The following is a 120,598-nucleotide window of genomic DNA, read 5'->3' as shown; positions in this document are numbered from 1 at the left end:
TTTAGGGAGTTTGAGAACAAGTTGGGTTTTCAAAAAAACAATATTGACGAATAAAGAAGTTTAAGGGCAAATGCTTTACAGTCTTTGAACAAGCTTTCTCCTTTTGTACCAAACAAGGAGTATCCACCACCTAATGCACATGACGAGGATGAAGATGTTGAGTTCAGTAGCACTTAAATTGTTGTTTACAAATGTAAGGGATGATGATAGGTATATATGGATGGTGCACTTTTGCCATTAAACCCTTTGCCTAATTATTGATGTTAAATATTAGTACTTTGTCTAATTATGGATGTTAACTCTTACTATTTTATATCTTAGTTCTTATTCCAATTTTTTTTCTTTTAACATAATATAATTTAATATATATATTTATGTAAAGCCAGTAAAGTGTAGTCAAATTCAAAGGAGTAAGGACTTGTATTTTCTTCATGCATCATTCATAATGCCATCTGAATGGCTAAGAAGCTGTTAAGATGAATGAATGCATTTCGAAATCTCTATATTATAAATTAATAAATAATATAATATAACAATTTATCAAAATTTCGAAGGATTTATCAATATATCTAATAATTTATCAATATTTTTAAAGATTTATCAAAATATCTAACAATTTACCAAGATAATTTGTTTACAAGTTGAATCGAATCAAGTTTAAGTCAAATCATTGTATAGTATTAATATAATCTATATTTATTCAACCCAACTTGAAATATAATTTTTAAATTTTATCTAAATTTGTTCATATATATATAAATATTTAATTCAAACCCATTTTAAAATTGTTTATATTTTTAAAATAATAATTTATACTATTTTTATTTAATATTTAATAATTTTATATAGTTTTATATAGTTTTAAATTAAAAAATTTTATAACCTTTTCAATTAAACTTTTAAACATGTAACAAGTTTTTTAAAGTTTTAGTATTATTATAATTCAATTTTTATATGATATAAACTATATAATATATAAAAATAGTATATTATAATATTAAAAAGGGTAAACTACCTAGTTGGTCAAAATGAAATCCTTGCAATTTCGTCACTCAATTTTTAGGGCGCTTTACATGCCACATCATGTCCACGCTCTCATTTTGGTCACCTAAAATATATCTTTTTTTTAAAATATTGATCGAGGTAAAAAAAACATGAAGGATTAAAGTGAAAAGGCAGTAAAAACTAAAATAATGCTTTAAAATTGTTAATTTACTTGTTTATCTCCTCGTCGAAAGTTCTAAATTTCTATTTTTTTTTCAATATTGAAATTTTAAATTTGAAAATATCAAAATAAATTAAATAAGTTATTGAAAAAATTTATCCTTTGACAGTGTTAACCGATGGCAATTTGTTATAATAAGATTCAAACTAATATAGTCTCCTTTTAAATATTCAAATTTTATTTTAAATAATTGTTAATACAGTTTCCAAATTAAAATAAACTCGAATAAATCATTTTTAATAATTGTACATGAAATTCAATTTTCTTTTAATTATATGATCTCGAGTCTTTTATATAAAGTTGTAGACTGTGCCTTGCATTTCGTCTGAAACAGAGTCGATGTCGTGATGAGAAAGAGTCGATATCCCGACGACGCGACACACGATGTCTCGGCAAGAAGAACCCGTCATCCCGATGACGCAACAAGTGACGTCCCGATGAGTCGATAGCAATGTCATGACGTGGTGACGTGTATTCAACTTAAACCGGTTTTCTTCTCCTAGTTAAACTCTGCTATCTTTTCTCGGTTGAACTCTAATTATTCTAGGGATATTTTAGTCATATATTCACACAAATTTTAGCCTATAAAAGGGCCTTAATAACCCTAAAATTCACGTTAAGATTAAGAGAAGATTTAGAGAGTTTAAGGGAGTTTCGTGTTTTAGCCAGAGAGCTTTGTGTTAGAACCGTAAAACAAAATCTGATATTAACTTAAAACTGTAAACCAGGATCTATCATGTCAAATCATCAAGAATAAATCAAGAACAAAACTAGATGCGAAAGCGTACCTGAATTTATCGATTTCTTGAAATCTACGGATCTTGGGGTTTTGATCTTCTAAATTAGCACACAAGTAATATAGAGGAGGTGACTCTTTTTTTTCTAAAGATGGGATATTACAAATGTTAGCTTATGTGTAATTTTGGGACCATAACCTAATATATAACTTTGGCACATTAGCCCTAATTTCTAATCAACTCATCATCAATTAGAAATTAGTTACTAGAGTATCTACACATATTTGAACCATACTTTATTTAATAATTAAAGCCCAATAAACCTTAACCAAATTAGATCACTTTGAATTTGGAATAACATATTATGATAGTAAATAATAATAACATATAATTAATTATATTATATATGTGATGTCCATATTTTTCAATTGTTTTCTGGGATTCAAGGTTTTCTAATTTGGTTATCTTTATATTGCACTTTTTCAGATTATTTGCTCATTTAGTGAAGCCTACATTTCCCGTGATTTTTTATCCTCTTCGGAGGGGTTTTTGTAACCTCCCCAATCGGGTCTAGACATTATACCTAAATTCAGAAGATTACATTGGCCACCGGGATGGCCTAGTAGGGTTATCGGAGTTTTGAAAAGAGTTCATTTAAAACATTGTTTAATTCAATAAAAAATTCAGTTACAAACCATTTTATTATCCTCAAAATCTTAATTTTAATTTGGTAGCAGAAAAACGATATCTATTGGTTTTAAGGAAAACCAGGGGTTCATGCATACTAATTAATAATCATAGCATACTATCTTAAAAATTCAAATGAAATGTCATTCAAAATAAATAAAACTTATATCCTAAGTCTCATTCCATGGTTCAAAAATAAATAATACAATCTTTTAAAGGAAATAACGAATATTAATGAAACTTAAAATATTAAGAAAAAAACAAAACTAAGTTGAGTCCCTTCAGATTTCGAGTCCGCGTCCTAACCTGGTGGGTTATCTAAAAAGATGAAAAATAAAATGGGGTAAGCTATGAAGCTCAGTATGCGTTTCGTCACAAGAAAACCAGTGCAACAGTTGGTAAATCACATTAAATAATAGCACATAAAATAATCACAATCAGACAATAGTTCAGAGTATCGATTTTTTTGATGCAGCCATCATTAATAAATCGGAACTCATAATAACAATTTTCAGAATAACTAAATCATCAACTTTTCCCACAAAAAACATATATATATGCACAAACACATATAAATATATCATACCAGAGTTTCCAAATTTGTATGCACATGGGTTTAAAATGCCATACAGTTTCGATTTTTTTAACAGAATAGATCCTACCCCACCGCTACACACTGTAATGGGATTTCCCTTGAACTCCTTTCTCCAACACATCGGGATGTGGATAAACCACTACTGGTTCACAGATAATAACTATCATTTGGCTGTGGACATACAACAAGTCCCCGTGGTTGGAATCCGCTTTTAGTTGTGGGTTCATAGCAAAAAGTCTTGCAGATGAAACCTACTTTTTGGCTGTAGATTGTACAGCATAACTTGTAGTTGAAACATGCCATTGGCTTTGGATACACAGCAGTACCCACAGATGGAATCTGCCTTTGGCTGTGGATGCACAGAAAAACAAATAATTGCAAATAAACTACCAGACTTCCTTTGGTCATATCGTCCCATCCCATGCAATACAAGATTTCATATTTAATATAGATAAAATATGATAGCATTTAATATACTAACACATGGAAAATCAGTAGCAAAATTCATGTTTTTCATGTATTTGGGTTAATAGTATCATAGGGCATGTCGTTTATGTGATTGCAAGTATAGACACAATAGTAACATATACTATTCATAATTCATGAATAAATATATAAATATAAATAAATACCACATTAATTCGATCAATTAGAAATTCTAACATATTTCTTATCATCAAGGACCTAATTGCATAATTTAATTCACTAAAACTAGTTCGAAACTTGTTCAGGGACAATTTGATCAAAATATAAAATTTTAGATCAAAATTGTAAGTTCTTGGTTCCAGGGGACACACAGCCGTGTGACCGAGCCGTGTGGGAAGCCTTGAGCCGTGTGGAGGGGGTACACGACTGTGTGAGAGACTGTGGTCGTGTGGAGTTCAAAAATTCAATCTACATGGGAGACACGACAATGTGAGAGGTCCTAGGTCGTGTGAAAGTAGAACATCCTAAGGTTTTAGGGGTGGCACGGTCGTGTATGAGGGCCGTGTGACCCATACACTCGTGTGGCTGACTGTGTGGCCCTATCCTAGTCTCGATTTTTGCCCCGATTTACTCATAAAAGAACAAACACTTGACTCCAGGGTCTCGAACAATGATCTTCACATCCAAGTCTGATTTGGGATACCTACAACAAGTCTTTCAACGGAGAAATACACGAGGATTAATAATGATTTTCAAGATTTATCAAGATTACCAAGAAATATCGGTAAGATTTGTAAGGGATCATTTTAATCGATCATCAAATTAACGAGAAAAAAATCCTATAGCTATTTTGAGATCTAAACGTCGAAATCGAAATATTCTTACCGATTATTGGCAATGTTAAAGATGAGATTTAACAACATTACACTAAACCGATATAAAGAATGGTTGAACAGAGATCGAGTTTGAATTTGGGATCAAAATAAAATTTCAACAATGAGAGTAAAGTTATTTGCAAATGAGAGAATGAAAAAGAAAAGTGGGAGAAAGGGCAAAAGAAAGTAAAATTTTGGTTTAATTAGAAAACATATTAGAGTTCTATTTTGATTTGGAGAAGAGATTAAATACTTAGGGTTTTCTAAATTTGAGGGGTTGATTGGGTAATTAACCTTTTCTATTGAAAATAAATGGGAAGGGGAAATGGCATGTTTTGAACTTAGGTCGCAAAAGGAGGAATGCAAAGGTCTTACCACTTAGGCTAGTGCCCATACTTATTCTTTGGTTGCTGAAAAATTAAAACAAAAAAAATGAGAAAAGTGTGGTTTAAGGGGTATGTACCAATAAAGGCCCATTTCTGAAATTATTTAAGAAAATGAGTCATTTCTAAACATAATTAAAAGTATGGACTGAAAACCCAAAAATGCACTAACGTGGACGCATTTTCAAGGGATAATCCAGAAAAGCGCTTCCACATCAGCACTTTTTCCTTGTGTCAGTCAAAAGCGCGCTGACATGGACACACTTTTGCCTGTGCTCAGACTAAATTTTCAAAAAAGGTCATTTTTTTAAATATTACAAAAATAGACCAATTTTTTGAAAATTTACGAGAATAAGCCTTTATAAAGACTCAAAGTGGCAGCACCATTTTTTTTGTGCCACCAATTAATGTGAAAATATAACTTACAAAATAGATCTTTAAATAGACCTAAAGTCTCATTTCCCTTGTTTTCTTAAAAAATGTGGGATGTGAGATATGTATATATATCGATTCATGAATAGGTTTGCAGCTTGTTCCTAGACAATGTGGGAATCCTTCATTTTTTAACTAACAACATAAGATAAAGGCTACTCTATATTTTATATTTTTTTACTTATAGAGTTTAATTTTTTTCTTTACAAAAAGTTAACATCTCTTACATTATAAATAAAAATTTTAAACTCTATAAGTAAAAAAAATTATAAAATATAAAATGATGTGGGATTTGGTCTCTTCTTGTTTGAAGATGACCAAATGGGATTGAAATAAAAGTGTTTAGAGGATGTGTGGAAGATTATATCGTATTTGCCATTAATGCAATCTTGTTTTGTTGCATTTACTTTTTTTTAAGCAATTTCATTTTATATATTTCAATACCAATATTATTAGATATTCACTAAAAAGATTATATAGATTTATTTACTAAACACTAAAATTTGATGCAAACAATCAATATAATGTGTAGGTATGAAACCATTAATGAATCGATTCATATACATTTGTTTTCTTTTCAAATGAATGAAAGTTATATTGAAACAAAAGGCATTTACATATAAAGAATTTTATACATATGTAATATAAAAATTGATTATGATGTTGTCTATATTCTTATGTATTTAAGGTAATTTTTTTTATCACTTACTTATAAAAGGTTGTAAAATAGTAATTTAATTATGTTTTTTTTAATCATCTGTTTATGTAAAGTTACAAAATTGTCATTCAACTATTCAAATATGTCTTCTTCTTTTTTGTTTCATATCTCAAAATTCAAGATAATTGGGTCACCAAAAAACTTACTAATAGTTGAGTGATCATTTTGTAAGTTTTTATAATTCGATAGCCAAAATATCATAGTTAAGTGACTACTAATGTAATGTAATCTAGATATAAAAATATGAAAAATAATTATTATATTATATATTATATATTTCTATTAAAAAACTTATTTAACATAATTATATACTATGTTTAAATAGATTATCTATCTAGTCAAAATACATCTGAAATAAATTTATCAGCATTCATTAGGTGATGAAAATTAAATTAAAAATAAGATTAAAAAATTAACGAGTATAGTAAAATATTTTTAAAAAAAAAAGAGAACAATTTTTTAAAATTACAAAAAAATATAAACTATAGTACCAAATACTGACGATTTATTTATTAATCAAACATTCATAACATAGAATAAAATAAATAATAAAAAACTAAAAGTATAACTTCTAAATTGAAATAATGGAAAATTATTTTAAAAATTAGAATTATATGGATATTAACTTCAAACATTTAAAATTGAATAGAAGATTACTGCATGTACAAGTTTCATATGTGCAATTTGTTTTTTTTTAATGGTCCTTTTGCATATGCTAACAATTTTAAAATGCAACAAGATTAAAGATCTCAAAAGATAATTTTATAATATGAGAAAATGTTAACAAAATATAAAAAAAATAGAAATTGTTTTGTAAAAAAAATATAAAATATAGTGTAGCATTTATTTTAATTAATTGCAATTATTTTTCTTTGCTTTTAGCTTAGTATGGAAGACTCGAGATTATAGAATAAAAAGAAATTTAAATTTTGCAGATAATTATTAAATATGAGTTATCAAATTGATTTCATCAATAATAATATGGAAACATAAAATAAAATTTTAAAATTTAGGAGGAGATTAATTTAATTAATAAATTGGTTAATATTATCAATGGATAAAAAAATTTCAACATTTATTTAATTGATTTTGATATTTTGAAATTTAAAATTTCAATATTGAAAAAGAATTAGAATTTTGAGCAATGTGATCAAACGAGATAAAATTGAATAGTTAGATGACAATTTTGTAACTTTTCATAGTTGGGTGACCAAAAAATTTTTTCACTAATAATTGAGTTACTACTAGTGTAGTTTACATTTATTTTTGCAAAATAGATCACAATAATATAATGCAAAGTTTATAGGTATTTGATTCGAATCTCAATAAATGAATTGGATTAAACTCAAATTGCTACCAATTTTTAGTATATGGCATTTCTGTTTAGTGTTTAAATGGGTAAAAATTATGAGTCATCGAGGCTCGATAAAGACAAGTACACCTTATTTGAACGCTAAATAAATAAATTTTAATAGTAAAGGTTAAAATGTATCATAAGTCTTTGTACTCTTAAAAAATTTAAAATTTAGCTTCTAATTTTTATTTCTTGGAATTTAGTCATTTCACTTTTCAAAATTCAGGTTGAATTGTTAAAGCTGATAATTTTATTTTTTTGTTAAATTTGTTGTTGTGACATTTTAAAATAAAATAAAAAAGAAGCTCCAATGATAGCTATGTAACTAAAAAAATTGACAACGTAATGAAACTGAATTTAACAAAATAATTCTAACAGTATAAACAAATGGACCTGGTTTTTTAGATTTGAAAAGTTGAGAGATTAATTTCCTAAAAATAAAAGTAGAAAGACTAATTTCTAAATTTATAAAGAGTACAATGACTTACAATATATCTTAACCAAAAATAAATAAGAATAATTTAATTTAAATGTTTGTTGGGCAATAATTTCATTCGTTATGCTGGTAATCAGCAACATGGATGTGAAGACTAAATTCTCATCCAATAATGTTACACATTAATTTTAAGACAGTGGATTGAACCGACAAGAGTTTTAAAGTAAACCCCCCAATTTAATTTTGCATTTTAGCCTACTAATTATGAGTTGATCCATTTTCATCCATAAACATAAAATCACCATCCTCCAATGGTGACATTTAAAAGGAGCATTAATGTCAAATATACATGGTGAGAAGGCTCTCCACCATTCAAATATTCATTATTAATTGCTTCTGCTTCTTCTTTTTTCGAATTAGAACCGAAATAGCTGCCTTAATTTTGCCCTAAAATTTGAATCCATGCATGAACCTCACCCGTTGGTATTAATAATGAATAAGATTCATTTATAGGATAAACTTGAAAATGATTTATTTTTATTATGGGTATTGAATTTAGTCTAGAAAATATTGTGTTTTAGGTTAAATTCTATGTTAGGGTTGACTCGAATTATGCAACGAATAAGAATTAAAAATGAAAAAAATTGAACACAAATATTTACGTGAAAAAACTCCTCCGAAAAGGATAAAAAACCATGGGAAAAGAAAACTTAATTTACTGAAAGGGAAAAAAACCGAAGAGGAATACAGGATGGAGAAACAATAAACAAACTCGAACCTAAAATACAAAGTTCTCTCAAAATTCCCACAAAACTCTCTATTAATTATGTTGTTGAATCAAAAACTCTAGGGTTGCTAAAAGCCCTATTTATAGACTAAAATTTGTGGCTAATCTAGTTAGAAATATCCCTAGAATTGTCAGAGTTTGACTGAAAAAAGATAGCAGTGTTTAACGAGGAGAAGAAGTCCGATTTAAGTTAATTACACATCGCCACGTCATGACGTGGCATATTACCTCGTCGGGATGTCATTCTTCACGTCGTCGGGGCGAGGTGATTCGTCTCACTGGGATGTCGTTGTCATGTCGTCAGGACATCAGCCCTTCCTCGTCCAAGCGTCAACCCTGTTTAGTCCGAAATGCACACTCCACATTTTGCCATTAGTTCTTGTATTTTGTGAAAGTTTTGAATTTAGTTCTTATACTTTGATTTGATCAATTTTAGTCTCTGTACTTCCAGAATTTTGAAATTTTAGTTCTAACCCAAACATAGCAGTTAAATTTGTTTGGTTAAATTCAATTACTACTCTTGTACTATGAGTACAATTGCACATTTAGCTCATATTCTTTAATTGGATAGTTCTAAGTTCCTATACTTTTGGATTTTTGAAATTTCAATCTTAATGCAAATGACGGTCGTTAATCCATTAACTAAATTTTTAGTAGGTAATATGTGAAAATAAGAAGCTAACATATTATTGAAGATAGCATAATATGTTTGCCTCGTCAGATTTTAGAAATAAACTAACTTAACTTAATAAATATCGTTTGATAAATATTGAAATTTTAAATTTTAAAAAATATAAAAACTAAAATTAAAGTTTGGTGAAGTATATAAATTTAACTTAAGTTTTATTATGGGTATTGAATTTAATTATTAACTTCTTCTTTTTGTGGTCCTGTCTATGATGAACCACTAATTGTTTACCTATGGTCAGCCTTCTTTGTTGACTCATGTATGGTCTAAATGTGTATGGAAGAATTAGGAATCATACGTGGATATTAAGCTTGTTATGTCAATTTTATGTACAAATCCAAGTCCCGATGTTAGATATTCATCAATTATTACGTCGTAATCACACGTGTGCTCTTTTATGTCTAAATTTAATTTTTGGCATAACAAAAGGTATGGCCCAACACCCGTAAAAGTTGTTGAAGACTCCCTTACAATACTTAAATTATTTTTAAAAGATTTTTTTAAAATAATTTTATTATAAATTTTGATCATATCTATTTTTTATATATATATAATGTTTAGAAGTATTCATAGTCCCTCACTAACCCATAAATAGAAGGATAATACACTTCAATGCACTTGAGCCCACATCCTCCTGCATTGGCAACAATGCCCATGCCGATTGAGGTAAGACTCAATCGGCTTTTTTTCAAGATTTTAAAATTGTATCAATGATTAAATTGGTCAAATTATTTGTTTTTAAGTTAATTAGTTTGATTAGTTTGTTCGATTTTAAGGCGAAGCAAAAAAATTACTATAGAGGAAACCAAAGATGAATCATAAATTTTGGGGTTAAATTAAAAATTTATCATTATATTAACTTGTAAATTTTAAAATTTTGAAGGGGCTACAAGATAATTTTGTCATTTTTAGGAGGGTCAAGGCCACCATCTATCCTTGTCGACACCTATGTTCGGTTTAATCAAATAAGTTATTAAAAATCATAGAATAAATCAAATTAGTTCAACCATCGATTGAGCCGGTTTGTCTCGATTGTTGGTGATCAACCCATACAAACAACTAAATAGAAAATTAGAGAAGATCGAACACACACATATTTTACGTGGAAAGCCCTCAAAAAGGGAAAAACCACGAGCAAATGAGGATTCGGCTTTTCATTAAATGAGTAAACAAACGAGAGTACAATATGGAGAAAATAAACCTCAAAGTACTAAACATACAATACCCAAACCCCGAAAACAAAGCTAAAAATCCCAAAGAGCAAATCGATAAACAAAACCCTAAATCTCATAAGACACTCACAAAAGGGGTATAAAATACTCTATAATTACCACGAAACTCTCACCAAAACTCATCTACGACTACATCTTGTCGTTCCCAAAAGAAAAGTCATTTGCTGATTGGCATATCTAAATGTGATACAATGGCCCCTTTAAATAGGCTTAGATTAGAGTTTTAATCATACTAAAATGCCCCTTGAATAATTAGAGTCCAACTGGGAGAAGCAGTCCTGCTTGAAGTCTAAAACGCAACTGTCAAATAGGAGAACACGTCTTGACGTTGCAACGTCCCATTTGCCTTTTCATGACGTCATCCATCACATTGTCCTGACAAGCCGACTCTTCTCGTCCCTATGTCCAGCCTATTTTGGCCCTACTTTGGTTGTTAGTCAGTTCTCGACTAAAGTGCCTACAACATGTCTAATAAATGTGAGGTACACCCCACAAATCTCCACCTTGACTCGTATTTATCACGCCTCCTTTTCCATGCCTCGTCACGGGCCAAACTCGAATTTTGCAAACTATCAACTAAGTCTAAACAGTGCTCAAACTTGGAAACTAAAAGACTCCTGATCTTCAAATTAAAGTTGTATAATGCAACAAGGGTCAGTAATACCTGAACAGGAGGGAAAACATCAACTCTCTCCACTTGAAGTCAGTTCACAAGAAGTACCATAATTATAAACTCCTTACTGTATACTATTTACGAAATTAATTCATCCAACTACTTTGTTCAATGACCTCGTAATGTGTGTGTTACTCTCATATGATATCTTCAATTCATTTGAGTTAAATTCGTTTACTCGATATAATCTTATTGTATCTTATTGTCACCATTGTATCTTCTTAATGATTAATATGACCACTGTCAACAAATGACTATGATAAATTACTCGTTCGAGAACAACCAACCCGTGGCTACGTTCCATATTTATCAATTCACACAATGCCAATGAGAGGATATCGTTAAATCTTTAATCAAGCTATGAATTTCATTATTGCTAGTAAAGCCATGTCATGTACAAGTCATGTACCCAACATACTAGTTATGGACTTGACCATCTTTAGAGCATAAGCCTCCACTTATATCAAAGCACATGAGTTACATACGAGTGGCCAGTGACTAACTCAGGTTTAGGTAAATCACACCATGAACATCACAAGTGAATTAATTTACAAACGAATTCAGAATTAATTCAACTTGGGTCCAATCTAATCTATCATTTTTCCAATGAGTACATCTATGTCTCTACCCGTGGAGTCAACTGTTTTGATAGCTAAGACTAGCGATCTCTCCAATTAGAATTATAAACGGCATTATAATCCTTCCAAATAATTATATCAAACGCTCACATTGATTTTTTTACTGGATTACGGGCTTGTTTACATTATCTACTGAAGTAAGTTGTCGTTCTCGTAATGTAAACGTTCTTACAGTGCCATTTGTCATCAATTTGAACTTAGACAATCAATGAGCTAATATTTGTTTATCACAATTTCGCTATGCATGTAAAACATGAAAGACAGAAACACAAAATACATAATAATGAAATGTGAAATTAACTTTATTTCTTCATTCATCGTTCAAATACATAGAAAACAATTACATTTTTACTACAATATAAGCAGATTTCCCAACATAAATAGGTTTAGATTAAAGTTCTAATCATACTAATATATCTTTGGAATAATTAGAGCCCAACAGGGAGAAGCAGTCCTGCTTGAAGTCTAAAATGCAGTTGCCAAATAGAACACGTTGTGACATCACAACATCCCATTCGCCTCTTCACGACATTGTCCATCATGTCATCCAAACAAGCCAACCTCCTCATCCCGACGTTAGGAATTTTTTGGCCCTTCTTCGGTTGCTCATCGATTCTCATCTAAGGTGCCTACAATCTATTCGATAAATGTGAGGCACACCCTACATCGATTTATGGATCAACCAATTCAACTCTTTATAAAATTCTAAGTTAAGTAGGATAAGATTACGTGTCAAATAAATTTTCCATGTATATTTTTGTGGTTCACAAGGTTCAACTCTTCTTTTCCATGGTTATAAATATCGAAAATCGAATTTAATTTTATGGTTTAAAGAAAACGAAAGGAGGAAATATTTGGATTAAATTAAATTTGCTTTTTGCTATTGTTTTGCATTATTGGGGCGACAATTATGGTAGGGTTACCAAAAACCTTCTTCACTTATTGTGATAATGTTTGTGAAAATTGAGATATTGAGTAGGTTTTGAATGAAAAGGCAAAACGCCCCCGCACAAATGATTGTTACTTTACATGCATAATTCATTTCATGAAAACACATACTCTCTCTACATTAAATACTAAGAATTCCCAAATTGACTCATTTCTCAATGCTTCATTAATAGTTGCATATTATGAGATGAGTTACCTATTTGTTTTAGTTAAAATACCACAAACATTATGATTGGTGTTAGGGGTAAAATATTTTTATCCATACAACCAATTTGGGTTTGAGCGTTTGGGAAGTAAGTGGTAGGCCTTTATTTGAGCAGTTCCTTTTAGACATAGTGTTTCTGTAGTGTGGATATATCCCTACAGTGTGTGTTTACTTGTATAGCACCCAAAAAATCACTAACATTACAAGTGCGACATGTACTCAGCATGCATCTAGTATACTCTCGTAACTTTCTATATTTGGTTGGCATATTTTGACCAAAACTTATATATAGAATTACATAGTTTGTTACACTTATCTCATTTGTTGACACCTCACTTTGTCTTTTCTTTTTTGTCATTTTTTTACATTATCATCCAAAAACATTAACATGTAATCATTTTGAAGAGTAAACTTTTTTATTATATGAGATTTAAAAACTTTCAATAGGAAAGTCTTATCTTGTTAAGAGCTGTAGAAACCTTTAATAGGAAAACTTATTTGAATGGGGAGAATTCATGTAAGATGTATAAGACTAAAACTACAATATTTATCAAACATTTAGTATTAAGTTCTTCTTTAAGTAAGACCTCACAAACGTATTTTAAGTCTAAACTACACAAACATTTATTTGTTTTTATTTTTGTTTTGTTACTATGCTTTATGACAACTTAGCAACCACCCATTTAAAAAAAAGGTTGGAAATTTAAAATCAAAATAATTATGTTAATCATTCAAGATTGTTCACTTGTAAAAAATCTAGATAAGATAATTCATGTGTGTGGTGCATGCCTCGCATTTATTACTCTACAAGAACTTAGGAAGACGTTTGACGATTTATCGAAGAAGAGGTAAAATAGAGGCGACAACGCGACAAAACCCGAAACAAATGTAGCGGCAACGTCGTGACGAGCATGCATGGAACGTCATGATGATTTCTCCAAGTTATGCAGCTGCGTTTTAGATTCCAAGCAAGACTTCTTCTCTCAATTGAACTCTGATTATTCCAAGGATATTTTATTATGATTAGAACTATAATCTTAGTCTAGTTAAAGGGGCCATTGTATCCCTGTTTCAATGTGCCAATCAGTAAGTGCTTTTCTTTTTAAGGTGACAAGATGAGATTGCATATGAGTTTTGGTGAGAGTTTTGTGGTAACTATGAAGGGAATTTTATTCCCGAGTTAAGACTCTATTTTCGGGGTTTGAGTATTGTACGTTTATTACATTTAGGTTTATTTTCTCCATATTTTACTCTCGTTTGTTTACTCATTTAGTGAAAAGTCGAAGCCTCCTTTACCTGTGGTTTTTATCCTCTTCAGAGGAATTTTCCATGTAAAATGTTTGTGTTCAATCTTCTCTATATTTTTTTATTTGTTGTTTATACAGGTCGATCCCCAACAACGTGTGTATATATAATCATTGAATATATAATAAAAAATTTAAATATTTAACTCTATTTAATTTATTTTCTTAGTATTATATATTCAAATATTAGATTTATTATTCAATATTAATTCATTGTTAGAAGGATAGTAGTCACAAGGTATATCAATTTATCATTGAATATATAATTAAAAGAATTAAATATTTAACACTATTTAATTAAACATATATATATTTTTTAAAATTATAAAAAGAGGAACAAATCAGAAGATAAGGAACAAAATAGTGACAGGAAAAATAGGAAGATAAAAAAGGGAAAAAATGATATTTGGAAATACATCAACTAAAACAACCAAATTGTTTACATATGGTTAGTCGTCTTTGTTGACTCATTTATTAAATGTCAATTTTTATGTACAAATCCAAGTCCAATATTAGATATTCATCAATTATTATGTCGTAATCTCACGTGTGCTCTTTATTGTCTAAATTTCATTTTTGACATAACAAAGATATGGCCCGACACCCACAAAAATTGTTGAAGACACCCTTGCAATATTTAATTTCCTTTTTCAAGATTTTAAAATTGGATGAATAATTTTGACTGGTCAAATTATTTTTTTAAGTTAATTAGTTTGATTAGTTTATTCGATTTTAAGGCCGAAATAAAAGGGTTACTATAAAGGAAACAAAGATGAATCATAAATTTTGGGGGTTAAGTTAAAAATTTATCAATATATTAATTTGTAAATTTTAAAAATTTGAAGGGGCTACAAGATAATTTTATTATTTTTAGGAGGGCCAAGGCCACCATCTATCCTTGTCTACACCCATGTTCAGTTTAATCAAATAAGTTATTAAAAATAATAGAATAAATCAAATTAGTTCAACCATTGATTCAGTTACTAATTATCAAGCGATCAACTCTTTATAAAATTCAAAGTTAAGTTCAATTAGATTACGTGTCAAATAAATTCTCCAAGTATATTTTTGTGCTTCACAAGGTTCAACTCTTCTTTTGCATGGTTATAAATATCGAAAATTGAATTTAATTTTATGGTTTAAAAAAACGAAAGGAGGAAATATTTGGATTAAATTAAATTTTCTTTTTACTCTTATTTTGCATTATTGGGGTGGCAATTGTTGTGGGGTTCTCAAATACATTCTTCACTCGTTGTGATAATGTTTGTAGAAATTGAAAATGTGAGTAGGTTTTGAATGAAAAGGCAAAATGCCCCCGCACAAATGATTGTTGCTTTACATGCATAATTCATTTCATGCAAACACATACTCTCTCTACATTAAATACTAAGAATTCCCACATTGACTCATTTCTCAATGCTTCATTAATAGTTGCATACTATGAGATGAGTTACCTATTTGTTTTAGTTAAAATACCACAAACATTGTGATTGGTGTTGGGGGTAAAAGATTTTTATCCATACAACCAATTTGGGTTTGAGCGTTTGGGAAGTAAGTGGTAGGCCTTTATTTGAGTAGTTCCTTTTAGACATAGTGTGTTTGTAGTGTGGATATATCCCTACAATGTGTGTGAATATTAACTTGTATGGTACCCAAAAAATCACTAACATTACAAGTGCGACATGTACTCAGCATGCATTTGGTATACTCTTGTAACTTTCTATATTTGGTTGGCATATTTGACCAAAACCGTTATGATTTTTGTATTGAACATCTTAGATAATTTTAGTAGCACTTCACTGAAAAAAAGTCATGCAAGGATCAAGCCAAACAAGGATTTTTCGAAGAATTTCAATGTGATCTAGAGCTCCCTTATTGAAGAGATTTGATGACATAACAAGTTTATATCACAGAGATCTCTGCCAACTTATTCCATATTCGAATACTACTTTTGAGATTATAGATTCGCATTGATCGTTTTAAATATCTACTTAACATAGGGCTTGTTTTAGTTTTCGGTAGAGAGAAAAAAAAAAGCACTTATTTGTTCTAGTGAGAAATTGTCTTTTAGAGCAAAATTATTGTAAGCAAGTAGTTTGAGTTGTTCAGTTTGCAAATAAGCTTTCAATGAGAAAGACTTAGTGAGGAGAGTAATCTAGATTAAGTATAGGAGTGAGATTGCAACTTGGTGAGTAAGTTGAGCTTAAATCATATCTTGCACTTTTATTTATAGTAGATTGCTCTTTAGAAAAAATCTAATAGGAAGTTTTTGAATTGTGTAACTAAACTTTGAGTCTATCTCTCATTTTATAATTGTTAGTAAGTTACTTCAGTTGCAACTAAGTGAAAATTTGAATGGCAACTTCAATGATTTCACAACTTATATATAGAATTACATAGTTCATTACACTTATCTCATTTGTTGACACCTCGTTCTTTCTTTTCTTTTTTTGTCATTTTTTTACATTATCATCCAATAACATTAACATGTGAAAATTCTAAAGAGTAAACTATTTTATCATATGAGATTTAAAAACTTTCAATAGGAAAGTCTTGTCTTGTTAACAGTTGTAGAAACCTTTAATAGAAAAAGTTGTTTGAATAGGGAGAGCTCATGTAAAATGTATATTGCAATAGTTACTGAAAATTTAATATTAAATTCTTCTTTAAGTAAGACCTCACAAATATATTTTAAGTCTAAACTATATAAATATTTATTTATTTTTCTTATTGTTTTGTTACTATCCTTTATGACAACTTAGCAACCACCCATTTAAAAAAAGTTGGAAAGTTAATTGTTCACTTGTCAAAAAGCTAGATAAGTTATGTGTGTGTATATATAATCAAAGACTTTAATGCGTTATTATCCTCAAATGCTAAAATATGTGGTAGACGATATGGGAAAAGGTGTCCACTTTTCGGTGAATTAATGGGGTATGCTGAGCTTAATGATTTGGGATTTGAGGGACCATCATTTACTTGGAATAGATGAGGGGTCTCTGAATGCCTTGATAGAACAATTGGAAATGATGTGTTGGTTAATACTTTTCCTAATTGCATAGTTACTCATCTACCAAGATTAAAATCGGATCACATGCCTCTACTTCTCTCCTTAAAACCAGAGGGTAACTTGCCCATAGGTAGACCCTTTAGATTCTTGGCAGGTTGGGTTCACCATCCGAGGTTTGTTGATTTTGTTAAAGATAATTAGAAATTTTATGGGAATATGGCAGACTATATTGCTTATTTTACCTCAAGTATAAAATCCTAGAATAAGTTTTTCTATGGTCGCATTGGCGTTCATAAAAAATAGCTTTTGAGAAAGCATAGGTTCTGACAGTTTAGTTCGATTAGAAATGAAAGTACGAGACGAGCTGGAAGGAGTTCTTCATCATGAGGAATTATTGTGGAAATAGAAAGCTAGGTGTAATTGGTTGAGTTTGGGGAACTGTAATACCACATTTTTTCACAGGAGCACGTTACAGAGAAGGAAGCATAATCAAATCTCGACCCTTAAAATTGAGGAGGGTGAGTGGCTCTATGAAGAAATCGTTTTACAGCAGGAGGCGATCAAATCCTTTCAAAAATTATATGGCGAACATCCTAATAGAATCAGAGATTTGACAGCTAATAATTTTCCAAGACTTGATTCTAGTGATATTCTCTTTTTGGGCAAGACGGTTTCAAAGGATGAAATAAAGACAACTTTATTCGATATGTCTCCGCTAAAGGCGTCTAAGATTGATGTGTTTCATGCTTTTTTGTTCAAAGCCAATGGAATTTGGTTAGGGATGCTCGGTGTGAGTGGGTTCAAAAGGTTTTTTATGGACAAGCTATTGACTTGTATTTGGATAATACTTTAATTGTCCTTATTCCAAAGAGCATTAACCCTGAGAGTTTTGCCCATTTCAAACCAATCAGTTTATGCACGGTTATTTACAAATTAGTTATGAAGCTGATAGCAAATTGCTTCAGAGTTGTATTTCCAAAAATCATTGCTCCGGAGCAAGCAGGGTCATAGTAGGAAGGAATATCACAGATAATGTCATTGTTATACAAGAAGTGATCCACTCTATAATATGCAAGCAAAAGCATAGGAAGTGGATGGCAATTAAAATTGATCTTGAGAAGGCTTACGACAGAGTCAGTTGGGAGTTTATTGATACCTTGTTGAAAGCTGCATGTATACACGATTTCCTTCTAAATGTTATTGTGTTTGCCATTACGAGTTATTCTATGTAAGTCTTGTGGAATGGGATCTAACCGTCATTGTGCATATGCGATAAAACAACGAATTTATGAAACAATTTTTAAAGCCCGATTTTATTGCAAGCGTACAGGTCAGCTGTAATATTTATAGTGTTACAATGGAACACCAGAGTATTCCAAGGATCGAACCCAAAAGAGATGGCGATTGAGTGATAGCTAGCATCACTCAATACTGTCAAAGGTATCGCGATTCCAAGGTGCGGATATCGCGTTTTCCACCTCTGAAACGTTCCTACATCACTCAATCACACGCAGTATTGACCAATTTGGGTCACAATATGGGAAAAATGAGACATTTTCACTCATTAACTCAAAATCTAAAAATAACAAAAAAAAACTATGCTAAATTAGGCAATTATATTATATAGCAGTAAAACATCAAACTCATATGAGAATTACCTCAATGCAACTTAAGAATGATATCTAGCTAATTTATTTACTTCTAATGCAAACATTGTTAGTTCCATAAGTTAAAGTGTCAATAGATGTAGAGGCAATGTAAATGAACATATGTACAAGTGTTATCCATCAAAATAAATTATGATCGCTCATAGATATTGAAGAAGAATCGATCAATTGCTGACGAATATTGGACAATGGTTATTGAACTATGTCTTTAGAAAGGAAGATGATGATGCTGATTGCATAACCAAAGTGGCTTTTGATAAAGAGGAAAGCTTGACTTTATTTGAAGAAGTATCATATGTCTTAAGTTAATGTAATGACTTTAATCCTCTTTTTTTACCCCAATCAATATTTTAGTAAAGGAAATAATTTTTTTTTGGTTGACCAAAATGAAAGCAACCTAGAATTTGGGTGACCAAAATGAAAGTGTAGATATAGCGTGTAAAGGTAAACATCATTAAAGATTTGATAGTTGGGTGACTAAAATGAAAGTGCCATAAAAATTGAATGAGGAAATTACAAAAATTTTATTTTAAATGACCAAAAATGAGATAACCAACTAGATAATTTACCCTATTAAAAATAAATTGAGCTATGCGAGATTTAAAGATTTAAACCCAACTTCTATTTTAAATGAATTTAATTTTCTTAATAAAAATATTTTTAATCAAAATTTTCTTCAATTGAGGTATTTACCTATGATTTAATTGATGGGTTGGGTGGATACATGTGTAATTTATTCATTCACTTTCACCTACAACACCCACCATAATTATTGGGGTTATGTGAAATATTATTAATATAAATAGGAATAAATGATTAGGGAATCATATCTACAAAATTTATTTTCTTAGCTTATTTCAAAGTCTATGCAGAGTTGTTAGGGCAATTAAATATTTGTACCACATGGTTATTAGGTGTACATACTTTTCTTTGTTAATTGTTACTTATGGTAGAAAAGGGAGGCTAAAATCTTAATTTTAGCTTTAATTGCTCCTATAATGTCACCATTTAATTTTACCCTTGGGTTTCATAACTTCAGGATCTTACAACTATTAGTTCTATAACTCTATGCAAGCGTTTTATTTGTCATATGGGTTTATTTTTTCAATATGTGGGTGAATATTTGCAGGAAAAGGTTAAAATCATGGTCCATGAAATTCGTTTTATCATCTTCATAACAGTAGCGTAATGGGGTTTGTCAACGTTGCAGAGCAGCTGGTTCAACGAATCAGGGAGGTGTCATTATTTAATACAATCTGGATGGCACTCTTTCCAATTATCAGGTAGTTGTTTAATGTTAATCATCAGGCAAGTAGAGTCTCCACAAAATTGTCATTCGCAATTTTAGTGTCAACTTCCCTGTATTAAGAAAGTATTTTATGTTAAAGAATATAAATTTGAAATAAGATACTTAAGTTATTCTATCGGATTTGTTGCTCAAGACCTTTGGTCTTTGTCTGGACCCGATGAAAAAAATGGGATCACTTCTTATGGGTTTATTGAGAATGATTCCGATATAGTTCATGACCTATTAGAAGTAGAAGGCGCTCTGGTGGGATCTTCACAAACAGAAAAAGATTGCGGTCAATTTGATAATGATAGAATGACATTACTTCTTCAGTCCAAGTAGAGGAATCCCTTATATATGATACAAACTGGATCTTATTCTACTGTTGACCAGAGAAATCTCTATGAAAAATAAGAATATTTATTTAGGTCTCAAAATTAATATTTTAGAAAATTTTTAAATTTTTAACTTTATTTATATATTCTTTGGATTTTTTTAAAATTTCTTAAAAAATATGAATTTTGTAAATTTTATAAATATTTTTAATTTTAAAAATCATTTTGAATTTTTGAAAATTATTTTTAATTTTTGTTAAGAAAGAGATCAATTTGTTTATTTTCAAAATTGATAGAAACCAAAAAGGTATTTACACTAATTTGTTATTTGAATTATTTGAATAGTAAAATTCAACTCGACTCGAACTCGAATAACTTGAAATTCGAATTCTTTTTCGATTTTTTCTAATCAAATTGAGTTTTATTCACCCCTAGTCACAAGGTATTAGAAAATTGGAAAGATGGAAAATTGAAGGGCTAAAATATTCAAATGATGAAAAACAATTTTTTTTTCTCTCCACAAGTGTACATGTTTGGTCGGAGGAAAAGAAAATTTTCTTTGCATCCACTTCCAAAGAAATAAAACATTTGAAAATTGTTAAATTTGGAACTAACATACAAATCTCTCATTTTCTCACTTTCCAATTTGGAAAGATTAATTTTTATACATTAAGATGGAAAATGGTATCCTCTTATTTTCTTTCCTCTTATTTTTTTTCTCAATCAATCACACTTAAAATTTATTTTCTTCTACTTTTTCACTCACTCCTCTCATCCTTCAACTTTTTTACTCAACCAAACACATTAACCATAAGGACTAAAGTAGAGTAACGGCTAGAAGAAGAAAATAATAAAAATAGAGAAAATACTTAAGATTACATATTGTTTTTGGAGGTTGACTTGTGACTCAAGGAAGCATGGGGATCCGCTAATTCCCTTTTCTCTTAGGATGGTAAATTAGGCAAGACAGTCTTTGGTGTGTCACTTTAATAGTGCGTCGATTCTTGGCCATTGCAATAATTGAAGGCTGAAAGCTATGTCTTGGAGCTTAATTTTCTACTAATTGTTATATGTAAATGTGTCGATTCTCTTCAACCTATCAGCCTGAATTGGTATAACATTAAACGAACTATTCATGGTTTTCAATAATATCGGTCGAAATATGATAGAAATAAGCAGACAGAGCAAGTCGAGGAAGCAAATGATTCCAATAAAATTTTGAGCAGAGCCTGCTAGTTGTGCTGACAAATCTCCAACCTCCCTCAAGTTAAACAGCTTTCTCCTGTTCCATTATTGGAATTGAGATAAGCTGAATGTGGGTAGAACCACTACCAAAAATGGAGGCACACTGTTGCTTACGGGATAAGGGAAGAGTTCCAAATTGGATAAGTTACTTCCCATTCTAAAATTTTTCGCGATCATTGTAGCATCCACTGGCTTATGAATTTCTGTAGAAGGATAGAAATCAATGGGTTTCTATTTGTTAACTTTGTCATACAAAATACTAGCTAACCAGGAACTTCTAATCAAATATTTTCTTCTTAGGAAGAGTAATTTATCTGCCAAGCATAGTGCGAGTTTTTAGCCTTTGGGCCTAGTTGTTCCATGCTAAGCCTTCGGCCATCGTTGTTTTGTATTGCTGCCTTTGAACCCATATGTACCGTGATAGCTTTGGGCCAAAGAAATGAATTATGTTTGTTCTTGGAATAAATCTTCAAAAAAAAAAACCCACAAATTTATATCCCAGGAAAATATTTTGTACATTGTCATTAGAGTTTTTAGACTCCAAAAATGTCAGGGGATTGACAAATATCTTATAAGGGTATGGTAAAATATTTAAATAAAAAAACACATAAAAAATACATTGTTAGTGTACCAAATTCTAATTCATACTCTTACAATCTTTATTTATGTTGGGGATCGACCCCATTAAGTAACAAACAAGTAAAAAAATATTGAAAAAAATTGAGAAATTGAACACACAAAATTAACGTGGAAAAACCCTCCAAAGAGAATAAAAAACCACATGCAAATATAATTTTACTATAAAGGCAAAAGAACTAATAATACAAAAAATAGAGCTAAAAACTAAACCCCGAAACCCGAAAACAAAGAACCCTCAAAATGTAAACACAAAAATTCTCCAAAAGTGTTATGAGTTCTAATCTTTAATGGATGTATTTTCTAAGATTGTAAAAGAGTCTATTTATAGGCTAAATTTGTAGGTCAAATAATAATAAAATAATCTAAACTAATTAAAGTTCGACTGAAACAAATAAATAGAGTTTAACTGGGAGATTATCTCTCAAATTTGAGTGAAATATGAGTCATACTCAACAAATCTCCACCTTAACTCGTATTTCCACAACGTCATCTTTGCCAAAGCCCGCCACGGGCCTATCTTGAACTATGTAGGGAATTAACGTAGTCGAATCTGTGCTTAGAAGCTTAGTGCCAAATCAAAACTAACCCAAGTTTGATTTATATGAACACAGTACCCTAACTTTTCAAAACCTGCATCTAAAAGAGAACCTCTCTTCAACGAAACGGTCATATTTTTTCTCTCCTATGACTAAGTTGTCTCTACTCCAAACGAGTTGAGTTCAACTTTGTTAAGAACGAAGGATGTTTGGTTTCATTGGTCACTGTAGAACCTTCCAGAATATAAAGACTGTCGATCCTTTTACCTTTTAACAAAACGAGAGCCTCACGAGACACCTTAATGTCGTTTGGCTCAATATTGATTCTGCAACCTTTCGAGTCTAAAATACTCAATGAGATGAGATTCTTTCGTAAATCAGGTATAAGTGTCCTAATCATCCCATCATACATCCTAATTTTAACAGTACCAATACCGATTACCATACTAGATGAATTGTTTCACATGCGCACAACTCCACCTTCAACTGAATTGTATGTGGAGAACCATTCTCTGTTGGGACACATGTGGAAAGAACATCCCGAATCTAGGATCCACTCGAACCTAAGTTCAGAGTTATCGCTCGTTGACACTAACAATAAATCATCACCGCTTTCGTTGGCCAAATTAGCACCAACTACATATTCCTCGTTACTCTCAACAGCGCTTTTATTTTGCAGTTTATAACAATCTACTTTGATGCTATCAAAACAGAAGCTTACTTATCTACCTTGTTATCCGAACCAAACTCATTGTCGAGTTTGTCTTTACTCAACAAATGACCCTTCACATCCTGGAATGAGAGTTTGTCTCTGTCATAAATCAGGGTCTCCTTAAAAGACTTGTATGAAGAGGGTAAAGAGCACAATAATAGCATAACATGAGCTTCATCATCAATTTTAACCTCAACATTATTTAAATCATTCAAAAGAGTAATAAATTAACTAATGTGATCTTTAAGAAGCTCACATTCGTTCATGCGAAACGTAAATATAAGTTGTTTCAACACTAAACGGTTAACCAGAGACTTAGTCACATAAAGAGTTTCTAACTTTTTCCACAAGGCGGATGAGGTTTTCTCTATCAATACCTCCTGCAATACCCTATTCGCAAGGCACAATCGAAATGCAGACAGGGCTTTTTCATCAAGATCTTATCATTCTGTCTGATCTAGATTCTCAGGCTTTTTCCCGGTAATGACCTTTTTTAGGCCAGTTTGAACTAGAATTGTCATCATTCGAACTTGCCATAGATTGAAATTTGTGATACCATCGAACTTCACAATATCAAACCTTATTGCTGCCATCTCTAAACAAGTAAATCTACGAAAATTAAACTAGCTCTGATCCACTTGTTGGGGATCAACCCTATTAAGTAACAAACAAGTAAACAAATAGCGGAAGAAATTTAGAAATTGAACACACAAATTTAACACGGAAGAACCTCTTCAAGAAGGATAAAAACCACGAGTAAAGATAATTTTAATTTAATGGCAAAAGAACAAAAAGTACAAAAGATGGAGATAAAAACTAAACCCCAAAACCCAAAAATAAAGAACCTTTAAAATGTAAACACAAAATTCTCTAAAAAGTGTTATAAGTTCTAATCTTTAATGGATGTATTTTATAATATTGTAAAAGATCCTATTTATAAGTTAAATTCATAGGTCAAATAATAATAAAATAATTTGGACTAATCAAAGTTCGAATGAAACAAATAAACAAAGTTTAACTGGGAGATTATCTCTCAAATTTGACTGAAATATGATTCATACTCAACAATTTATAATTTCATTTTAACCCAACGTACTGACACATTTTTTTAGGTCTAATTCTACTATTAAACCCTATACTCTATGTAAGTTGTGGATTTAGTACTTGTACTTTAATTTGGTCATTTTCCGTCTCTATAGTTTTAGAACTTGAATATTTTAGTTCTAATTAAATGATAGCTCTATTATTTTTAAAATTTGATATGTCAAATATATTATCACATGTGCAATGTTATGTCTGTTTGTTATTTTCACATATTACTCACAAAAAATCAGTTAATGGATTTAACGATTTTCATTTGTATTAAGACTAAAATTTAATGATTCATTTGGTGAATGTGGACTAAATTTATAACTTCAAGCATAATACGAGACTAATGACATAATTTAACTAAATAAATTTAAATACTACCATTGGGTTAGGACTAAAATTTCAAAATTCGAAAGTATAGAGACTAAAATTGATCAAATTAAAGTACAGATACTAAATACACAAATTACTCAAAATACAAGGTCTAATAGCAAATTTTGACCCTTTTTTTATGCTTACACTAACTTCCACTCGCACAAACATCGTACGGATATTATCAAAGGCTATATGTGCTTCCTAGACAGTTGTCTGAACCAAAGAACGAGCGAGTAGGGTTTTCTTGAAACACTCGTGCAACTGAGAAAACTTAAATTCACTTGGAGACAGCTCATTGATGACGCTAAATATTGCGGCATTTTACCAAAAAAGCCCTTTTTTAAAAAAAATTACTGAAATGGGCTCATTATTTAATTATTTACCGGAATGGTCTATTTTCCGGCAAATCGCGTCCACGTCAGCGCGATATCAGGGGACGCGCAAGGAAATCGCGTCCATGTCAGCAACTCGCACCGACGTGGACGCGACTTGACCCGCGAGTGAACAGTGCTCCAACAGTCAAAAATTTGACCGTTGCCCCCCCAACGGTAAAAAAAAAACTATAAATACTCCCACCCCTTTTTTTCACAAACTAATCCTCTCTCAAATTTTCTCTCAATTTCCTCTCAGTTTTCTTCAAAAATTCTCTTAAGTTCCTCTTAAGCTCCTCTTAAGTTTCTCTTAACTCCCTTTTTTAAATAATTTTAAAAATATTTTTTAAATTTTTTTTAAACCATAAAAATTTGTACGATTTCAGCAATGGTCGGAGAATTGACTCGTCTTGATAAGCATCACATATCGGTGGAACAAATGAAAAAGGTAAGTATTAAATTTAATTTTTAAATATTATTTAAGAATTTTTTATTTATGCATTTTTAGATAATTATTAATTTTTTATTTGTTATAAAAGTCTGTAGATCGGGTATTGGAATGCAATATCCAGAATATGCATGCTCCTCCATCACCGTTGGTAGAGAACTACCTGCGGGAAGCGGGTTTTTGGCACGTGGCGACGGTAGGCCGGGGATGCAAGGTGGACTCGAAACTAATCAGAGCGTTGATCGAGAGGTGGAGACCCGAGACGCACACATTCCATCTTCCATGTAGAGAGTGCACTACCACTCTAGAAGATGTCAGACTGTAATTGGGATTGCCGGTGCACGGGAGCCCAGTCACCGGGTCTGCCCAATCTGGCGATTGGGGGGTGTGCTACAAGCTTTTGGCCGCTATTCCGGAGAAAATGGAGGGAGGTAAGATCGAGATGGGCTGGTTACGTGACACATTCCCTGATCTGGATGAAGAATCAACCGAAATTGAAAGAATCCGATATGCTCGGAGATACATTCTTCAATTAATTGGAGGTTATCTGATGCCTGACACGTCACGGAGCCGCGTACATCTAAGATGGCTGCTAAAACTCGTTGATTTTAGAGCAGCCGGTGAATTGAGTTGGGGGTCTGCCGTCTTAGCAACGTTATATTGGGAGATGTGTGGGGCGACGCGACCGAGGAAAGCAAAAATTGAAGGTTGCCTTTCACTACTGCAGTCGTGGGCACGGTTTCACTTTCTATTTCTACGTTCTCGAGTGGACCACCCATATACATTCCCACTCATAACGAGGTAAATTTTATATTAGATTTTACAATTATTATGTAGATTTTTAAAAATAAAAGTATGCTAAAAATTTATTTAATTAGGTGGAACCATCCGACAAGTCATGCTCGATTAACGTCCTCTCTTGAAGATATACGGCTTCTATTGGACCAACGGTCGGAAGCACAAGTAAGTTTTAAATAAAATAGATATTTCCATACATTCGCTAGTCGATTGATATTTAGTATTTAGTATTTAGTATTATGTATATAACTAATATTTCTATCATGTTCATATAGTTTCAATAGACACCATACGAGGATCCGGTAATTCGGGCAGTAATCCCTGAAGAGTTCTTACAAAATCCACAATATTGGGACGTGAAAGTCGTGTTGATCAACTACGCAACTGTGGAGCCTCACCAGACAGACAGAATGCTACGACAGTTTGGATGTAGACAACCGATTCTTGTGGATCCTGAGGTGTTTGACAATTAACACAAAGTCGACCTTCGGCAATTGAATACGGATTGGACGAGATACTGGTCCGAGTACATGAAAATATGGGAAGATCGATATGAATATATTCTTACTCGGGAACCAATCATCGTTCCGGAGTTAGCGTGCGCTCCAGAATACATGCCATGGTTTAGGATCCATGGAAAGCCGTATTTACTGACGCCAGAGGAGAGGCAGCGGCAAATACATGTCGAAAGGGAAAGGTGCAGGCCTTTAAATCCAAGACGACGAAGACAGCCCCTCAACGAGGCCCAGACATTCACCCGGCTCATCATCAGCGGCCATGCAATCACCAGGCCCAACAAGAGCACCGACACAGTCACCTGACGCAGCAGTTCAACTGATAATACCCACGCAACTGCCTTTTCAGATGATGTCAGGTGCGTTTCCTAGCCCTTATATGTATCCTAACCCTTGTATGTACCCTTTTCCGAGTCCTATGGCAGGTTGGAGCCAAATGCTCGACTTAGCTCCATTTCCTGTTATGTCGAGGGATCGCAAGAGGGGCTGTCAAGGAGCTCTCCTTTTTACCAATCCCCACCAACGTATGAGTTTCAAACACTGTCGTCGTTCGTGATGCAAACACCTCCACATACACTATTCTTTGAAGGTGGATCATCGTCCCAAGTCCGACAACCAGATGCTGTATTTAAATTTATTTGACGGCCGCCATGTGGCACTGAATCCCCCAGGCATAGACATTGATTGCCGTATTTAAATTTATTTGTATAAATATTTTGAATAATTTGATATTATTTGATGTAATAAAATAAAAGTTTATTTGATGTAATAAAATAAAAATTTTTGATATTATTTGAGAATTCTACTAACCATTAATACCCTTAAATTAAAAACCCTAACCTAATTAAATTAAAACCTTAAACCTTAAACTTAAAAACCCTGACCCTCTTAACTTAAAAACCCTAACCTAATTAACTTAAAAACCCTAACCTAATTAAATTTAAAACCCTAAACACTAAACTTAAAAACCCCAACCTAATTTAATTAAAAACCCTAAACCCTAAACTTAAAAACCCTAACCTAATTAAATTAAAAACCCTAACCTAATTAAATTAAAAACTCTAACCTAATTTAATTAAAAACATTAAACCCTAAACTTAAAAACACTAACCTAATTTAATTAAAAACCCTAAACCTAAACTTAAAAACCCTAACCTAATTTAATTAAAAACTCTAAATCCTAAACTTAAAAATCCTAACCTAATTTAATTAAAAACCCTAACCCCCTTAACTTAAAACCCCTAACCTAATTTAATTAAAAACCCTAAATCTAAACTTAAAAACCCTAACCTAATTTAATTAAAATCCTAAACCCTAAAATTAAAAACCCTAACCTAATTAAATTAAAAACCCTAACCTAATTAAATTAAAAACCCTAAACCTTAAACTTAAAAACCCTAACCCCCTTAACTTAAAAACCCTAACCTAATTAACTTAAAAACCCTAACCTAATTTAATTAAAAACCCTAACCTAATTTAATTAAAAACCCTAAACCTTAAACTTAAAAACCCTAACCTAATTTAATTAAAATCCTTAAACCCTAAACTTAAAAACCCTAACCCCCTTAACTTAAAAACCCTAACCTAATTAACTTAAAAACCCTAACCTAATTAAATTAAAAACCCTAAACCCTAAGCTTAAAAATCCTAACTCCTTTAACTTAAAAACCCTAACCTAATTAAATTAAAAACCCTAACCTAATTTAATTAAAAACCCTAAACTAAATTAATAATTTTACTTTCACATAATGTTAGATTTGGAAAAATGTTTTTTCCTGGTACTAACAATTAATAATTTTATATAATTTGATAATTTTACTAATCATTAATACAATTTATCAATTAATAATTTTACATTCACATAATGCTAGATTTGGAAAAATGTTTTGACTGGTACTAACAATTAATAATTTTATATAATTTGATAATTTTTACTAACCATTAATACAATTTATCAATTAATAATTTCACAAACTTAATTTTTTTTACAATTACATTCAACTATTGCGAGTAGGGCATGATCGACTTGTATGGCCTGGATTCCTAAACCATCCGCACAACTTCGTTTGACTGGTTGTTTCTCGGATATCCATATTGTTACGTATTCTAGTCGAGCAAGGTCGAACCTTAGGTTTGCGACATAATTCTCTATCCGGTAACAGCTTAAAAGGAGCAAGAGATACGGGCGGCCACTTACGTTCATCTGGGACCGGTGGGAAAACGTGTCTCCAGACGTTGTACATGTTTTCTAATTTGTACACTTCGTCCACATAACTCATCGGATCCAGACGGAGATTCTGACAAGCTGCAATAACATGCACGCATGGATAACGAAGTGCATCAAACATCCCATAGTCACAAGTCCTATTTCGCAAGTGTACACGATATTGCCCGCCAACAACCCCTTGGTGCGGTCTGTCAAACTCTGTCACGCGAAACCATAAATTATCTCGATCGTGACACACTATATACATGGTGTTTGCCCTCGCCTTGGCCTTGTTAATTTCTTGAAGTACCTTACTACACCATACATGTCCTCCCTACATCTGGCCTGCATAACTTGCTGTTCGCTTTGGAAATAGCGCCGCCAAACGAAAATATGTCTCTAACAACCGATGTTATCGGTAGATGGCGCGTTCCTTTAAGAACAGAATTGATGCATTCAGCCAGGTTCGACGTCATATGGCCATATCGTAGGCCACCGTCGTATGATTGTTCCCATTATTCAAAACGTATGTTACAAAGGTAGTCTGCCCCTTCTCTGTTAATTGAACGTAAAATTGCCAACATCTCATGAAAATGATCTTTATTTATTTCATACCCTGCCAATATAAGATCATAGCGAATAATTTATACCACTTCTACCAATAAAACTAATTCAAATTGGCAAACGAAATAACACAGATATAGACTAAATACCCATGTTGGTCACTTATCGTCGTTCGCTCTTAAATGGATATTGCCTGTAGTAGTTCGAAGCAACGTGTCTTAGGCAATATCTATGGTGTGTGCACTGTCATAAGCTTTCCTGTCGATCAAATGCAGCTAGTATACCGGCGCCCCGATCTGAAATAAGACAGATATCAGGTTAGGGGCACACATGCCTCCTTAACCTAGAGAGAAAGAAATCACAGTCATCAGACGACTTCCCCAGTGTTATTGCAAATGCAATCGGAAGAATTCTTCCACCGTCATCCTGTGTCACTACAAGCAATAGCCGATGAGTATATCTACCGAACATAAAGGTACCGTCAATTTGTACCAACGACTTGCAGTATGGAAATGCGTCTCGGCATTGCTTAAAGGTCCAAAACAGGCGTTTGAACACTTGGCATCCACATAGCAATCAGCCGTTGTAGTACGCATGTTCCGTTTTAAGGTCTGTGATGGCACCTGGGACATATCTCTCTAGCACCTGACACCACTGCCATATTTCATTATATGAGGCGTCTCACCTACTATGCATCTTCTTCAACGCCTTCTGCTTAGCTATCCAAGCCTTGCGGTAAGAGGGTGTGTACCCCATTTGGCTACAGATATTGGCAATTAACACTGGCACTGAAGTTCTGGGATCTGCTTTTACCGTGGGCAATATCAAGCTAGCTAACATAGCTGAATCCATCTTGGGATGATCTTGTGAAACACCTATAAACCCAGTACATTAAATAATGCAACATTGCATAATAAAAGTATTATTCAGAAACTGTCAATACTTTTTAATCTCCTACAACCCTGTCCTTTTCCTTAACGAGGCGCAAATTTTCCATGAACATATGCCATCTTGGACCGCACACTTCGCCTCAAACTTATCAGATTTGGATTTAACGATGTGGTAGTTAACGTCGTTTTTTATGCTATGTTGTTTCAAAGCACCAATAAAACTATCCTTGTTGGTAAATTGATTACCAACTTCAAATTCACCGGGAATCTACCTCCGAACTTATATGATCACACAACTGGTGTGGTAGATCTAGAAACTCTAACGCATCATCTGCGGACAGATCGACATTATGCATGTGGGCTGGAGGTGAGTATGCTCTGAATCGTGGATTTTCTTATTCATCTGAACTCCTTTTAGCATCTTCAGGTTCTGTTGGAATAGGCTCCAGTTCAGAAAATAAGCCAACTTCTGCACCATCCGGCCCGGGCTCTCGAGGTGGATCCACATCAGAGTCATCTTCTAACCCACAATCATCTGCAGCGTACGAGGTCCCCTCACCGGTTGACGTCGTAGGGAGTACATCATCCCTTCTTCTGGGCATTTGATAACGTCCCCAATTGGATGTAGATTGCCACCCACTAGAACTTGATGCCGTTCCCCAGTACGTATTTCCAGCATCAAACGTCGACCCACCGACGTACATGTCCCATCCACCGACAGAGTGTCTTGCGGGGGATGTGCACTCAATACCGCTACCGAACATGGGTTGTTCCGTATTTTGTAACCCGCTAACCGAGTGTCGGTCAGGGTCCGTGTATACATCTCAAACACCGGTCGCAAGTATATCAGTTGGCGATGTAAATTATACATATAACTCAATATAAGATGATCCACTAGCAAGATGATTCTACACCATTGCCTCCAAGCTACGAGCACCTTTTATGTCGAACGAGTCATATGTCACCGGATCAATAGAAGAACAAAATCGATACATGATAGACAGAACTTTCATTGGCATCGTTCCAAAAATTTTACGCCTAATTCTTTTACGAAGTTCTGTCAAATCTATGTTCTGGTTAAAAACCAGTCGCACCGTATTCTCCGACAAAAAAACAACACCATTCTCGACGTGGAAAACCTCACCATCGTAGTAAATAACACCACTAATACGTTCACTCATATTTGAAACTTTAACCTTCTTAGCCTCTCTAAATTGTTTCTGCTGTAACTTATGCATTCTGAGAACATTTTCTGTCTAATTTATAGCCTTAGCCCAAACATGCTACTGTAGCAAAAGTGCGTCCACAAGGGCGCGATTTTCATAAATTCTTCTCAAATAGCATCCTGCTAGAAGCGATTTTATACTATTTGCTCAGAAACGTCAAAAAAAATTATTTCTTCCATGACCAACTGTAGCAAAAGCGCGTCCACGAGGGCGCGATTTTATAAATTCTTCTCAAATAGCATCCTGCTAGAAGCGATTTTATACTATTTTCTCAGAAACGTCAAAAAAAAATTATTTCTTCCATGACCTACTGTAGCAAAAGCGCGTCCACGAGGGCGCGATTTCACAAATTCTTCTCAAATAGCATCCTGCTAGAAGCGATTTTATACTATTTGATCAGAAACGTCAACTCGAAATTATTTCTTCCAAGCCCTAAAAACCCTAAAAAGCCTAAACCCTAAGCCCTAAAAGCCAAAAAAACCTAACGTGGGAAAAACGGCAAAATCGCGTCCCCCGGAACGCACTACGTGGCTCAGGAAATCGAGTCCACGTCAGCGCCAGTTGCTGACGTGGCAGCAAATCGCGTCCTAGAGGGCGTGATTTGTTGCCATGTCATCAACTCGCGCTGACGTGGACGCGATTTCCTGGCGCGTCCCCTGACATCGCACTGACGTGGACGCGATTTACCGAAAAATGGACCATTCCTGTAAATAATTAAATAATGGGCCCATTTCGGTAATTTTTAAAAAGGGAGGACTTTTTTTGGTAAAATGCCCAAATATTACAATGTGGACAGGATATTTTCGGCCTTTCTAATTTCTATTTCCACAAAAGCAAGTTGGAGTGGATAGACCACGAGTTCGGCACACGCCAGCGTACGTGTTTTCATCTACCATCATCTACCCATTTCCTATCAGACGCTCCAAAACCATCCTCATCCACTCTGGAATTCCAGGAATATTCCCCCAACCTATGCCATATTTCTATGTATGATGTATCCCCCTTCAATCTCATCTTCCATCAACTACCTTTCTTCTGTAAAAGACCCAGTTCTTAGAATCCAATCTCCTCATAGTCACAGCTATGTTTTTGAGCTCGGTCTCATGTTCTCGTCCCCTTTGGATGTTCCTCGCATTATCATCTGCTCCGAGTTTCTTCCCGCCGAGGAAACATCATGGAAGGGCTTCTGGGATTTCTGCTTCCTTGGAAACTGAAAACCTTGCACTTACAGGGGTAGTGTTTCAGCCATTTGAAGAGTTCAAGAAGGAGGATTTTGATATTCCAGTGACTCCTCAGGTTTCACTTGCTCGCCAAAAATATACAGATGACTGTAAGGCCGCAATCAACGAGCAAATTAAGTCAGTGCCCTACTTCACTGTTGCTGTAATCTTTTAAGGAGGGATTTAAATTGCGGTAGCGGCCGCGTTTTCGGTCGAATTACGTTTATCGCGGTTGCGGACATAACGGATGCTATTGCGGTCATTGCGGGTATCGCGATCGTAAATTTTAAAAAAAATTCACACAACTTATTGTAAAATATAATAGTGGTTTCTGCAGTAATGGTTTCGGACGGTGCCGCTATCGCTATATAACGGCCGCTATTTCGGTAACAGACCGCTATTTAAATCGCTGCTTTTAAGTGCATGCTAAGATTTTCAGATTTATTTGAGGTTATTTTTGTGTGTTACAGTGTGGAATACAGCGTGTCCTATGTGTACCACTCTTTGTATGCTTACTTCGATAGAGACAATATTGCTCTCAAAGGCTTAACCAAGTAAGAAAACACACACACACACGCACAAGAAAAACTCCCCAAATGTCTTCATTTTTGTAACTAATGAATAATAGTTGATGTTGTTGCAATCAGGTTGTCAAGGAATCTAATGAAGGAGAGAGAATTGTTTATTAGCCTGCCTGGTTTATTTATTATACTTGTGTTGAACTGATATATATGTATAAATAGAACATACGTGGAGGAAGAGTAAAACTGCACCCCATACTGATGCCCCTTTCAGAGTTTGAACATGCAGAGAAAGGAGATGCATTATATGGTAAACCACTGTGCTTATTCTCACTAATTTAGTGGCTTCATGCTTGAAAATATTTTCTCATAATTTTGCACCTCTTCATATTAGTGTTAGATAAGGTTATTATTTATTTATTTATTCATTTATTTGCCACTGAAATTTGCAATTTGGACTTTTTCTTTTTTACTTAATTAGCCCTTAAAATTCGAAACCGTTAACTAACTTGTACTTTTTTCTAATAATATCACGTTTCTCAAAAAAGTACTATATATTTTTAAAAAGTTAATTGTTTTAAAAAAATATTTTTTTTAACTATTTTATTTCACTTGCATAATAAACCTAGATAAATTAATGTTAACATGAACATCTATTTGTTTAGGTTAATGCATTTTCTTGAGTAATTTTATTTTATTTATAATTTTAAAAAATTAATATAAAAACACTGATTTTTCGGTTTTTATTATTTTTATGATATGTATAGAATTTATTTCTTGAATTTTTATAGTTTTTTTAATATTTTTATTTTTTATAAATTTATAATGTTTTAAATATTTTATAATTTTTCATTTTAAATAATACTTGTCAGATGTCTATGTTGCCATATGGTGTTGTAGTATTAGTTGTGAATGTTAAATCATTAAGAAGTTGATGGAATTAACCGGTTATCTAAAGAAAAAGTATCACTTTGGTTAAGGATTTTGAAATTATTGGAGATCCAAACCCAAAAAAAACACACTTTCAAGAGCTAAAATATTTTGCTGTATATACCTCTGATTCAGCTGTGGAATTAGCATTGTCGTTGGAGAAGTTGATTAACGAGAAGCTTCCGAGCCTGCACAATGTAATACTTCTTAACCTGAAAACAGAGTACTATTAACAGCTCTAACCTGTTTTGGAACTCTGAGCCATAGATGTAGATCAAGGTGTTTAACTAATAAGCCTGTAACTTAGTTCTCATTGGTTGTACTCTTTATTCTTGATGAGTAACAGGTAGCAGAGCAAAACAATGACCCTCAGGTGGCAGATTTCATCGAAAGTGAGTTCTTGTCTGAGCAGGTGAGCACAAGTCTCTCAACTCTTCTCTTAGTATCAAAAAGGGTTCTTTCAAATAACCAAAAACAATACTTTTGGAGGACTCTTGAAGGTCTTATACTCGTATTCATGTGTAACACAAGTCTAAACACGATATTTTAATAAAAATAAAGACTCTAAGCAACATAGATTCTAATAAAGTTGTGCTTTGACTATCTAAAATTTTTATAGGTAGAAGCCATTAAGAAGATATCAGAATATGTTGCTCAATTAAGGCTTGTTGGGAAAGGCCACGGTAAGCATTCTCTTTGGATCAATTTTGCATTCACTACATAAAAAGTCCTCTCCATTTCTCACTAATCACCGAGGGCAATTGCTTGGTCTGACTTGCAGGAGTGTGGCACTTTGATCAAATGCTTCTCCATGAGGGTGGCGCTGCATAGGAGATGTTCTAAGACATATATGTGGACAACAATAAACTGTTGTTGCAGTAACCCCTTTAGTAGCTTTACCATCTTAACATTTTAGGGGAGAGGAACGACATGCATAAAAGGCCTCTCTGAACTTTGTGTGTGCTTTGTAATATTTCCTAGTAAGATTGTATAAACAAATAACAAAAGCTTCTTCTAAAATGACTTACCCTCTTGAAAAGGGTAAGTAATAGGTATTTTTATTTTCATATAAAAATTAACTTAAATTAAGCTTAATATTATTATATGAATAGTAAAATTTTATTTTTAATTTTAAAAATATTGAAAACTATTAAACTATTAATATAAAATATTATAATTTTCAATATTATTAAACATACATATTTAATTATTTATATTTAATAATCATAAAATAAATTTTCAATATAATTTATTTTTTTAATAAATTATTTAATATTTTAATTTTATTTTAATAATAAATTTTAAAAATGATAATTTTAAATAATATTTCTTCATATATTATTGAAAAATATTTAATATTATTTTAATAATAAATATTTATTACAATTATAAATATTTTAATAATAAAGGTTTTATAGATAAAGGCTAAAATATGCAATAAGTCAATGTACTCTTCACAAATTTGGAATTTAATCCTTGTACTTTTATTTTCAAGTATTTAGTCCCTCTACTTTTCAGATTTGAAAATCAAGTCCAATTGTTAATATTGTTAATTTTTTTTGTCAATTTTGTTGATGTCACATTTTTCAATAAAAAATACTCACTTAATAGTCATGTAATTAACAAATGACGTTATAATGAACCTAAATTTAATAAAAATATTTTTAATAGTGCTAACAGCTGAACTTGAATTTTAATATCTAAAAAGTAGGACTAAATTCTCAAAAATAAAAGTATATGGACAAAATTTTAAATTTACGAAAAATACAAGGACTTATGACTTGTTTTAAACTAGTACAAAATATGAATATTTTAATTATATAAATATAAGTAATTGTTTAAATAATGTTTAGCTTCATTTATTCTTTACAACTCTAATGTGTCAATATGTACACTCATAGCTGACATTGATTATCGCAAACTATTATCTTATTATAAAATAAACTTCATAGTCAAAAGGAAATTGTATTATAATATTTTGTAACAAACATATTTATGTTTAGAAAATAAAAAACAACCTTTAATTTAGAAAATAATTTCAAGAAATTTATCGAATAATAGAAAATATTTTACAGATAATCTAAGCACTCGAAAATATTTTTATTTTTAAAAAATCAATCTATTTTCCGAAAAATATTTTCAAGGAAAGAAACGGAGTTGTCTTCGTAGCATAACGGTTGTATAATATATTTTTTTCCCGACGAGTTCCGGTTCAGATTTCTAAACATTTCATAAAAGTGGGTTTTAACCAAAGAAAAGATGGAAGCAAACAAAATCTGTTCTTGGCTGCTATTATTTACATCTCAATCAAAAACCTTGATGGGGTTAGCTTGGCCTAAAACAGAAGTTGATCCTCCAAGAATAAGGCCTTTTGGTTCTTCTGGTTTTGTGGGCAGTTGATGGGCAAGAAGAATGAACCATCTTCCACATAACTTGTATATCTTCATATTCGCCACAACCCTCCAAGTCCTTGTAAAGTCCTAGCAGCCCCTGCCTTTTCCCTGTCATTATTGCCTTCAACTTTGGTTACATACAACACCACACATATATATTAGCATAGAAATAGAATCTAATAGGGTTTTTTTTTTTTTTAATTTACCTTCAGCCTTCGGCCTGAGATGCTTTGTGACCTTTAAAAGTATACATTTAGTTGGAAAAGCAAGTGAGCGTTCAAAGCGAAGCCACCCTCTCCACTTCTCCATCTTTGGGTTGTTCAAGTAGCTCCTCCTCAGCTTCTTTTATTTCCTACATATTTATATATAAATATCAATGATTTGTGGGTTTCAATTCCTAAACTTCCCGTTGCCCATTAAACTAATGGTGGTCAGAAAAACAAATTATATGCATACGACACGGCAGATAACAACAATTATCAAGACAGTATACAAAAGCAAGTAAAAATTATTATTAACATTGTAGTTAGGATTCAGGAAGTAGGGTATTGCTTAGATTTTGCTCCAGTATTACTCAAAACATGTCTTTAACACTGCAAAGTAACAATTACTATATAATTGAGAGAGAATTTTATCATGCTAGAATTCCCTATATGAACACAATTTTCAATTGAGGGTGAAATTGCATAGAAAGTTTTAGTACTACGCATTTTTGTCATGAATTTAGTTCCTCTACTATAATTTCATCATTTCTTATTCTTTGCCTTTTGAAATGTGTATTTCAGTCTTAATGCCAACTTCCTTTTCACTAATTTAGTTAAATAATTTGATTTTATTTTTAAACATGTGATGAGTGATGACGTAACATATACATGTTGACTGTTCTTGTATGATTTGAAAAATATTATACATAGAATAAACTAAGATTGTTGAAGTTGGATCGATCTGCTCAGGAATCAATTGATAAAATGATCTCAAAAATAGATTGAATCGGCTTTTGAGTGAACTTCTGTGAACCGATAATTGAACTAGTTTTCTCTTTTTCTAAAAACCCCACAGAGAACGCATAGTAGACTTGTATGCAATTTCCTCAAGACCAAAAACGACGCTTAATTCCAAATAATTGGGATAAGAAACAACTAGAACCATAAAATTTCGATTAATCAATGGAAGAGGGGGGGAAATGTGTGTGTTATTGAGAAGAAACCGACAGTGAGTAGGCAAGATGTTTTGGACATTGCATTTCTCATGTATGCTTACCACCAAAGATTCTCAATTAAAAAATTATGGAAGGGAAAAAAGGGGGTGTTGGGGGCCATAGTCAGACGGTTGGTTGGATTTTCTTTCAATGCTTTTGCGTTTGTGTGGACACTCCTCACATTTTGGCATTTACAAATGAATGGGGGTGATGAGATGGTGTATTAAAATTAAACTAAACTAAAAACCAAGTGAAGACTTTGAATTTAAGGTTTAGTTTAAGCTAAAGAGAAGATGATTAGTTAGTAAAAGCATGGTGTGTCATTGGATACTCTGGGCAATTGGCATCACCTTTTTTTGCTTAATCTGCTTGGCATTATCCACTGAAAGGAGGCTGAAGCATGTGCTTTGCAAGCATTTCTGGTTGAGCAGTCTCTTAACTGCTGTACATTACAACCTATCAACCCTATTTCTTCCGCTATAACTCTACTAAAACTTGCAAATTCGAATTTAGTCCCTATACTATGCGTAAATTGAGAAAAGAATGAATACATGTTTAATTGGTCAAAATTTGCCCTTAGTCTTTGTATTAACTATAAGTTGTGTATTCAGTTTCTATATTGTAATTTGATCAATTTTAGCTCATATATTTTTCGTTTTTTGAAATTTCAATTATGACCACTATTAATTCAAATTTTACTATTAATCTCATGCTATGCATAAATTGTAGTAATGAAAGTAATAACATAATTTAATTTAGGTGGCTTAATGAAATTCAATAATTTTAAAATTCCATCTTAATAAATCCAAAGGATGTCAATTTAGCATCAACGATGCAGCTTTTCCATAAAGATACTCAAGGACGAATAGGGTAAAGCTTGATCTAAATCAGGTCAAGTCTGATTTTTTCTTTCAATGTAGGTACTTGATCTGCCTCTTTTTATTTTTATTTATTTTAAAATTAATTAAAAATATAAGTATAGCTATAGAAATATATATATTGTTGTAAAATAAGAACAAATGAAGTAAAAGGAACAAGAGATAGTAAAATAAAGAGAGAAGTATGTAGGTGAAATTATCATGGAGGTTCTTGCATTATGAGTCGGGTTGCATTCTGTCTCGTCTACTAAAAATAAGTAAATTAGTACATGTACGTTAGATCAAAGAGAAAATCGATTTTTCTGTTAAAAATTACATCAGTTTCTACAATTAAAAATTGGTCCATCTGGCATGTCACATGTAATTGTCTGGTTATTTCTATCATCTAGGCCAATTTTTAATAGTAGAAATAGATGAACTTTTTAATAGAAATTACCAGCTTACTCTTTGATCTAACATGTAGGGATTAATTTGTCCATTTTTAGAGTAAAATGGGCAAAATGCAATTTAACTCCTACTAAAAAGGCCTCCATAATACTTTTACCAAGTATGTGTTTCATTTATTCATCAATGGATTCTTTACCATGCTTCTCAAAAAAACTATATTTATAAACATGAAAATTATAAATGATGTAAAATTGCACCTCTACTAGACATTATATTGTGGTCCTAAAGTATATCAAACTTCTTATCCTAAGAACATCCACTTTATAATAGAAATATTTCGAACTCTTCCCTTTAAATATCTATTGATAGATAATATGCTTCGTTAAAACTTCAGTAAGATAAAAAAATAATACCTTACGGGAAAATTTTCTTAGAAAAGGAAAAAGAACATACATATTTTTAATGCGCCTAATATGCTACCTCATCAAAAAACTTATCAAAAAAACTCAGTAGGACAAAACCTCGATCAAAGGGAAAAAAAGACCAGCGCATACTTATTTCCCCTTATAATAATATCACATAATATCTCAGATTCTAATTATTTCAATTTTAAATACTAGCTTTTCAAATGACCACTTAAATAGATTTACTAAACATTTATATTATCATTCTTCTAAGGTCATAAGTGAAAAAGAATTTTGGAGAAATATATTTTGACGAATCTTCTTTAATATATATCATCCTTGCAACTAACATATAACATTATCTTCGTACACTTTCACTTAAAGACACATCATACATTTAATAGAATGTGTTATTACCAAGATACATCAATAATTTCATAGCACTACAATATGGTATTGCTAAACCAATTATTTCTTTATCATTCCCTTAATGATGATAAATTGTCTTTATTCACATCTAGTGATTTTATAACTATTGGGGTATTCAATGGATATACTTTTTTTCATATTTGATCCCTTTAGGATCTTTTTCAGTATGTGTCCATTTGTATACAAAAATGTTAAATGTTAAGTGTTCGATCTGCATGTCGAAACAAAATTTTATTTTTCTAAAATTGTGTTATCGCAAATGATTTCTTTAAGTAAATTACTATTTTTGTAATCTCTTTAGGAGTTTTAACAATAGTCATAATACTCTGATTATGGTCCTACAAAAATACGTCTGGGTATCTTGGATCATTTTATAATTTTTTTTCAATTATTAATCACCAAGTTGAATTTATATCTCGCATGTGTAAATCATTTCAATTCATATAAATATTTATGCAAATGTATTAAACAATTTCTCGTGAATTTCTTTATGGCTTTAGCATTCTAAATCCTTCAAGGACTTTAGCAGAAATTACACTATTGATGATCTATATAAAGGTGGTAACAACCGTAAGACATATGTCAAAATTTTCATGAAAGTCGATTAATAAATATTTAAAGATTATTGCATCAACCACAAAAGAACGTTTTATCCTTTCATAATCAACGCCAAGTGTTAGTAGTTTATAATGTTGGTACGTAATAGTGTTTTACTATCTAGAAAAGTAAAACAACACAACCCTATAAAAAGTATCTTATTAAAAGATATATTCTTATGAAAGGGTATCTCATGAAAAGATACACGTATTGGATGTTTATATAAAGGAGTTTTGAAACCTTTGTTTTATATTGGAGGCATTTTAAAGTTTTATTCAAAATTCTTATTTTCTTGTATCATTTTAACAATAATATTACATGCTGTTGTCGACAACTTTACATTTTATTTTCATATTTTAATATAATGACATAATTTATTAAGATGTATTCATTTATCCATTTAATATAATGGATAGCTATCAGTAAACTAAACCGTTCAAAAAAATTAACCGAGCTTGCATGGAATGATTTTGAATGGGTAGATGTCGCTCATGATCCCGTATCGCTAGTTATTCATCAAACACAATCCCAATCAAGGTGAAGCTATCTCCAGAGATATATGATGATTCTGCCGACCTAGCGGACCACTTGAACCATTTCTGTGCCTTCCATAATCTGAGGACTGTGTCAGATTCTATCTAGTGTTGAATTTTCCCTACAACATTGAAGGGGCCTGTCAGGCGATGGTGGTACTAATTGGCACTAGGTTCCATTATCAACTTTGACCAGTTGAGTAGGAACTTTATGACTCATTCTGATTGTAATTATATAGCCTCTCGCACATCAGCAAGTTTGAGGTATGTCAAACAAAATCAGGAGGAAACGTTGAAGGTGTTGTTCCAATAGGGTCGGAAGCGTGTAAATTATTGTACTAAAAAATCACACAAAGTTCAATTCCCAGGGAAGAGAGGTGGATCACATGGATCTCTTAAATACCAAGTCTTTCCTTAGACAGAATATCCCTTCTATAGTAATTTAATAGCACAATTAAATACTACTATTATACCCTCAAATATTGAAAGAAAAATAGGACAAGAAAGAACACAAGAGATTTAATGAGGTTCGGTAAATTATACCTACGTCCTCGGGCACTAACACCAAATGATAACTTTACTATCTCCAAAATATTACAAACAAATAGAATTCCTTAAGAATTCTCAAATGGGAGAAGAGAGAAAACTAAGAGAGAAAGATTGGTTGGGATGATTGAAATGAGAAATGGTTAGGCCTATTTATAGTTGAAGTTCAGGGACTAACTTGCAAATGGCCTAAAAAATTAGGGACCAAAATTGCAATTATCCCTTTCAACTTTAAACAACTTGCCAATTATTTTTTTTTCTTTCGGTGCCAATTGCACCTCCCACCATTTTTGACTTTTCAACCCCTTTTTAACTTATCAACAGAAGGAATACATCAAAAGGTTCTATGCAACTACATTAGAGGTAAAGGAGCTAAAAGATGAGTGGGTTATTCAAGCATTCATATTACGAGTGCAACACAAACTCATGCATTATGCTTTTGCAGATGCCCAGCTAACCAGGCTTTATCAACTATAGTAAAAGGCAATGCTGTATACTAAGGCTAAAGAGGTAGAAGTTGCTTGGTAGGTAGAGAACCCAGAAGGACAAGATGCATCGTGCAGATAAAAGGCCAGAGAAATCTAGTGAATGATAGCAAAAGCATTAGATATCAGTAGCCACAGAGTAAGAAAAGGGAGTGGAATTCTCCTTACTCTTAAGTTCCACTCAATACCACTCGCACAGCTATCATGCATGCCATAATGAAGGGTTGGTAGAAAGACCCCGCCAATGAAAGGAGACAAGCCAAAGAAACTCAAGAAAACTTCGTGAATTCCATGACAACACAAGACATTCAAGAGAAGTGTATTAGCTTGAAGGATGCTATTAGGACGCTCATCAGAAGAGAAAAATACAGGAAAGCAACCTGTTGTCGGTGCTATCAATGTTATAATTGGTATTAATGATCACTTGCCACAAACTAAATCCATGAGAGAACTACTACTTAAGTGTCATGGCATCCGACCCTCACCCGTCCAAGTGCGCTAGACTCATGGACAATCAATTTTGACCAATGGCTAAATCGGTAGACGGAATTAATTTACTGAACTGGATAAAAAAACATTATGCTTTTGATAAAATTTCACAAGCTTAACCTATTGTCAGATTGGCAAAAACCTGCAAGAGGCTCAATAAACTATAATGTCACAAGCTTGCTTTTGATAAAATTTCACCTGCGTTGCAATGCCGTTACTTTACAATGAAAATGACTGGCATGGAAACAAATATTGCATTAGCTGGGAAGGAGTTCATCCCAATGGAAGCAACTCTCATTTAACCAACAAAAGCACTAATATTCATGAAACGGCCGAGTATTCGATAATTTAAAGCCTGGTGGTTAGTAGGAAACATCACCCAGAAAAAAAGATAAATTGCAAGAAGTAAATAGTTCTCAAAATTTTGGTCACAACTTCATAAATAAACAACTCCAGCTAATCTTTAGAAAAAACTACTGCAGCAATACATATCTGGATGTCTTATGCTAAAGTTTAGGCAGCATTTTGGGCAGCAAGCCTCTTCCTAGCTTCCTCAATGATGGATAACTTGATACCCTTACCCTTAGGAAGGGACACCCATGGCTTTGTTCCTTTTCCGATGGTGAAGACATTGCCGAGACGAGTTGCAAACTCATGCCCAGCAGCATCTTGAACATGGATTGTCTCAAAGCTGCCCTTATGCTTCTCCCTATTCTTAATTACTCCAACTCGCCCTCTGTTCCTCCCTCCAGTGACCATGACAACATTCCCAACATCAAACTTGATGAAATCAACAATTTTGTTGCTTTCAAGGTCTAGCTTGATGGTGTCATTAGCCTTGATCAAAGGATCAGGGTAACGGATAGTACGACCATCATATGTATTCAAGTATGGAATACCGTTCTGGCCAAACTGGACAGATCGAACCTTGCAGAGCTTGAACTGCAAAATACGAAAAGGCACATGGATAATATTGTAATAACTAAAAGAATGAAGAAAGTTGGAATACTCGAGTAGTATCATACAAATGTGATCAGAACAAGCAGATCAAACAAGTATAGATAGAGAATCCGAACCTTGGTTTCATCGCCAGTGATGGCATGGAGACGAAATCGCCCTTTGGTGTCGTAAAGTAGACGGAAGTCCTCATTTGTTTTAGGAATGGACACAACATCTGCCAGAAGGTAGTATAGCACAGTTAGACCATATTTGAAGAAAATAATTTAAGAAAGGCAGAGAGAAAACATTCAAATCCTAAAAAATGTAGCTCTTAAAAGAGTAGGCAGAAGGAAGGATTCTGAAGCCATGTGGAAAATAGAGTAACCATGCCAAATACAGTTCATTCAACTAACTAGTTTGTATGCTGCAAATAAAATAAATCAACTGACAAAATCAGCTGAGGAAGTGAAGAGATAGTACACGTACCCATGAAACCAGCTGGATAGGTCTTATCCGTCCTAACCTTCCCATCAACCATAACATGCCTCTGCATAAGAATAGCAATGACTTCTCTATAGGTGAGAGCATACTTCAATCGGTTTCGCAAAATAAGGATCAATGGCAAGCATTCCCTGGACTTGTGGGGACCAGACGATGGCTTGGGTGCCTGCAGATATGGAAACCGAAAACATCATCTAAAACGGTAAAGGTGATGGGTGCAAAAAAATGAAGAAAAATGAGAACTGAATCAATAAAGAAAAAAAAGTAAACTAGTATGGAAGTGAAGGGATCAAGATGATGACATACAAAAGCACCACCAAGCTTGTCAAGCATCCAATGCCTGGGGGCATTGAGCCTCTTCAAATGTTTCTTCAACCCTCTAGCCTGTAACACACCGCAAAGAACAACATATCGTAAATGAAACTGAAATGCATAAGGAATCAATTTGTCTACCCATTACAAATAACAGAACAATGAATGAAGAGCAGGTAAAGAATCTAAGGTTCCATTCAAGTCCCCCATTCCCAATCAATCAAAACAACATTTATACTAAATAGGCAAGGAATTAGATAGATCCCGGCTACAATGAAAAGTGTGAATCACAGAAAACCCAGATATAATAAATATTCAAAAATCAATTAAGTTTAGACCAATTCATTTGCTTAGAAAGCTAGCTGAAAACTTTGAATAACAGTGACTGAACAAACTAATATGGAATCGCCTAAGCAGCAAACCATGAAACTTACATAACTATCAAAGAATGAAATAGTTAAGAAAAGGTAAGAGGATCGAAGTTAGGAAAAGTAGAAGAAACTGACCATATTGGAGAAATGAAATGAGGCTGCTTTGCTCAAAGTCTGTGTCTTGCTAGGGTCTTCAAACAAGAAACCCTAATAGCTACATATATTAATAGATGAGGGCATTATCGAGATTTCGATCCAAATATGAATTTGGCGTCTGCCATGAACAAAACTATGTTTATGGGCCATTAGGCCACAAAAAAGATAAAATTTTGGGTTCATTATCCCCTCTTTTTTTTATTGAAGTTGCTCAAGTTCTTTTGGGAATATACAATGGTTAAAATATGCTATAGGTCCTGTACTTTTAACATTTAGAATTTAATCTCTCCACTTTTCAGATTTTAAAATTCGGGTCCAATTGTTAATATTGTTAAATTTGTTGCTGTGACATTTTGAAATAAAAAAAAATACTCACTTAGTAATAATGGAACTAAAATATGGGGTGCACTGAACCTGAATTTAATAAAATAATTTTAATTATGTTAATAGTTAGACTTGAATTCTGACATTTAAAAAGTAGAGGGGTTAAATTCCTAAAAATAAAATTACAAAGATTTAATTTCAAATTTATAAAGAGTATAAGGACTTTGACATATTTTAACCATATACAATATAGGTTTAACTTATGGTTTTTGTACTTGTATTTTCATCATTTGGTACTCAAGTTTGACATTTTTTTAATGTGGTACTTATGTTATTTTTGGCTAAATTTGGTACATGTATTTGATAAAAGTTATATATTTTGGTACGCTTACTTTTTTAGGGTTCAGTTTGGATTTTAGGGTTGATTTGATGAAAATTAATTTCTAATATAATTTGGTTTGAAATTTTCATAATTTTGTAAAACGAATAAATTTAGTGTTAATTGTTAACTTGTTTAAATTTACATTTAATTTGTCAAATACAATCCAATAGATGTGATATAATTTAGGTTTTATTGTTGATTTTATAAAAATTAATTGTTAATATTATTACCTAATTATGAATTTTCATCTAATCAACTTTAAAATCTGAATTAAACACTAAAAAATTAACTCTGTTATCTTTAAATACCAAAGTGTAGAATAAGAAATATTCTTCAATGAATATAAAATGGAATTGAATGGTTTCAAGTCATTACAAGAGAAAAATAAATAAATAAAATGTCAAAACTTGCATCTTAAGACACTCATTGATGTTTTATCGACATAAATATTTTTTTAAAATATTTTTTATTATTTATGATTACACTTCGTACTAGATAAATTATTTATTTTCTGAATAAATTATAGACTAATAATTGAAAGATCCATAATTTTATTTTTAAAAGTTTAGTCCTTTTTGCTTTTTAAATTTAAAAATTTAAGTTCATTTATTAAAATTGTTATAATTTTTTTGTCAAAATTTAAAATCCACATGACTCAATCAATCTCCAACACTTGTAATAAATTGTCTCAAAGGATTTTGACATTAAACAATAAACAAAATACTTAAATAAATATGTATTTTAACACAAGAAGACAACAACAGTTGTTTAATCTTGAACGATGTGAATCAGAATAGTAGCTTCATCACTGGTGGGCGCTGCATCAGCTGCTTATTCATAATTATAGACACTCACAATCAATATCCAAAAACTTGAAGCTAAAGCAACCCCCCAGAAATGAAAAAAGATTAAAGTGATTATGATGGTAAAAGAGTGTAACCTGGAAGAGATGTGGGCAATTGAGAGACAATGTTATCAATGATACCTCCTCCATCCTCTGTTTGCTCCTCTTTGTTCATAACCCCTCCTCCTCCTCCACCACCCTTTTCTGCCTCTGGTCTCAAACCAGATTCACCAAAAGCTTCAGCTTTTCCTTGAGCACTGATGCTTCCAGCTTTGGGACTTAAAGGACTGACCAAGTTTGAAATGATTTGATCAAAAAACCCACCTCCCTTCTCTTCATTTTTGGCCTCTGCACCTGCGCTCATGGTCTCTTTCTCAGCTTCTTTAGCTTGGCTCTCTTCATCAGCATCTGATCCTGCAGTAACAAAATTTGAGATGAGATGATTAATGAATCCACTACCATTAGCTCTTTCTTTCTCTTCCCCATGTTGTTTAGCTCCTGCTTCATCATCTCCCTTGGGATTAATGGGATGCAACAAGCTATCAGCTTCAGGCACAACATCATCCATCTTTTCTACGATTTTGATCAAGGGATTTGGTGGGAGAGATATAGGTGTTATTTATACTGAGAGGCGGTGAAGGGGGAAAAAAAGGAAAGGGCAGAATCGTCCTTGTCTGAAAATAATAAAATACTGATAGAGAGGGCAATATCTTGATGATTAATTGGGTAAATAGTCGAAAAGGCCCAACAATAGGTGGACATGTGTCAGCTTGCTGGAGCCCTTCTCAAAGCATTTTTATGATTTCCATACATACATGGTCGGTGGCATCGAATACCGCCTTTGTCAGAAATGCAAATACTCTTGAAAACGTTATCGTTTCCCTTAAACAATTACTTTTACTTTTCAAATATCAAAATTCCAATCCCATTATTAATATTGTTAAATTTATTAAAATATTATATAAAAGTAAAATAAAAATAAATATTAAACTTGAATTTAGAAATCTCAAAAGTAAAAGGACTAAATTTTTAAAAATAAAAATACAAGGATTAAATTCTAAATTTACAAAGAATACATGGACTAATTAATATTTTAACCAAACAAATATTATATAAAAGCAAGTGGGGAAATTTGCTTTCTTTTTATCAATTCCTACTCATTCTAACATTAATATTATTATTAATATTAAACAAGAAATAAAATAAATATTTTCCTTCGGTCTGAGACCCCAATGTCCGATAGTCAAACCCCAAAATGAAAGGGTAAAACAACTCAAATTCGAAATAATCCTCTAAACAATACATAGGCAGGCACTTCTATATTCCAAAAAGCCATTTACATGCTAAAACAGGATCTTCATTGATCAGCATTGCAATCAATACGTTGTCAAAAAAGCAAGTGTATCCCGTACAAGAGTTCAACATTGATCACCATATATCATTTAAAACGAAAACTATGCCTACGTTCTCAAAAGAATCAGAAACCATCTCCTTTCGGTGATTTATGAGATCAAATTCAATGGGGTTGATTGGTTATCAATATAGAACCTACAGGAAGTCAAGTCAGACCTTACCAATCAGAGTTAACTTCCTTATATGGTAGTTATGCTATGGATCATTCTCTCTTCGACCATATATAGCTTCCGCCTCAGCTTTCTTTTGTGCTTCCCTTTTCTCCTTCCGTCTAGCATCCCTCGCAGCAGAATCAGCCTGTACTTTCTCCATTATTGCATTGAAACCAGGAACTGTCCTGTCTAGTTTGTTAAAAACTTGGCTGCTAAGGTTGTAAAAGATTCGGAATATTCTCTGCAAGTATACAAAGAACAAAGGTTAAAACAGAAGAATAGATACTTTAACAATTACCATAACATGTTATTTTAACAAAAGCATCTTTAACAATTCCTAGGATGATCGTCCCAATAAAAAGAACTAGTATACATTGAAAGCAGGGTAGATACTTTAGTTATCAAACTTGCAACTTGACCAACACCGTACTCGGAAGAGATTACACCCTACCTTGACATCCTTATTCCAATGTCTAATGTACGGAGGACCAGTTGTGTAGGTACCAAGAGGTTCACGATACCACTCTCCACCATAGGTAATCTCATCCATTGCTTGCTCAACACTTAAAACTTCCCATGGCCTTAGCCCAGGGATAACTTTAGCCAACTTTTGCCTGCCTCACAGAAGCAACTAAATTATTAACATTTTTCTCGATATATAAGATGATAACCATAAAAAAAAATAAAAAATAAAAAACATGTAATTTCAGCAATATGATGTACAAATATCTTCAAAACCAGATAAGGTAGGCTAGAAAAAAGAGACGTAATACCGAAGATCTTTTGAGATGTATTTATTTGGCATATAATCAGCTTCCAAAAGAGTTGTCATTTCAGAGCCACCAGCCCAAAGAAATAGGGCATGGCTAGGTATTCTAACACCAGGCCATATGCCATCATTAGCTTTTAAAACAGCCAAATCACGTCTTTTGCTCTCTATAGCTTCGTGTTGAAGCTGCTTATAAGTTTTCTCCTCGTGTCCTTTAAGGGGAACCCAAGGAGGTATACCTTTCTGAAGTTTGTGAAGGAAAGCTGTTGCTGCTGCACCAAGCCTAACTGATGATCAACACAAAACAATAGTAAATCAACCAGATAACTGAATCAGACCATTCTGAGAATATTTTTGTGATGATGTACATAGGAAAATGGTCGTTGCCTGGACAATACTCATCTAATTATAGTGCATTTAACAGTATATTCAAGATGAAAGAAATCATGCCTAAACGGTATAAAGGAGGTTTGGCTCTCAATTCCAAATGATTGAAACAGATAACCTGGAAGTATTGAATCTTTTATTCAATAGATCACAATGTTTAAAAGGAGTTCATGGGAAAAAAAGCAGGAGAATAAAGGTATTGTATTATATACTAAAGGTAGGCCTTAACTACATAAACATCATAGCATCTTAAACGGATTTAATCTTGTTGAAATTGCATCCCATGCTCATTTGAATTCCTAGAAAAATCACTTAATCACGTGTGAAGACAATACACCTCGAATTTAGTTCATCAAATTTGTATTCAACATGGATAACTAATACCATTTGGTACTGCATTTTGCTATTACACTCAAAGAACGCTAACAAAATATTAACGAGGTGATACCTATCAGCCAATACTGAAACTATGAAAGAGGATTCCCAGTTTACCCTTGGGCACCTATTTCCAGATACAATAAACAAGATTTAAATGAAAATGAAAAGCATAAGGAAAAAAAGGAAAAAAAAAAAACAAACCTTCCCAAGTGGCTATTGCTGGTTCCAAGCCATAAACCATATGAATTGGTGCCCATTCATCCATGTCCTCTCCCCAAATAAAAGTGTGTTTATCAATAATCCCAGCACCCCAAGCTGTTTTGAGGGTTATTAACTCACAAGGACCTCGGGTGCGCCCCAGTCGATCTTTGTAGTACCACCCTCCACTTCTCATGATAACTGTATCCACAAAATAACTCAAAAAATTCTAAAGCAATTTGAAGCAGAGCCAGGCAAATCAACAATGTACATTTCCACATAGAAACTAAACCACGAAAAAACACTCTCGGAACTAATACATGAACCGAACTTACAGTCATAGTAACGCTTCTCGAGCCGCTTATACCCAATAGCTTGAGCAACATCAATGGGTTTACCAGGTGGATAAGGTCTCTGGCGGAACCCCCAAAGCCCAAAGAAGAACTGTTTCGTGAAATCCCAAAACTTATCATCGCTCTCTTCTCTGGTCTTGATAGCTTTTCTAGGCATAGGCCTCCCATCCAACCCAATCACATGTGGAAGCGCTTGCCACAGTTTCTTATCTTCTTTCCTGAACGGCTCTTCATTTTCTTTAAGCTCCATTCTATTGATCTCGTCAGCAATTTCCTCAGCTCTAGCCAAAAACTGAACCACGGGACTTGCCCTGAAATCACGCCACCATTTTTCATTCTCTTTAATTTCCTCTTCCGTCGGGTTCTCTTTCTTCTCGAAAACGGGGTCCTCATCCAAAATCTTTTCGACCTCCGGAGTGTGCCTGTAATCAGGGAGGTTCTCGCATTCCCAAAAGAACTGGTCCAGCATCTGCTTGTAGGGTCCGGGGGTGTCGGAATCTGAGTCGGGTTTCTTGGGTTTTTTGTTGAAGGGGCTGGAGAAGTTTATAGAAGCGAAATTGGGAGAGGGAGAGGATGTTTTGGGGCGGAATGAGTGGGCGAGTGAGAGAAGGTTGATGGGTTGGATTGGGTTTTGAGGTTTCCTGAACCAACTTTCGAAGGGATTGAAGTTGATTGAAGCCATGGGGGGAGGTTTGCTTCAAAGGATTTAGGGTTTTAGTGAAGTTAAGGGGAATGGAGTTTAGCTATTCGGCAATGGTGGAGAGCAGCTGCTAACTGGGAAGATTTGGGATAGTGTGTCCTTTCCGAATAACAAGAGTGAAGGCCGAAGAGGTTTTACAAAAAAGCTTAGGCCTATTTGTTTTGAGCTATTGGATTCGCATATGACCCAAAACATAATTGGTTTACATAAGCATTTTTGGGCTTTCCTTCCAATTATTTTAGGTTATTGGATTCCGCTCGTCCTTCAAACCAGCCCAGCTTGAGCTTAACTTGTTTAAAAATAATATATAATAATATATAACGTGTTAAATTTTTAAGACTGCTTGTAAATTAAAAAAATTATATTGTCAATATCCTAAATATTCACTCACTCTATATTAATATTAGTTATTTTATATTTTTTTAATAATAAAACAAATCACTTAGACAAATTTCGGAATTTTAAAAAAAAACTAAATCTAAACCCTACCAAACCCATAAATACCTACTCTCTCATGTATATTTTTAATAAGGAATGCTAATAGAACTAGTGATGGCATTAGCATTTAATTTGTTATAAAATTATGGCTTTATTTACAATTTAATAGTTCAATTATATCCAATTTTTTTACTTTGGTATTTAAGTTTTTATTGTTCTATTTTGATACTTTACAATAACGACATTTTAAAAAAAAATTGATCAATCAAAATGTGCCACATCATTGATGACATGGCAAGTTGACAAGTGACATGGTGTATTGACCGATGACATGACAAGGTGACTAGTGACATGGTATATTAATTGCGCTTTGACTTGCGTTGACCAATCGTTGATCAGTCAAAAAATTATTTTTTTAAAAAAACTGCAAAAATTATAAATAAATTATAAAAATTAGTAAAAAAATTTAAAATTTTGTTTTGAATATATAAAAAAATATAAAAAAACTATTTAAAAATATTAAAAAGTTCTAAAGTGTAAAAAAAAAACAAAACTGTTAAACTTAGTAAAAAAAATTACAATTTATATAATTTTTTATAAGTTCTTAATATGTTTAACCATTATAAAAATCATAAATTTTTTAAATGAAAAAAATGTGAAAATGATTAAAAAATAATTAAAGATTGCAAAGATTATTTAAAAATGGTGAAAGTCATAAGAAATTTAAAAATTACAATAATTTTTACAATTCTTCTTAAAACAATATTCTAATATTTGATTTTTAATTCAAAGTTTAGGTCATTTACCAAAACTTCACAAGCATTTTATTGAAAAAATTTCCACTACAAAGTGAGGTGGAGGCCTAATTAACAGTATGATGCATGAAATCTATCATTGCCATAGGGATCAATCATTCATCTCTTTATTTCAATAATATTGTACTCTCTATTTTAATAATTAATTTTACAGTTTTTTTAAAGAAATTAATAATTCTTAATAATTTTTAACAATTTTTAAAGAATTTTTCCAGTAAAATTTACAACTTTTTTAATAGTTTTAAATAATTTTTACATGTTTTCATATATTATTAAATAAAATTTAAAATTTTCTCAATATTTTTTACTAAGTTCTACATTTTTTTGTAATTTTTACAAGGTTTTCATTTTTAAATAAAATTTTAAAAAATTAATGATTTTTTTATCGGTCTACATGCCACATCATCATCGATCAACACGCCGCATCACCAATCAACTTGCCATGATATCGATGATGTGACATGTTCTGATTGGCTGACTTTTTTTTTAACACCGTTAGTTGTGAGGTACCAAAACGAGTAACGACGCAAAGTTCAAGTACCAAAATAAAATAAAAAAGGGTATAATTTAGAGGCTAAATCATGAATAATGCCTAAAATTTTTGAGTAAACAAATTATTTACACACTTTAAATTTTATTTATTTGAACCTCATCGTTGGGTCCATTGATCAAGAGTATTCACTCATTATCAAGAGATGAGATCAATCCGCAAGTTTAACTTGTATAAAAATATTTATGCCTTGATGTATGAATTATATTTAAATTTTTATATTTTATAACCAAAATTTCATAGCTCCGCTCCCAGTTATCGGATTGATTTGCATTCCAAATTTTGTTCTTTTGAGGCAATGCCTAGAATTGTCTATAGCCCCTTCCCAACCCATAAATAGAATGTGCACTCGAACCCACGTCCTTTTACATTGACAACAATGCTTATACCAATCGAACTAAGACACAATCGGCATGGTAAACTTGAGTTGCCATATAGCAATGCTCACCTCATACTATTATACTCCATGGCTGGTGGTATTTACTTTGTTTGGGAAATTACACAAATAGTGCTAACATCACATGTGAAGACCACCTTCAATCTTTCTCTCCACCAATAATTGCATCATTTAGGTTAATATTTGCTTTGATCACCTACAGATTGTAGGCTCAAGACTACTACATATGTATAGTGACCGAGAAGGCAAGTAGCATCATCCAATTCAGGAGTTACAAAAAGGAGTTTCAACAATTTAAACTTACTCAGAAAAAATGAAAGAATCTTATTATTCAAGGGAATTTGCCGATAGAATCACAATTTAACAAATATGGATTTGCTTTTCATGCTTGAAAACTGCACTTAACCAATTCCACCTTACAATTTTGAGACTCGAAGCATTTTTTTGAGTAAAGATAGCAGCATTGAGGTCATCGTAGGTAGGTTCAAATAGCCTATCTGAATAATACCTTTTTGAGTTGTGCTTAGTGATGTGATATTCGGATTTAGGTGTTGGTGTGAACATGGATATGTATCCGAAATTGGTATGATTAGATTTTTTTTTTTAATTTCTATATATTTGAAGAAACTTTGGAGCTCATATCCTCGTATCCATTTGCTAGGCCCGAGATTTTTAAAAAGAATAATGGAATTTATAAAAACAAATCAATTCATTTTCTCCTCTAAGCATAACGTAAAAGAAATATATATAAATTGGTTAAGGCATGATGTCAATTTTAACTTTTAATGTTTACGTCTTTTGTTCCTTGTTCTTTTTTTTTAGTTAAATTTTGCTCTCAACATTTTAAAAAGAGTCAATTTGGTTTTTTTTAAACGAAAATACCAACCAAAATATTAAATTTTCAATGTGGTAATCCATGTGTACTTCATGCTTTTTTTTTTTGAATTTTTATGAAATTTTTATAATTTTATTTGAGTTTTGAATTTTTTTAATATCTTTTCATTATTTTTAAATTATTTATTGACATGACATATAAGATATATGTTATTGAAAATTAATACTTTAGTCAGCATTTATGTTAAAGAAGAACAATTTGACTTATTTTTTAAAAGTTAACGGCTAAATTTAACTTAAAAAATAATTGATAAATTGACAAAAATAATTGCTTTTTAATCATACTTGTCATCAACACGCAACCTACTGCATGTGATTCGAACTTGTATTAGATACATAAACGATGTTGATTGTCTCTATCAACTAGCTATAAACGGGATCCACTTGTTACATGGTTTATTGAAAGTGAAAGAAGCATTATAGTTAGTCATATCATCCCCAATTCTCAACTATAAAAGCCCTTTCATAATGGAGGTTCAGCATTGTACAAAAGCTTTTTAAAAAATGGGTTATCTTCAACAATTTATCTTCTTTATTCTGGTTGCTCAGCCATTCATGTTTATTTCTCTAACTCATTCCTCTTTAGCTAATGGTAAGGTTAATATATTGCCTCCTACCAATACAAGTGATAAGGTCACTTTGGCCCTGTACTATGAAACTTTATGCCCATATTGTGCCGACTTTATCACAAATGACCTTGTAAAGGTATTCCTCAGCGATCTGTTTACCATTGTCAATCTAAAGTTAGTCCCTTGGGGCAATGCTGACATTCTTGGCGATGAACCCCATTGCCAGGTTCGAATTCCATTCTTCATTTGAATGTATATTTTCTTGATTAATGTATATTTTTCATGTTTATGCCTCGCAACAATGTGCAGCATGGAGAAGATGAATGCTACTTAAATACCATACATAGCTGTGTCATCTACCACTGGCCTGATGTGGTAAACCATATTAGCCTATTTGGATTTGGATTCAGATTCCGATTCATCTTTGTGTTCAATTAGTGTATTGTGTTGCAGAAAAAGCACTTTGATTTCATTCGCTGCACAGAGCAACAAAGCTCAAAGAAACCGCTGGTCAAGAACAGAGCAGCAATGTGGAAACAATGCAGTGAAAAGCTGGGAATGAGTGCTCACAGAATCAACAAATGCTATACTTCTGGATATGGACTTAAGCTTCTGCTACAATATGCTAATGAGACTGCAAAGCTAAAGCCACCTCATGAGTATGTGCCATGGGTGGTGGTGGATAATCAGCCACTCAAAGATGTGAGTTTCTGTCTCTTTGTGTGATTGTGAAGTAACATATTTGTGGACAAGTAACTTCAATAATTTTATATCATGGTGCAGGACTTTGAAAATTTTGTGAAATATGTCTGTGAAGCTTATAAAGGTGACAATAAACCAGAAGCATGCAAAACACAAGTAGCCAATGTCAGCTCAACCCATGATAAGATGGCAAACAGAATACATCCAGGATGCTATGCTAGTGAAATTGCAAACTTGGGATAGAACCTTGAAAGGGGCCAGAACTTGTGCTTTGTCCATTACAGCTGCTTCACAATTCACCAACTGCATGTAATAAAACCAGCTTCTAGTTATCATTATTGTTGATATCTTTTACATATATGACATGTTACATGTGATATGTTTACAGTGTCTTCTATTCTATGAATGAAAGATCAACATCCTTTTGTTTGTTTTGTTTGAATAAGTTTTACTTGAAAATATGGCTGCTTCCAGGCAAAGCCTGTGCAAATTGTCACAACAGAAACCTTGGTTTATGGCTGTATGAAGATAGATACTAAAGATTATGTAGGGCCCAAATTTTTCCCGGAGCCCAAAGTAAACAAAAAATCCATAGTCCATTACAAATAAAATAACCCCCAAACCCAATTAACCTAGCCCAGACACTAACCCAAAACCAAATCGGCCCAAATGGCCCAACACCAGAAAACCCAAATCAGAAACAGAAAACTTCTAGGGTTTCCAGAAGATCTAGGCGCCGCAGGCTCTGCCCTCGCACGAACCGCGCCTTCGAGCCGCTCCCCTCACGTGCGCCTCTCTCCCCACATGTACTGTGCCACGGGAGCCTCCGTACCCGTACCTGCAAAGGACAAGCAAACGAACGCAAAAGCAGAGAGAGCAAGGAAAAAGCAGAAATACCAGAAAAGAAAATAGCAGTAAAAATAGGGGATTTTTTTCATTTTTTTTATTTCTTCTGGCTATAAAAAAGACCCACGCATATTGTAAAAAAAAAAACACTCTCAGATACAGAGAATACACAGATTGTAAAAAATATATATCAATACAACAAAGGTTTTCTTTTTTTCTCTCTTTGCGATTCTGTTTTTTTTTCGATCGTTCTTCTTTCTTTTGTTCTTTGTTTTGTTATTAATACATATATAAGCACATATATATATATAAAATAAATGAGATCGGGGAGGGGGAGTTACCTTGAGGCCGATCCTGGCTCTCTCCGTCGGCATCGGAGTAGGGGCTGAGATCGGAGACGTTCGGACGCTTCCAGAACGCAGAACGGCGCTGAGAGAGTTTTTTCTCTCTTTTCTTTAATTTTTCTTTTAGGTTAGGAAAATGTTTAATAACTTAGGGTTTTATTTTTTTAAACCACGAAGGAAACGGCGTCGTTTGAAGGCTGATCCGCACGGTGACCCGACCCGAGGGAAGGATCCGCGCGCTTTCGTTCTTCGGTTTATTTTCGCGACGAGTCCCTCTGGTTTTGTGGAATTTCGATTGGATTTTCTTCAATTATTTTTAATTTGTACCATATATTTGCTTTTGTTTTCACTTGGATCCAGATTTAAACGGTGCCGTTCTCTGTGTTTGTTTTTGATTATTATTTTTTATTTATTTTTAATATTAGATTTTAAATATGTTTAATCCTATTTTGACATATATATCAAAATTTAGTATTCTTTTAACATTTAGCTTTCGATAGTTTTAAATTTTACTATTATTATTGTTTAAAATAACAAGTTATTATTTTATATTATTGGTTATACTATTTTAATTCATCATGCAATAGTATTTTTTTATTTTATTATACGTTTTTAGGAAAATGTTAATATATTATTATTCAATTTATTATTCATTAATACACATATATGCGTATAAAATGCATCATAACTTGTAATTTGTGCAAATTTTATTTTTGTGTTTCAAAATTTTATTCACTCCAATTATTTTAGGCGATTTACTTGTGATTAATTTATTTTTATATTAATTACTCTCGTTTTGTTATTTGTAAGATTGATTATTAGTTTATTTGATTATTTAATGTTGATGTATTATATGTTTGGGTTGCTATTTATCTTTTATATTATATTGTTATTCAATCCTATCTCGTTTAAAAAAAATTGTATTTTATTAAAGCGCTACAATCATTAAATTTTCAAAATACTCGGTATCCAAAATTCTCGAGTCGATTGTGCCCTAACTTACTGGGCTTCAATTCTCCTTGTTGAATTTAAATAACCGAGTACCCCTTTTTTAAATTGAATATAGAAATTTCAAAATAAAAAGCTCATTCTCAAGAATTCAATACGTGGTGTCCTAACGCATTGGATATAACGTATTGTTTTCTCAAGACAAGGATTTTTCTAACAAACAAAAATAAAGACAATATTCGATATTCGGGAATTTGGTGAAATCGAACCCTAACTTATTGGGTCTTGATCTTCTCATTTGACCTAAAGAATCGAATATCCTTCTCAAAATGTACAGATTCTAAAAGTCAAACTTAATTTTGAGGATTTGAAACGTTGCACTCAAACTTACTAAATGTGACAATTTATTTCCTTAAATAAGTGAGCCTTATTATCTAATTCATTTTTATTCAAGATAAAAGGAACATATTTCAAAATCTTTTCAAAGTTTCGACACTAAGACATTAAACAGTCGATTCGGTACCAATTTTGGGCGTTACGAGGGTGCTAACCCTTCCTCATGCGTAATTGACTCCCGAACCTACTTTCTCAAAATTCGTAGACCAAAACCGTTTTTAAGGTGAGCCGATCACACCTTAATAAAAGATCGGTGGTGACTCCCCAATTTTCATGTTCAAAGTCGATCATCATTTTTCAAAATTTAAAAAAATGATTTCGACAGATTAAATAGGGGGACCATAGCCATTGCTATTAATACAAAATAAAGCAATTGTGGGGCATAGATATATCATTCATAAGCAACTATATATGTAAATGTTTGAGAGCTTATTATGACCCTAGAAAATGTCTTTTTCTAAGTTACTCTCCCTTCTTCTCCTTGTAAACTTCATTTTTATCTATCAATCTCATTCTTCTCCAGATAACAATGTCACCAAAGCTCAATCTCATATCAAACCAAAGAAGGTTCATTTGTCTCTGTATTATGAGTCTCTATGTCCATATTGCCGGAGTTTCATTGTAAGTCAACTTGTGAAGGTCTTCAACACTGATCTTCTCAATATTATCAATCTCAGGCTAGTTCCATGGGGCAATGCTCAATATGTAAAACCTAAGAAGACCATCATTTGCCAGGTTGAGATCTATTACTTCCATAACATCTAATCAGAAGTTTCATTGCTTTGTAATTTTAACACCTTTTACTTTTTTTTATTTTTCTTTTTTGTAAATCAAGCACGGTGAAGATGAATGTTACCTCAACACTATACATGCCTGCGCCATCAGCATCTGGCCTGATCCGGTAAGTCACTGTTCTCGTCCCTGAAAACCCTTCCTTTTAGCACAAGGAAGCAAGTAGATTCCTTAAAATGATCAGAAATTAGAGCAATATTTGCTTAAGTTTTAAAAATAAATGAACTTGGTTACCACAGAGAAGTAGGTGGATCCTTTACTCCTCATTTAACTCTGTATTTAATACCACAGAGAAAGCATTTCAACTTTATCTACTGTATTGAAAATCAAGGCCTTCCCATCAAGGATAATCAGCACTCTGACGGTATGGAAGCAGTGTGGAAAGCCTGCTCTGCCAGATCCGGTATGGATCAGAAACTCATCAAGGACTGCTATGACAGTGGATATGGAAGAAAGGCAAGCTTCTTCAACATGAAACTTGATGTTCATAATCAATTAGATCTAAATTCATCAATTACACAACAGTTTTCTGTAGTTTTACATTTAATAGCACCTTACATTTTTCTAGCAAAATGCATATGCAGGTAGTTGAGTTTAATTTAATGTGATGGGGTAGGTTTTTTTTCAAACATACATCAGTAACAAGAAATGCAAATTGAATGTAAATGCAGCTTTTACTGCAGTATGCTACTGAAACTGATCATCTCTATCCAAAACATTTATATGTCCCCTGGGTGACAGTGAACAATCAACCTCTCTATGATGTTAGTCCCTCTTCTCTCTGTATTCCTCATCACCTGCACCTTTGTTTCTTTCTCTAACTCTCTAAAAACTTTGGGGGTGCAGAAGTATGAAGATTTTATAACCTATGTCTGCAATGCTTACAAAGACAAAGATTTGGTAAGGGCCTGCCTGTCCAATTCTCTAAAAGTTACTGAAGAGAAATTTTCAAGGTCTCCAGTCTGCTATGTAGAAATAAGATCCCAAATTCAGCAGAGACTTCATTGTTGCAGTGGAGGAACATAGAAGCAACAACATGAGTTTATACTGTACTATGATGGACCACTTTTTACATCATTTTATGTAAGAATGAAGTTGGATCATTATAATTGGCAAACCATCCTGTTATTATGATTTACTTGTGATGCAATTTCCATTCTGCACTTGGAACAAAGAGTAAGTAATTGGGGTCCTCTTAATTGATAATCTTACCAAGCTTGCAAAGGAGATTTTATAAATGAATCTCATATGCAGGTTCCAGGTTAGCCAACAAATTTAGGCATTTTAACAAAAAGAAATTTGATTCACTATCAACAACAAAAAAGCAACACAACCATCAAATCATGTATCACTCATAATGCTTGATGGAAGCATTAGAAACACATAATATTACATAAATTTTGGTTAGATATCTCAACTGAGAGGAAGCATGTGTCATGACTATTGGGAATTATTACTATCACAAGCATCAAAAGAAGTCAGCTTTGGTGGGTCAAATTCAAACTTGTCTACCACCTTTATATTTCAAGACTCTATCCACTATATGTAATCACAAACTTGAATCAAGGAGAATCCTTATAAATAATGCTATGATCTTAACTACCCATTTTCGGATGTTAAAAATTGAACCGTTTCATTCATTGGGCATGAACTCAGGGAAAACATAACTTTGGAAAGGATAGCTTCATAATTCATAGCCATCACCACTCATTTTTTAGAATTAAAAAAGCAAAAAGATACATAGTTCCACAAAAAATACAGTTGACTGGCAACTCCCAGGATGCTACAGATGCCACTGTTGCGTATACTTATCAGCTACTCTATGTCTGTCGTCTTCGAGAATCCCCCCATTCTCTAGGTTTTTGGTACTCCTTTATTCAAATTTGAGCCAAGAGTGAAAAAGATTATTCTTAAAATATATTCGTGAAAGATCAAAAGTGTCGATATGTCCGAGTGGTTAAGGAGACAGACTCGAAATCTGTTGGGCATTGCCTGCGCAGGTTCGAATCCTGCTGTCGACGAAATATTTTTATTATTAATCCACTTTTGGTATAATGATAAATTTAATCCTTTAACGTTTGATCTTTTGTTAATTTGACCATTATTCTTCTTTTTTAGTTATATTTGGCTCTCAACCTTTTAAAAGTAGTCAAATACTAAGATATTAAATTTTAAACATGATAGCTTGTATGGAAATTCATGTATACTTTATGCTTTTTTTTTTTGAATCGTTATGAACAATTTTATATTTTTTTCAATTTTAAAATTTTTGAATTTTTAAAGTTTAAATTATTATTAGCGTGACATATGAAATAGATGTAGAGTTTCATGCAAGCTACCACTCCAACATCATTAAAATATTAATGATTTAGTCAACATTTTCATTAAAAAATATTTGATTCGTTTTAAAAGATTAGTGACCAAATTTAATTAAAAATAGGGATTAAATTGACAAAAATAAATAAATATGGAGAGCTAAATGGGGTTTGTAAATTTCACTAAAACAAATCAAGCAACAAAATATGGAAATGAAATTTGTTCTATTGTTTTCGCTAATTATACTATTTTTACATAAACAATCCTTCTAGTCTTCGTAATTTACATCTAAGTACTAAAAAGAAGAATTAGCTTTAATTTCTCCAGGAGGAAACTTTGACCAGTGTAATTCCTCTCCAGTCCAAGGTTAACTCATTTCCAGAATCCCCTCCAATGCTCACCTCATAAGAATTTCCCCTTTCTTTCACCATTTCTTTAGCTTCCATTACCCTACCTCTGCTCACCTTTAATCCTTCCAATGTCGTCCCTGCCTGGAAGTAGCATGTTTCATTCATCTCCTTCCATTTTTGGAACCAAGCTTGTGCACAGATATTTGGCCCTACAAACAAACACTCCATTGCCAGTCTTGCTTGGACCAGGTGCTTTGCCATGTTGGATTCCATTGATTCCATAATAGCTTGGTAGTGCATCAATTGCGCATTAAAATATGCCCCAAAACTTGAGCCTGTACCATCTTTAAGGTTCTCACAAGCATCTCCTTCACCAAGCGTTATAATTCCCCTTTTTGTTGTTCTTGCATTGTCACCACAACTTGTCAATAATTGTTTAGCTATGCCTAGGAACTCATTTACAAGCTTCCTGCTCTTGTTTTTGCCTATGTGTGGGAGTCCCACCATGCAATTGAATGCCAACCATTCTTTAGTACCACCACCTTGTTTCTTCATTGCCATGAACTCATTCACCAAATCATGGATTCCCATTTCTTCAACTTTAAATTTTAGGCCAAAGGACCTAGCATGGTCACAAAGTAGCATTCTTGTGTGTTGAAACCTCCTGGAGAGTGATCATCTCCCCATTTTATTGAAGTCAGTCTCAATGTCTTATGTTGCCAATGTCCTGCTATGGCCTCAATCAATGAAGGCCATTGGATCCCGACTCCAAGGTCAAAATCAATGATGTGTAGCTGTTCTGCATCGTTGGGTATGGCTTCGAGGATTGCCGAGTTAGCAGCAAAATGAGCAAACCTTCCATATGGGAATATCTGGTAGAAAGTCCTGAAGGCAACCTCAAAGTTCTTGCTAGACTCTTGCATTAGATAATAATTGTTTTGGTTTTGAATATCTTGTGATAAATTGAATGCAATCCGTTCCAAAGTTTCACCAACTGGATTACCTTTCTCACTCACACACCTTAAGATTACCTCTGCAAGGTCTGTCTGGTTCTTCTCCGTAGCGTCTCCATGAGCCTTGAGCAGATGAAATAAGGGCAACTGATTATCAATTTCCATGGCATATTCTCCTAGGATTGGCATAGTAAGTGGCGATAGCATCGTATCGGTCGAGGCCTCGCTGGATCTTATAGATGGACAAGGACTCCATATATCTTGCCTTTGAGAGGACAAAGGAAAACTTTCTTCAACCCCATCAGTCAACATAGAATCAAGCCCTGCCAAGGGGGCTGAAATATCCTCCCATGGTACTGTGACCCGAAGCAGATCATCATCAAAATCATAGGGTGAAAATGGGAAATTTTCATTGGAGAAGAAGGAATCCACACTGGTATGGAATGAAGAAGAAGCATCAAAATGGACACCCATATTAAAACCGTAGGGTTCTAATTGATCTATAGTTGAATTCACCAATGGCCATGAAGGGGTAAAGTCTTGTGATTGCATCATCTTTGTGATGTTAAGAGCAAAATTTGTTTTGCTTTGAATTTTGTCATATGTATATATAAAGTAGTAGATAAACATGTAGGAACAATTTGGCATATGAATAAAATAATATAAGGATTAAAGAAAAGAATTTGCAATCAAATCTTTAAAAGATATATTATTCCATCAAGGTTCCCTGTTGGGTCTTCTTCCTTGCTTGGCAGGTTTTTAGAGGTGCTATTTCTTGGAAAATTTTATTTAATCCATGTTTTATGAATTTTCTAATGAGAATTAGTGGGTGAAGTTTACATTCCTTTTCATGGTAAATTGGTTTCGCACTGGATAATCAATTTCCTTGTGATCATCATCGTATAATATTATAATATAAAGAAGATGAAGCAGATCAAATTAGCTGACCTCTGACCAGGTCGCTTTAAGCTAAATTACTGGTCAAAGTGTTCTTTTTTTTATGGATAAATTGTGGATATATATACATATTGGTTAAATTAAGGGAATAGATTGATTATGTTATGCTAAGAGAGAATTATTGTTGCACTTGCACACTAGTTTACAGTTTCCACGCCCCCAATATTAAAATGTTTGATTAGTAAAAAAGAGAAAAAAAAATCTAAATTTGTGGGAAATCTATTAAAATGAGTAAATGTAATAATATCATTACGTATTTAAATTTTGTTGTGATACATTGTACTTGTCGTTAAGCACAGTGATCGTATCCCTATTATTTCTTTCACCCGGAAAAGGATTTTTTTTTTAAATTAAATTATTATCATCATTCTTTCAATTTATCAATACATTGTAATGAAAAATACTATCAGAGATTTGAATTTTAAAATTTTGAAAAAGGTCAGAATTTTTTGTTTCAAACTTACACTGATGCATGTTTCAATGGTTATAATTAGTTGTCTTGTACATGCATGCAAGCTCAGAATTATTTAGGATGATCATTCATGTATGTATACATCCTTTATTACAGAATCACACGACAATCCAGTTTGTTCAATTCAATGAGAAATTAAACCAAAGCAATCAGGGAGAGAAATTAACTCGACAAGCCACCGATGTAGAGGATGCATTTAGATTAAAAAAAAAAAAAAACTGTTTCACAAGTTTTTTTGGACCACCTTCACATAAAGGCCTCAAACAATGCCAGCACTTAAAACTTTATCTACCCAATCACATGAGGATTAAGAAAACCCTGATAAATTCAAAACCCGAATCTGCAAATAATAAATGCACAGCTACATGTAGTAAACCCCTTTCGGTTCCCGACCCTTATGCAAAACCTTTACCAGAACTAGATGGACAGCAGCTTTATAGCAAGCAAAAAGGACAGACCAAGGTATCAACTTTTACCTTCAGCCCTAAATTTCAAGCTCATAAAACCATGACGCGTTGAATCATACCCTGGGTCCAACCTGCAGTCTCCTTCAACTGCTCATCATCAGATCGAAGACATTCACATAGAAATTCATCATAAAACAAGCAGTCTTTAAGCAAAAGCTTTATGTTGGATCCAAGAGCATCTGCAAGATCACCCATAACAGCAACCGCAGCTTTTGTCACACTTTCATCCCTGCAACACAAGGAAAAATATTTAAGTAAGATGATCCCAAAGGCTAAGCATCAGTGCACCAAAGAGGAAATAAAGAATATGAAACTACCTTTGATTGTCTCTAGAGACCAATTCTATAAACTTCAAAAGATGTTGGGCATAGGGCAACATCACATCAGGCTTCACGGTCTTAAAACCTTGGAGGATACCTGAATAAGCTTCAAAAATACTACGTCTGAGCTGGTTGCCATAATCCACCATCTCCTCATCAGCTGTTTCCATCTTGGCACAGATTTCAGCTGCTCCCTGCATCATGGGCAAAGCATACGGGACATACTTCTCAAAGTGCTCTCCTATTGCAAGAGCAATGTCCCCAAAGCAAGAGAATATGGGAGGCTTTACAGACCGGTGAAGTTCTGAACTAGCAAGATCCTTTAAAAGAAGACCCATGATGCCATCACAATAAGGTAAGACCTTGTCGTCCAAGGCACGGCAGATATCACCAACAACCCCAACTGTGATTCCACAAACCTGGTATTCCTCAAAATTCTGCAGTCCCATCTCAAGATACTTATAGAACTCAGGCATGTACTTCTCAAACTGAGATCCAGTGGCATAGGCAAGAGCACCTATTGCAAGCATTGCTTCCTCGTGAACAGTAGAGCTACGGCAACCAAACACCTTGAGGAACAGAAGCATGATCTGATCAGCTGCCTGAAGTATGATTGTTTTGGTTTCATCTGTGCTACTAAGTTTCTGGATGATAACCTGCAAAACACCACAAAGAGAGGCTTGCAAGTCCCCTTGCTTTTCCCTGTCATCTGATGACACAATCTGAATATCCATAGTCTGGCCCAACTTATTCATGATGACTGGTAGTAGCTGTGCTATAATAGAAGATGTTTCAGCAATGTTAGAACATCTCACAACTTCATTCAAGGTTTCATAAGCAGAAGACCTGAGCTTGGAGTCACCCCCATCTGTCCGATCAGCAGTTGAAATCAGACAACTAATTATGTCAGTGAGATATGGTGACCAAAGAGAGGCGCTAGGTCCTGCATCCTCATAGCCTTGGACAAGGTAATAGATTGCCCCACAAACTTTCTCAGCTACATTGGGAGCATCTTTAATGCTCTCTAACAACACACCCACAACTCGTTTGAGGTTCTCAGGGGAAATGATAGAAAATCCACAAGCTGGACTGTGCAGCAACTCAAAAATGCGACTAAGAGTCCAAGCAGTTGTGTCTTTCACATGGTTGTTCCCATCCTTCATAGCATTGAGCAAAAAGTCCAGACCCGCCTGTACCAAAGGAGAGAGCTTCTCAACAGTTGGACCTTCAAGAATAGATCCAAATGCATAAGTTGCTGCCTCTCTACAACGCCAATCTGGCTTCAAAATGTTAGATTCCACAAATGGCATTACAAGAGGCACTATAGCATCTCCAACCGTTCTGGCAACAAGACCCAGACAAGTCCCACCAGCCATAGATATATTCCAGATTGTATCATCCTGGTCTTGATCCTCTTCCTGCTTCAGTAAAGTTTCCAACAACAAGGGAACAAGAGACGGTAAAGCCTTCTCGATGAAACCCGAATGTGGAGGTCCAGAATCACCACTTTCAGGACTCTCAAACTCCTGAAGTTCAATCTCTTCATCACAGATAGAGCTCCAGAACTCAATTGCTTGGAGAGCAACAGTCTCTTCATCGCCCTTTACAGCATTTGATGTAAGCTGAAATAGGGTTTGCATGTAAGGCTCAAGCACCTCATAATATGCTGACGCTATTGCAACAAGACACTCAAAAGCAGCCTGCCTGATTTCCACCTCTTTGGACATGGCAGTGTCACATACAACCTTCATGATGTAATCCCGCTCCATCTCATTCTCAAAGTTGGTCTGTGCAAACTCTAAAGCATTATACAGAGCCTTGGTTGCTGCAAGCCGAACTTCGGGACCATGTTCAGCTAGGTTCATCCCTTGAACAACAGCAGTGAGAACAGCATTGACTTCATCTTGCACGAGGTCCTGATGAGATATTTCTTCACAAACATATCCCAGTGCTTCCAAGGTAGCTTGTTTCAAGGCTGCAGGCTTGTCTTTCTGGGTCATATTGTTCAGCAATGACCCAATGAGTTCAGGCCACTGCTTCCGAGGAATCTCAATTGAAGCGATTTTTGCAATAACTTGAGCAGCAGTGTGCCTTGCCTCAGGTACAGATGAACCAAGGGTCCTCAAGAGAGAGTCTTTGATTTGAGACTTAATAGAAATGTCGATTGCCATCCATTGTTGAACGAGTTGTTCCTTCCTAATAGCATCTTTGGCATCTAATGAATTCTTAAGCACAATACCAGCCAATCTACGGGACTCAACAGGTTTGTCATCATTTGAAAGCTCAACTGACAATGAAAGAAGGAAAACAGGCATGTTCTGCTCCTGGAACTGCCTAAGGCTAGCCTCTGCCTCTGTCCGAACTTTTGCATCTGCCGATTGGGCAGCCAGCAGAAACTGAGTGATCTCCATGGCCATTTTAACTACACTGCAATTGATAAACATAAAACACTAATCAGCATTGATGACAAGGATACAAATCCATTAATAGAGATTGTAGCTAGTTATAATTGAACAAGGTCAAAAGGTCACAAAAGGCTCTAAGCATGATGGGACCCTTGGAGAAGATATTGATGGAATAAGCTTACCAAACCACACAAGTTGTCCAGCAAATATAGATCAATGCAAGTTATTCAACAAATATAGACCAGCATTTACTAAGTTAAACATAGAGTCGAGCACCACTGAAGTTGATAGGCAGGCCTAACAGTGACAACTCGCTTTAACAGTGAAACCATGCTTTCACCTAAAACGCAATTAAATCCCTATACTTAATAAGAATATTCAGATTTCGAGTGCATGCAGTAACTTTTGTGTCCAAAGGTAATTTTCCCGATCATTACCCCCCTTGAAATGGGGTTGTTCTATTATTTGCTTTCGAAGTTCAAGGTATAAGACGAAATAAAAACATTACAAATTAGACTTTCAAGGGTCTTTTTTAATAAACCAAAAAGTTCTTCAATTTCCGTTTGCACAATCACATAAATCGAACAGTATTCTGCTAAGCAAAGATTTAAAAGAACTATACCGTAACACAAAAACTATAATCTTAAACAGAGGGAAACAAACAATCCAAAAATAAAGAACAACATATAGTAGACGATAAACAAACAAAAAGAAAAACCAGACCGAGATCCATAGATTTGAAAGACGGAACGAAACAGTGATTTCTAAAGCTGAACCAAAAACCCTAAGAAAAACCCACTGAAATACATGTAAAGAAGCATAGATCTGATACTAAAACAGAGATGAAAAGGCAAAGACAAAGTTGAAGCAAAGATTGTTACCTGAAATGAGTCTCCAAGCAGGGGATTTCAAAATCACAAAAACAGAAACGGCAGAGAAAACTTAGGGTTTCTCTCTCTCACGAAAACTCTCTTCCTAGTGTAGTGTGTGCGTGACTGTGTGTTTTTTGGCTTGCGGTTACCCAAAGATAAAAAAGAATGAGAGGAAATAATTGAAAAGAGAGCGAGAGAGAGAGAGAATCGGCGAAGAAATGGGGGAGCTATGGATTGAAGAGATAGATTTGATGATTTGAGTATTTATATAATCAATTTCGAATGATGGGAAGGAAGCGGGATGAAAACACAGCACTGAGGAAAACGGGCAGCGGGGCTTTTCTCCTGCCCGTCACTGCCCCAAAACCCTAGATTTTTTAAATCTCCCACGTGCCACGCTTTCCCTCTCACGTACACTTTAAACCATAGCCCACTCTTGCCCTGAATTTTTTCCTTCTTCTTCACTTAAAAATTAAGGTAAATGGATCCAACTATCAGTCCAAATCTCACCATCTCTTATACTAACACTCTTTTAGGGTGGGTTTGGATGGACGATTGGGTGTGGTGCGGTGCGGTGCGTTTAGTTTATTTTTTGTCTCATGCTATAGTATTGCTACAGTATCTAATCTCACCGCTACCGTTGTTTTTACATTAACCGCATGTAAACGCACTGTCCATCCAAATTCACCCTAAGTGGGTTTGGGCAAAAAAATTAAACTCTTTTGAAAATTTTGATTAAGTTTATTGTTTTTTAATTTTGTAACATATTAGATTGTATTATTTTTATACATTATATAATTTATAACACATAAAATTAAATTTATATATTTAACTCTCTCTTTAACAGTTTCACTTGTCTACTAAGACTTTATCTGTTATAGAGAGATGATTCTCATACATCAGCATGATAATAGGTACAAACTTACAATATAATTCGCATCATGAATTTCCATTAAAAAAAGAAAGTGTGTGTTATGTTAAAAAGGAGAGTGGAAATCAAATCAATAAAATTAATGTTTTTATGTATTTTTTATTTTACATTATTTCACATGATTAATCATGAAATTTATAGATCTAACAAGTTCAATTAAATTAATTAATTTACGATGAGTTATTAAATTCAAGTAATCAATTTATAAATTTACTATGTTTCAAATTCATAATAGCATATTTAATTGAGGAAGTTAATAGTTTATTGAATTGATGTTTTTAATTCCACTCATTGAAGATTATTTAAATAGATACAATCTAGTATTTTAAAAAATTATACAATGAATCTAATAAAAAACTAATCAAAGTATAGGTTTTGTCTGCCGTATTGGCACGGGATTCTGTCAGCCGTATTGGCACGTTTCTTTCTTCTGCATCTAAGATTCTTCAATTTTTTAGTTGCAGATCTGATCATTCTATGAATTAAGTCTCTTTCTATTCGGTTGAAAAGGTGCAGAAGGTGAGATGGAAGAAGCAATGGAGAATTTGAATTTGATGGATGACGAAAAAGATGCTTTTCAAGAGGATGAAGGAGCGGTGGGTCGTGTTAATCAACTATGTCTGGTGGGACGGTGCCTAACAGACAGTGTTGTTCATTTCCCGTCATTACGCAACACTTTGGCAGATCTTTGGCACCCAATAGGAGGGATTTGTATAACGGAGATAGGAGAAAAACGGTATCTTTTCTAATTTTTTCATGAGATCGATATTGAAAGGGTTGTTACGGGGGCTCCATGGTTTTTTAATAATCATTTACTTATTCTGCAAAAAATACCTGCCGAAGGGAACCCAGCGGTGATGGAGTTAAATCACACGGAGTTTTGGATTCAAGTTCACGACTTACCGCCGGGACTGATGAGTGTCTCGATGGCCAAACAGTTTGGTGATTTCTGTGGCAAGTATATTGAGTATGATGCATCCATCCCGACTTTGGGAATTCAACATTATATGCGTATTCGTATCTGTTTAAATGTTGCTACCCTGTTGAAGCGAAAAAAGAAAGTTTTGATAGGGAAATCTATGGTGGTTTATGCTAGATTTAAGTATGAGAAATTAAGTTTATTTTGCTTTATTTGCGAAAAACTGGGGCACGGGGAAAGTTACTACCCTGTTAGACTGACTATTGAACCGTCAAAAATAGTCTTTGGCTGGGATTTATCGCTGCGTACTGTGGTCAAGCGTCGGAATATGGCGGTAAGTAGGTGGCTGCGGGCAATGGATGGATCTCCGTATAGTGAGGAAAATTTGGCAGGCATCATGTATGGTAATGCAAGGGATTCTGGTAGGAACTTGAATCCTAATCTAATTCATTTAGGTCATGATCCAATTCAATGCGATGGTAGAATTGTTAAGAAGCGAGATGGGTGTATAGATAATTTGACTACAAATGGGATCGTTCAGGGGGAAATGGAGTTGAATTTGGAGGAGGAAAATGAGCCATTAGAGTTGTCTGAGGGGAAAAAGCGACAGCGAATAGTGGAGAGGTCACGTGTTCTGTTGGATGCTAATGTGGGATCTGGATCTATGAATGTTTCGGCTAGCTCTGAAAATTAGAGCAGCCGGGCTCGATGAAAATCCTAAGTTGGAACGTTCGCGGTTTGGGGAGACCACGAACAGATATAAGGCTCAAAAACAAGTTAAGAGCCAATAATCCCCGAATTTTGTTTCTTACAGAGACGAAATTATGTTAAAAGAAAATAGAGTTGGTAAGATTAAAGTGCGATTTTGAGAATGGCATCGATATTAGTCCAGTTGGTACGAAATGGGGTTTGTCGTTGGGTTGGAAGGGAAATATGTTGGTCAAGCTTAAAAGTTTCTCTTCCTATCACATTGGTGTCGAAGTTCATGATAATGAGTGTGAAAATGTTTGGAGGTTCACTGCTTTCTATGGGCATCCAGATGGAAGACGCAGAGGTGATTCGTGGAATTTGCTACGCCAGTTGCATCAAGATCAAGATCAGGGGGATTTCAACGAAATTATGGATTCCTTTGAGAAGAATAGTGGTCGCCTCAAACCAATTGGACAAATGAGGGATTTTCGCTGGGTTCTCGAAGATTGTTGCCTTAATGATTTAGGCTTTATTGGCAGATGGTTCACATGGGAACGAGGACGATTTGCATCGACTTATATAAGGGAACGTCTGGATCGTAGTGTTGCTTCATTAAGCTGGATGAATACTTTTCCTGGATATCGTCTGGAACATTTGAGTCACTCGTTTTCTGACCATTGCCCTCTTCTTCTGGATACTCTAGGGGGAGTATGGAACCGTCAGAACAAGTATGAGAAGTCTTTTCAATTTGAGGCTAAGTGGTGTTTAGAGGCGTTTGAAGGTATGATTAGGAGATGGTGGGAAGAGGAATCTGGAGGTGTACTGAGTAAGTTGGAGAAAATAGGTTCTCAAATACTAAAGTGGAGCAACGTGAATAATATTAAGGAGTGGAGGAATCGGCTCCGTTTAGAAGACAGATTAATGAATCTTTACACTCAAGATTCGTCAGATGAAGTTCTAGCTGAGATTATGAAGGTCCAATTGGGCTTAATTTAGAAGCTGAAAAGGAGGAATTATTTTGGGAGCAGCGTGCGCGGGTGAATTGGCTAAAGAATGGGGATCGTAATACCAGCTTTTTTCATAAGGTAGCTGTCCAACGTCACTTTCGTTGTAGAATTTCTGAACTGGAAGATGGAGCTGGGAGAAGTATTAATTCCACTGAGGAGTTCTTCCAAATAGCTTCTGACTATTTTGGTAAGCTTTTCTCTACTTCAGAGTCAGGTTCGGATGAGCATTTGTTTAGCTTAGTAGAGGAAAAAGTTACTAGTAGTATGAATGAAAGGCTCTTAAGACAATTTACGGAGGAGGACATTGCCTTTGCAGTCAAATCCTTGGCGCCTTTGAAAGCCCCTGGGTTGGATGGGTTTTCGGCCCTCTTCTTTCAGTGTTATTGGCACATTGTTGGGCTTGAGGTTACCCACTTTTGCTTATCCGTTCTACAGGGACAAGAGGATTTGAGTGTTATTAACAAAACGTGCATTATCCTGATTCCAAAGGTTGAAAAACCGAGTAACATGACTCATTTTAGGCCTATCAGCCTTTGTAATGTCATTTACAAAATTATAGCAAAAGTGTTGGTATTGAGGATGAGCGGGACACTGGGGTCTTGTATTAATGAAGCTCAAGGGGCCTTTATTCTAGGTAGGCTTATTCTGATAATGTACTGATTGCTTATGAGATACTTTATTCCCTAAAAATGAAAAAGAGAGGTAAGAAAGGCAATTTTGCGCTTAAACTAGATATGAGGAAAGCGTATGATCGTGTGGAATGGGATTTTTTGGCAGGTATGATGAAGCACCTGGGTTTTCATGAGGATTGGATCGTTCTTATCATGCGTTGTGTATGCTCTGTCACGTACTCTGTTAGTATTAATGGAGCTAGCGGGGATTGGTTCACACCATCGAGAGGACTCAGACAAGGAGACCCTCTTAGTCCTTATTTATTCTTGATTTGTGCTGAAGGGTTTTCGCTGCTCATTCAGGAAGCTAAAACTAAAAGGATGATGATGGGGGCACCTATAGGTAGAGAGAATTTTTCGGTCAACCACTTATTTTTTGCGGATAATTGCGTTCTTTTTGGTGATGCCTCCTGTGAAGGAGCTGAAGTGGTTCGGGCTATTATCCAAGAATATGAGATGGTCTCGGGGCAGAGAGTGAATTTTGAAAAATCCCTCATTTATTTCGGTGTAAATGTCGTCTCTAGTGTTCATGAGGATATTGTTAATTTATTAGGGGTACGTCTGGCCTCAAATCCTGAAAAGTATCTCGGTTTGCCTATGATGGTGGGTAGGAGGAAAATGTGGGCTTTTGCTAACTTTGTGGACCGATTCAGAAAACGGGTGGAGGGGTGGAGTATGTGTTATCTTTCAATGGGGGATAAGGAGGTTTTCATTAAATCGGTTTTGCAGGCAACTTCAATTTATGCTATGCAGTGTTTTTTATTGCCAAAGTCATTATGTAAAAAATTGGAAGGAATAATGAATCGATTCTGGTGGATGAATAATAAAACATCGAAGGGGATTTATTGGAGTTCGTTGGATGTTCTGTGTAAACCGAAAAGTTTTGGAGGGCTGCGATTTAAAAATTTGTTCTTGTTTAATAAGGCCCTTTTAGCGAAGCAGGAGTGGCGTATTTTAACCCAGCCCCATTGTTTATTAGCCAAGGTTTTAAAAGCCCGTTATTTCCCTCTTTCTACTATACTAACAGCAAAGGTTGATTCTTACCCTTCATTTACCTAGAGGAGTATTTGTAGTGCGCGGGACCTGATTAGTGATGGAATCTTGTGGCGTGTGGGAAATGGTGCAAGTATCAACATTTGGAATGACCCCTGGTTGCTTGGAAGAGAGAATAACAGAATCCTGGTTATTGAAATTAAGCCTCCTTGGTCAACAGTGAATCAGTTAATGAATGAAGAAGACAGTACCTGTAATAGAGAGTTGACTCACAATCTAGTGGATGATGACACTGTTAATCGAATCTTTGCCATTCCCATCTCTGAAAGCCGACCAGAGGATATGTTGGTATGGAAGTATGAAGGCTCAGGTGAGTATACTGTCAGGAGTGGGTGCCGAGTTCTTATTACAGATTATTTACAGAGCAATCTACACATGTCCTCTACAAATGAAGAATACAAAATTTTTTACATGGATCTTTGGGTTTTACATATTCCAGAGAAAATAAAAATACATGTTTGGAGATTGTTCAATAACATGGTGCCACACTATGGGAACTTGGCACGCCGAACACTATGTGAGGAGGTTGTATGCCCACTGTGTAAGGAAGATCTAGAAACCACAGCGCATTTGTTAGGGTCTTGTAGGGTCCTTCAAAATATATGGACATCGTTGCAAGTTCAAATTCCCCCTTTGGATGATTCCCTGGATTATAAGGCTAATTTTGTTAAAGCATATCTTGAAGCAGAAGGTCGACAAAAAAGGTTTATTGCTTTATCTCTTTGGTGTTTTTGGTTTCACAGAAATAAGTTGGTTCATGAGGGGATTAAGCTTTCTATGCCACAACTATTGGGATTTATCAGGGGCTATGAGCGAGATTTATGGCTTGTTCGTGAGAATCTATGTGTTTCTACTGCTTTTATGAGAAATGAAGTCTGGAGGCCTCCTGACTATGGTTTTATTAAAATTAATTTTGATGCGTCGTATATTCCAGGAAATAATTGCGACAATAGCAATCTTAGCCAGAAATCACAGAGGGGAAGTTATAGAAGCAGTTACTTATCTGGTGGAAGGTGTGGACAATGCATTCGTGGCGGAAGCATGAGCTTGTGAAAGAGCGCTGATCCTCGCAAAATTGAAGGGCTTTCGACGGTTGATTGTGAAAAGGGACTCCCTGACAGTCATTAAAAAACTGATTAAAAATGAGGAAGATAGACCGATTATTAGGTCGATTGTTCATAATATTCATAGATTGCGCCAGGGCTTTGATGAAGTCTCTTACAAGTTTGTGAACCGTCCGCTTAACGCTGCAGCCCTTATTTTGGCAGTGGAAGGTCGGCATCGGAAAGTGTGTGGGGCCTGGGTTACTGGAATACCAGAGACTGTGCGACTGGTGGTGGAGGAAGACTGGTTACGATGGTGCCAACGGACCTAAGTTCCATATGTTCGCTTTGAGTTAAAGAAGGTTCATTGAATCTCTAATATTGTTTGCAAAGCGTTGCTGGCTCTCGGTCTTTGATCGATAATACCGAAGGAAATGGAGCCCTGCTGTGGCTGATAATGGAGATTGAAAAGTTTTGTTGCAGGCCCACGCGTTTTCTGCTTATTGATGTTTCGTTACTTTCTAGGCGTAGTTTTTAATTTTCTTTTTATTAGACAGCTGTGATTTTCTTTTTTGTCTGTTTTGGTGGCCTTTTAGCTACTCCTTTTGAGCCTGTTAATATTAATATCAGTCATTTTCACAAAAAAAAAAATTATTTAAATAGATTTTTCATGTGAAATTTAAATATTTTAATTAAGATCATTTTATTTAATAAATTATAATTAATAGGCTTGCATGAAATAACTAAAATTTTCAACAATATGTTGTATAGAAAAATAATTTAATAAAGAATGTAGTTCATAACTATGGCCATTACTATTATAAGTGAAAAGTTATCAAAAATGATTAAAATAAAACATAAAAAAATCAGTTTTACTAAAAATTTGATAGTTATAGAATTGTTGTTATAAAGATGGCTGACTAGAGTAATATATATGAATTAGTTTTCTTACGCGTACCATGCACGAACAATTTGTAATTCTAAAATATGTGAATATTAATATTTATTTAAAAGAAATATTATTAATAGCTTTATTTGATTTGGAATGTGATTATGTATATCTATTAGTTGTAATTCAAATTTGAGTGAACATTAGAAATAAAATAGATAATAATTTAATTTCTAGTTTTGACCTCTCAAATTTGATAGATAATATTGGGTTTTACATGATTCTCATATTTCTAGTTTTTGTTGTCTTCTAATTATTATTTTATTATTTTATACATGTTAAATTAGATCATGATTTAAATTAAATTAGGATAATTAGAGTTTTAATTTATTTAAGATAATTAATAATTTAAATTAATATGTTACGTAATATTAATTTATTATTTATTTATTTTGTTTTTTTTTAAATTTATTTACCTTATGTGTATTTTAATTTTATTTTGTAAGTGTAAATTAAATAAGATATTCACGTCAACTAAATAAAATGTTTAGATGTTTATATATAATTTTTTTAATAAATGAAAAAATATTTAAATTTGTGAAATATTAAAATTAAAATAATATATTTTTAAAAAAATTAAAAATAATACGAGTAAGGCTAAAATTATGGATGGTAATAGAGCAAGGTGAGGGCGAATATTACTACATCCATTACTGCTTCACAGTTGGCACAATTTGTTCCACCACCCATCCTACTCTACTATGAATGTATAATCTTGGAAACTATTACTATCTTCATGTATGTTGGATACATTCATCCCCTACCCTACCGCACTCCGCTTCAATTTAAATTTTGCTATTTATTTTTAATATTTTTAATTTTTTAAAAGTCAAGTAAATATTTAGACATAATTTTTCATAAAATATATTTAAACATAAAATATATGATTTTTTTCTATATTATGTTATTACATTTTCACCCTTTTAATAATTTATATATAGGGTAAACTATTAAAATAGTCATTTTTGTTTGCCTCAGGTTACATTTTAGTCATTTATGTTTGAAATGTTACGTTTTAGTCACTTACGTTATAGCGTTGTAACATTTTAGTCACTTAGCCATTGGTTGCCTTTAACGGTGTAACGGTAAGCTGACTTGGCACGTTAAATCATCATTTCAAACGAAAATTTTTGGTTAAATTCAATAATTGGTCCCTATATTTTTTTTATTTTAAGCAATTTAATTATTTTCTTTTATGTTTTTTTAACTTTCTTTCTTTTTCTTTATTTTTAATTATCTTCTACTTCTCCATCTATTTTCCTCCTTTCTTCATTTTTTAAAGTAGTTTTCTATATTTTTTATTTGTTAAAACTAGTCCACAAGCTCGCCTTGCTCGAAAAAATATAAATTGCTCAAAAAAATAAAAGTATAGCAATTAGTTTTAACAAATGGAAAATATAGAAAATTTACGTTAAAATAAATGAAAAAGGAAGGAAAATAGAGGGAGAAGCAAAAGAGACTGGAAAAAAAAAGAAAAAAAAAAGGAAAGTTAAAATAACATAAAAGAAAAAATTAATTTGCTTAAAATGAAAAAATATGGTGACCGATTGTATAAATTAACCTAAAATTTTTGTTTGAAATGATGATTTAACGTGTCACATCAGCTTACCGTTACACCGTTAATGGTAATTAATGGCTCAGTGACTAAAATGTAACATAAGGTAAACAAAAATGACTATTTTGGTAGTTTACCCTTTATATATACAATGATAAAATGGTAATTTCATATAGTGGAACGGGTCGGGGTGGGACAATAAATTACCATAACCACTCCATACCCACTATCTAAAAGAAAAAATCCCCCTCTCCTTGCCTCGCATCCACTTTTCAAAAGAAAAAAAAATACTCCCAATTCAGAGTGGATCGGTATGAAATTCATCAAGCGGTTCTAGTCTTGGCATCCCTAGCTAAAATAGGCTTGGTTTAGCCATTTATAAATATTGGAGGACTAAGGTAAATTTGTAGGCCCATATTTTGGGTTGGATTCAAAAAATTTAACCATCCGCATTTACAAGCTCTATCAAACTTGTCCTCAAACACATTTTTATCACGAATCAAAATTATAAATAGATAAAAAAAATTAGGGTAAATTACACCATTAGTCATTCAACCATTAGCATGTTTTTGTTTTAGTCACCAAACTATAAAAAAGTCAAAATTTGTCACTACTATTTTCAATCAATTTTGTTTTGGTCATCCTCCATGAAATCTTTAGCATAAACGATAGTGTGGCTTTTTTTTTAATTGGTATTAGAACACATTTAATCCTTAATGCTTGCACATTCTATCTAATTGGTCTTAATTATAAACAATTCATCAAAATTAACCCTCCACATTTACAAATTCTACCAATTTGGTACTCAAACACATCTTCATAACTTAAAAAGGGATAATATAAGTTTTATCCCCTGAACTTGACAACTAGGTTCACCTTGGTACCTGTACTTTTTTTTTCGTTCACTTTGGTACCTGAACTTGTCTACTAGATCCATTTTGGCTTTGAACTTGAATTCCATCAAAATTTGGTAATGTGATCAGTGTTCTTGGAACATGACTAGATTGGTCGGTTGGACCGGCAACCGACCAATATACCAATCCAAACAAATTGGTTAAACCAATTGAATAAAAAATTGCTCAAAATCAATAAAAATAAAAAAAACTAGGATAAATACCAATATTTGAACATGTTGAACCAATTTAAAATTTTTTTATCTTTTTTGAATTTTTAATTATTCATTTAATTATTGTTGGTCTAGCAGTTGAAGCAATCAAACCGATTGAATCGAGAATCAGTGATCTGACTAGTTCAACCACTGGTCTAGTTATTAGAAAACTATATGTGACACTCCAAGATTGTACCATGTCATCACTTGAACATTTATATAAACCTTTTAGTTTTCAAGTAACGATGCAACACAATCTCAAAGTGATATGTCATCAAACTTTTATATTTTTCAAGTTCAATGATCAAAACGAATTTAGTTGTTAAGTTCAGGTACCAAAGTGAATAATAAAAAGTAAAGATACCAAAGTGGATCTAGTTGCCAAGTTTAGAGGGCAAAAATTAAATTATCCCATTTAAAAACTAAATGAAAAAATTATAAATTTACAACACACGCTTGACATCTTAGCATATAGACTTTCAAAATTTTAGTGTATTCCTTCGAAAAACAGAGTATTTAATGGAAACCAAGGATCCTGTTTACATTACAAAAGTATATATATACACAAAAACGCTCCAAATAAATTTCCTATAAAAGAAAAAGAAAAGTCCAAGCATTATCACAACATTTCACTTATCAGTGACTGTATTATTATGAGATGTTGATGGACCGGGTCGGGTGTGGGCTGGGTCTAAAAGAAAAGTCCAAGCACTATCACAACATTTCACCTTTCGGTGACTGTATTATTATGAGATGTTAATGGACCGGGTAGGGTGTGGGTTGGGTCTAAGCATTATATTAACATATTTTATGTCTGCCTAAACATGGTCCGACCCGAAATATGAGTTTAAAATTTTGCCCAAACTCACCCATATTTGCAAAAGACTAACTCAAGCCCATTTTAACCCCGTTCATTATTTTTAAAAAAATACTTATTTTATTTTAATATTTAATAATTTTATACATTTTTTATTTATTAAAATTTTTTATACAGTCATCTTAACATTATTTTAATGTTTACATTAGAGTAGTATTATATATTTAGTATAGATTTATTTTTTAAATGTGTTCTAAATTACATAATATATAAAAATAACATAATATAAAGTGTTATAAATTTAAATCGATACTTCAATTTCATACTTGGAATGACAATTTATCGGTTAATAATCTAATTAACTCGTTTTGCAAAATCCAATTTTGAAATCGAAAAACAAATTAATGTCAAATAAAATATTTGTAAGTTCAATATTTTTAAATAAAAAATACATTTAATTATTAAAAAAATGTTTTTATTCTAAACAAACCAATTCAATTATTTATAAAATAAACTAAACTATACGAGCGGTTTAAGTCCCTCTACTTTTCTCTCTCATTTTGCAATCTTGAGACACCCTCTTTTTCCAGTTTTCAAACGCCGACGGCCGACCAGAAGGTTGCCGCTGGGCACCTTTCTTTCCCCTCTTATTTCTCGTTTTTTTTCTCTTTCTTCTTTCTTCTCCCTCATCCATTGTTTCTTTTTTACTTTCTCTTTTTTCTTCATTTGCTCGTATATTGACTACCAACTAGTTGCCATCCCTAGCTAAAATAGGATTGGTTTAGCCATTTATAAATATTTGTGGACTAAGGTAAATTTGTAGGCCCATATTTTAGATTGGGTCGGGCTTAAATAATCATAAAGTTTGTTAATATCGTCACTAAGCCTGAGCTTGACTCAGCCCATTAATACATCTAACCATTAGTTACTCAACTATTTAATGTGTTTATGATTTGGTTACTAAACTACAAGAGCTATCAATTTTGTTAATTAAGTTTTTTTATCTTTTATATTTTGGAAGAAAATGATAATGTGATCTTTTTAGTTGGTATAATAACACATTTCATTCTCAATACTTACACATTCTATCAATTTGATCCTAATTCTAAATAATTCAAAAAATTAACCAACCACATTTACAAGTTCTATCAAATTTTTCCTCAAACACATCTTTATCATGAATCAAAATTATAAATACATCAAAAAAAATTAGGGTAAATTACACTGTTAGTCATTCAACCATTAGCATGTTTTTGTTTTAGTCACCAAACTGTAAAAAAATCAAAATTTTCACTACTATTTTCAATCAGTTTTGTTTTGGTCATCCTCTATGAAATCGTTAGCATAAATGATATTGTGACTTTTTTTAATTGGTATCATAACACATTTAATCCTTAATTGCTTATACATTCTATCTAATTGGTCTTAATTATAAACAATTCAACAAAATTAACCCTCCACATTTACAAATTCTACCAATTTGGTACTCAAACACATCTTCATAACTTAAAAAGGGATAGTATAATTTTAGCCCCTGAACTTAGCAACTAAGTCCACTTTGGTACCTATACTTTTTTTTCGTTCACTTTGGTATCTGAACTTGGCAACTAAGTCTACTTTGGTACCTGTACTTTTTTTCGTTCACTTTGGTACCTGAACTTGTCTACTAGATCCATTTTGACTTTGAACTTGGATTCCATCAAGATTTGGTGATGTGGTCAGTGTTCTTGGAACATGACTAGATTCGTCGGTTGGACCGACAACCGATCAATATACCAATCCAAATAAATTGGTTAAATCAATTGAATAAAAAATTGCTCAAAAATTGATAAAAATCGAAAATTGGGATAAATACCAATATTTGAACATGTTGAACCAATTTAATAATTTTTTAATTAATTAATTAATTATTGTTGGTCTAGCAGTTGAAGCAATCAAACCGATTGATTTGAGAATTAGTGATCTGACCGATTCAACCACTGGTCCAATTATTAGAACACTATAGGTGACACTCCAAGATTGTACCATATCATCACTTGAACATTTATATAAACCTTTTAATAATTTTCAAGTGATGAAGTGATACAATCTAGGAGTGATATGTCATCAAACTTTTATATTTTTCAAGTTCAATGACCAAAACGAATCTAATTGTTAAATTTAGAGGGCAAAGTTTAGGGGGACCTAGTTGCAAAGTTTTGAGGGACAAAAAATAAATTATCCCATTTAAAAACTAAATAAAAAAATTATAAATTTACAACACACGCTTGACATCTTAGCATATAGACTTTCAAAATTTCAATGTATTCCTTCGAAAAACAGAGTATCTAATGGAAACTAAGGATCCTGTTTACATTACAAAAGTATATATATGCACGCACACGCTCCAAATAAAATTCCTATAAAAGAAAAAGAAAAGTCCAAGCATTATGACAACATTTCACCTTCTCGGTTACCGCATTATTTTGAGATGTTGATCGACCGGGTCGGGTCGGATTTGGACCGGATCTAAGCATGATATTAACATATTTTATGTCTGTCCAAGTACGGTCCGACTTGAAATATGAGTTTAAAATTTTATCCAAACTCATCCATATTTGCAAAAGACTAATTCAAGCCCATTTTAGGCCCGCTCATTATTTTTAAAAAAATATTTATCTTATTTTAATATTTAATAATTTTATACATTTTTTATTTATTGAAAATTTTTATATAGTGATCTTAACATTATTTTAATATTTACATTAGAGTAGTATTATATATTTAGTATAGATTTATTTTTTAATACGTCCTAAATACATAGTATATAAAAATAACATAATATAAAATATTATAAACTTAAAAATGAGTCTGGTCGGGCTTGGGCCTTGATTGTTCAAACCCGAGCTCGACCTATATTTTAAATAGGTCTAATTTTTTTTGTCTAAACCCATTTTTTAGGTCTAATATTTTTATCCAAATCCTTCCAAATTTTAGCTGAGCCTTTGGTCTAAGTATGTAACTCAATCCATAAACAGGTCTAATCTTCGTCAACAAAGTATTGCCTTTGAAACAAAAATATCATCATTTTGAAACAATAGAAAACCAAACCATAATCCAAAAGCGTTGATGAAAATTCGTAATGCTTAGTTTAGGCATAATAACTTTTTGGCCTTTAATTATAAAAAAAAAAATATTTTAGCTTTTATTTAATTTTTTAATTATATTTTTTATTAAATCACCCAAAAATAAATGTAAAGTTAATAGTTTTTTTAACTTTATTAATATGGCATACATATAAATTGCCACATGGATGTCATGTCAACATCTAATTATTTTTTTAATTTTAAAAATTCAAAAAAATATTAAATGTTGATGTGTCATCCATGTGGTAATCCACATGTATGCCACATAGGCAAAGTTAAAAAACATTAACTTTCTGTCTATTTTTGGAATATTTGAAAAAAAATTAAAAGTTAAAAAAATTAAAATTAAATGATGAGTTAAAATAAGTTTTTTGTAAAGTTAAAAAGGGACAAATAAATTGGGCTTTTTTACCTTTATAATGCAAATAAAAAAATTAAATATTAAAATAGTATGTTTGAAACAGTAACAATGGGTGGAGGGAGAGAGATGGGTGGCACTCGTGATTTTTTTGATACACTCATTGAATCATCATACAAAATGATGTGTATTTAAAAAAAATTATTTTTTAAGGGTGGAGGGTAGAGATGGGCAGCACCAGTATTTTCTAGTGCAAAAATACAGTCTAACGGGTGGAAGATGAGAGAGAGGTGGCATTGGACTGAAATGTAATTATCTAAAATATTTAGGGACCTAATATATAAATTTTCCATTTTAATTGACTTCTAAAAAAAACCTTTTAGGATGCGTCTAAGAGCGTGGCCGCACCAAACTTCAAAAATGTTAAATTACTTTATAAGCCTTTCTTATTTACTATTTTCTTTTATTCCCTTTTAACACAAAAAATAGAGAGGCTTATTACAATTAGCTCAAAAGGTTTTTTCTACCAAAAAATATTATTGTAAAAAAATCAATTCCAACTGGAAATCAATTTTATTTATTTATTGAAAAATATTTTTTTCAAATAATTGTTGGAATAAAATAAAGTAATAAATTCTTACTTGGAATTAGATGATATTTTTTAATTGATTGTTTTATCACAGTGTGATATTTTACATCGTTGAATGGGCCTATGTGAAAACAATTAGATGATGACAAAAATATCAAAGATTGAGATTCCTTATTTTTGTTCAAAGGCATATGAATAGTTTTGTGATTTTAGCTAAATGATTGTTGAATCATTGCATTGGAATAAAACGAATTTTTATTGGTACGATTTTACCTATTATCAAAAATCAATATTGAACCTGATAGATCGTTTCTTTTTCTGATATAAAAAAAATATGATATTTCACTAATTCGATTCTTAGGAAATCTTGAATCAGACCATTTGTCCTTACTTTAACAAAGGAAGCACAGACCTCTTCGGTGGAAGAACTTTTGTTGTCTTTGTCCTAACTCAACACTATACAAGTCTGAACTAGTTGAATACTTATGTCAGAAATTCTCTGAGTTGGTTTGCCATTTCCATAAAGGATATAATTGACAGCACGAAGTTGCATATTATCTTTTTCCCGAAATGGATCCTGAGGGAAGAGTGTTACTAAATTTAGACCATCCAGTATTTCATATAATAATTTTAGAAAAAAAATTTATTTGAACAGTGGAATAAAATAACTTAAACAGAAAAAAATATTTTTCGAAAATTAAATAAAATTCATTTCCAGTTGGAATCAGATTTTTTAAACAAATACTTTTTGGTAGAAAAAACTTTTTGAACTAATTGGTAATAAGCCTCTATTTTTTTTGTGTTGAAAGAGAATTAAAGAAAATAGTAAATAAGAAGGGCTTATAAAGCAATTTAACCTTTTTGAAGTTTGGTGTCGCCACTATGCGGCACCCTAAAAGTTTCTTTTAGCAGTAAATTAAAATGAAAATTTTATATATTAAGTCCCTGAATATTTTAGGTTATCACATTTTAGTCTGGTGCCGCCTCTCTCTCATCCTCCATCGTCAAGACCATATTTTTGCACCTGAGTGGTGCCGCCCATCTCTCTCTCCTCCACCCCTTATTATTATTTCAAACAAATAATAATATTGGCATATCATTTTAATATTTAATTCTTTTATTTGTATTGTAGAGGTAAAAAAAAGCCAATAAATCATTATAGTTTACTCGCTTGACAACATAATAAGACAGATTATTTTGTATTGGGTTGGGAATTATAGCTTTGTCGCATTAATACACACAAATGAAAACAAAAGAAGGGAAAAAAAGAACTGAATAGGAAACTTTAGTCCAGCTCAGTAACAGAGGCTTATATGGGCCTAGCCCTCGAAATTTTAGTAAATTTTTATTTTTCTTAAAAATTTATAAAAATTTTAATTAAGTTCCTTTAAATTTTTGAACAATTTTAATTAGACATCTATTTAAAAAAATCTCATTAAACTTTTATTTTATTTTTTGAAAATTTTAATAAATCTCAAAACTTAAACTCAAAATCCTTGCCTTGATAACAGAACAAGGTAAGAAGATTCAGTAGGCGCAATGAACCACAACTCATAACTAAATTTTCATATTCATTCACAAATCAGGACACCCTATTGAATTTCTTCACAAACAAGGGAAACCCTTTCAAAAGCAAAGTAGTTCCAAACGAATGTGTATGATTAACAATCCCTCACAATTTTGTTATACCTATGTTGCTCTAACTCATCTCTTTTTGTGTGTGTGTGAATTGTCCATGTTTTCCATACATCCGAGCAAGGGTATGGGATCATAACCTCAAATGATCCTCCAAAAGCAAGGGAAAAAAATAAGAAAAAAAAGTGAATATATCATGCATATATGGGTGTGGGGTTCTGAACCTCCAATGGTAATGCATGAAACAACAACAACAATAGAGATAATCCATAAATACAAACGGAAAACATCAACTTAATACAGAAACCAAAACATGAACATTATAACACATTAAAAATCTTGACTCTCACCCAACTAATCAATCTTCTTTAAAGAAAAACTTCAACTTAATACAGAAACCAAAACATGAACTCCATGTTAACATTAAGAAATTTCAAGAAATGCAAATAAACAGAACTCAACTAGTCGAAATCACAAGCCATTCGGAAAACAATAGAATCAGTCAAACATGTAATAGAATAAACAAGTAATAGAACCACATTGAAAAACTTTTCATCTGTTCAATCGAACATGCAATAGAATCAGTCAAAGAAAAGCCCAATGGAAATCATAAGAAAAGAATCAAAATTAGGAGAACAAAAACAAATATTGCAGATTTGAGCAAAAGCAAAACTAACCTGTAAAATAAACAGGGAAAGAGTGTGAGCTGCTAAAAAAGTGATGGTAATGACTTGTTAGGCTGTTGTAGAGTTAGGAGTAGAAAGAAAAGGGAAATCGATTTTAAGCATTTTTCGTTCTTGATAAAATGAAAAAAAGAAAATAAATGTAAAGAGAAGAAAAGAAACGTACGAAAAGAAGAAGCAGACATCGATGGAAGGCAAAAAAATTACCTCTGCAATATGGAAGGGAAACGTCGGAGAGGATGAAGCTTGATGAGGGCAGAAAATGGAATAGAAAATAAAAACGGGAATGGAATCCCTAATCAGCGCTGAAGGGGGGAATGGCTATTACAACCAATTGGGGTAATAGGGGCGGAACTGATTCGGGATGTAATAACATTACAGCCAACCAAACGCCCGTTTGGTGGTGGGCCTGCAGAATTGGGGGGGAATGCATGCCTATTCCCCCAACCAAACATGCTGTAAGGGTATTATTATATAAATTAAGTAAAGGCCACGTCTTCATTTTCGTCAACAATTTAACGAAGAGTGACCAAAATAGAAATTTTGAGCTTCAGTTTCAAAACCGATCTCAATCACACCCCTAAAGGACTCCCTACTATCTATTATTATATAAATTTTATAATTTATTTACTTTAGTCCTTTTGTACAAAACTAAAAATTAAACTTTACAGTCTAATCCTTTTTCACACTAAGCTTAAAATCTGTCAATTTAACGCCAATTTCTTCAATAAATCATGAATGAAAACTTTTAGAAACTTTAATAGTTCTACAAATTGGTAAATGGGCTAGCTAAACAAGCTCCCATGACATCAAAAACATATAATTGCAAGAAAAGGACTTAATTGCACTTACCAAATCTTAGCCGAAAGTTTAAAACCCTAAGAAGCTTTCATGTTTTTCTTTCTATGGCGATGGTCGGTTTGGAGGGGCTAAAATGCAATCCGAAGTATAGTATTGAGAGTTTTGTGGCACTTTTACCTATCATAGTCATTGTCAAAACCTTTTTTTTTTGAAATCGACTTTTTATTTTAAAATAAAAATAGAGTCGCTGCCAGTCCTTTTATTAGGTGTGATCGGATCACCTTGTAATTTAATCATTTTAATAAAAAGTTAGATTTACTAAAATGATGATTTTTGGTCTACAAAATCTAGAAAGTGGGTTCGGGAGTCGGTTACGCATGATGAAGGATTAGCACCCTCATAACTCCCAAAATTGGTACCTAGTCAATTACTTGATATCTTAGTGTTGAGAATTGAAAATTCAAAGAAAATTTAAAGTACGATCCCCTTTTTTGCATGATGTTCTTTTTAATTAAAATTACTTAACTAAATTAAAATTTACAGAAAGGCCTTATTTCGAGTTAGTCGAGAAGAAAATATCATGCCCCGTAAGTTAGGACACAATGCTTTGAATCCTCGAAAACAAGAATAATCACCATTTGATCCTTACTTAAATCTCGTTTTTATTTTTAAATGAGATATTTGGTTACTTCGATTTTAGAAAGAGACCATACTCCGTAAGTTAAGAGCACAACTCCTCAAATTCCAAAAATAATGAACATTGCCTCAATTTTAATTATTTTTTATATGTCGGGTAAATTGATGTAACTTTTAAAATGATATACATTTAATTTATTTGGGCATAGTGTAAAAACAGATAAATATATTTAATATGATACATGGTATGATGATAGCAAAATAAAATAAAATAGCCATGTGGGTAAAAAATGAAATGATGATATTAGAATAATAAGTAAAAAAAATGAAATAAAAAAACAAACACACACACACACTAGTAAATAATAATAATGCAACTATAATAGTAATAAGAACATCCATTTATAATAATAGTGATAATCATATCATGATTAGTATTATAATATTAATATGAATAAATAAAATACTAATAATAATAACAAGGATAAAATAAAAATAAAAATAAAAATGCATAAATAAAAGGAAATATAAATAACATAAATTTTAAGTGCTAAAATAAATAATATAGTAAATAAGGAGGCAAAATTAACTAAATGAGGGATTAAATTGAAATTTAAGCGAAACTTAAAGCATGAATTGCAAAATAAGTAAAGAAAGGGGAAATGAAGGATTAAATTGAAATTCTAATAAAATATGATGTCTAAATTATATAAAAATAGGATATAAAGGACTAAATTAAAATGCGATACAAAAATTTAGGGACTGCGAGGACAATTAACCCAACACAATACACGCATCACTCCCCGAAGGGTGAGCAGTTTAAGGACCAAACATAAAAGTGAATTAAGATCAAATGGTATAATTTCTAGAAAGGAAAAAAAAAGAAATTAGGACCAAATTGGAAAAAGGCTTAAAGGTGGAATGACTACGACGACAATTAGATCCTTCCCACGAAAACACAGGGATCCCAAGGGATCTGGGTCGAGTCGGTGGGTCAAACTTTGAAACGGCGCCATTTTGGGACTCCTGAAACCTGGCCAAAACGACACCGTTTGGTGATCCCTATAAATGTCAAATTTTTTTAAAAAAATTCATTTTTACTCAGTTTTTTTAAAAAAACATAGACTTTCTCTCCTTTTTTTTTGAGGGCATCTCCCTGGTTAGCCATAGGGCCGTTGGCGTTCCGCCATGGCCACCGGTCATTGGCGACGGCGGCCGTCGCCTCCAGTGGCTGGAGTTGCAAAAAAAAAATCTTTTTTTAGCCCTCTTGACCCCAATTTGAAGGCGATGCCTTCTAAAAAAACTTAAAAACTTTCAACCCTTCTCTTTTTTCAACGCACATCTTTCACGCCTTGTTTTGTCGAAGCCTAGGCCAAACCCTAATGGATTCTGGGGTTTTCAGTGTCGGAGAAAACCTTCGATGACGAAGGGAAACGAAGTGACACAGGTATAAAGAAAAAACAAACTTTATTTTCTTATTTATTATACTTTTCGAAAAAAATAAAATAAAAAATAAATCACCTTCGTTTTTTTCTTTTAATGTTTTTGTTCTTTGTATTCGATTTTCTGTCCTTAAAAAAAATACATGCCATTGTTATGGCTTTTATAGCTGAATATATTATAGAATATTTTGTTCTTTTTCTTGCTTTTTTCTGCCATTTCTGCTTTCTGTTCTCTGTCTTCTTCTTTCCAGGTATTCATGGCAAGGTCAACGACGCTAAGGAGCCGCGCCTTGCCATTTCGGTGAAAGGGGAGAGACAGACTTCGGGCGACGCACTCACTGACGTGGAGCAGCACCGAAGGCTCAATGGACCAACTAGGGTTTCTAAATTGTTAAGGTTTCGGGCTTGGGTTTCGGGTGTTTGGGGCTTTTAGGGTTAGGTTAGATTGGGTAATGTATTTGGGCTTGTGTGGGTTATTTGGGTTTGTAAGTGGACTTTACTTATTATTTTGTTTTTGAATTGTTTTATTTATTGGGGCGGATAGATTTGGGCCCTTACAGTCATATTATTGCCCTTATTACCCAAACATAGAATCAAGGTGGGATACACGAATTAATTCACCATCACACCTAATATGACCCTGTTCTTTTCAGTAAATAACGAAGTAATACATGCCTAGTATGCATTAATTTATAATCAAAATAAGACATGTCTGGCACTAAATATATATATCCACCTATAATCATTGGTACGTAACTGAAGTAATACGTGCTTAGCATTCATCGGTTTATAATCAAAGTAAGACATGTCCGACGCTAAAATATCTCCATATAACGAATCCTATGGCATGCCAACTATACTCGAACTCTATCTAAGATTGTTTAATAAGGACTTTATAATATCAATATACACAAGTTCTCATATCATTTATTAATTATATAACATTTTCATATTACTTTCATTTCATTCTTTCACATATCATTCATGCATTGAATCATAATTTCATATAGCATTCATTTCAATTATCAATTCATAGAGTTTTTCATCATATCATAACATGAATTTATACACATAGATAATACCATCATCAAATCACATTCAACAAGATATCAAGTCATATGTTCATCTTACCATTTATGGTACAAAGCATTAACATTATGCCATTACTCCTTTCATTATACCATCATCACAACTACATCATCATTGTCTTAATACATAGCAAGTACACACATATATATATATCATAAGTATCTACAAGGCTATTATACTTAGCATAATTTAATGTAATTTTTCCCACCATAATTTACCTATCTCAAATCTCATACTAGTTCATTAGTCTACATGCATAAGCCTAGTTGATAACTCATCATTCTTCTTTATGAATCGTTTACACATATATTAACAAACATATATATAATCTATTAGACAATCATAATTTCAACCATTATCAATAAACCTTTCTATGAACAATTCCAGCAAGAGATAATACCAATTTTATTCTATCATTTATGACTAATACTTTTATAAGTTAGCTACTTAAAATTTATATGTAAGAAAATCAATTATGCTAGCACAAGCCAATTTTACTATCCGTTACCCGTTTTTGCCTTTGACCCTCGATAATCCAACATCGTCTCTAGTTATGTACGATAATTTAATTATAAAAATGGTATTATTTTGCATTCAACAAAAGTATACTTTACAAGTAAATCTCCTTTTAATCTTAATATCCAAAATTTCTGTCATTATTAACTCAATCGAATTAAAATTTGACTTTGTATTTATTCTTTAAGGACCTCAAACTATCAATTCATAACATTTATTTTCAATAATCTTGGTGTAATAGCACTTTAAATTCTTGGTTAATGTCTTGTTCAAATCTCAATTTCATCCCTGTACTATAATGAACATTTTTTTTAATTAACCACTTAATAAATCGATACTTCAATTTCATACTTGGCATGACAATTTCTCGATTAATAATTTAATTAACTCGTTTTGCAAAATCCAATTTTGAAATCGCAAAATAAATTAATTTCAAATAAAATATTTGTAAGTTTAATATTTTTAAATAAAAAATACATTTAATTATTAATTAATTATAAAATAAACTAAACTATACGAGCGGTTTAAGTCCCTCTACTTTTCTCTCTCATTTTGCAATATTGAGGCACCCTTTTTTTCCAGTTTTCAGACGCCGACGGCCGACCAGAAGGCTGCCGCTGGGCCCCTTTCTTTCCCCTCTTATTTCTCGTTTGTTTTTTTTTTTTCTCTTTCTTCTTTCTTCTCCCTCATCCGTTGTTTCCTTTTTACTTTCTCTTTTTTCTTCCTTTGCTCGTATATTGACGACCAACCACTTGCCGTCAATGTTTGGTCGTCCCTCACCCTTTCTCTGCTCTGTTTTTTTTTTCCTTCCTCTCGTTTAATAACCCCTTTTGGGGCTTCAACCGAGCCTTCGTGGCTTGTGTTCTCTCTCTTCCAAGTTGGTTTTGCTGAGGAGCGCTCAATTCAGTGTTTTCGGTGCGGATGATGTTCCCGCTTCTCTGCGGCTTCGGATGATGGACTGTTGGGCAGAGCCAAAGCCTCTAGAAGTATCGGCTTTGTTTTGTTCTGCCAGTTTCCATGATCTTCGCCGTCCTTTTCAGTCACTGTATGGTTGCTGATTTGAGGTCGGTGCCGCTGGTGGTTGAACTGTTTGGGGTAGCTCCATGGTTGCGGATTCCTCCGGTGTCTCTCGGTTGGCGGTTGGTGATGGTTGGGTCTTCCGTGAGATGTGCCCTTTCTTGTAAGCTAGGTTTCCAATGGAAATGGAAATGGAGGCTATTCGGTAATGAGAATCATACGCATTAATGTCAAATGTTTTCCAAAATGAATGGTGATGATCCCTCCTCAATTTGCTTCTAGAGGGGTTGACCGCTTATGCTTGGGATACTAGTTATTGGGAACCACTGTCTTTGGCTGAACACCATTGTTCTACTGTGTTTGTACTATGGAATCAACCTCTTTTCATAAAAATATGGTCATTTTAATCATTCATTACTCTAAAACAGATGAAATAATTAGCTTTGTTGACTTCATAAATACGTACATATCATATAATTAATTAATTTTTAAATTTTAAAAATTTAAAAATTCAGAAACACATAGATTAAACTAAAATTTTATATTTTTAAGGAGCCAAGACACTTACCAGCCCTAGCTTCACCTCTAAAGTATACCATGTGTCAATAACCCTCCTTAATATATATATATATAATTTTTAAAATATTTTATGCAAGTATGAGAAACAATATTTCAAGCAAAAAACAATGGTGCATAACTCAGCTTTATTATTTAAAATTTTGTTAGATGTATTTATTTTATTGTTTTAGATAAACAAAGAAAAAAAATATAGACATTGTGATTATATTCTCTCTTGATTATTTTGTTTAATTATCATATATATTAGTTTTCCTTTTGATTTATCAAGGTGTAGATTTGATATATTATATTCCTTTGGGTTAAATTTATAATCTTATTTTGTATGCATAAGCTCATTTTGTAGTATTATTTGCATAATCTATAAATAAAAATAAAAAAAATTAAATTTGATATCAATTGATTATATATGATATCAAATTTATAATTGATTAGCATATCCTACTCATATAACCCTGATTTTAACTATTTTATTATGCTTTATACTATTACATGCATTGGAATTAAACCTGCCCATGGGTCACAGGTTTAAATATTAATAGATTGAAGAAGAAGATCAAGATGGAATACAATTGTGACATTAATATTTATTTTTTAATTAGATTTTATTTTAAATTTTAAATTTATCTTTAATTTATTTCATTATTTTTAGTAATACAATTATATTATTTAATCTCAATTTTCACATGCAAAAATAAACTATTAAAAAAATTAGAAACTAGAAATTATGATTCATAAACTATTAAAATGTAAAATGCTAAAAATAGTTTTAAAAAAATGAAATTAAAATTTGATTTGATTCAATTTTCACAAATAACTGACAACATCATAGAATTAGCACTATTTTATGTTGATATATTGCATATACAGACAATTATATTAATCCGATATGGAAATAAATTTATATATTCATTTCTTTTAAATGTAAACAGTTGAATTAATATAATTGCCTGCATAATTGCACCTAATCAAAGTTTATGTATCAAATTACATATGTATAAATTTAATATTTATCCCTAATTTAAATAACCACATGGGCTTGAGAGGATGGCATCCAAATCCAATGGGCCTGAATGAATGTGGTTTTATTTATATTTGTTAAAGATCTTAAAATCATAAAGAAGATATTCCATATTACTGCTGGCGCTAACTTATAGACTGATGAAACCAGATCTCCCCATGTGTTACGCATGTTTCTCATCAATCCATAATATCAGAAATTAGTTTTCTTTAAATTTTAATTAAATCAGATACCTGTAGTCCAATAATATATTATATAAAAATAAAGGATTCGTACAGGCCCAACACTATACCCAATATGCTACATCTTATACAAACCACAAAAATACAAGATATTTTAAGTATAAATATGTCACAAATTTATATTCCGTTGACGAAAATTACATATATATATATATATGCTTTTCCAACAATGCATACGTATGTAGATGTGAAAGGAATAATATGTTAAGGGGAAGAAATTGGGTTCCCATATGAATCATTAGGTAAACACCCTCGACAATGACTAATGTATTATCATATTACTAATTGCTATTATTGTATTCTTAGCTGACAATGCGACTAGCGTGACCCAAACTCAGACCATACTTGAGGTGGTGAACACACAGAGTTCAATTTATTAATCAGTTTATATTTAATGTACAACAATGTAAAAGAGTTAAGTTGGCGGTTGAACTGATCAAATCATTAAGTTTCGGTTCAAACAACTGGGTTACCAGTCGCATCCCTTTAAAATTATAAGTCAGTATAATGGTAAAATTCCACTGTGATCTCCCAAAACTTTATAATTGAAATTTTCCCCTCTTAAAAAGAATTTCTAGCTTCACCCATCACTAAAAAGTTTCAAACAATAAAATTAATTAAAATGAATTGCGATATAATCTATTTCATTAACAATAAATAAAACTATTAGTTGGAGAATAAAGGAAATAAATATTAAAAATGGAGAAAGTAATTTATAGATGAATGAATGGCATGATTAAATATATAATGTTGTAGGGAAAAGGGAAACTAATGTTGACTGTATATAGATTGGGTCCATGGTGTTGGTGAGGGCAATGAGTTTGTTGAAAACATTAGTCCATCTACTCTAATATTCTATGCTATCTTCATTTGAGTTTTAATTCATTTGCATGGCATACCATGCATTAATTTATTAATTTTTTAAATAAGAAATGAGAAGAGAATAAATAGCCTTACCTACCAAATAACATAATTTATTTTAATAAATATCAATATATATGAAATTATTACTCAAGAACTAGTCATGAAGCTTCTTTGAAATGGTATGGTGGCAAGAATGGAGCTGATGGTGATGATCATCATCATATGGCATGGCTATGTAATGCCATGGTTCCCATACATAGAGATGGGTGGATGATATAAAATCTAAAGATAATAATTAATAATCCTACTATACATAATACAGATAAACATTGCATAAAAGGACAGACATCCTCATTCTCAAATCTCAAATAATGACAGATCCGCATTAATAGGCTCACGTATTCTCATGCAAAACTTAAAACTATTTAATACTATAGGGATATATAGCGCAATACTAAACGATAACAGAAAAATGGCTGGGTTTGACTAAAACTTCACAGGCTATGAAGACACTGCCTCATATAAGTTTTTAATTTTTTTCTTAAAAAGCCCTAACTTGCTCTAGTTTGGGTGTTTCGATACTGTTGAATCCTTCATTTCTTTGAATGTAAGACACAAAGATTCGAGAGACATGTCCAATGTTTCTACGTAATATAATATTTTATATAAAGAAAATTATTTTTTAGTACTAAAATTTCTTTCAAAATATTTTTTGTTGACACAAAATAGAACGAGGAGGAAGACAGGGAGTGATTGTGGTGATCTAAAGGAGGTAGGTTCACCTTAACAGGCAGAGAGCCGAAGAAAGATAAGAGGATAGAGAGATGCTGTGAGGGCTAAGGAAGCTTGGTTGCAAGGAGTAAGTGGCCAGGGATTGCTTAAGGGGAGAAGATCCCTTTCTCATTGTTTGAGAATATATTTATAAGAGAGGTCCTCTTGTCTGCTAATGTGACGTGAGAAGTCGTTACAGAGGAGGTGGTCATCATAGAGTACGTGAAGGACATGCACAGCAGGGTTTATTAATTTTGTTATTCCTTTAGGCAATACGAGGTTAGGTGGATCCCAGTAGTCCTGAAAGGAGTGTTTATACTAAAAAGCAGATGGCTAGATGAAGGGAGGATCTCTCTTCTATCAACGGATAGCTCCACGACAAATGATTGATTCTAGAGGTGAAGGTTTACCTTCAGATATCCATCCGGTACTTTTTGAAAGTGCCATGTGTCTAATCCGGATAGGGATATAACTATTTTTTTATCAAAATTATTTTTTCACTATTATTAATTTAAAGTAGCTTTTATCTTTCAATAAAGAATTAAAAAGGTTATGATTGGATGTATTATTAAAGTAAACAATTAAAAGAATTTTGGACCTCAACTTTCCTCACCTCCTTTCAATTCTATTTCTTTTAGTTACAAGAGAGAGTGTCCAATGAATTCCATGGTGTCTAGTGTCAATACGAGTGTGGCACTCCTCCCTCCTCAAATACTAATAGCATTTTAAAATAATTTGCATGGTTTATGTCAAAACTAAGAAGTTCACGTGCTTCTTGTAGAAAGTTACCAAAAAAAAAAACACTTACCACCCATGATGTGGGAAAAGGGGTTTGTGTAGGTTTAGCCCTTTGGGACTGTCTTGTTCCTCAGATTGCTTAATTATTGGAAATACCAAATTGCTCTTATTTTTATGGGTACCATCATCCTTCAAAGTGATCCATATACATTCATCAACATCTTGTTCCCAGGAAAAAAAATCGAAAATTAAGAGTAAAGAAGAAGAAATTCATAATTGAAATTGGTTGTGAAAAGTTGTGTGGATACGATTCGTGTTGGAAAGGCAAGATCCTTGTGAACTATGATTGGAACCGCGATTCTACACTCAAGCACCTACGTGTCTGAACAGGTCCATTTAGTAACACGTGCCAAGAATGAAAAGGTTACTCCCTAACTCCCAACTTCTTACCTCCCTCTCAATAAATTTCCACTTTTAATGCTATTCTTTTTAATTTTATCTTTTATTTATATAATTTATTAAGTTTTTTTGCTAAGTTGGTGTCAAACTATATTATTTCTAAAGTTGTAGGATTAACTTCGCGTTTTTATTTTTTTTAATAAAAAAAATCTATAATGAGATTTGAATTAAGGACACTATATATATAAACCTTAATTTAAACTTAATTTAAGATAAATCGATTAATTTTAAGGTTTAGAATCCTAAAGACAAAACCTCAAAAATCTTAAAAATCATAAAGCATTAAACTTAATTTAAAATTTGGGGTTTTAAATTTAGATCGTTTAGATGAATTTTAGAATTCATGATTTAGGGCTTGTTAATGTTTTGTGTTTTAACCTTTTTTAAAGTTAAAATATTGTTAATTTTAGGGTTTAATATCCTAAAACCAAAACCTCATAAACCGGCCTTGATCTTATTTTAAGGTTCATGGTTTTAAGTTTTTAGGGTTTATAGTTTAATTTAACGGTGATCTTAGATTAAAATATGATTTATTTTAAGGTTTAAGATTAAGTTTTAGGTTAAGGTCCTTAAACCAAAACCTGAAATGTTTAATTTCTCATTTTTCTAGTATAGAAAATTTGTTATAGAAAATGTTTTCATATTTTTATTATTGGAAACAATTTTTTATTTCAATTTATTCAACGCATTTTTCAATTTAATATATATATATATTCAAAAACCAAACCAAGTCAACTCTCAATTTTATTTTGGGTTTAAAGTTTTTATCTTTCCCTTTAAATCATAAACTTTAAACTCTAATTCTATCTCTAATAATAAAACTTTAAACCCTAAACTTTAACCTAAAATTATCTAAGGTGAACTCTAAATTTAACATCAACCATAAACCCCAAATTTTACTTCACTAAAAGTAATGGACCATTTAACGCAAAATTTAGGATAATAGCTAAAATTATTGTTAAGGACAGTTGATTTAGTGATAGGGAATGTATGATATTAATTAAAAATATTTAAAAAAAAGTGTCATTGATATAATGAACTTCTAAAAACCACTTCTTAAAATCATTTCTAATATAATTTAAACACTTCTAAGGTGAATGATTTTATGTATTTCATTTTGTGTTTATTTGGAATTGGGTGGGTAGGCCACACACACACACACATATCCATACATTTTATTAAATGATATTATGTTTAAAACGCAAGGGTGGTTGGAAATATATAATCTTTTTCTTGCAACCTAAATTTGAGAAACAATATCATGGGTGATGCATTATTGGCTCGCCCTAAATATATATATGTATATTGGTCCGATCCTTGAGTTGCCCGAGGAGGAGGGAGGAGCAAAGCCCGTGATTCCCGTTGGAAAGGCAATTTCTTAATCCTTTTTGAGTTTGGGTCTGCATAGGCAACAGCTTGGCATCACATTCACATCTACATAATAACCTACCTCACGCTTGCATTGCCATCCATCGCCCATTCACACCCCCAACTTTACTTGCTTGCTCTTTCCTTTTACCATTTATTATTTGTTCGTGCACTATTTAAATTAATTATCCTCCCCCACTCCTCTTCTTACAAATTTAAATTCAGGTTACATCTTCAATGCATCCATTCATGTGTCACAAATTGTCTCACCTAAATATATAAATAAGCAAAAGGAATATTATGTAACTTAAGGGGAAAAAGAAAAATGAACTCAATTAGCTTTGATTTAAGAAATTGGGTAAATAAGAGTAGATGTTAACCAACTATGAAAAGTTACAAAATGATCATCTAACTATTTAGTTTTGTCGTTTTTGTTCATCAGCTTACTAATGTGAAAATAAAAACACCCAAAAATCTAAGATAGTTGATTGACAAAAAAAGATTAAATTGAATAATTAAGTAATCATTTTATAGCCTTTCATAGCTAGCAAATTTATAGTGAAACATTAGTATTAAATTATATAAAATGTAGTCAGAATTGGACTATATTTAGGACTCATCATGGAATAATAAAAGAGAAGAAGAGAAGAGAAGAGAAGAGGTTGGGCAGGGAAGATTGTCAACCAGGCCGCCATCTTGAGTTGCACGAAATTCTTTTCTTCAATTTAGCCGAAGGGACAAAATAATAAGAACAAAAGTCCACTTTGAAGTAAATAGAGTTGAATTTTTAATTCCCATGAAACAAGAAGTTTGAAATTCATAAAATAATGTATGTGACAAATTTCCTTAAAATAGTGGGATGCGAATCTCTTATTTTATGCCAAATTACTAACATGTCCCTGGTTGTATAGTTCATACTCATTCTATATTTTATATGAAAATTATAGATGACAGTGGAGTAAATGGGTTATTTATTTTTTCTTTTTTAAGGATATTTGATAATATTATAATCTTATTTGACTGTGCTTGTGCATATTATTTAATGCATCTTTATAGGTAGGGTTTAAAGGGGGACATATAAAGTGTAGTAAAAAATTAACATGTAACATATTTGAAACTTGATTGTGAAATTAAAATATTTTACTATTTGGCATATAAAACTTCAACTCATAACTTGACATCCATCCATGAATGCATGTATGCATGTGTTGCATGCATGATATAATATATTCCCAATATATATCATGAGGATATAAGTAAATATTATTGTTTACAAGTCCCAATCCCGAGAGAGAGAGAGAGAGAGAGTGAGAGGGAGAGAGAAAAGAAACAGGTTTGTCTGTCTTCCCTGTCAAGATCTAGGGTTTTCAATCTGTTCAAAGATGTGTAGATTTTGCTTAGAGCCGATGCTTCCTTTCAGCTAGTTTTCTCTCTGCCCTCCCCCTTAGAAGAAGAATTAAAATCAAAGTTGATCAACTAAGAAAGCTGCTTCTTAGCTGTGACAAATTAGTACTATATGACCTGATTTTCCTTCCCTCCATGCTCATCACCCTATTGTCTTTATATTTTCTCTCACCTTTTACGCTATGATTCCTAGACTTGGATATTAGTTGATGTTAGAGCTTGGAAATTAAGATGGAGAGGAATAGCAGCACCGAATGTTCAAAGACAGCTCCGTCCGAACAAAGTGATCATCAGGTCGAGGCCGAGGCAGACAGTGAGAGCGAAGAGAACGATGGGGAAAGTATGCCTAGAAATGGAGGGAGCTCGAGCAACAGCACGGTGGAAGAGAATGATAAGAAGCCATCCGTAAGGCCTTATGTCAGATCCAAGATGCCAAGGCTCCGTTGGACACCCGACCTTCACCTTCGGTTCGTTCACGCAGTCGAAAGACTCGGCGGCCAAGACAGTGAGTTGACTCACTTCATTCTCTTCTAGTCTGATCTTATTTGGTGTTGATTTTAACAAAGAAAAAACAATCTTTGGTTCAGGAGCTACCCCAAAGTTGGTTCTTCAGATGATGAATATAAAAGGACTTAGCATCGCTCATGTGAAGAGCCACCTACAGGTTATTTTACTATTAAAACTTGTAGATTAGCTAACAGTTATTTCTCATTCATATTTTATAAAGGGATTAATAAGAGGAGCAAAGCCATTGATTCTTTATGTTCTAACTGTCTTTTCCTTCAACTTTGGGTATTAATTTCTCATGATCAGATGTATAGAAGCAAGAAGATTGATGATCCAAGACAAGGTACGTATGTACTTCAATTTCGATACCAACTCTTGCTGAGTCGAGTGAGAAGATGTCCAATATTCTTTAATCAAAATTTCAAATTCTGAGTCTTGTTGAATTGAAGTAGAGTTTGGGTAATTTTTGCTTCCTGTTTAGGGTCAGGCTTCTGTACTTAATATGAGTCTAATGTGACTACCTGATACAAAAAGTTTTGACCAAAATTAGGGTTTCCATCAATCATCGTTTCTGATGCATCCGAGTTACCTTTTACATGGCAGTGATAAGCGATCATAGGCATCTTGTGCAAAGTGGAGATGGAAATATTTTTAGCCTCAACCAACTTCCCATGCTGCAAGGCTATAATCATCATCATCAAGGCGACAGTTCTAATACTTTCAGGTACTACTAAAATTAACAATCAATATTCAGTGTTCCAAATTTCTTAAATGCACGTAGTGCTCTACACTCTAAACGCAAAATTTCCACTTCTTTTTTCAAGATACAGAGATACTTCTTGGAATGGTCGCCATTTCTCGATGCGTAATCCTTACACGAGCAGGAGTTTCACTGATAAACAAATACCAGTATTGCATGGAACAGTGACAGATAAGATCTTTGGCAGCAATTGGACCAATTATAATTTCAGGATGGACACTTCCTCTTTCAACACACTACTAGCTAGCTGGAAATGCCATGAAGTACTGAAGAATGAAATTTCATCATCATCTCCCAATCTCCAATCATTCCTAACTAAGCCAAGCACTCAAGCTAAAGTAGAAGATGAAACAAATTGTAGCAGAAATAGTGCACAAGAGCGTAGGGCGATGAAAAGAACGATATCGGATAGCAACCTGGACTTGGATTTAACCCTACGGCTAACGCAGGCGAAGGAAGAAAAGCGGCCAAGCTCCGAGGAAGACGATGTTGGCTTATCACTGTCGTTATGCGGACCGCCGTCGTCCTCAAAGCTTAGCAGGTTGAAAGGAGAAGATGATAGTAGTAGGGAAAATGGTAGAAGGGTCAGTACACTAGATCTGACTATATGAATGGGGACAATTCTAAGTGAGATCTTGAGGTACTTATCCGAGATAGAGGAAGGCTTTTTCTTATTGTCTAATTGTAACAAATATTACACACCAATCGATAATAACCTTTTTTTTTTTTGGTTTTTGTTTTTATAATATAGTGATTCTCTGTCGTTTCCTTCACATTATCAGCCATATTCAAACTATATATACACGTCGATTTCGAGACAAGACAGGCTATGCTGTTCTAGGTTCGTATTAATCTTGCTGCAGACAAAAATTACAGAAGGTCTTGTTGGTAATAAACTTATTGGAGCAGAAGGTCCTATTTATATATAAATAACTACATGTTTGACAATAGAAGGGAAAATATCAACTTTGTGAATGTTAATGTAAGAGGGTCCTGAGATTTCTTTTGGTTACCTCTGAAAAAAATAAAATGTGAATAATGGCAATAAAAGAGAAAAAAATAGAACATTTACAGATTCTATGTGCAAACCATTTAGGAAAAAAATATGGGTAGAGAAAAAAATTTACTATGTCGAATTCGAATAATTACAAGGAGTATAGACTGCGTCTATTTATAGTTTAGAAAATCTTAACCTAATTAACAATAATGCAGTAAGGTTGAAATACCTTATTCAAATTAATATCAAATAGAAGAAGTAAACTTCTATATGAATTCTTCTTGTGCAGTATCTCTCGTGGGTCTCTCTATCTTGTTACTTATATTTTATTTTAATAATAATTTGGGTTATAGCTTTAACAAAATCAAAATATAAATACATAATTGTATTGTTTCTAATTAAATACTTGTGTTGCAGTATAATCATAGATTGATTAGTTAAATTAAAAATCCGTTCTTAATTTAATTTGTGATATAAAATTAAATTAGTAAAAAGTTAAATTGAAAATGAGAAAATTGATTAAAAATTATTTGAATATTTTAAACAAAATTGACCCATATTGATTGTCCAACTGGCCCTTTTCGTTTGATTAAATTGACGACTTTTTTACATTGATAAATAAGTTTGCAACTTTACATTTTATGTTGGATAGTCGTTAAGCTTATTGTTGACGTTGTTGTTATAAAATGAAATTCTTACTATATGACTTTCATGCATGCATTTGGACATGGTAAAAGCATTATAGGAGAAGTTAAATTATATTATATTTTCTTTTATATTAAAAAAATATAAATTAGATTAAAGAACAAATTGATTATTTCTGTTAAAAAATTTATGTTTGATGGTAGATGTATTTGATTGGATGTAAGCCATTACACAGTAAAATAGATGTTTAGTTCATTGCAAGTTCAAACCATTGAACGATTGGTTCCGAAAACTCGCTGAATAGCCATTTGAAGGAGGAGGTGTCGAATTGACTATTTCAACCTTTCCACCGAATCAACCTTCTTTTCCCCTCTGAAAATACTCTTCTTTGGACTGAAATATCATTTTTTTTCTTTGGCCATCAACAATCTCACGTTCAAATAACCTAAAAAAAGCACATCAACTTGAAATTATTTAATAAATTAGCAAATCCATTTTTATTTGCAAAATATTTAAGAGAGACACAGAGAGAGCACATGGGTTTTAGGTTTTTGTTGTTACAAGAGGAATTAATGCTTGAAACTTGGTGGAAGTAATGAAAAGATAGAGGAGAAAAAACATGCTTAGAAATCAAGAGGTGGAGAGCGGCGGAAGAAGGGTTTTCAGAACATACTAGATTGGTGGTTTCTGGCTTAATTTGAGAACATCTTAGATTGACGGTTGGCGGTGGATGATGGCCGAAGGTGGTGCAGGCTGGTTGGATTCTGGGTTATACGGTGGTTTTTGAAACTGTGTTGAATAATTGAAGATGGATTAGAGAAGAGAGATAAGCGTGAGAACAAAGTGAAAATTTGTTTTTTTTTTCAAAAAGTAAAGATAAAATAAAATACCATTTTTATTGCCAATAGTTAATTAAATTTACTAATAATATCAATAAAATACCATTTATTTCATGATAATTTCATTTTATATTAAAAATATTTTATATTGTAATTATAAATTAATAAATTCTATTAATTTTTACGTTCAAAAAAATAAATTTTCTACAAATAATTTATCATAATAATTTTTTTATTTTGTTAATAAATATAATAAATTTAAAAGTTATATAACCTATTAGAAATAATGATAATAAATTATTTTTTTAAATTTAAGAATAAAATTTTCATTTTTACCTTACAGTAATAAATTACTTTTACACATCTATTCAATTTAATCAAACCAAATTATTATTATACTTATTCAATTTCATTATTAAATGCCATGTTTAAATTTATATAAAATTATAATAATATAAATAAAGATATCATTTATTTACTTAAATGATATTAATTTATTAAAGGCCACATTCGTCATTCGAGTATTTTTTTTCCTATTACATGTCTATCCTTTTCACCCAAACGCGCGAATACTATTACAATGCTCATTCTATTTCATCCAACCAAACCATTGTCATGCCTATTCAATTTCATTACAATCCTATTCCTTTCTCACAGAATGACTATTCCATTACAATCCTATTGTATTGCAGTGAGCCAAATGTGTCGCTAATGTAACAGGGTCATGAGAGATTTATTTTGGTTACAACTAATATTGGATTCTGAAATACAAATATAAATGCATAGCTATATTGTTTCTAACTAAATCCCTGTCTTGCATTGTAATCATAATCGGACTGATCGATTAATTAAGTCGAAAATTGATTTGTTTGCTAATTCAATTTGTTATAATAAACGTCAATAATGACGATAAAACGATTGCAAAGCAATAAGAAAAGAAAATAAGAACACATAGATTTTATGTGGAAACCCTTTCGGGAAAAAGTTACGGGCAGAAGAGAAGAAATTCACTAATGTTGAAAAATGAATGATACAAGAGGAGTTTTGACTAAATTTATTTAAGGTTTGAAACACCCTTTTCTAATCAAAGTCAAATAGTAGAAGTATAGTTCTATACGGACTTAACTTGTGCTGTATGGTGTATACCGCGGGGGCTTCAACCCTGCACCCTCGATTTCAACCCCCAAGTTTTAACGGAATCTCACTCTCACAAATCCTCTTATTTTACCACACTACACCAAAATAGGCTTTTAGCGGCGTTTGGATAAAAAACGCCACTAAAAATCAAGCATTAGCGGCGCTTTTATAAAAACGCTGCTAAAGGTCGAGCATTAGCGGCGCTTTTTGGAAAACGCCGCTAAAAATAAGCATTACCGGCGTTTTCCAAAAAGTGCCGCCAAAAACCTAAGCCAAACGACGTCGTTTTCTGAGTTTTGGGGCCTTTAGCGGCGTTTTTGAATAAGCGCCACTAATGCTCGGGCCTTTAGCGGCGTTTGTGAAGAAGCGCCGCTAATGCTCGGGCCTTTAGCGGCGTTTTTGAATAAGCGCCGCTAATGCTCGGGCCTTTAGCGGCGTTTTTTAAAAAGCGCCGCTAATGCTTGGGCCTTTAGCGGCATTTTTGAAAAAGCGCCGCTAATGCCCGCTTTTGATTATTTTTTATTATAAGTTAAAAAAATAGATATTTCGTTGTATTTATTATATATTGGTCAAATTTACATTTAAATGATAACAAATAATATTTTTTAATACAAAAATTTTTTATTAAAGAGAAGTCCTAACTCCTAACTATTTATTATTATTTTTCAATCACAGTTTATTTAAACTACTTTACTAGAAAAATATATTAAATTATGAGTAAAATAAAATATCATAAAACTTAAATTGTAAAAGAGACGATAATATTAATTTTAAAATATTTAATTAATTAACATTATAGTTTAGGGTTTAATATATATGGTTTAGGGTATATGGTTAATTTAGGATTTAAGGCCGGTTTAGGAGTTACAATTTTAAGGTTTCTAGATTATGGAATTATGTATTATGGATTAAGGATTCTAGTTTAAGGGTTGTAATTTAGGGGTTAGGGGTTAGAGATTAAGAGTTAGTATTTTAAGGTTTATGAATTTAGTGTCAGGTTAGGGTTTAGGGTTTAGATTAATTAGTGTATTCTAATTTATATTGAATAAGGTGTAGGGGTTAGGGGTTAAGGATTTGGGTTAGGGTTTAGGGTCTAGATTAATTAGTGTTTTTTAATTTATATATTAAATAAGATTTAGGGGTTAGTAGTTAGGGGTTAGGGGTTAAAGGTTAGAGGTTAAGAGTTAGTGATTTAGGGTTTAAAGATTTAGGGTCGGGTTAGGGTTTAAGGTTTAGATTAATTAGTATTTTTAATTCATATATTAATTAAGTTTTTATATAATTGTAAAAGAGGGGTTAGGGGTTTGGGGGTTATGTTCTATGATTCAGGGTTTAGAAGATAGGGGTTAAGGGTTTAGATTAATTGGTATTTTTTAATTTATATATTAAATAATTTCTTATATAATTGTAAAAGAGATAATATTAATTTTAATATATTAAAATTATGATTATAGTTTAAATTATATAAGAGATAATAGATCAATTTTATACATATTAAATGGTTTAGGATTTAAGGTTTACTTTAGATTTGTTAAATGATGAAATTTTATACAATTAATTAATGTTTTTATATTTAAAAATATTTAATCTAAATTTAGATTAAATGGTTTAAATCATTTGATATATTTAAATATTAGATTTTTGAAAAAATTGATAAATAAATAAATTAATGTAACAGATTGACAATAAAAGAGATAATATGAATTTTAATTTATTAAAATTATCATTAATATAGTTTTTTAAAGTTTTTTTTCATATTTTAAAATTTTTTGTTTTTGTTTTTGTTTTCTTACGTAAAAAATTATATAAAAATTTTAAAATTTATCTAATTCTTTTAAATATTACTTAAATTTTCAAAATTTATTTATTTAAATTTGATATGAATTATATAATAATTAAATATACAATTGTAAGAAAAAGTCAATCATTAGCGGCGTTTATGAGAAAAACGCCGCAAAATGTAAGCAATAGCGGCGTTTTTCATAAAAACGCCGCAAATACGAAAATTTTCAAAACGTGAAATTTTACGATTTAATTTTATTTTTAGTGGCGTTTTTTATAAAAACGCCACAAAATTCATTTTACTTAAAAAATTTCGCGCTGATTTTTTCCCAAATTTCCCCCCTAAAACCCAAAAACGAAAAAACTCCAAATTTCCCCCTAAAATGGAGGCACCAAAGACGATTCATCTTCTTTGATGAGAGTAGCAGTGTGAGGAATGGGAATTCATCTTCTCATTTGTTGAAACCTGAATCTGGAGAGATATTGAATTTTGGTGAGAGTAAGAGAAGTGGGAATGGGAATTTGTTCACAGGAAACTCTCCGTTCGCCGTGGAGAACAAGAAGAGGTCGCCTAATTCAAGAGGGAGCAACGGAGAAGCTATGCTTTCGTTTACTTCAAGTGTAATTTTACCTTCATCTGGTGTGGTGAAATCAAATGGGGTGTCGGGGATTCAGATCACTCTGATCTTGAAGCTTCCGTTGTTAAGGAGGCCGATAGTAGTCCAGTCGTAGAGCCTGAAAAGAGGCCTCGAAAATAGGGGAGAAAACCGACTAATGGAAGAGAAGAGCCTCTAAATCATGTTGAAGCGGAGCGTCAAAGAAGGGAGAAGCTGGCTTCCTACCTCCACAGAAGACTTGATAACACTAAAAGAGGGAATGGTGGGAGCTCCACCTCGACCTCGAGCCTTCCCTTCATCACTCTAACCTTTACCCGAAAGAAGGAGGGAATCACGATAAGGGCAGTCACCCACCTGGGGGAAGTGTCAGGCCAATCGACCATCAGCTGAGGAGAAGAAATATCGAAAAGATTGAACTTCAATTACGCCGCGATTTAGTAGTGATTCGGGGGAAGAGGAGCTTGGTAGCTTGCTCCAGTCCAGTTTCAGAGGTTCAGAAGCCAAAGGCAACTCTCAGACCCTTTGAGTAACCAGAAGCTTTTTGGTGTCTGTGACCCAATATTTATTTTCTTGGATGATTGATTTTTATTTTGCAGGTGTGATTGCGTTCTATAAATTGGCTGTGGTTGAGGGAATGAGCATGAGAGCACTCATTGCTTACAGACTCATCTTCGCCACTGCTTGTATAACTCCACTTGCTTTCATATTTGAAAGGTAACTTTCACAATTCCTCATATAATCTGTTTTTTTTTAGTGTATAGGTTTTGATACCAGAATAATTCAAGAACTTAATCTTTGGTCAACCAACATAAACATAGTCAAACATGGTGGACACCATCATACTGGCGCCAAACATGCTGCTGTTGGCGATCAAGTCTTAGGCTCCTTGTTGGCTTTAGCTTCTTGCCTAACATTTGCAATTTGGTACATAATTCATGTAAGTTTTTTTTATATATATAATCATTTTTATTAGGTGCATTCAGTATGTGCATTAAAAGTGAATCTAATTGTTGGATATACTCGGACTAGAAAATGAATTCGATTTAGAGGAATTAATCAAATTAAGCTTACGTCTCAAACTAATCGAGTATGTTTAAATTATTCTTGTTATGTTTGCGCATTATTGGGAGCGAGTCGCCGGTGGTGGTTGTGCTATCTGGGAGTATGAAACCCGGTTTCAAACGAGTGAGCCAATTTTTTACATGTATTTAAAATTAAGTATTTAAAAATTTTGAGCTTTGATTTGTGATAGTCATATAAATTTAAATTTGCCAAATGTTGAACTGCTTGAACGACAAGTGACAGAAGGTTCTCATGTTCTGATGTAGAAAATCTCTAGAAAGTAGAAACAAATAGTTTTGATAAGGTTAACACCATGGTCAACTCTAACAGTCTTGTTCATGAGCTGTGTACTAGTGGTTGAACATTTTCTTTCTGAAATTTATATAGGTGTTATGGCTGTAAATTATTTGAATTAACGGGTCCCCGCCTGGTTATTCTGTATGCTGGATTTAGTACATTGCATGTTTGGTTATGCTTTGTCAGGTTCATGAGTAGCGATATAGCAAAGAAGCTGATATACTCACTAAAGGTAGCATATCCTTGATATCAAGCTAGTTGAATGTGAGCAAATACAAGTTGTGGTTTGTTTATTTGTTTTCAACGAACTTTAAACTTTTTATTATCAATCATGAAAATATTTTCTGACTATTAAAATCTCTTTCCCCACCAATGAAGTGGAGAGTGGACACTTCCAAATAGTTTTGTTTGTTTACTTGTGGAATGGTCTTAAATACATTCCAAGTTCTTCTCATTTTTTCATATGTGTGCGTGTGTGTGTGGTTGATCATTCTTTAAATATCTTCATATGTACAGCTACTGCTTGAGTATGCTAACCTTTTTAATCTTTTGACTGGACATATTCATCAAGAGACGCTAATCTCTACGATGACAGGATGTTGTACACATCTAGTAATCGTTGGTTGCAACAAAAATACATCATGGGCAGAGCTGTTGGGTAAATCAAACACCTATATATTTCTCAAAGTGTTAACAAGTTCTAGAAGTGAAAACATTTGTAAAACACTCTGATTAGGAATTTCTTGCATCACCATTTGTGCTGTATGCTTTGAGTTTCAAGTTCATCACACTTCAATAGTAAAATTACTCTTCTGTTTTATTATTTATTGTATTTTTAATTGTATATATCTTCTCTGAACTAATGTTTTATGTTTTCTGCATGGCAGAAAGGATCCCATAACGTTCACTTATGCTTACCTGAGGTTTGTTCTAAATTTTTCCAAAAATTGGGCTGCCCAGAAAAAAAAAACTTGAAATAGGTTTACTTAGTACTAGTTAAATTGGGCTTGATTTTAGATAAATCTAATTATTATCTTTAAGCATGATATGTTCTAATACTTTGATTTAACCTGTTGATGTATGTATTCTGACTATGGAATATCATGTTCAAATATTCTACAAAGAAGCTAATTAGGAGATTCTGCAATTGTTGATGGTAATTGGAATTTAAGAATATAGGCTTAAGGGTTTAACTGGAATTTAAGCATGATATGTTCTAATATTTTAAATTTATATTGATGAATACTTTCCACCTATATTGACTTAAGTGAGTAGATATATCAGTAGTGTACTTTTTTTATTCCACAAACAATCTTAAAAAGTTGAGATATATTTTTTAGATGTATTTTTTAATAATTTACTATAACATTATAAGACACCTAATTTACTATAACATTATAAAACTATCTTAAAAAGTTGAATTGATTTACGTATCTTTGCCATGTTCACTATGGTTTGAACAAATTAAGTTACTCTTATTTTCTTGCAGAGCATGTAGGAGCCAAATTTGCGGTTCAAATTCGAAGCCATGCTCAAAAGTTTTTCTCTAAGGCTCATTGCTTTGAGTTCATTACAAGATTTCCTTGATTAAGTAAATGTATTATATCTTTTATTACCAAGATTTACTTGATTAAGAAAATGCATTGTATATTTTATTACCTTGCATATATATTATTTATTTTAGTTTTGATTCTAAATTTGTATTTTTACTTAAGTGGTCTAACTTTTGGATTTTAATTGTGTTATTAATTTATTATTTTAAATTCTAAATTTAAATTCATTAATTGTTATATTTATATTTAGTTTTAAAGTTAAAATTTTCGTAGAAAATTTAATTTAAATAATATTTTTATTTATCCTTAAAACATAATATAATATTTATCATAGAAATAAATATTATTTGAAAAAAATATATTTTTTAAACGATATATTTTTAGCGGCGTTTGTGGGAAAAAGCGCCGCTAAAGCTCAATATCTTTAGCGGCGTTTGTGGGAAAAGCGTCGCTAAAGGTCTTGGTCTTTAGCGACGTTTGTGGGGAAGCGCCGCTAAAGGTCTTGGTCTTTAGTGGCATTTGTAGGGAAGCGCCGCTAAAGATCATGGTCTTTAGCGGCGTTTATGGGAAAAGCGCCGCTAAAGTTAGCGACGCTGTCATTAGCGGCGTTTTTAGCAGCGCTTCTCAAAGCGCAGCAAATACTTTTAGTGGCGTTAAAAAACGCCGCTAAAGGCCTAAAAAAGCGCCGCTAAAAGCCTATTTTGGTGTAGTGCCATTATATTTATTTCTTTAACAAGTGACGAGATTCAGATCATACAATCTCTAACACAATTTGTGGTATAAAAACGAATATATATCAACATTTCAAACTAGTAAGAAGTTGGGAATCGAAATTAAAAGAATTGATTAAAAATAATTTGAACCGATTTTTCTTAGGCTTTTATCTTTTTTAAATTTGGCCTATATTTATTGTCCAATTGACCCAATTTTGAGCCCATATTTTTTTTGACTAAATTGACTTTTTTACCTTGATTAATTTATAAATAAGTTTGCAACTTTACATTTTATTGTTGGATGTTGTTATAAAATCGGGTTATAATAATTTATTTGGCCCTTTAATTTTATAAAAAAAAGTTATTTTAGCTATTTATTTATTTGTTCATTTTTTTAACCCTTAATTTTGCGTTGTTTGTCAAATAACCCTAAAATGAATGTAAAAGTTAATGTCTGTTAACTTTGCTGACATGATATACACGTAGATTGTCACATGGATGCTACATCAGTAATTAATTTTTTAAAATTTAAAAATTCAAAAAATTATTTAAAAATAAAAAAGTATTAAAATTATTAAAAAGTATAAAAATTACAAAAAATATTTTTTAAGTTTTAAAAAATTAATTAATTGCTAATGTGTCATTCACATGGACTACCACGTAGATGTCGCCACATCAGCAAAATTGAGAGACATTAACTTTTCCATGCATAAAAATTAAAATTAATTATAAATTAAATAAAAATAGAATTTGGTTCAGTTTCAGATAACCGTGGTTTTTAAGCTTGCATTCCATAAACCGTCTAAACACCTTGATTCAGGTTGATTTTCAGTTTTTCGATTTTTCCTACTCATCCCTAGCATAGCAATAAACATAACCAGTGATGGTGATGATGCTCCTAGTTTGTATGAGTAACGACCCGGTTTCTATTGGTGTTAGAAATTACAGTTTCGGGATGTCATTTTCATAAACCGAGTCTGTAAATATTCCTACTAATATTTACATAGTTATTATATAGATGAATTAAAATTTGGATAGTCAATTTAGCCGAAATTGTTATTAATTATGACACAATGACTAAATTATAAAGTCTAATCACTATAAATTTTTAATTAGGAAATGAGTTGAGGACTTAAATAACAATAGCCAAAGGCCCACAATGGTAATTAAACCATTTTTCAAGGGAAGTTAGTGGTTGATGATGACATTCTCCATTATGCATGTTTATGAAATTATTAGCTTAATTAAACCATAGCTAAATTAATTAAACTAGCTTAATTAAAAATTAACCAAGGTATAAATTAGGAGATATTGATAATTTGTCATCATCCTCATTAAGTTTTTATCTCCCATAGTCGAATGTTGAAGAAGAAAACCCCAAAGTCATCACTTTTTATTCGACCATAATTTGCTAACATCCATGTTGGGCCATCGAGAGGGAAAGCAAAAGTGAGAGTTACAACGAGTGACGCAAGACATCGATTTGTATTTCTATGACTCAAGATCAATTTAATTGTTGTATATTTATGATTTTTTGCATGATATAACATTGAGGTGAGTCATCAATGGCTATTTGAACTGAATTATTATGTTTGAGATTGAATTTACGAGATAGGGACTAAATTGAATAGAATAGAAAATAGTATGATTTAATTAATATTTATTATTTTGTATGAAATTATGTTTAAATATACTACCTGATGTGATGAAATGGCGAATTGGTAATGAGATTAAAGCACGATATGTGGTTATGATGTTTACTGATTCAGTGTTACCTTGTTAACGGACTCAAGTAGTGTCAAATTAGTTGGCATGCCTTAGGTAGAAAACCATAATTGTCGAGCTTTTCAGGATGGTAAAATGTGTATATAGTGAGAGCCACTGTTCTCGAGCTATTCGGGATGGTAGAATATTTAGATATCGAATGCCATCGTTGCTAGGCCATCCGAGATTGTAGGATAGGTAAATTGTAAGAACTACCATTGCTGGGCCATCCGAGATGGTAAAATGTAAGAATAGAAAAAAAAATCATTGTTGAGCCATTTGGGATGATATAATATTAATTAGGACAAACCATCATTGTCGGGTCACCCGGGATGGTATAATGAGTCTTGATAGCAAAAGTCATTGTTACAGGGCAACCTGAGATGATAAGAGTAGTATAGAAGTTATGAGATGTTAATGAATTGGCATAATATGCTTATATGTGTGTTAATATAGATAAGTTATGTAAACTACTATATGTATCGGTTGAAAACAAGCCCTGGGGGTTGATTGAATAATAGTGAACCAATAGGCTCGAAAATGGTTGAAATGTTGCCTTGAAATTGAATATATATATATGTATACATGTTGGTAATGGTAGATGAAATAATATATGTGTGCCTATAGTTGTCAATATGAATTAGTTTAAAGTTAGATAGTGGATAAGTGACTTGAATTGATTTTACTATTGCTATAGTATGTTCAAATGTGAATATGTTAATAGAATTATTTGGCATCATAAAACATGTATAGAATAGTCATTGATATTATATACCTCATGACAATTCACTAATGCATATGCTAATTATTTTATTTTAAGTCATGGAAGTACCACTGAGCCCTATTGCTCAGCGTATGGTTTATTTATTTTGTGCGCAGGTTCAACTACCCTCGAAGTCCCGAATAAGTGAAGTCAACATCCAGACCGCATTCATCGACTCGATATAGTTTGTATAGTCCTCTTCTTTTGGTTAAAAGACATGTACCTAGGATTTAGTTATTCAAAGTTTACATATGATCATTCTAAGTTATAATATTGTAAATTTAATGAAATGGTTAAGTGTTTTTGCATAGAAAAGTTGTTAATGGCTTAGAATCTTTATGTTGAACATATTTGTATGTGTAATGGCTAAATTGAGGTTTTAAGACCAACAAAATTTTGTATAGGTTGTATGCTTGGTATGTTTAAATAGGTGCCAATTAGATATTGTTGGAATTCAGGGGTCACGTTGTGACGTCGTACCTCTGACGTTGCGACAAGGAGCAGTCTAAGATTCACGTTGTGATGATGTGTACTCGAGGTCATGATGAGACTTACTCAATACGTTGCATTTCAATGAGGAACCCCCAATGTCATGACGTCAAACCGATACTTTGAAGATTTTATAATTTGGTCATAATTTGTCCTCGGGTTAGCTTTGAAACTTTTGTAAGCTCGTATAAGACCCAAAACGACTTTATATCGTATTGTATGATTGTATTGGTTGAAATTAATCATTAATAGTATAAATCGAACATAGTTTAATCGTAGTTGCTTCGACAATGAATGTGACACCTTATAGTTGGGATCCGACGATCGGGTCGGGTATGAGGTGATACAATATGAAACTTACCAAATTATGTTAGAGAAATAAAATATGCCATGAGAAAATCCTTGAATGAGAAAATTGCAAATCTAAAATAGGTCGATCTAAAGTTTGTGGAAGCTGTCAAAGAAAAAGGTGACGTTTGCAGATCTTAAGAAGATAAATAATGAGGATGCCGTCATTATTGATTAGAAAGCCAAATTGAAAGGCAAATAGGAAGAATTGAATGTTCTTTAAAAGGAGTTAATTGACGCCCAATCCAATTAAACAAAATGGGCTATAGAAGTAAAAATTTTGATGAGATCTTGATTGTTAGAACAAAGGAAAACTTGGCACAAAGGCTTAGGTCACATTGACATTGGTGAGAAATCTATTCCCCTTACTTTGTTGTTAAAGTTAACAAAAATTGTGTTGACTCTAAGACATGAGAAAGGAAATTTGAAAAGCCTACTTGTTTTTATTATGGTGTAGTAGGCCATACCTGATCACCATGTCACATAAGGCTTAATAATCTCATAAGAATCTATCATGTGTTAACTCATGTGCCCACTTACACTGCCACAATTCAAAATTAGAAACAATAACAAGTAAGCAGGATAAAAAAGAAATCGTGCCCTAGAAATGCCGAAAAGTTAGTATGCCATTATTGTGGTAAAGTTGGTCACTTTAGACCACAATGTTATAAGCTTTTTAATAGTTTGAGATGGAAGCAAAATCCAAAGGTTGCACATAGTGTTCCCACAAGACAACCAACAAGCAAACCTTATAAGAAAGTGTGGGTGAGAAAAGTTCAACCACGAGTTAGCTATAAAGATCAACGAAAGATTGATACTCGAGTTAAATATGAAATTGCCTTTGTAGATCATATTGAAGATAAAGAAAATTTCATAAATACTTCATTGAAGTCATGTAAGAGTAAAGAAGTGTATATTTATGAAGATTATAATGGTGGAAAAGATCCAAGTTGTTCTACAACATTTGATGATATATCCCTCTATCACATCCTTTTAACAAACTTCATATGATGTTGGCCTTATTGGCACAATTGATTCCATTATTTGTATAATAAATATGGAGAGACATGTTAAGGGGAGTGAATTATTGGTGCTATTAAGGGAGAGTAAATATTATATATGTTTTTTTAGACCTATTTGATTGCATATAAAGCCTTTGATATGATATTGGTTGGAAACTAAAACGATGATGTTTACTGACTAGTTTAATGCATGATACTTTATTTAAAATAGATAACAAATATGAGGAACTTGATGTTGGCAAAAAGAATTTAGATGCTGTAATAAGGCAAAAACTCTTTCTCATTTTGAGGTTAAGCTTACATTGATTACATTCTTGAATAAGAGGAAATGCTTGATTATTTGATTCATTGCTGGTCTAAAGGTCTAGTACGCTACTCCCTCTAGATTTCTGTCAAAAGGTGGGGGGAGGGGGGAAGAGTATAGGGAGTTATGCTTGCTAGCATGAAGCTTATTTACAATTATTTCTACTTTAGATTATGTGTTTCTACATTTGCTTACTTGAATAATTTTGTTTGGTTGATTCATTTGTTATTGTGTTGTTATAAAAGTATTTGATAGTACAATGTTTTTGAAAAATAAAATTTCAAAGAGGGAGATTGTCAGTGCCTTGCAATGTGGTTTCAGGTGTTGGTTTATCTCTTTTCACACGTTGACAACAATTTATGCACTACCATGAAGTGTTGGTAGTTTTGACGTGGTAATTTATTAGATTTTTTAAGCAGCAAAATTATGTTAATATGAAGATAATTAGCCTTGTTCAAGCAATTACTGTAACGACCCCAAATTCTCAAGTCAACGTTCGAGCGTTGACCTGGGTTGGCAATGGATTTATTATTTTGGGATTGGGTTTTGTTGGAATTAATTTGTGTGGATTTTGGACCTTTTTATAAGAAATTAAAGATGTTGGGAAGCTTGTGTGAAGTAGAGGGAAGATGGATGGCTAATATGGTGATTTTACCATTTTTGAATAAAAGTCTTCTCCCAATTAATGGGAAAAGATGGCTTGGCAGAGTTATGGGATAAAGTTGATTTGTCCCTATTTTTCCCTATATTATAATCACCCTACTTTTTTTCTTTTTACATTTTTTTCTTCTTTCCATTTATTTCCCTTAGCAAACCGTGTAAAGGGAGAGAGATTTAAGTGAGTTCTCACCATTTTGCATCCTCCAAAATCTCAAAGAAGGTAAGGGTCTTGATCTAGCTTTTTTCAAAGTTCCATGGAAAAAAAAATCTATATTCATCAAGGATGAAAGTAGAGGTTTTTGGGTGTTTGGGAGGGTTTAAGTTTGAGAAAGTCTCTACTCATCTTTTTGTGCATCCTATCAATTCTTATCTTTTTGTGGGAAATCTTGTGTGTTACATGGTTATTAGTTAAAGAGGGTGGATAATCTTCTAAAGCTAAGGGTAAAGGCAAAGTGGTGGAGAGCTAGGCAAGAAACTTTGTTGGTGTTCTTCCATCAAGGTGGTACCGTCTAACTCTCTTATGCTTCTTGATAAGTCATAAATATGACGCTTGTGTGATAATGCATGCATGTTATATGTCTTTGGGTGGAAATCATGTTTGGATGATTTAAAATGAAACTAAAAACCTAGTTGTGAAATCTGCCATAAATAAATTATTGCATGAACAGTAAGTTTAAAAATTTTCCATAAGTTCTGTAAAAATAATTAAGAATTGATCTATACATCGTTTTAACAGTGAGTCAGTCTAGTTTTGTCTAGAACAAACAGAGATCAATTTTGATTTGTATTTTAAAATATATGAATTTTTGAATGTTGAAAGGTCATAAAAATCTAGCAGCAAAATTGTTATATAACATATTTAGCAGTGACTTTGAAAAATCACCAAAATTTCACAAGATAAAATAGGAAGTGAGCCTTATATCTCTATAACCGTACAGAAGTATAGTTTAGTTTAAAACAAAAGATGTTTGATTTAGAGTTATATATTAAGAGTTATTAATTTTTGAATGAGAAAATGTCAGAATGTCAAGGTAGCAGGCTGTCACATCTCATTAGTTAATATTTTAACTGGAATGATAAGCAAGTTGAAACGAGTATGAAACTTGAATGTCATGGTTGTATTTTTTTATTATATGTTTGATGCTTTGTTTGCGCTCAGCCTTCTGGCTCTAGCCTAACTAACGACCATGAGTGGCGCTCAGGATAACCCTACGGACACCTAAGATTGTTTGACTAGCGGCCATGAGTGGTGTGGGACTATCCGGATACTTGATTATTTGAGTAGTATGTGCAATCTAACAAGTTTTGACAAGTTTGATATGCAAGTGATTTGGTTATGTAGATTTAATGACTCATGATTTAATTTTTCGATACTCATGTCATGTTTCTATGTATACATTTGATTTGCATGCTTATATTTATGAATTGCTTGAAGTATGATAGATTTGTTGTGTACCACTAAGCCAGTAAAGCTTAGCCTTCAAATTGTCTTAATGTTCAGATTTATAGACTTTTGTTCGTGTCTGAGGAACATCTTCGACGAGAGATTCCTAGCATCACGTATTCAGAGTACAGTACCTTAACAATTAGTGGGCATTGTATTCCTAAAGCCTTGCTTGTATTTTTTTTGTAGGTCTGCAACTTATCTATCATTTTTGTTATTTTGACTATTTTGATATACGATGATATTGGAGCTCCACATATTTTGTATAACTACTTTTATTACTATTTTCAGTATAACCATGTATGGTATTTTCTCTTATATAAAACCATTTTCAAGTTTGAAAAAAGGGGATCGACTTTTAAAATGAAAACGGGAGTCGCCACCGATCTTTTATTGTGGTGTGATCGGATCACCTCGAAAATAATTTTAGGTTTGCGAATTTTGAGAAAACAGGTTCGAGAGTCGGTTACACACGAGGAAGGGTTAGCGCCCTCGTGACACCCAAAATTGGTACCGAATTGATTGTTTAATGTCTTAGTGTCGAAATTTTGAAAAGATTTTAAAGTACGATTCTTTTAACTTGAATAAATTGAATAATAAAACACTCTTATTTCAAAGAAATAAAATGTCACACCCAGTGAGTTGGGGCGCAACATTTTTAATCTTCAAAATTAAGTTTATCTTTTAACTTTTAAAACCTATGCATTTTTGAGAAGGACATCTGATCATTTGGGTCAAATCAGAAAATCAAAACCCAGTAAGTTAGGGCTCAATTTCACAAAATTCCTAAATATCAAATATTGCCATTATTATTATTTTAAAAATTCTCATCTCGAGGAATCAACATGTCATGTCCAATACATTAGGACACGGCGTATCGAATTCCCGAGAATGAGCTTTTATTTATGTGTTTTGATTAAAGAAAATCTTCGATTATTTAGATTCAACGAGGAAAATTAGAACCCAATATGTCAGGGCCCAATTCCTTCGAAGATTCCAAATATCGAACTTTGCATTATCTTGAAAGTTTTTGAATAAATCGGTTTTGATATTAAACCATATTAGACACGACTTTTTGAACGAATAAAGCTCAATGGAATAACAATGCACGACGCGAGGTGATAATTCATAAACCACAATATAAGTTAATAAACACTAATAATAAATGAATACCAATAAACAAATACCATAATTTCACATCACATGTAAATATCAACATTAACATTCAAGAATTATTAATCTAAAAAGGGAAATAAAATGTATTCACAAAATAAAATAAAAATGAATTCAGGATTCAAAAAAAATATATATACACAAAATTTAAAAAATAATTAATATAAAAATTTCAAACAATTTAATAGTGGAACTAAAAATAAAATGTTTAAGTAAATTCTAAAGAAAAAATTTGTACGAAAATAAAGGTGAATACATTTTAAAATTGATATATGTTTTGATTTATAAAAAAATTCTTAATGTAAATAATAATATATATATAGTCATAATATATATAAGTTAAAATAAGTAAGATAGAATAGCAATTTTAAAAGGAATAAAATATTTGTGCATAAAAATTTATGATTTGAAATTAATAACATTATATTATATACATATGTACAATAAAATAATTTTAATATAAATTATATATATACATATATGAAAGGATCATGAAATGCTATTGTGTGATTTTTTTTAAATTCAAATGAATATATATATATATATATAAATGTCTAAAATAAAATATTTGTAGAAGTTAAATAATAATATACAAAAATTTAAGATAATAACATATAATAAAATAATAAAAATCATAACAAAATTAGGGTTATTAAAAAAAGATAATAACAATTGATAATAAACTAGTTAATTTAATAATAAAAAGACAAAACAATGGACAAATTTTGAATTAAAACAAAAATCTTAAGGTGAATTTGAAAATAATGCGCAAATGACCAAAATGAGAGCCAACTAATATCAAAAGGACCAGTACAGCAATTTAACCAGCAAATCTTCTTTGGCATATGGATTAGAATATTCAAAACGGTGCCGTTCCCACACAGATTCAATTGAAACCGAAATCAAATATAGCGTATAAATCAAAATAATAATAAAAGTTAAATTAAAACAAATCAAAACACAAAAGGATCTATGGCGCAAATAAACCATTGAAATAAAATGCGCGGATCCTCCCCTCGGGTCGGGTCACCACGCAGGTCTAGCCTCCAAACGACACCATTTTGAAACCATTAAATCGGTATCAAACAGTGACGTTTATTGTTCTGCTATAGGTTTAAAAAAACCCTAAAACAGCAGCATTTTTTCATTCTAAAAAAAACCTAAAACTATAACCCTCAGCACCACTTCGCAGACCGATCGCTCAAAAACTCTCCGATCCCTCGCTCGACCTCCGATTACGACAAAGAAGACAAGGATTCGACTCCGCAACAAAGGTAAACTCCTCACTCTTCCTCTGTTTCCTTTTTCAACAGTAAATAAAAGGGAAAAAAAGATCAAAGAATCTCTATTGAAAAAAAAGAGAGAAAGAAAAAACTCCAAATCACCTTCTTCGAACTGGTTTCTTATTTCTTTTTTCAATTTCTTTGTATTTCAGTGTGCCTGTGCGTTTTTACATTCAATCTTCGTCTCCCTTACAAAACACTGAAAAATGGCTTTATATAGCCAAAACTAAAATGAAAATTACAAAACAAAAAAATGTATTTTTGTTTTTTCTTATTTTTTTTCTTTTTGCTGCTTCTGTTGCGTTGCTTGTTTTTGTCCTTTGCAGGTGTTGTACGAAGCAACGGACGTGTGTGTATGGAGGCTCGCGCGAGTGGCAGTGGTGCGCATGCGAGGCTAGAGGTTGATTGCGGCTTGATGGCTTTGGGCAGGGGCATGAGGCACTGAAGGCTCCTGCTAGGTTTTCTTTGCTGCAAAAATTTTTTAGTTTTGTGGGTCGTTTGGGCTTTAGGGTTAGGTTTGGGCTTGTTTGTAAATGGACTTTTTATTTTTGGGTTTATTTTTTTGTTATTTGGGCCCCGAGCAGAAATTGGGCCTGATAGGTGCCCCTCTTTGCTCGATATCGTGTAACGAGAACAGAGCAAAGACTTCAAAAGGGACCAATTTTACCTGGTCTCGCCGAGTCTTGACTTCTTCTGGTGCTTCTCTTTTCCAAGTAGCCTCATTCCAGCCCACTGCGTCTTGTTGCTTCGATCCACTCTACTGTAACCTCAGATACGACTTGTAGCTTCTATCTTCTCTGCTGCAACTCTATGGTGATGAGATTTGTGGTTTTAGTCTGCTCCACTACAACGTCAGGGAGATAAGACTTATTGCTTCACCCTGCTCTACTGCGACTTCAGGGAGATAAGGTTCGACTTGATAAGATCCGCTATCTAAAGTCTGCTCCGCTACAACTTTAGGGAGATAAGGTTGGATGTGATCTGCTCTACTGTAACTTCTAAGAGATAAGATCTGTGTTTTTAATCCGCTCCATTACAACTTCAGGGAGATAGGATTGTTTCTTTCGTCTGCTCCACTGCAATCTCAGGGAGATAAGATTTGAATCTCTTCGGTCTATTCCACTGTAATCTCAGGGAGATAAGACCTGGTGCGATCTGCTCTACTGCAACTTCCGAGAGATAAGATCCTTTTAATCCGCTCCACTGTAATCTCAGGAAGATAGGATTACTGGCTTCAATCTGCTCCGCTATAATCTCAGGTAGATAAGATTTGAATATCTTCGGTCTATTCCACTGTAATCTCAGGGAGATAGGATTACCGGCTTCAATCTGTTTCCTTACACTTGAAGATAAGATTCGCCGTATTCGATCTGTTCCGCTAGTGCTTAAGGAGATAAGATCTGTAGTTTCCAACCTATTCTACTGCTGGTCAGGGACATAGGACTTGTGGCTTAAATCTGCTTCCCTACTCCTGGGGAAGATAAGATTTGCCGTCTTCGATCTGCTCCACTATTGCTTAGGGAGATAAGATCTGTAATTTCCCAACCTATTCCACTACTGACCAGGGATATAGGACCTGTAATCTTCGATCTACTTCATTGTCGATGCGGGAAGGCAAGATCTGCTATATTCAACCTACTCCACTGCAACCGAGGGAGGCAAGGCTGGTGTCTTCAATCTACTTCGCTGTCAGTGCAGGAAGGCAAGATCTGCTATCTTTAACCCGCTCCACTGCAACCGATGGAGGCAAGTCTTTGTTTTTGATATGCTTTGCTGTTAATGCAGGAAGGCAAGATCTGATATTTTTAACCCGCTCCACTGCAACCGATGGAGGCAAGGCTTTGTTTTTGATCTGCTTCACTGTCAATGCAGGAAGGCAAGATCTGCTATCTTTACTGATCTGTTCTCTGGGGAACATGACCCGTATAATGAACCTAATTATGCCTAATGATTAGGATGACATGATCAAAATGAATCAGATGTTCCTAACTAGACATGTGTGAATGGTGTTTGCATGAATGCATAATTTTATTTTTTTTGAGAATGATCCCGCTTAGGTTGTCATTACTTGAAGTTTATTAAGGCTTTATCACTAAAGTGCTATAACACCTTC

General features: G+C 32.7%; 9 protein-coding genes, 2 long non-coding RNA genes, 1 other non-coding gene and 1 pseudogene across 18 annotated transcripts; 7 read left to right on the top strand and 6 right to left on the bottom strand.

Moving 5' to 3' along the window:
* Positions 1-33,046: 33,046 nt before the first annotated feature.
* LOC107898265 (ferritin-3, chloroplastic-like) lies at positions 33,047-35,759 on the top strand (annotated as a pseudogene).
* Positions 35,760-43,631: 7,872 nt separating this feature from the next.
* On the bottom strand, positions 43,632-47,208 carry LOC107899589 (40S ribosomal protein S4-like). Its single transcript, XM_016825345.2, has 6 exons — positions 47,193-47,208; positions 45,526-45,604; positions 45,014-45,091; positions 44,693-44,873; positions 44,344-44,441; positions 43,632-44,209 (listed from the first exon to the last, which is right to left on the bottom strand). Exons 2-6 carry the CDS (start codon positions 45,526-45,528, stop codon positions 43,781-43,783), a joined length of 789 nt encoding a protein of 262 aa, XP_016680834.1. The 5' UTR covers positions 45,529-45,604; positions 47,193-47,208; the 3' UTR covers positions 43,632-43,780.
* On the bottom strand, positions 46,908-48,384 carry LOC107899590 (uncharacterized). Its single transcript, XM_041090767.1, has one exon. It carries the CDS (start codon positions 47,662-47,664, stop codon positions 47,170-47,172), a length of 495 nt encoding a protein of 164 aa, XP_040946701.1. The 5' UTR covers positions 47,665-48,384; the 3' UTR covers positions 46,908-47,169.
* LOC107899588 (protein TIC 56, chloroplastic) lies at positions 46,908-51,627 on the bottom strand. Of its 2 annotated transcripts, XM_041090766.1 has the most exons (6): positions 50,729-51,570; positions 50,397-50,594; positions 49,435-49,717; positions 49,113-49,275; positions 48,671-48,902; positions 46,908-47,510 (listed from the first exon to the last, which is right to left on the bottom strand). In XM_041090766.1, exons 1-5 carry the CDS (start codon positions 51,426-51,428, stop codon positions 48,705-48,707), a joined length of 1,542 nt encoding a protein of 513 aa, XP_040946700.1. In that variant the 5' UTR covers positions 51,429-51,570; the 3' UTR covers positions 46,908-47,510; positions 48,671-48,704. The 2 variants fall into 2 exon arrangements, with proteins under 2 accessions (XP_040946700.1, XP_016680832.1); XM_016825343.2 differs by lacking the exon at positions 46,908-47,510 and having other exon boundaries at positions 48,438-48,902; positions 50,729-51,627.
* Positions 51,628-55,012: 3,385 nt separating this feature from the next.
* LOC107899584 (gamma-interferon-responsive lysosomal thiol protein) lies at positions 55,013-56,240 on the top strand. Its single transcript, XM_016825342.2, has 4 exons — positions 55,013-55,335; positions 55,419-55,484; positions 55,563-55,811; positions 55,893-56,240. Exons 1-4 carry the CDS (start codon positions 55,045-55,047, stop codon positions 56,052-56,054), a joined length of 768 nt encoding a protein of 255 aa, XP_016680831.1. The 5' UTR covers positions 55,013-55,044; the 3' UTR covers positions 56,055-56,240.
* An 82-nt stretch (positions 56,241-56,322) lies between these two features.
* Positions 56,323-57,134, bottom strand: LOC107899586 (uncharacterized). The gene is made up of 2 exons (XR_001684735.2): positions 56,999-57,134; positions 56,323-56,649 (listed from the first exon to the last, which is right to left on the bottom strand). It is a non-coding gene; the product is annotated as an uncharacterized lncRNA (long non-coding RNA).
* LOC121215906 (gamma-interferon-responsive lysosomal thiol protein) lies at positions 57,133-60,275 on the top strand. 3 transcript variants are annotated; one of them, XM_041090764.1, is made up of 6 exons: positions 57,133-58,912; positions 59,023-59,080; positions 59,181-59,246; positions 59,429-59,593; positions 59,809-59,901; positions 59,984-60,275. In XM_041090764.1, exons 1-6 carry the CDS (start codon positions 58,875-58,877, stop codon positions 60,161-60,163), a joined length of 600 nt encoding a protein of 199 aa, XP_040946698.1. In that variant the 5' UTR covers positions 57,133-58,874; the 3' UTR covers positions 60,164-60,275. The 3 variants fall into 3 exon arrangements, with proteins under 3 accessions (XP_040946698.1, XP_040946699.1, XP_040946697.1); XM_041090765.1 differs by having other exon boundaries at positions 58,596-59,080; positions 59,469-59,593; XM_041090763.1 differs by having other exon boundaries at positions 58,660-59,080.
* An 801-nt stretch (positions 60,276-61,076) lies between these two features.
* On the top strand, positions 61,077-61,158 carry TRNAS-CGA (transfer RNA serine (anticodon CGA)). Its single transcript has one exon. It is a non-coding gene; the product is annotated as a tRNA-Ser (tRNA).
* A 1,253-nt stretch (positions 61,159-62,411) lies between these two features.
* On the bottom strand, positions 62,412-63,230 carry LOC107898264 (protein NODULATION SIGNALING PATHWAY 2). Its single transcript, XM_016823789.1, has one exon. It carries the CDS (start codon positions 63,228-63,230, stop codon positions 62,412-62,414), a length of 819 nt encoding a protein of 272 aa, XP_016679278.1.
* A 1,139-nt stretch (positions 63,231-64,369) lies between these two features.
* Positions 64,370-73,892, bottom strand: LOC107899582 (importin subunit beta-1). 3 transcript variants are annotated; one of them, XM_016825339.2, is made up of 4 exons: positions 73,712-73,892; positions 73,512-73,615; positions 64,970-67,399; positions 64,370-64,881 (listed from the first exon to the last, which is right to left on the bottom strand). In XM_016825339.2, the coding sequence occupies exons 3-4, from the start codon at positions 67,387-67,389 to the stop codon at positions 64,683-64,685; spliced, it is 2,619 nt and encodes an 872-aa protein (XP_016680828.1). In that variant the 5' UTR covers positions 67,390-67,399; positions 73,512-73,615; positions 73,712-73,892; the 3' UTR covers positions 64,370-64,682. The 3 variants fall into 3 exon arrangements, with proteins under 3 accessions (XP_016680828.1, XP_016680829.1, XP_016680827.1); XM_016825340.2 differs by having other exon boundaries at positions 73,512-73,646; positions 73,734-73,874; XM_016825338.2 differs by lacking the exons at positions 73,512-73,615; positions 73,712-73,892 and adding an exon at positions 68,259-68,856.
* LOC107898263 (uncharacterized) lies at positions 71,033-90,924 on the top strand. Its single transcript, XM_016823788.1, has 8 exons — positions 71,033-71,764; positions 71,875-72,430; positions 72,574-73,196; positions 73,527-74,533; positions 74,712-74,870; positions 74,957-75,090; positions 88,513-88,640; positions 90,745-90,924. Exons 1-8 carry the CDS (start codon positions 71,033-71,035, stop codon positions 90,922-90,924), a joined length of 3,519 nt encoding a protein of 1,172 aa, XP_016679277.1.
* Positions 90,925-98,181: 7,257 nt separating this feature from the next.
* LOC107899581 (putative two-component response regulator ARR13) lies at positions 98,182-100,318 on the top strand. Of its 2 annotated transcripts, none has more exons than XM_016825337.2 (5): positions 98,182-98,831; positions 98,914-98,990; positions 99,140-99,176; positions 99,437-99,557; positions 99,664-100,318. In XM_016825337.2, the coding sequence occupies exons 1-5, from the start codon at positions 98,558-98,560 to the stop codon at positions 100,202-100,204; spliced, it is 1,050 nt and encodes a 349-aa protein (XP_016680826.1). In that variant the 5' UTR covers positions 98,182-98,557; the 3' UTR covers positions 100,205-100,318. The 2 variants fall into 2 exon arrangements, with proteins under 2 accessions (XP_016680826.1, XP_016680825.1); XM_016825336.2 differs by having other exon boundaries at positions 98,186-98,831; positions 99,658-100,318.
* A 7,247-nt stretch (positions 100,319-107,565) lies between these two features.
* LOC121215905 (uncharacterized) lies at positions 107,566-108,619 on the top strand. The gene is made up of 3 exons (XR_005911894.1): positions 107,566-107,627; positions 107,857-107,892; positions 108,459-108,619. It is a non-coding gene; the product is annotated as an uncharacterized lncRNA (long non-coding RNA).
* The last annotated feature ends 11,979 nt before the right edge of the window (positions 108,620-120,598 follow it).

Source organism: Gossypium hirsutum, chromosome D04 (assembly GCF_007990345.1).
Source record: "Gossypium hirsutum isolate 1008001.06 chromosome D04, Gossypium_hirsutum_v2.1, whole genome shotgun sequence".
Lineage (NCBI taxonomy): Eukaryota > Viridiplantae > Streptophyta > Magnoliopsida > Malvales > Malvaceae > Gossypium > Gossypium hirsutum.
Note: the sequence above shows the minus strand (reverse complement) of the source record. Positions and strands in the feature narration are given on the sequence as shown.

What these genes read in the sequence shown, in the direction of transcription:
- LOC107898264 (XM_016823789.1), bottom strand. Translation starts at nt 63,230, where the DNA reads ATGGGTGTCCATTTTGATGCTTCTTCTTCATTCCATACCAGTGTGGAT.
- LOC107899588 (XM_016825343.2), bottom strand. Translation starts at nt 51,428, where the DNA reads ATGGCTTCAATCAACTTCAATCCCTTCGAAAGTTGGTTCAGGAAACCT. An exon ending in AGCAATAGCCACTTGGGAAG is followed by an intron (nt 49,718 to 50,396) that starts GTTTGTTTTTTT and finishes GTTGATCATCAG; the next exon opens with TTAGGCTTGGTGCAGCAGCA. An exon ending in ATTGGAATAAGGATGTCAAG is followed by an intron (nt 48,903 to 49,112) that starts GTAGGGTGTAAT and finishes GTATACTTGCAG; the next exon opens with AGAATATTCCGAATCTTTTA.
- LOC107899581 (XM_016825336.2), top strand. Translation starts at nt 98,558, where the DNA reads ATGGAGAGGAATAGCAGCACCGAATGTTCAAAGACAGCTCCGTCCGAA. An exon ending in ATGTGAAGAGCCACCTACAG is followed by an intron (nt 98,991 to 99,139) that starts GTTATTTTACTA and finishes TCTCATGATCAG; the next exon opens with ATGTATAGAAGCAAGAAGAT. An exon ending in GACAGTTCTAATACTTTCAG is followed by an intron (nt 99,558 to 99,657) that starts GTACTACTAAAA and finishes TCTTTTTTCAAG; the next exon opens with ATACAGAGATACTTCTTGGA.
- LOC121215906 (XM_041090763.1), top strand. Translation starts at nt 58,793, where the DNA reads ATGTCTTTTTCTAAGTTACTCTCCCTTCTTCTCCTTGTAAACTTCATT. An exon ending in ACAGTGGATATGGAAGAAAG is followed by an intron (nt 59,594 to 59,808) that starts GCAAGCTTCTTC and finishes ATGTAAATGCAG; the next exon opens with CTTTTACTGCAGTATGCTAC. An exon ending in ACAATCAACCTCTCTATGAT is followed by an intron (nt 59,902 to 59,983) that starts GTTAGTCCCTCT and finishes TTGGGGGTGCAG; the next exon opens with AAGTATGAAGATTTTATAAC.
- LOC107899584 (XM_016825342.2), top strand. Translation starts at nt 55,045, where the DNA reads ATGGGTTATCTTCAACAATTTATCTTCTTTATTCTGGTTGCTCAGCCA. An exon ending in GCGATGAACCCCATTGCCAG is followed by an intron (nt 55,336 to 55,418) that starts GTTCGAATTCCA and finishes AACAATGTGCAG; the next exon opens with CATGGAGAAGATGAATGCTA. An exon ending in ATAATCAGCCACTCAAAGAT is followed by an intron (nt 55,812 to 55,892) that starts GTGAGTTTCTGT and finishes ATCATGGTGCAG; the next exon opens with GACTTTGAAAATTTTGTGAA.
- LOC107899589 (XM_016825345.2), bottom strand. An exon ending in ACAAGCTTGGTGGTGCTTTT is followed by an intron (nt 44,874 to 45,013) that starts GTATGTCATCAT and finishes CCATATCTGCAG; the next exon opens with GCACCCAAGCCATCGTCTGG. An exon ending in TCACTGGCGATGAAACCAAG is followed by an intron (nt 44,210 to 44,343) that starts GTTCGGATTCTC and finishes CGTATTTTGCAG; the next exon opens with TTCAAGCTCTGCAAGGTTCG.
- LOC107899582 (XM_016825339.2), bottom strand. Translation starts at nt 67,389, where the DNA reads ATGGCCATGGAGATCACTCAGTTTCTGCTGGCTGCCCAATCGGCAGAT. An exon ending in GTCTCTAGAGACAATCAAAG is followed by an intron (nt 64,882 to 64,969) that starts GTAGTTTCATAT and finishes CTTGTGTTGCAG; the next exon opens with GGATGAAAGTGTGACAAAAG.
- LOC107899590 (XM_041090767.1), bottom strand. Translation starts at nt 47,664, where the DNA reads ATGGATGATGTTGTGCCTGAAGCTGATAGCTTGTTGCATCCCATTAAT.
- LOC107898263 (XM_016823788.1), top strand. Translation starts at nt 71,033, where the DNA reads ATGTTGGTCAAGCTTAAAAGTTTCTCTTCCTATCACATTGGTGTCGAA. An exon ending in TCAAGGGGCCTTTATTCTAG is followed by an intron (nt 72,431 to 72,573) that starts GTAGGCTTATTC and finishes ATTTTTTGGCAG; the next exon opens with GTATGATGAAGCACCTGGGT. An exon ending in GGCTCAATGGACCAACTAGG is followed by an intron (nt 88,641 to 90,744) that starts GTTTCTAAATTG and finishes CTCTCTTCCAAG; the next exon opens with TTGGTTTTGCTGAGGAGCGC.